This window comes from Rattus rattus, chromosome 4, assembly GCF_011064425.1.
Source record: "Rattus rattus isolate New Zealand chromosome 4, Rrattus_CSIRO_v1, whole genome shotgun sequence".
NCBI lineage: Eukaryota > Metazoa > Chordata > Mammalia > Rodentia > Muridae > Rattus > Rattus rattus.
The window spans coordinates 6,731,948-6,876,126 of NC_046157.1; the positions used below are offsets into that span (position 1 = coordinate 6,731,948).

General features: G+C 46.7%; 1 protein-coding gene across 1 annotated transcript; it reads right to left on the minus strand.

The window, feature by feature from the left end:
• Positions 1-4,733: 4,733 nt before the first annotated feature.
• Igf2bp2 (insulin like growth factor 2 mRNA binding protein 2) lies at positions 4,734-104,702 on the minus strand. Its single transcript, XM_032900008.1, has 16 exons — positions 104,447-104,702; positions 102,903-102,963; positions 35,056-35,104; positions 33,446-33,497; positions 29,961-30,024; positions 27,878-28,123; positions 26,216-26,350; positions 25,450-25,572; positions 24,761-24,896; positions 22,179-22,307; positions 16,439-16,507; positions 14,819-14,935; positions 10,630-10,704; positions 9,049-9,180; positions 7,261-7,374; positions 4,734-6,295 (listed from the first exon to the last, which is right to left on the minus strand). Exons 1-16 carry the CDS (start codon positions 104,622-104,624, stop codon positions 6,203-6,205), a joined length of 1,773 nt encoding a protein of 590 aa, XP_032755899.1. The 5' UTR covers positions 104,625-104,702; the 3' UTR covers positions 4,734-6,202.
• Positions 104,703-144,179: the final 39,477 nt, after the last annotated feature.

The window sequence follows — 144,179 nt, forward strand, 5'->3', positions numbered from 1 at the left end:
CTGAGACAAATCAAATAAAAAAATATTGACATAACTCCTTGTATTCTATTTGACCACATGCAATAAAACTTAAAATTGATAGCATTTAATCTCAAACACACAAACTTGTTGACAAACTCATAAAAAAATTAGGAAGTTGAAACAGTAATAAAACAGCTTTTGGAAAAAGAAGGAGGAGGAGGAAGAGGAGGAGGAGGAAGAAGAGGGGAAGAAGAGAAGAGAAGAGAAGAGAAGAGAAGAGAAGAGAAGAGAAGAGAAGAGAAGAGAAGAAGTAGCCAGAACCAGATAGATTCACAGCAGAATTCTAGACATTCAGAGAATATCCTTTTTAAACCATTCAAAGGGGGTGGGGTTAGGGAGGGGAGTGCTCCACAAAGCCAGTATCACTCTGATTAGTAAACCAGGTAAAGGCAAAACAAACAAAAAAACTATGGGCCAATATAACTCATGAACATGGACTCAAAAACAATGCTTGCAAGCATAATAATAAAAAAGATTATCCACCAAGTTGGAATTATCCCCCAAAAGCAGGGATGGATCAACCTATACAAGTTGATAAATGCAGTAAATCACATAAACAAACTTGAAGACAAAAATCACATGATCATCTCAATAGAAACAGAAAAAATACTTTGATGAAATCCAAGTTTATCATAAAAGTGCTAGAGAGAACACACCTCAATATAATACAAGCCACATACAAGTAACCCACGGCCAACTTCGTCATACATGGAGAAAACCTTGAAGCAATTCCACCAGAGTCAGAATGAGACGGCACATCCACTATCCCCACTCCTTTTCAACACTGCTGGCAGCGCTAGCGGGAGCAGTAAGTCACGGAAATCGAAGGAATAGAAACAGGGAAAGAGGTCAAACTATCTCTATTTGCAGATGATAGGATACTATTCATTAGAGATTCCAAAAATCCTACCAGAAAACTTCTGGGAAGAAATGCAGCTCTGTGAGGACACAGAGTCAACCTACACAAATCAATAGCTTTTCCTTTGGTATTTTCTATTCCAACGTCAAGCATTGACAATAGCCCGAAAGAAAATGCAGTATCTAGGAATAAACCTAGCCAAGGGTCACGGTTTGAATAGAGACTCATGCATTTGAATGTTTGGCCTGTAGTAGTGGTACTGTTAGGAAGAATGGCCTTGTTGAGTAGGTGTGGCCAGTCTAAAGGAAATGTGTCATTGCACATGCTTGGAGGTCTCATATATGCTCCAGCCACTCCAAGTGACACAAATCTCCTTGCTGCCTGCAGCTCAAGGTATAGAACTCTTAGCTGCTCCAGGATCACATCTGCCTACCTGTGCTGTGCTCCCCACCGTGAGATAATGGACTGACCCTCTGAACCTGTAAGCCAGCGCCAATGAAATGTCCTTATAGGAGCTGCCCTGGTCATGGTGTGTGTTCATACCAATGGAAACCCTAACCAAGACACCATTGGAAGGGAAAGATCTCTACATAAAAACTCTAAGAAATGCCCCAATGCCATACAGGAGAAGCCCTCTTTTGAGTTGTTGTCCAGGGCTAAGGGACTCCTGACGTGTCACACAGCCTTTCGCTGTTACCCTTGGTTTCTCCCCAGGGCTGGAAGGCACTATGCACTTCAGAATCGGGGCCCAGAGATCCATGAGCTGGAACAGACCTGAAAAGTCCTCTTCCTGAGGACTGACTAGCTCTCATGGTATCAGAAGGTTCTATGCAAGCTTCCACCGAGGGAGGTGACCGACAGTCCTGCCCAGCCATAACACCCGTGAACCACAGCAGTGACCAGCAGGGCACTGGTGTGTCTGAAGGGAATGACAGTGTACTCACATACATAAAATAAAAAAAATAAATCTTAAAAAAAAACTTCCTTTTTGAGTAGGGGTTGAGTAAAGTTTAAGTTCCCAAAACCTCCCTGGGAACTGATATCCTACTTGGCAAAACCAGACATGAGGGAGGGTAACTGACATTCTGGATAAGACATGAATGTTAGACAAGGCAAGTCCCCTGCCTGACACAGTTGAATACCCCAGCCAGTGGGAGCAGGATAAGTGTACAACAAAGACATGTTCCTGAGGATATCCCCTATCCCTAAATCCTGATTGGTGGAGTAACTTGGCACAGATGTTTGTGGATTTTAGGCTTAAAAGCTCTGTAATATCTTAACTCAGTGTCTCAGTCAGCTCTCGAGTCTGACCTACAGCCCTGATCAATCATGGGACATATGCTCAATAAATTATCCCTGTCTGATTGAGATTGGAGTTCACATGGTTTGTGGGGCAGCTCCTGGACCCCAACAAAGTTATCTTACTGATCCTTTTCTATATTTTGTGTTGAGATTTTGCCTTTTATTGTCTATTATAATGTTAAGTATTGGGGAGGGGGCCCTCAAGACCTGGAGTCTGCACATAGATCCTGTGACCCTGCCCTAAATTATTTCTGATTGGTGAATAAAGATGCCAATAGTCAATAGCTGGGCAGAAGAGACATGGGTGGGGTTTAGGGTTCCCTCACTTAGGGACGGAGAAGGTGATGCAGGAGAGAAGGAAAAGCCGCCACGGATTAGGTGAGTCATAAAATTGTAGCCCTGTGGGCTGTTCAATTGGAGTTAAGAGCAGCCCAGATGAAACATAGTAATAATTCAGGGTTATCAATATGAAGGCAGATTCTGATAGCATGGAGGGTAGGTATCTGCCTGGCTTTTGTACTGATTAAGGAATACTGTAAATATGAAGGATGAGTGTGGTTTTGATCCAGGAACTCAATGATCAAGGCAGGGTAGAAGCCCTGGGTCAGGAATTAAAATAATTTCTACAATTTGAGACAAGAGTCTCACTGTGCAGCCCAGCTTGGCTTTGATCGTGGCCCTCCACCCTCGGCCTCCTGAAAGCTGGGACTGCAGGGTGAGCTATTCATGACCTGGGAATACTCTTGGTTGAATCCTTACAAAGGAAAACCTTTCTAAAGCTTTCACACATGAAAAAGTTTGGGTATAAAAGGCTTCAGTGACATCTTACCTCCTTGGGCCTGTGCATGAGTCTTGACCAGCTAACACTATAAAGCATGGACTCCCTCAAATCCAACATGGAGTCCTTGGTTGTCCCCGGCAGGTTGGTTTTGATCCTTCAACTGGGTGAGACCGTTGGTGTCTTTTCTTGCCGAGCTGCCTGCATCACATCTTATAACACTTTGAAAATTAGCCGACAAGGAGAACACTTCCAGCTTCCTTTCCATACTGCAACCAAGATGTGGTGTTTTCCACAGAGGCTTTATCCTCTAGCTCTGGTGAGCAACCAGGATGACTGACAAGAGCCAGTATTGCTTTAGAGCTCTCTGAGCCCTCCCTGACTAGATCCTGTGGTAGTTAAAGCTGTGTTTTAAGTTTAGATTACTGTGTTTAAGAGATGCATAAAACGATGATGGAAAAGAAATATAATTAAAAAAAAAAAGATGCATAAAACAAAAATGGCTCTAACCTGTAAGCTCCACTTCCCACAGACAGATCTACCCTGAACACCGGGAAGATTGCGGAGTTCCTAGGCAGCACATCCAGTACCACATCAGCCAGGGCTGCACAGCAGGACCTTATCTTATAAAACAAACAACAAAAACCAAGCAAAGCAAATCCCACTTTCTTCTAATCTGTGTTCCCGCTGGCTATGCCAATTCCACCACAGTACCCAGCTCCATATTCACATCGCTTCTGATGTGGCTGGGGCAATTGGTGAGCCCCTCCTGGAGATGGCAACTAGTCATCTTCCAACAGTCGTCTTAGCAGGCAAACAGCCGGGCACCAGGAGCTCCTCACTTCTTGCCGCTCCTTTGCTCTGTGTACTGACAGCACCTACCACTGAGCTACACGCCCACAGAGCTTGGAACATGAAAGTTGTTAAGTTTGTATATTTTAAAGCTTTTGTTTGCATTGCTTTAAAGAGGGACAATTAGAAGGGATGTGGCTAACTCAATCTGTGGGTGGTCAAACCCCTTCATGACTCAGAGGTTGCCTAAAGAGACTACAAGACACATTTACGTTACAATTCAGTAACAGTAGCAAAACTAGTTACGAGGTAGCCACAAAATAATCTTAGGAGGAACTGTACGAAAGGGTCACAGCATTAGGAAGGTTGACAGCCACAGAGGCTGCAGCCCAGCTTGCAATGCAGTTTGCCCTCTAGTTCTATGATCAGCACCTCAATCACCCAGGGGGCTTAAACACTGCCATTCCAAAGGACCCAGGGGTGAGGGTTCCCCCTCAACGCCTCAGGGAAGGCTGCAAGGGCTGCCTGCACAGCGGCTTGCTGAACCCTGTAGCCAAGGAGCTGTCCAGCCCTGACTGTCTACCTGCTATTCCCCCAGGCCTTCAGCCGATATTCTGGGAGACCCAACACTCAGAAAATGAGACACCAAGACACCAGCATCTTGTTAGCTTGGATATATTTTTTTTCCTTTTTTTTTTTTTTTTTTTTTTTTTTTTTTTTTGTCACAGAACACTGTTTGCAGTAGAGGAAACCGGCATCACAGGCTGGTAGTTGTCATGGTTTCTTCACATAACCAGGACGTGGTCATCCTTCAGCGCAAAAGCCCTCACGGCACGTACCCTATTGAAATTCAGGACGGCTCCAATATTCTCTGTTTTTCTTTCGCCATTTTTTTAAAAATAAACATTTTTTTAGGTTTGTCCACAAGAAGGCCACGTAGGCTCTTGGCTAGCGGAAGACAGAAGAGCTGCACACCTGGGCTGCCGCCCGCGCTGGGCTGGCAGTTTCGTCTTTTTTTTTTTTCAACTCATTTTTATTAAAAAAATAAAAAATGCTCCAACTATCAGTTTTACAAAATCTCTAAGGGAAACACAAGAGCAAGGTGCTGAGGTAAAAAACACCTGAGGTAGCTTTATTTGTGTGTTGTTTTTTTTTTTCTCATTTAAAAAAAAAATCTGTAAATTTAACGCCCTGGGCCAACGACCTTGTATAAATTGCTATTCTCCTGCGCTTTAAATTTTTAAAGAAAGAAATAATTTCACTAAACGTTGATGGCTTATAGACCAAGATGTAAAAAAGAGTACATTCTTTCTTTGTGGGGTTTTTCTTTGTCTGGTTGGCTGGTTTGTTTGGTGGGTTCCTGCTTTCCTCTTCCAAATGCTAGGACAAGTTACCTCCGGCTCTTGTTAGCTCGCGTAACCAAGTGTAAGCTGAGGCTGGTCTGTGCGGTTTGCATCTGATCCGTGTGTGTGGTGTGGTACTCAGAACACTGCTTTGCCTGGGGTGGGGGCAGGGGTGCACAGATATGGGGGAACAGAGAAAGGATGAAGGAACTCAAAAGAATTTCGGGTAAAGAGGACGGAGGAAGGCAGGGGAGGGAGCTAAAGAGAGAGAGACAGAGAAATATATAGCGGTATGCAAAAAAATAAAAATAAAAAAAAATAAAAACCAGTTTAAAACCTGTGAAGCTGAGAAGTGGGTGTAGGGGACAGACAGGTGACAAGGGCCTAGGGCCCCTCCTCAGGGACGGTATCCCTTCTGTTGACAGACACAGGTGACCCACAACTGCCAGTAAGTGTCCTTGACAAGATTTCCCTCCAAGTGACTTTCGTGGGGGTGGCTCAAAGTTCCTTTCTGTACCAATGGACCTCACCCGAGACTTTATTCTTTGAAGTCTAGAAAAGCCTGCTTTCTCTTCAAAAAGAAAACAAAATTAATCACTGAGTAAAAAAATTGGAGTTAGTTGAGTTATTTGATATATTATTTCTAAAATATATTAACGCTGCAGGCGCCCTGTGTAACCCACAGGCCACATTTCCTAACATCCTTCCCCTTCCGATATGTACAGACATGCGCAGAGATCGCTTTCTCATAACAAAGAAACCGCTAGGACTCTCGCTTTGCTTTGAGCATGTCACCTATGTTAGTTCAACTGAAAGGGATAGCGTCCTGGGAGCTGAGGAGAAATCTGAGTGGATGGGCAGTGGTAAGCCTGCAGAAGCCAGGGGAAGCTGGGGACAGGCCAAGCGATGTTTCTGGAGATCCTGGCCTTCCCTGTGCCCTCCTGGATCCCAGGATGTGCAGGGGTCTGCAGGCCCTGGCTTCTCTGCAGACGTCTCACTCCTCGGGATGGTCTTTGGTTTGCTCCCGGTCTGCTGGCTGTTTGGTCTCATCTGTCAGGTGTTGGGAGGGCTACATTCATCCGTTGTTTGCTGGTGCCTGTGGGAGCCTCACTTGCTGCGCTGTGGGGCGACTCCCTGAGGGTATTTCTGCGCCTGCTGCTTCACCTGCTGTACAATTTCCCTGATCTTGCGTTGTGCAGTCTGCAGTAGAGAGAAGGGAACAATGCCAGTCCTGAGGCTCCATAGGAAACAGAGGGTCTGGGGCTTGAGAAAGGAAACGTTGGATGCTTGAGCCAACTTCGCCTCCCCCCCAGGCCTGGCAGTCAAGGGCAGAATTTCTCTCCACCTCACCCCAAGCCTGCCGGGTACAAGGTAGGGGTTGGGGAGCTCACAGGAGTGGGAGGGGGACGAACCAGCAGCCTAGAGTTCACAGTAATCGGACTGGCCACAAAGCAGCAGTAGGGGGTCAGTGACTGGGGAAGAGGCCGAGGGCCCTGCCACTCACAGCTGAGTTCTGCTATGGCCCACTTGCCTTTCCAAAGCACTAAGAACACCAGGAAAGAGGGAGAGACTAGAACCTGGGCATAGCCTGAACATCTCGAGCTCGACTGTGAGCCCCAGCTCCCCACAGGATGAACTCTGAGACTGACTCAGGCAGCAACTGCCGGGGTCAGGTCAGAGAGCAGCTGGACAAGTCACCGACAAGTATGAGAAGAGCTCTCGGAGGTTCACGGTTGCTCTCTTCCAAAACCCACTCAGCAAACCGCAAAGCCATCAAGACAGCAAGGCCATGTCACCTGCAGTGCCTTTCTCCAAGCACTGGGGAGGCAGGGAAGAGAGCAACGGAAACTAGGGGCTTCCTGAGTATTCCTGAATCTTCCAGTGAAACCTGCCATCTGGCTTCTGTGGTGGCTTGCCCGACAGACATGCGGCTCCTGAGGAAGCCTGGGAGGGTTAGGGATGCTACACTCCCAACTTAAGCAGGCCAAAGGGCCTTGCACCAACAGTTTCCCATCCCTGAGGGCAGGGGGCCTGGGAGGGGTTCCACAGTGTGTGTGGCAGCGGGGAGGAGCTCAAGCAGGTGGCCTGGAGACACAAATACAAAATCTGAACTAGTGGGAACAGCTGGGCAGGAGGCAGGGTTCTCACAGAATAGTTAGTAGTACCTGGCTAGCAAAAAAATGCCCGATAATTCTGACGATCACTTCCTCGTTCTCGTCTGGCGTTTGGTCACGAGGCACTATAACTTCTGCACTTGTCAAGTTCTGCAGCTCATTTACCTAGGGAGGCCGAGAAGGCAGTGAGCGAGGTGAGTCCCCACCCCCACCCCAAAGCCAACACTTGGGCTGTGGAGGGAGGGGCTAGGGAGACAGGGGGAGTGGCTAGGGAAGCAGGGGGAGTGGCTTGGCATACAGGAGTAAAGGAGGCAGCAGGGCTCAATCCTCTTTGCTTTTGTCCTGCCTAGGCCAGGTATGGGCTTGGGCTCCAAACGGCTGATTGACAGAAAAATGAAGGGCAGCCCTGACTCCATGGAGCCACCTCTAAGCCGAATGTTCTAATTCCGCAGATACTCGTGGGAACCCCAGTGACAGCCCACATTTGAAGCCTGCTTCTGAGCCTGCTTCTTGGCTGCTAGTCATGAGCTCTGTGGTCTGTTGTCTGGCATAGCATAAACCACCAACTTCCTTCTCCCCCCCCCCCCCTTTCTTCTGAGACAAGGCTGGCCTTGAACTTGGTACTCAGGGGAGGATGACCATCTACTTCTGATCCTCCGTGTTCCATTTCCAGAGGGCTGGGATTACAAACACAGAGAGGTCCTGTCTGTCCCTAATCCTTGGCATGATGGGGACTGCCAAGCACAGTTGGGGACTCAGAGAACTCAGTGACTGGTTCTAACAGGTTCAGGCTTCAACTCCACAGGGCGCTTGGTTGTGTGTAATCTGCAGTCTTTTTGTGTGTATTCTTTTGCACACACATGTGACTCACATCTATAGTCTGAGCTCCCCAGGGCACTGTAGTTCCAACAATGTCACACCCAGTTCTACAGGGGCTGGTCCAGTCACCCACTTAGCTAGTGAGGAAGTCATCTTCCAGAACACACTCACACCCACCATACACCCTATTCAGGTCTGGGATTAATATATGTTTCTCTGAGAGTCTGATCATTGAACCCAGGGTCCCATACTTTATAAGTGCACATTCTATCATTGAAAACATAAATTACTTTACAAATACATTTTTCTCACCTTTTGCTGAGCCAACTCCCCTAGAGTAGACATCAGACTTGTCAAGGAACCAGAGGACAGGATATATGGGAGGGAGGGAGGGGAGGGAGGGAGGGAGGGAGGGAGGGAGGGAGGGAGGGGTCCTTGAGACGGCCATCGGGAGAAAGCATAGGTCAGGGCTGCAGTCTCTGAACTTGGAAACCAGGTAGAGTGGTGTCTAATGGTCAGCAGATACTTTGGGTTCTACCTGGATGTGTGTATGTGTGTGTGTGTGTATAGTGTATGTGTTAGAGTGAGGATGTATATGTGTATGAGTGTGTATATGAGAGTGTATGTGATTATGTGTGAATGTGTGCGGTAGTGTATGTATGTGAGTGTATGTGTATGAGTGTGCATATGATTGTGTGTGTGCTTGTATGTATGTATGTATGTATGTATGTATGTATGTATGTATGTCAGAAGAAGGCCTTGTCTTTGGTGTCTGAAACAAGGCTGGGAGGTACAGTGTTCAGGAACGGGGTGGTTCCTGTTCTGGGCCCTCAGTGTCAGAGCAGTGCTAATGATCTTCATGCCTCACCCACAAGCATGTGTCAGGAGAACCCAAGTCTGTCAGCCCAAGGCCCTTGCATATGCTGAGAGTGAGCAGAAGAGGCAGTGAGGATCTGAGGGAAATCAGGCATGGCCAGGGCAGGGGAGGCATCTAGGGGAGGGAGTCAGGAGCCAACTTACGGTTTTACCGCCTTTGCCAATCACCCGGCCAGCTGTCGAGGAGGGAACTCGGATGTGGGCCTCCAGCTTCACCTCTTCTTTGGGATTAAAGAAGTTTTCTTCTTTCAGTTTCCCAAAGATCCGTCCCTGAGCCTGAGAACAAGATCCATCCCTGAGAAGAAGCAGGTGACTGGGCCAGCAGCTGGCCACGCTACTCTGCCAGTGCGAGGAGGGAGCTAGGAGCCTCAGGGATGAGTGCGGTTCTCCCTCCGAACACACCTGTCTCAGTTCCCGCAGGGCCAGGGGTGCCCGTGCATTGCCTCACTCTGCAATCTGAGCTTCATGGCTTGTGATCGCCTTCTCTAGGAAACATGCGTGTCCATGTTGGGCCAACTGGTCCACCGCAACTCCATTCTTATTTCCACATCCCCAGTGCCTATAAGGGTTTGTTTGGTTGCACTGGTCTAACCCTTCCATAACTGCCCCACCACTGCATGCTCAGCTCTCTTGTTACTGAAGGCTGTGAGGGCGGTGGTGACAGGATGTGGCGAGTCTGAACCTGCTGCTACTGCTGCCTTAGTTCCCGTCTGTGGTGCTGGGAACTAAACTCATGGCCCCACATGTGCTAGTAAAGTCATCGTCTCAGCACGCACGTCAGCGGCAGGCCGTGCTGTGGGACCATCGCCAGTATCTGTGATACTCTGGTTCTATCCCTTTACCCGTTAGTGGCACCAGCCCATAATCTCAGTTTCTCAGGAGGCTGAAGGCAAAAATTACGAGGTCAAAAAATAAATTTGTAAGACCAAGGCCAACCTGAGCGACCTAGTGAGACCCTGTATTAAACTTGAAAAAAAAAAAAAAAAAAAAAAACTTGGAAGGGGCGGGAGTATGGCTCAGTGGCCGAGAGCTTACTACCGCTATGTATGAAGCCCTGGGACTGGCCCTGCTGCCCCCCAACCACCACCACCACCACCAGGACAGTCAGCAGTTGGTCCCATCCCTTCCTACTCCCATTCTCCAATGACCTCCAGTTCCCCTTCTTTATCCACAGGTTGCTATGCAACACTTCCTGTCTGGGAAGCCACGCCTACATGCTCTCATGTGTCTAGGCTCATCCCTGGGCATACATGGATACTTCATTCTTTCATGACAAAATAATAGTCTTTCACGTGATATACCTCACTTTGTTTGTCCATTACAAATTAATACACATTTCTGACTTCTCAATATTCAAGTTTTTAATTTTCCCAGAGGAAAGACATCAGAAACAAGGGGATGCTCCTCACAGAAGAAGAACTCTCCCCAGCGTGACCAGAATTCCCTCATGGCTGTCAGAACTCCCACTACATCAGGCTTCTCTTCGGCACCCACACTAATGCCCACAGCTGGAGGCCGAAGGCCAACAGATTGGACACTAACCGACAGCCTATCTTTCTGAGGAGAGAAGGCAGAGCTCAGAGGAGAAGTGAGGGATCAGGCTGGAGTCTGACGCCCACAAGCAGCAGGAGAAACGGACACTAGGACCCCCCAGAACTTCAGTATCTCTGAGCGGTCTGCCCTGGACCCAGAGCCTGCAGGGCTAACGTGGTCCTTAGCACTGACCTTGAACTGGGCTTCAGGAGGCCCGGTGATGATGACCATCCTCTCACTGACATCTGGACCTTCCGCTGGAGCGATCTGCAGTTCAAGGAAAGAGGAATGGTTGATGCCAGGACCCTCTGCTGACACCGGTTGATGAGAAGTTTCTGCCTTCAGGTCCCAGGCACTGTCTGACATGATGCTGCCTCAGCCCCGGGTCTTAGGAGGTCACAACCTTAATTCTCAGTATTAAATCTGTGTCATTGGCTGGTCAGAGCAGGTTAAGTAGGTCAGTAGTTACCACTGCTCCCTGCAGTGAGTACTGTCTAGCTACTTGCCTCTCCCCCAGCCAATTCCTACAAAACACAGGCTCTGCCAACCGCCAGGGCCTAGAGGGAGTCAGCAGCACTGTCCAATCCTATGTAGCTGCAGGAAAGATCAGCCTGGCTCCAACTCAGAGTACACATGAGCCAGCTGTAAAGGACAAGGGGGACAGAGCAGCCATGTCCGTCAGTAAATGATGAGGCTGCCTTGGTTCCACTCACAGCTCTGCAAACCCTTTCCTTGTGCACTTCCTCCCTCATTCGGGAAGACTGAGCCGGCAAGCTTTTTAATCCAGGGAGAATACAGAGACCACACCAACAGTTTGACTAGAGGTGTCTGGTGGTTTGAATGAGAATGGCCCCCATAGGTTCCTGTACTTGATTGCTTAGGGAGTGGCATTAGTTTGGAAGGATTAGGAGGTGTGGCTTTGTTGGAGGAAGTGTGCCATTAGGGGTGGGCTTTGGGGTTTAGGAGCCTAGGTCAGGCCCATTCTCTCTCTCTTCCTACTACCTGTGGTACTAGATGTAATACTCCAGAACACCGTGTCTGGCTGTGCGACCGTGTTTCTTGTCACGATGGGAATGGACTAAATCTCCGAGCCTGTAAGCCAGTCCTAAATGAAAGCTTTACGAGTTGCCAGGCTCATGACACCTCTTCACGGCACTACAACACGGACTAAGACGTGGAGTGAGTGTGGCCGGGACAGGCCTGACAACCCTGTTTGGTGGACTCTGGATGAGGAAAGCAGCTGAATGGTTTAAGCAGGGCTCACGGAGCATGAAGACAATGCCGAGAGCGATTTGAACCGTGGAGGCCCACGTGACGACATTTCATAGGGAAGAATATCAGTACATGACCTGGAGACCATTCTTGGGATATTTTAGGGGGAAAGTGGTGGCTTTATACACTTGTCCAAAAAAAAATCTGTCTGAGGCTAAATTACAGAGTTTTGGATTAATGTCACTGGCAGAGATTTCAAGACAGCCTAGGACTGACTCTGTCACATGGTTATCAGTGGCCACTCTCATAAGCCAACCAGGGAAAAAATATAAAAAAACGTACAGTCTGAGGAGAAAAGGAGCACCCGTAAGTGTGATAGAGCTAAATCTTGTGCTCAAAGAGATAAAAAGTTTAAAGAAAAGCGGATGCTAAATGGAATAAAGAATACTGTGACCTTGGGGCAAGGCTGTATCCAGCTAAGCCTCCAACTTGTGGAAAGAGATTAAACAAAGGCTTAAGCAGCAAAGAAAACCACCAAAACCAGAAAGTGGATGAAAGTGAACTTGAGGGGCCGAGTTCCAGTTCCGGTAAGCATGAGGACTTGGCAGCCTCAGCCACGGGGTTCTGGCTTTAGAGTCAAGGACAGGGCTGTATTCCTCTGCAGCTACGGAAAGCCACAAAGGCCAAGCCTGTGTCAGGTTCTTACTACATTTTCCTCCCAGCACATTCTGACTTAAAAAAAAAAAATCTTTACAGGAGGAGGAAGAGACGCTGACAACAGACTTGAGCTGGATCTGATAGTTCCAGGCAGTAGTTCTCCCTACCGAGGAGGTCAAGATAGGAGAAGCATTTGAGACTAGGGTTAGAGGTCAGCTCAACAGGACCTTACGGGTGATCCAGGAGCAACACGTGCGCACACAGTGCATCTCGCAAGGACCTACGCAATTCTCAACTCTCAGCTTCTTTAGGGCATTTATTTGCACAGCGGAGCATAGACAGTACCAACCACACTCGGGGGTGGAAGCGCAGAATCAAGAGTTCAAGGTCATCACAGGATACACGGTTTACAGTTAGCCTAGGCTTTCTAAAGCCATGTCCCAGGCAGGCAGGCAGGCAGGCAGGCAGGCAGGCAGGCAGGCAGGCAGGCAGGCAGGCAATCCATTACAGGGTCACTCAGAAAGGAAGCCCAGGCTCTGGGAGGTGGCACTCCCATCACATTGTGAGTATGCTGTCTCTAGATCACCTCATCTATGCTCTAAGACCAGGTCTACTCTGGGACTTCAGGGTCTAGGGCTGCCCCAATTTTCTTGTGAACACTCGTCCTCAGCATATGGTCCCCTGCACTGGTCTAGGAGGAGGCTAGACCTCTGAGGAATTCTCTGGCCTTGATTACTTATACTCTGTGGTATGAGGATGAATGGGAGCTTCCAGGACCACCCTCCACTGCGGGTGGTCAGTTCTCTGCAGTAGCCACAGCTTGTCTGTCCAGGGAATGGAGGCTGAGGCAGGCTGCACACAGGCTGGCCCTGAGGTGGGTGGCAGGAAGCCCTATCTACTGCAAGAGTCATTGTGGGCACTTAAGCCCTTAGCTGAGAATCCTATCGAGCGATGACAGAACTCCTCCCTCTTCATTTCCCTGAAGGTGCTAACGGGGCACTATTCTGAAGGTCAGTAAGGTTGCTATGGGACAGGTAAGGTTGCTATGGGACAGGTAAGGTTGCTATGGGACAGGTAAGGTTGCTATGGGACAGGTAAGGTTGCTATGGGACAGGTAAGGTTGCTATGGGAGGAGGTGGCAGTGATGGAGCAGAAAACAGGACAATCTAGGCAAACCTTGGTTGCCACACACTAGTTCTGTGGCCTTGGATAGATCAGTCAGATCTCCTGGGCCCCACTTCTCAAAGCATCAGCAAATGGGGAAGGTGTTGTGGTCACCTGAGCAGACCCTCAGAATCCCAGTGGTCAATGGAATCTCTGAGATTGAGGCTGACCACTTAGGTGTCCCAGTGAGCCCTATTCTCTGTGTGTCTTGCTTTTTTCCTGTAAAGTGAGGTTTGGGTAAAGGAAGCCCTTTGGTCCAAACTGTCTAACAAAGGTCTCCTGGGCGCTCCAGGCTGCGGTCACCCTTGCTTTCTGTATTGTCTAGGCCAGGGCATTACCTGTGCCAAGCCATCGGGCATAGAGCACCCCACGCCCTCATCACACCCACAGCCCACTGGGCTAGCTAACCCCCAGTATGAGTGTGAGCCTCTAACTGCAAGCACAGACGGATGTAGCCCGAGAGTGCAGCAGGACGCCATCTTTCCCAGGGGCACCACTGTCCTCATAATGTGCAACTCTGATTATTTTGGTCTTGGTTTTGTCACACTTGCTGTGGGAAAAACTCCAGATCTTAGGGAGAGAGTGTAGGCAATTCATATTCATATTCTCTCTCTCTCTCTCGCTCTCGCGCTCTCTCTCTCTCTCTCTCTCTCTCTCTCTCTCTCTCTCTCTCTAAGTCATGAGGCTTGGCATAATTCTGGGTTGTCTCATGGCAGCAAATTCTCTCCCGTAACAACGGAAAGCGTCTCCGGAAGCGTTTCACGGGGCTTTCGGAGCCACGGTCGCGTGCTGGGCCAGAGCAACAGCTGGGCTGGAGGCAGGTCTGTGGCAAACAATCCCTGATGACTGGGGGCCAGGGGTGGGGCAAAACGGGGGCTAATTACAGCCACATCTGCACACACCAGTGTTACACACCAAGGGGACTTCCCTCTTCCAGCCTTCAGCTCAGACCTGTCCTCTGTCTGTCTACGACTTGATCACCACTTTCCAGAAAGTTCTTCAATTTGCTTTCTCATAGTCTACAAGTCCTTGAAGCCTGGGCTAAAAGAAGCATCAACGTGCTGAGCGCTAGGCACGGATGCTTGTTCTGCTCAAGCACATCCCTTAGCTTGGGACGAACTTTGACCTTTTTTTCCTTTATCTCCAATCCTTGGGGGACCAGGCTTGGTCATTACTAGTGTCTTTCTTTTAACTTCGCTGTTTGGCCAAACAGGAAAGGACTAAGATAAAGAATGGAGCAGACAGGAATGGTCGTGGGAATACATCGTGCAGATCCCGTCTTTGGGTGCTCTGAGAATTCCCTCGCACCGACAAGGACACCGTGGGGACGGGCAGCCAACAATCTTACCTTGATGGAGGCACCGGCAAATCGAGCCAGCTGTTTGATGTGTGCCCCCTTTTTCCCGATGATAGCGCCCACAGCCTGCGTTGGGATGAAGAGACTCACCGTCTCTTGCTCTGGGTACTAGGAAAGAACAGGCACACGGCTGTCACTGACCTGGCACCCCACAGCCCAGCCAAGTACCCAAGAGTCCCAACATGGAAGGGAGATGCCAAAATGGCTTGTCAGTGTGTGGCCTGGTGCCCTATCTACAGATGAACCTGAGGAATGAAGTTGAGCCCAAGCGAGGTTGCATGAGCCTGCAAGGACCTCTGGGTACCTGTGTTTGCAGGGTACACAGCTGTCTGTCCCTGGGTTCTCTGACAGACAGATTTGATCTATATGCTTCCTGGGTCTTCCTCCAAGAACCAAAATGGGTTCATTTGTAATGGCCCAGCGGATTTTTTTTTTTTTTTTAAATGCTTGTCATGCAAGCTTGATGACACAAGTTCAATCCCTGGGGGAGGGAGAAAATTCCTGAAAGTTGCCCTGATCCCCACCAGGGTGCTGTGGTGGGTGTGAGGCTGCACACACAATACTACATAAAACTGTAAAAAGTCACTGAACACGCCTGGCTTAAGGACAGAGGGAAAGCTGTGCAGATCGTCCTAGAACTAGGGACTCACCCTGCTGTGACCAGGCCCCACCACTCCTGGAAGCCCCTGGAGAAAGTCAGAAGCTCTTAGGCCAGGCTGCCAGTGGTTGATGCTCTAGGGGTCTGTGGGAACGATGTGTCTTCGGTGGCTAGAATTTGATTAAAGATCACCGGCACAAAAATGTGTGGTGTGTCGGGACGCCTGTGTACATGTTCATATGTGTGCATGCGTGTTAGAGGCCAGAGGCTGATGCTGGTTATCTCCCTGAATGACCCTCTGCCTTAGTGTTGATGTGAAGTGTCCTGTGGAACCTGGAGCTCACTGGCCTAGATCCAGGGATCCCCTATGACAGCCTCTCAGAGCACCTGGCGTACGTGGCTTTTATGTGGATGCTCAGAATCTGAACCGAGGCCCACACTTGTACGGCAAGCCCTTTACCAACTGAGCCATACACCTGCCCACTGGAAGCTTTTCTTTAGTTTATTAACATTCTAACTGGTTTTTCCTTTGTGTTTTTAGTATGTCTTAAAAAGTGTGTGTGTGTGTGTGTGTGTGTGTGTGTATGTGTGTGTGTACACATGAGTGCAGATGCCGGCAAAAACTGGAACCCATAGACCTGGAGTTACAAGTGACTGGGCCAGCTGATGTGGGTACTGGGAACTCCAGTCTTCCTGAACAGTAGCATACACTCTTAATGACGGAGCCCTAGTCTTTTTGTTCTTTAAGGAAGGATTTTACTCTGTATGCAGCTTGGGCTGGCTTGAAGCTCACTGCATAGCCCAGGCTCAGCTTGAACTGCTAGCACCGCCTGAGAGGCCACAGAGGTCAGGGGGCACCCAGGGTGGCTTGGTGCTTACACTCTGAGCTGCATTACACCTGGGGCCATGGCAGAGAACATTCACAGGCCTGGTCATCAGGGATTCGTGAAGCTGGCCACAGAGCAGGAAGAACTGGGCAGGAAGTGGCTGGGGCAGAAATGAGGGGCACTTACCGAGTGGTGATGCGGGAATGGGCCGAAATGGTGATGAGGGTACAGACTGGAGAAGTATCCGGAGTGGGTCTGCACGTTAACAAGACATTCAGTGAGTCTATGAGCCAATACCACTATCACGTCTACAAACATACACCTTTGTGCTCCTATTCTCTGCTCAACTCCCTTCACCATGAGACCACAGAACCCGGGGCAAGGTGCCGGCTGGCTGCAAGGCCAGGACCACGGCTTCTAAGATGCCATTGCTCCCTAGGAACTCAGCACACGCACACACTCACTGCCCTGACCTGCTTTGCTGGAGACAGGGCTGGTGGCGCCCATCTTACAGGGGAATTACGAGTTGTGCATTACAAGCACAGAGAATACTGGAATAAAATCCAAGAGTTATTCAGAACAAGCAAATGTGATCCTAGGAAGACAGACCAGTTAGCTGCATCAGAGATTTCCAGAAGAACAGAAAGTCAGGGGAAAAACTGAAAGCAACAGTAAGGGAAAGGAAGCAGACAGATAAAGGTATTGTGTGTAGATGTGGGGAGGGGAGGAGGAGGGCAGATGTGGGGAGGAGAGGAGGAGGGCAGATGTGGGGAGGAGAGGAGGAGGGTAGATGTGCTGGAGGGGAGGAGGGCAGATGTGGGGGGGGGGAGGAGGGCAGATGGGCAGATGTGGGGAGGGAGGGGGGTACATGAGGGCAGATGTGGGGAGGGGGGAGGAGGGGGCAGATGTGGGGGGCGGGGAGGAGGAGGGCAGATGTGGGGGGGAGGGGGAGGGAAGAGGGGGGGAGGGGGGGAGGGGAGGAGGAAGGTAGATGTGGGTAGGGGAGGAGAAGGACAGATGTGGGGAGGGGAGGAGGAGGGCAGATGTGGGGGGGAGGAGGAGGAGGGCAGATGTGGGGAGGGGAGGAAGAGGGCAGATGTGGGGAGGGGAGGAGGAGGGTAGATGAGGGGAGGGGAGGAGGGCAGATGTGGGGAGGGGAGGAGGGCAGATGTGGGGAAGGGAGGAGGGCAGATATGGGGAGGGGAGGGGCAGGTGAGGGGAGGAGGAGGGCAGATGTGGGGAGGGAGGGGGTTTGACGGGGGAAGGGAGGAGGGCAAATGTGGGGAGGGGAGGAGGGCAGATGTTGGGAAGGGAGGGGGCAGATGTGGGGATGGCAGATGTGGGGAGGGAGAAATGGAGCAGGAAGGCAGATGTGGACTCATGAAGTAGAGCTAGCTATTAAGAAAATCAAAGTTCAAACAGCTGTTATTTTTAACTGAATACCTACAATACAGCAAAGACCGAGACAATTATTTATAAATTCTTTACCGTCATAGTGGTCCCATGAGACATATCTGAGTCCATGTTCTTATGGGCAGGGCCCTTACTGAAGTCACCCAAACTCTGTTAATTACGTTTTACATAAGAGTAAACTCTTCTCTCATTGTCACGGCCAGGAAGGCAGTGACAGGTGTAAGGCACCAAGGTACACAGCCCCGCCGGACACATGTGGCTAAGGCTTGGAGTCTGAGGAGAGCTGAGGGCTCTGAACACATTTCAGAGTGATGGGCACGTCTTCCAGCTAGACCCAGCCCAGATAAGCTACATCCACGACCCCTTAGTAACAAAACTAAGTAACTTAGTAACTGCTCTTCTGAGTTCAGAGAGAAAAGACAGAGTTCTGAGCACCCTGGGTGCTTCTCAGGTTCCAGGGAGGGGCCCCTCACCTGTGGCACCCCCCGCTCATGCTTGGGTTGGACTGAGAGACTGAAGAGATATCTCAGTCCACAGGAGAGTGTTACCCGACCAGTGGCCTCAGGGAAACCTCAAATTTTGAAGGTATGTGGGCCAAAAGGCTCTCTACCTGCCTCTGGCCCGAAGCAACTCAGCTCTCATGGCAAAAGTGGTCACTGAACTGCGAGTCTAACAGCCACGCACGGCCAAGAACAGATCCACCCCACAGATGATATTCTGGGGTCTCAAGAGACCCAACAGGAACAAGAATCAGTCCCACTGTGGGGCAGAGATTTTTAATCTTTAGCTTGTAGAACAAGAATGAGGCCAGACTCCCTTCATCCCTAAGTCAGAGCTGAAGGGTGGCTAGAAGGAGGGCACTTCTGGCCGAGGCCCAGTCTGCACCTGGGTCTGAATCTCTCGCTCTACAAACAGGACCACTTTCCTGGGTCTACCCAGACTCAGATGCCTATTTCTGGTTGTGTTTGTTCCATTCACTTAAAAGCTATTGAGTCCACCATGTGGAAGGCATGGGACACACAGGGACTTATGGTCTACTCGGGAGACAAAGGTTAACTTCGGAGAGGTCTTAAACCAGGGTGACCAAGGTGGAAAAGAGTGAGCAGCCCAGGGTCTTGAGGACCTGGGACAGTCGTGGCTTGACCTCAAGAACACCCAGGAAACAAAAAAAGTATGGGTTGTTTTCAGGAGAGTAAATTGTAAAGCCCAACCGACTCCCTTTTTGAAGAAACTCCATGTTGAAGGAGACCAGGGGCTAAACTCCAATTCCAGGAAGAAAACCACGAGTCCACTTGAGCAAACATCCCAGTGGCAGGTCAAGGTACACAGAGACACCTAAGACATCCCGCAGAGAATAGATAACTCGGCCATCCTGTTTGTCAGGTGGGTTTGCCCCTGTGTCCGGTCCCTGCAGATCACATCGGAAATGCAGTTTTTAAAATATTAACTTGCTGACCCAAATAGAAATTCCCCAAGTTTGCTATACAATAAATACCCTACAGCCCTAGACTTGGGGCTCTCACCCTGACTCACTGCAACGGGGAATGGAGAGAATCCTTGCTCACGAGCTCCCAATAAAAAAAAAAAAAAGTAAAAAAGTTTCATCGGAATTGGCTCCTTGGTGGTCTTTGGGGTCCCTATGACTTGGGCATAACATGAATGGGTATTTATTTACAATGATGTAGGGTTCTAACCAGTGTCCTTTCTGTTTCCCATCTCCCCGTGCTAAGACGGAGTTGACAGCATCTAATGGGAAGGGATTTTCAAACTAATGTTTCCTCTGGTCATCAGAAAGCAATCTATCAATGACCTAAGGAAGGCAGGATGCAGTCACCTGCCAAAAAGGCCAAGGCCTGACTTATATGTTTGTAAACACGCACGCACACACACACACACACACACACACACACACACACACACACATGCACACACACCATACATACCAGTGTATGTGCATGGGGGATGGGGTTAGTGGTTTTATGCAGGTGACAGCTAGGTGTGCCCCATTACTGACAAGGGAGAGAGGAGGAGGAGGTCTTTTTCATACACTGGTCATTAAAACCTCCCCTGTCATGCTGATGTGGGCAGATATACAGCAGACACACAGGAGTGAACATTCACCAGCTTCCTTACTTTCCAGGAAGAACTGCAGGGTGCAAGGTAGAGGCAAAAGATGGGCTGACACTTGAGTTAGGAAGAATCTTCAAGCAGGAGAAACCACAGACCAGAGGTATGAACAGTGAGAAAGGAGTATCAGGGGCCTGGGCCAGGCTTCCACATTATACTCAAATGTCTCAATGTGGTGACAGACTCATCCCTGGCTGAGAAGAGAGTAGGTGTTCCCTCAGGCAACCGGGAAAAGCAAGGACTCGGGCAGTTTTCCAAGGTTAGAAAGGTTGACTGGTCTATCCCAGACTGTCAAAATGTCTATGTCCACTTATCCCAGCTTATCCACTCTGGGTTCTCTTAGGACAAATGGGGAGAGCATGAGAGGGCTGGACACCGAGAAGCAAGAACCACAAGAAGGTGAGAACCTGGATCTATACCTGACCCTGCAGCCTGAGGTCTTAACCCTGCTGGCTTCCTTGATCTGCACACGCCCAGAGTAGTCTCAGTGAGGTGAGGGGGCCTAGGAGAAGGCTATCAGTAAACTCCTCCGGGGACTCGATAACATATCCTCTCCAGTTAATTAAATTTTTTCCAAACAAAAGTTGGCAGGCCAAGGTGTTTTATAAGTAGGATTGATCATATCTAAAAGCAGTGAAAAAAATATTATAGTTTCTTCAATTTGTCAAATAGCAAAAGCTGCCATTTTTCCAATTCACTTTTTGAGGAAAACCACAACATCAAAAGCAAGCTTTCTTGTTGAAGCTGCCATTAAGTATGGTCTGCAGTGACTTCCGTGGAGACACGGTTGACTAGAATAAGGAAGAAGCCCAGACACAGGCTGTGAGAACTGGGCACGGTGCTGCACTCATCCTCGGGGAGGCGGAGGCAGGAGGTCAGCAGCTCAGAGCCATCCTCAGCCACAGAGAGAGAGCTGGAGACCAGCCTGGGCTACAAGAGACCCTGGCTCTAAGAATCGAAGCTAAAACAAAGGGCAGAGTCGGATTTGAAGCTGATTGATAAAACAGCAGATTTCTCAATAACACACTTTGGGAAAATGGCTATATACTTGGAAAAAATAATAAGGTTAGATCAAGATAATTTCCCCGTTAACAACAGTATAAACTCCCCAAAAATCAACAATTGAAAATCGGTATAAGGAAAACATTTTTATAATCTTGGATGAAGAAGGGGCTTTTTCCTTAGCATGACATTAAAGGCCGAAACCCCCAGAGAAACTATCACATCTTTAGACCTTATTTATCTATTTCATTTTTTGAGACGGGGTCTAACCATGTAACCCAGGGTGGCACAAAACTTTTGGAATCTTCTCCTTTCAGACTCCCGGTGCTGTGAGCCACCCGTGATATTTAAACTGCACACATCATTTTCAACTGTAATTCCTGTTATGGAGGACTCTAACTTTCAGCCAGGCTCTACAGGGCTCCCTCCGCAGCATCTGTCCCAGGAAGTAACACATCCTTCCCTGTGTAAGGTGGTTACTACATCTCACAGCGAAGGAAAAGGATGTGACCTCCACACCATGGATTTTGCCATGACCCCCTCCCCCCATCACAGATGCACGTACAGACCAGTGGCAGCGCTATCCTTCAGTTTAAGGGTGTTAAGTACAGTATGCTGCACTCTCGAATACCCCACAAGAGCTTCTGGGAGCAAGGCAGGATGGGTCGTGCCTGGGATGTGGTGACAACTCATGTCTGTTTTGAGGGTGAGCACAGGGCGCCCCACAGAGCCACCAGCAATGTCTACAGCAAACAGCACCAATCGGCAAAGAGCTCACTCATTCACTCACTCACTCCCCGCTGAAGAGATAGTCACAAAATCTACCCACAAAATAAGTCCCCGTGTTTAGAGAGGAATACGTTGGGGGGGAAGGTAGCTGTCACGTGATCAGTGTCTTCAGCCTCTGTTTGGTAATGTATTAATCTTGAATGATGTTTGTGAGTAAGACTGCTGAGAAGACTTGAATATCAGGGAGGGTACTGCTCGGACACAGACACTGTGGTGTCCTCTTTCTAAAAACTTCCTTTCAATAAAGTGTATTCGAGTATCTACTCAGGACTAACCCAGGACTCCTACCTAACATTTGCATTAAATGACCAAGACTCATGGGCGTTGCTTGAACTAACAACTCTTGTTTTCATGCAATGCACCCCAAGGTAACGAATCAGTGAAGCAGGTCCTTCCTCTGTGGCTGACACCATGTTTGAGAGCCCGAGTTCAGAGCTCAGTTCCATGTTTTTCTGCAGGAAAAGCTCCTATCCAAGTCACAATCCCTCATTAGGACAGGCTGCAAACAAAAGCTTTGCCTTCCTCAACACAGGGGAGGAGCTGTGCTGCCTGAGGGGTGCCAGCACAGTGGCTCTCGGGACACCGGGTTACTTACAGCAAATGGGTGATAGGGGGGACTCGGGGGAGCTCCACGGGGCCCTGCTGGTGGAGGAAGCACAGACAGTCCTGTCGAAAAGATGCCGAGTGCACTGAGGTTCAGCCCTGGGATCAGATTGGCTTGTTGCTGGGAACAGAAAAGAAGAAAAAATGATGGGGGAGAGAAGCCACAGCGAGCCTCCATCTTCTGTCTGCAGAGTGCCAGCGTCTCCCAGTCGGCTCCAGCCAGGTACATGGACTTCCTCGCCCCGTACTGAGAGCGGAAAACGAATCTCAACCTGGCTGCCGCATCTCTTCAAAGTTTCCTTGCCAACAACCTTGGGTATAGCTACATCTTACTGTGGCTAACAACGTCGTCACTAGCCCTGGTAAGCCCTGACCCCCACCCCACTAGTCCTCCCTGAATACCCTGTGCCCTCTCAACTCCGGATTCTTTTTTTCTTTTTTCTTCCTTTTTTTTTTTTTTTTTTTTCTTTCCGGAGCTGGGGACCGAACCCAGGGCCTTGCCCTTTCTTGGCAAGCGCCCTCCCACTGAGCTAAATCCCCCAACCCTCAACTCTGGACTCTTGTGCCCCGCCGCTGCTCCTCCTTCCCCTATCTCAGCCGGTCCCACACACCCAACACACACACATTCTAACCCTCCCGTGTCCTCAAAGGTACAAGGTGGGGTCACAAGGCTCAGAGCCTCACTCCCACCTCACTCCCTGGAGATCGATGGCTGTTTAGAGTTGTATTCATTGTCTGCTCTGCTAGTACTCAATAAATATTTGTTGAATGAAAGAGAACACCAGTCTTTTCTAATTACCCAAGCATGAGTCAGAGTCTGAGCTAGCACTGGCTCACAAGGCAAGCCTCATCGTGACTGGAGGGTGGCTCCTTTGGCATTTAGCTTCAGCTGCAAGAACATGTTACTTCACATCTCAACCTAGGATGCTCACCAGGGCTGGAGGCAGGGAAATGTTCCTATGCTGGCCCAGGCCCAGCCTGCCCCAATCCTTGGCTTCATGAAATGAAGCAATTGTCTAAGATTTTCTGTATTGTTTCTCTGTGGGTAAAGTCACCCTGGAAAGTGCCCCTTTATGTAAGCATGAGGAACGGCCAACTTGGAGCCTTCTCCTTGTGCTGTATGTTAGGACCTGGCGATTTTGTGATTTCCCTCATGGAGATGGATTTGGCACAGATATCTAGTGCCACGTTCTGATACGGTGATGTGAACACTCACACCTCTTCTGAACATCCAGATTCCACGGAAAGAGATGTTCAGCAAAGTCCACAGGAATGAGATGGCTAGAGGGTATCCGCACAGAAGGACGCTGCTCCTCTCTCTCCCTCCTCCCCCTTCCTGTCCTACAATTACTGAGTGGTATGGGGTGATCAGGTGGGGCTGCACCAGGTCTCTCCATTAATATTCACTTCTCTGTTTTATCTTTTTTTTTTTTTTCCGGAGCTGGGGACCGAACCCAGGGCCTTGCGCTTGCTAGGCAAGCGCTCTACCACTGAGCTAAATCCCCAACCCCAATATTCACTTCTCTGAAGTGTGGGGATGAAGAGTCAAGCAAGGGGCAATGAGTTGGTATTGGCTGAACCCTTTCCGTTCTCAGAAAATTATAGTGAAAAGTGAACGATTTTCACTCTTCCAAGCTGAGCTTGGCTGGTGGGTAAATATCTTTAGACAATTATAAATAAAGTGAGAATAACGGGAAGAATGTCACCTTATACCAGTGACGCAGAACATTCAAGTAGGTGACGGCATAAGGGAGCTAAGGTTGCCAACCAGCGAGCAAGAGATGCTGGTCAGAAGCGAGCGTCTTCTTTTCTCCCACAGGCCAGCCTGAGATGCTTGCTTCACACAGCCCTCAGCTCTAGCCCCCAAGCAGCCCAGGCTAGACAAGGCCTCTGTGCCCTGGGTGGCATCTGTTTTTGACTCTATACAGTGAACTCTAGGCCTTATGCAGGCTGCATACATAGTACCTCAGGAGAGTACCTCCAGAGCTCAGTAGATATAAACAAACAGAATAGAAACAGGGTCTCACTATGTTGCCCCGGTCTGGAACTCGCTGTGTAGACTAGGCTGGCCTTGAACTCATAGACCTCCGCCTGCTTCTGTCCTTCAAGTTCTGAGATTAAAGCTATGTGCCACTAGGCCTGGCTAAACTACATACTTGAGCTTTTAAAGAGAGAGAAGACACAACAACATTATACAAGTTTAGAGACTAGGGGATCCCACTTTCCTGGCCCTGTTATTTTTATTCTCACATCCAGCACCCAGTCCTGTTCGCCTACACACTTGGCACACATATGTGTAGCCCAGCTCTGACAGCTTCCTTTTCTAATACAGTGGTCATGGGCATCACTCCCCGTCATGGTCTGGATGGTAGGATTTCATTGGCTCATACGGGCTTGTGTCTACCACAGTTTTACTGACTGGTTTCTTGTTTTGATGCCTTTATCCTAAGAGGCCAGAAGCTCTTCACTTCTCCCAAGATGCTTCCCCATCGGCGGAGGACAGCTCTCCTTCCAGAGCTTGTGACTGTCTCAGCTGTAGGAAAACCAGCAGAGACGGAAGCACGGGGCACTTACATTAACGGCCAGCATGTCGTTTTCAAAGGCCTCGCGTAGCTTCTTCATAATCTCCATCTCAGCACTGGCACAGGCTTCAATGGTACCTTTCACGGTGATGGTTCTCTCGGGGTTATATATGCTCAAATCCTGCAAGCTAGCCGACGGGGAAGAGATGGGAAAACTAAAATTCCAGACCACAGACACATCCTGGTCAAGATAGAGACTGGATTTCTCCTAACAGCACAGGATCTCAGCTATCTAATCGAGAGTCTTACTAGTGACATCGACGGCATACATGTAATATATGGGAGGGAAGGGGGTTCTGTGGCTTGAACTAGGGACTCACTAGGAAAAGCCTTCTACCTCTGAGCTGTATCCCCAGCCCCAGGTCTTACTTTGTATTTTGAGAGAAGTCTCGCTAAGTCTCTCTTTTAGTTCACTGTGTTAATTAACTTCAACTTTTGGTTCAGCTGTCTCTTCCCGCGAGAGCCTAGATTACAGAGCTGACTAATTTTCATTTCAAAAATTCCATGGTGCTGGGGATGGAGCCCGGGTGAGTGCTTTGGTGGCTATGTGGTCACACTGCTTCCCATGATGCTCAGGGTGATCATGGCATGGCTGAGTGTATTCCCCTCTGAAGAAAGGCAGGGAACAGGAGACCTAGCACCTCTCTCCCCTGCACACAATGAGTCTGAAGGGAAGCTTACGATGAGATAGTTATCTTGGTCCCTGTCTCATGTTCGATTTTCTTCAGGTTTCTGCCTTCTTTGCCAATCAGTCTTCCGACGAAGCCGTTGTGGGCCAAGATTTTCAAAGGAACCTCTTCTGCCCTGAAAAAAAAAAAAAAGAGAGGACCCAGCACTTAGGACAGCTGCTGTCTGAGCTCCCAACGATCATCACACTCGCTTTTTATGAATGGAAACTATTTTTTCCGAGTTCTTTCCCAACCTCAGCTTATGAATTCTGACTAAAATGAGCTACATGGTGGTAGTAACTGGGCTTCCATTCCGTAGTCACTAAATGGCAGGGGGAGGTGGGAAGGGTCCATGTGTCAGGCCGGCCGGAAGTAAATGAAAAAACAATCCCATATAATCCAGCAATCCCAACTTCTGGGTATATATCAAAAAATAAAAATCTTGAGATTATATATATGTATGTATATATGTGTGTGTGTATATATATGTGTATATATATGTGTGTGTGTATATATATGTGTATATGTGTATAATACATATTATATACACATATATACATATGTATATATACATATATGTATGATATATTACATATATATTAATATCTTTACCTACCTCTCTATACATCTATATTCATTCTTTTACTTTTGTTCCTCTACAGAATTCTGGGTAACACAAACATGATCCCTCTGCCTTCATGGAGTAACACACTTAGCTCTTTTAAACCCGTCTCTCAACCTGACAGCAACCAAGTGGCCTGGGCGTTGTACAGACTTACAGTTTGGTCTCATCAGCCTCTTTCTGCATAATCTCAAGAATCATGCGGCAGGCTTCAGATGTCCCTTCTGGGGTGGCGTGGATTGTGACAGGCTTCTCGGCAGCCCCAGAGTTCTCCTTCCTGTGGATGTCTACCCTATAGGAGAAGAATCGGGAGCCATGACAGCAGTATCGATCGTGCTCCTTCTAACAGGAGCACTGCAGGACTAAGGCACCGTGAGCCAGATTGGTCAAGGAGGTATTTTTTGTAGCCTTTCAAATGCCTGTAGAAAGTGGAGGGGTAAAGTGAGAAGGGAGCCACACAATGGAACAGTGCAGGCCTCTGCACTGATCACAGCCTTTAAAAGCCATATGCGAACCCAAACTCCAGCACCCAATTCAAGCGTGCTTTAGAAATCTGAGCATCTACAGAGGGCAACCCTCTCTCTGTAAGCATTTGGTTTCCTTCCTATCGTGGTCTGCCGTCCTCCAGGCTAATGGGCTAAAAGTCTGATGAGTTCCTCAGGCTTCTCTGGGTCCCGCTTGTTTTGAACTTTCAGACTCACAGAACAGACCGAAGCTCCTTCTACTTCGACTGTTATAAGGGATCCGCCCTCCAGGCCACTGCTCAAACTGGCACGTATTTTGAGAACTAATTTCACTTCACTGAAACTTGTTGGTTTTTTAAAACCACCATACACAACTTCTGGAATCAGAACAGAGATAAATAAAAATGACTTGACAGTGGTGCCAAGTGGTGCGACAGGAGGAGCTGGGTTTTAGCATGGAGGGAACATCAGGATCACAGCTTACTTCAGCGTTCCTCCGAGGAGCCTGCACACTGGGTCTTACTGACGCCAGCGTCTGCAGCTGGAGGGAACCCTCTCAGGTTACAGGGTGCTCACTCCATGACTGGAGTAAGGCGCACCAGCTCAGCTGGGTATCTATTTGCTGGTCCTGATGCCTTGCAGTAGGTGCTCATTCGATCTGCCCAGTGGTTTGCATTCTCACAGTAACCCTGGTAAAACATTGTGGCTTCCTTTTTCCCAGAAGCAACTGATACTCAAAGAGGTGAAATATTTTATGAAAGTCTGAGCATGAGTCGCTGTTCTCAAGACCTGTGTATTTTTTTCACAGTGTGCTATGCCCTTATAAACATATAAAAATCAACAACTGTATAAATCATTTTGCTCACGGACTGCTACCTCCTGTTCAGTCTCCTTAAACTTCAGAACACACACAGAATCAAGACACAAAGCCAGATACTTTCTGGCTTGATGGAGCGGTAACCCACAGCTTCTATGAGACAACTCAGATGGCCATACCAAGGCTGACTCGGCAAGAGGGAAAGAACCCAGACTGGAGCGTCCTAGGACCCCACAGAGCGCATCTCAGCTGCTGTGAAACTAGGTGTGTTTGCAGAATGTTAGCATAAAGGACCATCCTTCCTGGAGGTCCTCTGCTCTCTTCATAAGCTCAGCCCTTCGGGGATGACAGTTATGTCATTAGCATGAACGCCCCTCACAGCCCCCTGCCTGAGGTGAGTCTGTTAGTAGTCCACTGACAGAAGCACAGTTCCGTGGGGTACAGCCTCCCACTACAGCAACAGAGGACTCGAGCATGGCTTAGACGCGATGCAGGCGGCCCCTCAGAAGGAAGCGGAGGAAGCTCTGGAGGCACGTACCGGGACTGGGTCTGTTTAGTGATGTTCTTTATGGTCAAGCCCTCCTTTCCCATGATGGCACCAACAAACTGGGTGGGGACCAGGATCCGCAGCGGGAAGTCAATCTGTCTCGCCTGAGAGGAGCTCCCGTGGCCTTGTTCCCGGGCTCGATGAGGGGGTGAAGGGGAGCTCAACTCTTCGTCGGGGATGTAGGAAATCTTGAAGGAGTAGTCCTCGAACTGATGCCCACTTAACTTCTCAATAGCTCTGAAATACAGCAGGGGAGAAAGGCCTATCAGAGGGTAGAGGGAGGAATCTCCAGAAGGCCGACCCATCTTGCTCACAGACATTCTGTGGTGCCTGTGCCAAGCATTAGGGCTACAGAGGTGAGCGAGACCAACACCACCTCTGTCCCTGGAGTCTCAGGTAACAGAACGACAAGCTCTTGCAGTGTTAAGACCCGGGTGACGTAGATACCGTTCTGCACCTTGCTTTTCTTTCCCCCTCACCAAAAACTGTAGATGAGGGTCCAAAATTATTGCTTTCTTTTTAGTCGTAGCACATCAATAATCATTTTAGCCATATCGTGAAAATTAAATACATTCGAGACATTCAGAAACACCTAAGCACGGATTAAGGAACATATTTATTCGATATCTTCCCTATCTTTATTATGCACCATTTAACTAAAATCTATTGTTTCAAATCCTGAAAATCCAGCTAACACTATAAACATTTTACATTATCAACCATTTTGATATAATTCACCGCCCACTCCGCTTGACACAACTTTAAAATGAGATCAGCCCTCTCTGGGTTCATGTTAACTTTTACTATCGAGCTTCCCTTTGGAGTTTGTAAATTATGCCCAACTGTCAAAAATCACACGTGTTGTCATGGATACATTGGAAGTTATAGTTCCTCCTCTGGGGCAAATACCCAGAGACCAGAAGGCCCAGGGTCCATCCGGCAATGTTTTGGTATCTATCACGCTATAGAAATTAGAGCATATTTATACCTTAACCCTCGAGGTTACAGATTATCTAAAAATAACTATTATAAACAACACTTCATTAAAATATTTAAAAAGTATACTTCACGTGTTTCTGCAGCAATCCTACTAGGGTAATGAGAGGGTTTGCAAATTCATTGTAAAACAGAACCTTTAGAATTCAATGAAGGTGAGGGAGTACTGTGCAGACACCACCCAGGGGGCACTGGGCTATGGCTGCGATAGCCAGTGATGGCACAGGCTGCCAAGCGTCACAGCAGACGTGCCCACACTTTCAGCAAGGCCGTTGGCATGAGAATGGGCAAACTATGTCTTCACAAGGGCAGTGGGCTTATTCCCTCAGGAATGCTGTGGCTATGCCACAAGCCATGAAGAACGCCCATCTGTCAGATTTCTAAGTTACACTACAAATGAGGCACTTCACGGACCTCCTACCAGGAGAGCCTTCTTAGCTAGGCATGGTGTCCATGGCTACAATTCACCCCCACCAAAAAAAAGGCCCAAAAAAGAAACTTGTTTTGCTATTGCTTAAAAAACTTAATCCCAATCTATTAATAGTAAACTCAAAATCATTATTGGAGCATCATAGTCATGAATGAGAGTAGGGAGTTCAAGCCAGGCACCTGGGTGGAACGCACTCCCAGATAACCAAGCCCACTGTTGTCACGGGGGTGGGCCCTCGTTTTAATATCACACATAGGAGAACTGATGTTTTAGTGAATGTGGAGGGAAAGCCGTGCACACTCCTCGTGGAGAACAGAGCACTCTCCAGGTAAAAGGGACCCTGTAACGTTTGTCAAAGGTGCAGCAGCTTCCTGACACAGTTCCTGTCTTTGCTGATGCCAAGGCTCAACCCTGATCAAGACAGTCTCTGCACAATCACCAACAGCCTGGTGTTCTCCCCGGGGTTGTACCGACCGACACACCAAAAGCAGCAAGAACCCCTCGGAATTAATCGTACTAGCATGTCCGAGAGGACGCGGACTGGCTGGTACCCGTGTGCTCTGCAAAGGTTTCCCAGTGCAGCGTTCAAAGGGCACCAAAGACAAACCCACAAAAACCTGCAAGGAGGTAAAAACCAAGCACACTTACACCTTTGCCTCTTCCCTTGTCATATAGGTGACGTTGACAACGGCCGTTTCTGTGTCCGTGTTGACTAGGGAAAAAAAGTAAAAACTGTGTCATCATTTAAAAATAGCTCTCGTCCTCGGGGCCAAGGAAAGGCCGGAACTTCAGAGGGAAATGCAAGAAACACCGCATCATCCTAACTGGTTATGTGCACCTCTGTGTCTCTTAATGTCCATTTGTAGGATTTGTAAACCAGACGCATGGACTACTCTGCAATCAGCCACATATGTAACATGCTGCCCTCTACATCACTAAGTACCTCTCTAAGTACTTCTGAGTAAGCATGTGCACGCGGATTACCTCTGTGTATTATGTATTTTTTTCACCTAATATTCATAGAACTGCAGAAGTAATCAGGGCATGGGCTGCTTTGTCATTAGCCCCTTGGGAATATGCTGTGTCCATCGTGTCTGTCATCCTAAGTGCTGCCGAGTCACCTCCGGTATAAACACTATCTGATCTAGTATTCTTCTCAGTTTACTTCATTAGACTAAAACTACAGAGGAAAAAACGGGTGAAGAACATGGCACCATGAAAATAAGTGAAGAAAAAAAGTCACGATTCCTTGTGTTTCGTGTGTTCAAAGTCTTCTTCTAGACCTATTTATTATTAATTTTAATTGTTAACTCCAAACACACGGACTGTTTCTATATTCGGCTTCTCTAGAGCTACGGGGAAGGCTGTGTGTCTGTGTATTGTAATATATGCACGCACATATGTATATGCGTGTATATTATATATGCATATCATGTGTACATGATAAGAAAAATCACATCTAGTAAAATGTATCTGTGGCATGCAATATGTATCTATATTCTTCCATTCAACCATCATCTATCCACTGAGACAGGATAGCAAGGCTGGGATACACAGCTAGGCCTCCTCTATAAACACCGCCCTCCCCCATTCATTTGAAGGGCTTGATGGACAAAGCCTGCTTTAACCCAAAACACCCTAAATGAAAAATATTTTTTCAGAAAAAAACAAGCATGACAATCAGGTCCACCCTTCAAAATATGACATCAGGGGATTTAAAGTTAACAATATTCAAGATAATTCCACAAAAATCACAATAAAGTTGACTTTCGGAGTAGCAATATTCAGGGCTGGAGAGAGGGGTCAGTGCTTAAGAACACTGGCTGCTCTTCTAGAGGACCTGGGTTCAACTCCCAGCACCCACATGGCAGTTCACAACGGTTTGTAACTCCGGTTCCAGGGGATTCAACATGTTCACATAGACATAGATGCAGGAAAAACACCAAAGCACACAAATTATTCATCCTTAAACTTTAGGAGTTCCCACTTGCTACATCAATAAAGGTAAAGAAATGTGACTCGGATTCTCAAATGAATTGGGCAAACCCCGAATGTTAAAAACTCTGGGATAAAAACATTTTGCCCAGAAATTTCAAGGCAGTTACGGCCTTGGAGGGAGCTGGGGAGGGACGGACTGGAGGACAGGTAGGACATACAGTCATCACTAGTAACTGAGCAATGAACTACATACCACCACCGGCACCAATCCCAGCCCTGGCCTCTGCCCAGGAGCACTCTGGCTGCCCTCTAAAGATACCTATTCAGGGATGTCCGTGAGGTGCAAAACGGGGCCTTGTGGTACATAACCGTCCTCACTCGGTGTCAGACCAATCTCTGGGGTTGACTATCTGTAGCCTTCTAGACTGAAAGAGAAGGCTGTAGACTCCGACTCCCAGAAAAGGCATCGTCTAGGGATTCCAGATTCTTAATTTTGCCCTCGCTTTTTACTACTATTCTTTGGTCAGAGAAGTTTGTCTTCTGATAACAAGCTGAGCTCCACTTAAGTCATTTACTTAGCTGCTTCTTAAATTCATGTTCCTGAGACTCCACCGGCTGGTTCTGCTGGGACAGAATCATCCACAAAGTGGGAGGCAAAAGAGCAGTTCAATAGTTCGCTCTGTGGCTTGAAATGCTACAAGCTAGGCCGTCTCCAGGGCACAGGCAATGAGGGGTTGTGTGTGTGTTGTCCCAGCATTCTTGAACACATCCTCAGGTAGCACCACCTTGAACTGATTTCCAGGTTTTAGCTGCTAAAAACTCTCCAAACTGGGGTTTCGGGCATGCGCCACCACATCCAGACCAGCTACGGATGTTGTTTTTTAAATTGTTTTCAAGTTTGTACCTGTAAAGCCACCTTGCCCGCTCTCTCCACTAGAATGTCTTCCATTTAATAAGTGAAAACTTTTTAGAAAACATGTTTCCTTCCGAGTGCTTTCCTTTCAACTCTGAGCATGTGCAGGCAGCATTAAGAAAGAATAATGTTCTTAACAATCGGAGGGGAGAACACCCAAATAATTGGGGCTTCAAAGCAAGTATGTTAACTGCCCAGACAGACTGGACCATTGGTGAGACACTGGATTGTGTATAATCTTTTCCTGGGAACTTTATAATCCCTTACACTTGTCTACAAAATACATAAACGGGTTTGCACTGAATGATGCAACCATTTGATGATACAGGAAGGGGAGAAATTCTGGTCATTTTATGCAAGTGGAAACTGAGTCAGTGAGCTTTGGTGGGTAAAGCTGAGCTCACAGGATCACGGACTTGAAGAGGTGATCAAGACCAGTGTAAAAATCATCTTTACCATACTTTGCTGTTTTCATCGTTAGGATCTTAAGATCCACCTCTCTAGGATGCCTAAAGAGCTCCACAAGGCAGCAGCTCCAGGAGCTTCCTGGTCCCCCTTAAAACATCAGTGGTTCCAGGCTTCACCAGAAAAGGAAGTATTTCCGGGCATTTGCAACACTGTTCCTATGAAGGTGGGTCTCAGATCTGCGTGCACACGAAACCACTCAGATTCTTCGTTCACGAGGAACAAGCCACTCCCCGACCCTGAGTTTCCGGAGGTATGTGGCGAACCCTAGGAACCTGCATTTTCGTAAGTGCCCCAGGAATCTCAGTGTGGAAATCGTACCTCACAGTCAACAGATGTTAGGCTGTAGTCTCACCTCCTAGTGAGCTGCAGCTAGTTAAGGGGCAGCAGTGTAAACTCACCCATTCTCAGACACAGTAAGTTTGCCCCAGTTCCACTGTGTTTGTCCAGCACTAAAGTTCTCTTCAGGTTTAATAAGCCTGAATGCTAGGCATGGTGGCCAGGGCTTTAAGCCCAGCATTTGGAGTCAAGAGGCAGATGGGTGTCTGAGAGCTGGAGACCAGCCTAGTCTATATAGAGTTCAGGTCAACCGGGGCTACACAGAGAGACCCTGAAATAATATTCCTTGAATAACACACTATTCAGATATCAGAGCCGGACAGCTGCCTCTGACAGGCAGGTGGACAACTACACTAGAGGAAGCCCATTCCAGGGGCGCTGGGACTTAGTACTGCTCCCATGACCCCAACCTGTAAGAAACGGCAGACGAGGTTCGGGAGGCTAATCTCACTCGGGGCTAAACTTCTTCACTTCTTACCTTGCTCCACGTTCTCTACCGTCCCATACTCAGCCAACAGGCCATCCAACACCTGCAAAGAAACAGGAAGAAAAGGTCACTAAAATGACATCATTTCCCCTGCAAGTAAAACACACTAATACAAGGGCACAGGAGAGTAAGGTAATTAATTAAGCAGGCACCTCGGGGCCTCCATGAAAAATGAACTCAGCGAATCTGAGGACTTGGGGCACTTTTTTTTCCCCCTTTTCTTTCTTTTTTTGCTGACTGGTCCCCGACTGTCTATTCACTAAGGTGACACCACACAATGTTGGGAGTCTTGGTGAGTGATTAGCTGTAATCCTATACTTCCCAGAAGCTGCTGAACTGAGAAGCAGAGGAAGGACAGAGCTCCTACTGCCTTAGGGGTTAACAATGGTCCCTTCGGCTTTCCTCTAGGGATGACCTTATGTTGCCAAGTAACAGACTGTAAAAAAAAAATTTTTTTCTTGAGGATGGAGAGATGGCGACAAGGAGTACACACTGCTCTGGCAGAGGTCACGACCTGTAACTGGAGTTCTTCTGGCCTCCTGCACAAATGCAGTGTACGGTGACCCACACTGGGACACATAAAAAGTAATAAATCTTGGGGTTGGGGATTTAGCTCAGTGGTAGAGCGCTTGCCTAGCAAGCGTAAGGCCCTGGGTTCAGTCCCCAGCTCCGAAAAAAAGAAAAAAAAAAGTAATAAATCTTTCAAAAAGGTTTTTTCTTTTTAAGATTTATTTTTGAGACAGGATTTGGCTGGCTACAAGTAGCTCTGGCTGCCCTGGAAATCCCTATGTAAACCAGGCTAGCCTTAGACTCAAGAGATCTGCCTGCCTCAGCCTCCTAAGTCTAGAATTAAAGTCATACAGCACTGTGCTTGGCTGTTTTGTATTTTAGAGTGGGGTGTGTGTGTGTGTGTGTGCAGATGTATAAGTGTGTGTGTGTGTGTGTGTGTGTGTGTGTGTGTGTGTGTGTGTGTGTGTGTGTGTATACTTGTATGTACATGAGGACAGGCACCTACAAAGGCCAGAAGTATTGGATTTAGAGTTATAGGTAATTTTAAGCCACCTACTATGACTGGAAATTGAACTCCAGTAAGTACTCCAAAAAGATAGCTTAGACTCTTGACCACTGAGCCAGCTCTCCGGCTTCTCCGGCTTGGACATTCTCCCTCCCTCCCTCCCTCCCTCCCTAAAGGTTGCCTTGGTTTCCCGTGGGCCAGGTCAGTTTGTTCTTAACAGTGAGGCCACTCCTTAAATTAAATTGTATTTTATATCAAGATTGCAATCTCAGAACTTTTAGTGCTCTGAAAATATAAAATAGCAACTAACTCAAAACAAAACAAAAGACTATATTCCAACAAAGAATTTTGTTTCCACAGGCTTCCTGGTGCCAATTAGAAAGGGAAAAGATAAAAATCCGCTCATCAAACCCTGTGGTAAGAATCACAAATGCCACACAACATGTTGTTTCCTGGATGGTGGCTGGTACTTGGTGGCTGGGTACCTGAGGGAGCCGACTGTGAGGGGTCAAAGAGGGAAGTCTGAGGCCTTTAATTCCTAAAGTACAAGGAAGCGAGATCGAGGACGCCTGTGTGCCCGACTTACCTCCCACTGCAGGTGAGGCGGGATGTTTCGAATCTGGATTTTTCTGCTCCTGTAAAAACAAGACCAGTCTAGAACTTTTCCTCCACACACTCAAACTTCAGCAAATAACAAAATCAGATGTAAGTTCCCTGTCCAACTGTATCCACCAAACCTTATACAAACTGTATCCACCAAACCATACACAGACATTCCTACGGGAAATCGTAGGTCCCATGTATCCCCCAAGCCATACAGAGCCCATTCCAACTGTAAATAGCAGGCACATGCTTTAAGCTTTCCAATTACCTTGGGCGGGAAAAAAAAAATCCTGAAATAGTCACAAGTTAAAGAAAGTACAATTTAAATACAGCCTCGCGGTTCCAATTTCCTACCAAGGCAGTCTAAAGTTAAACCATCAATCATATATTGTTTCTAAAGTCATTTTCTCAAAATATATAAGCTGGCGACTGGTCCTATCCCTAGGCTCAAGCACACAACTAGTAAAATCACAAATGCTATGGGTTTAAACGGAACCAGATTTTGTTTTAATTTTCATTTAAAATTGTATTTCTGGAAGGTGATTTTTCATAATTGAATATTAAAACATCATAAAAAAAAAAAAACTCGGACCTCCCAATCCGCGCAGAAATCAACGCTTGTTTCAGGGTATCCTCCGGTCCTATGTAAATGAAAGCGTACATCTCTTACAAATGCACCGGCCGGCAGTCCACGCTGCCTGCCCCTCCACGCTGCCTGCCCCTCCACGTTGCCTGCCCCTCCATGCTTCAGTACTCGCCACACACCGACAATCTTCCCATCTCAGACAGGAAGCTTCCTCTGCACTTACCCCGCCCAGCCAGTTTCCTTGGCACAGCCATCTGGGCCTTTCACTACACTTCATTCTTTGGATGCTCTAACTAGGACAGCCTGCTAGTTTGATGGCTCTAAGTGATTTCGGTATCTTCTATCTTTTAATGTAATTATTAAAATTACATAGAAAAAAAAAAAAACAAGTCAGGCATGGTATCCAGGTTTCTTACACTAACACTCACGAGGCAGAAGGGGTTCAAGGCCAGCCTGGGAAGAAAGCAAGCAAGCACGGTCCTTCTATTTCTACCTTCTGAGAGGATGCTAAACCCTGAGAAGAAGGTCCGTCGGTGTGCAGAGGTGCACGCATTTGGGGGAACGCTGGAGAAGAGATGTGTTCACAGTGGACCCCCATTCCTTTCTCCTTTCTTGTGCCAGTATTATCAAATAATACAACCCCCTCCATGGCTTCAACCCAGGCAGGGCCTCAGAAAAATGCTGTAATTTAAGCAGTGAGTGGAGGAGAAAGAGAAGAACAGAATAGGAAAACCAGTGAGGTGTGGGTCACACGCAGCTTCTGGAAGTTCTGTTCCCTCAGACGACAGTAGCCTTGAGCCTCTGCACATGGATGAGACTTACTTCTTCCCAGGGCTTAACATGGTCTCAGAAGATAGGTCATTTGCTGGCTGGGAGCTCATAAAGGCCACTAGGTAAACCAGGTTGGCTAGGGTGAGATCACATGTGTGAACTGCTAGTTAATGTATGGAGGATGTTTGGAGACACAGTCTCTCTGTGTAGCCCTGGCTGTCCTGAAACACTCTTTGTAGACAAGGCTTGCCTCTGTCTCTGGAGTGCTGGGATTGAAGGCCTGCACCACCAGACCAGGCGGCTGTGTAATTTTTATAGTGTGAACGTGCTTTGTTAACGACTAGGGTGGGCTAGGATGTAGAACCCCATGTCTGGTCTCTGCACTGGGAAGGCTGGTCTCGAATTCTTCAGCCGTAGCTTTTGATAAAGACGCTATGGTGGCTACATAGAACTTCCCTTACATAAGGTATTCATATTGCTGCCTTGTTCATACATAGCCAGAGATTGAAATCAGCCTAGATGTCTGTCTATGGATGAATGGATAAAGAAAATGTGGCAAAATATCACTCAGCTTTTAAACTGAAATCACGATAGTCACAGGTAAATGGATGGAGCTAGAAAAAGAAAAATCATCCTGAAGGAACTCTGACCCCAAAAGACAAATATTGTTAAGTATCTGCTTACATGTCAGCTGTTAAAGTCTTTGATAAGCGGGCTCCAATCAGTATAACCCCTCCTGTCATTTTTGTCAACACTCAAGAGTTAATTTTCAGAGTAGAATGGAACTCGCTATAAGGAGGGGATGGGTTGCTTCAGCCAACACTCATGTGTCTTGTTCTACAGCTGCAGGGTATCCGTTTATTTGGTAAAGCCTCTGTCCCCCTGCAGCAGCAGAGAACCTACAAAGGGCAGCCCACCCCTTCCCTATCCTAACTGAATGGATCTAAAAGAATGGCGCCCACCGCAACAGATGCTGCTTTCGCATGAGGGCTGCATTTCAGGTAAGTGGAAACCGGTTGTTCGCTGTCTGTTCACCACAGAGCCCTCCTGATCTACAACAGAGCCGTGCTGTGTGCCTCCTCAGTGAGGTGAGCTGAGTCAGAGCTCTACACATGTGGCTTAGCGTTTGGCTCAAATGGGACACGTACTTCTCTGTTCCTTTAAACCCATGGATGTGGGCCTTGCTTTAAAAGCTAAACTTAGGACTTAGCGATGTGGTTGACTATAAGAGATGCTCCCCTTTTTGGTGTGATATTGTTGAGATGGGGTCTCACTACATGGCCTTGAACTCACAACTGTCTGTCTCTTGAGGACAAGGATTACAGGTGTACCTCCATGCTCTCTATGGTGGTTTGAAAATATTTGGCCCAGGGAGTGGCACTGTTAGGAGGCGTGGCCTTGTTGAAGGAGGTGTGGCCTTTTTGGAGGAGGTGTGGTCTTGATGGAAAAAGTGTCACTATAGACTTAGGCTTTGAGAGATTTTCCTCCTAGCTGCCTGGAGGTCAATCTCTCCTGTTGCCTTTGGAAAAAGATGTAGAACTCTTATCTCCTCCTACACCATGCCTGCCTGGATGCTGCCATGTTCCCACCTTGATGATATTGGACTGAACCTCTGAACCTGTAAGGCAGCCCCAGTTAAATGCTGTCCTTATAAGAGTTGCCTTAGTCATGGTGTCTGTTCGTAGTAAAACCCTAAGACACTCACCAAGAAAATACATCCTTGTCCCTTACAAAAACAAGAGAATGACTTCCCAGATTGGTTGGGTTTCTGCCTATTTTTAAAGCAAACAAATATCTTTGGCCACGAGAATGGCAGCCATCGCCCTCACTGCCACACGTCTAGTAGAGAGGTTTACTGGCCGTCTCTGCCTTGGCTCCAGGAACTTTCTAAAGTATATACCAGGTCCCCCATTGTCATTGATTGGGCTCTTGACAACCACTTCTAATCATTCCCTATGTTTAAATTTTGGGTTTTTTTTTTTGTTTTTTTTTTTTTAATTATGCAGCCTGTGTCGCCTGCCTTCTCTGATAATCTCTCTACCCTTATTTCTGCAATGTGGGTTGTATCTGGGGCTGAGCCCTCCACTGGCCTCAACAAGTTGTGGTCTCGGGTCTCTTGCATTGACTTCTGTTTGCTGAGAGAAGAGGCTTCTCTGATTACGGCCCAGGGTCTTTGTGGTAATTTGAATAAAAAGCCCTCATAGGCTCACAGGAAGTAACACTTTAGGAGGTGTGGCCTTATTGGGGGTGGACTTTGAGCTTTCAAATACTCAGCCGGTGCCCAGTGTTGCCGTCTCTTCCTGATGCCTGCCAATCCAGATGTAGACATCCTAGCTTCCTGTCCAGCACCATGTCTACCCGTGTGCTGTCATGCTTCCTTCCCTGACAATAGTGGACTAAACCTCTGAAACTGTAAGCCAGCTCTAATTAAATGTTTTCCTTATTAAGAGTTGCCATGGTTACGGTGTCCGTTCACACTAGTAATAAAAACCATAACTAAGACAGTCTTCCTTTATTTTTTGAGACTCTGTAGCCCAGGGTGGCTTTGAACCTGCAGCAACCTCCTGCCTCACCTCTCAAGGGCTGGGATTGGAGGTTATGAGTCACCAAATTTTCTTTTCTGAACCTGTGATTTCCTTCTTCCCCATCCCTCTCCCTAATACAATACCACCAGCACACTGTCTTTCCCCGCTCTACTGTGAAGAGACACCAAGACCATGGTAACTCTAGTAAAAGAAAGCATTTAATTGGGACTGGCTTACAGTTTCAGAGGTTTAGTCCACTACTATTATGGCTGAAAGCACGGTAGCACACAGGCAGACGTGGTGCTGGGCAAGTAGTTTAGAGTTCTAGATCTTGATCCGCGGTCAGCAGGGAAAGAGAGACAGACACTGGCTTGGGCTCTTGAAACCTCGGAGCCCGCCCCCAGTGACACGCTTCCTCCAACATGGCCACGCCTCCTAATCCTAATCCTTTCCAATGGTGCCCCTCCCTGGTGACTAAGCGTCCAGATGTGTGAGCCTACGGGTCCCACCCACTCCTATTCCAACCACCACACACAGCTTTATTATGTTTGTGTGTATATGTTTACAGATATATGTGCATTTACATGTGTGTGTGTGTGTAAAGGTCACATGTTAAGAGGACAGCCTTGGTGTTCTTACATGGTATCCATCTTGTTTTTGTGACAGGGTTTCTCACTGGTCTAGGGCTCACCAAGCAGGCTAGGTCGGCTGGCCAGCAAGCCTGTGGATCCAGCCACTTGTCTTTTTCTCCCCAGAGTGAGGATTGCTAACCCATAGCACCATTCCCAGCTTTTCCAGAGGGGTTCTGGGGATGAAACTCAGGTCCTGACGCTTGCAGCTATCCTGACTAATGCTTTCCCCCAATTCCACACCTGTAGTTCAGGTTGCAGGCTGATCATCCCGCCTGCACCTTCACTCTGAGAGCAAGAGCGAAGGCGGCGGTGGGTCCTTCCCCCCTTGTGTTTTAACTGAAAGCAGAGTAGGACCCTCAGTTAGCAAATGGTGCCCTTAATAAAACTACGGTCGCTTTCCCCGTGGCTTTAAAATGCAGGAGGACCAGTTCCACACCAGGACAAGGCAAGTCCAGTCCTGTGATGGCTGATTCTGCATCCTGTTCAATTGTACTCACAGCTCCTCTGTAGATCCCCTCATTGCAAACCACTGCAGAACAAAACACGCGTGACCCCAACTGGCACACGGATGTCTCAGGGTATTCTCTGTGAATGCCATTATTTCTGTACTCTATAGCTTCCCAAAGGTGAAGAACGTTGCAGCTGGGTGAATTTCAGATGAAATAGATGTCAATTACAGACACCAAGAACTGAAAAAATATTACTTTCCTCATGACAGAATTTGTTAAAAGCTTTGACCATGCCGGGCTGGCCATTTCAGAAGAGAATGAGTTAACACGATTTGTGGGAGTCTAGCTCATTGCACCCCAGGTTCCATTTTAAATCTAGGCTCAGGGATCCCCAGGGAAACTGTAGACATATGGAGAAGCCAAGGAAGCCAAGAGCATCCTGCGGGATTCAATGAGAAATTCTACCTAATAGATCCCACTTGTTTCTATGGCAACTCTGAGATCCATCAGATGGCATGGGGGGAAATTGGAGCACTTTGGAAAACCTGCTGTCTGCACAGCATGGCAGGTGTGTTAACCGACTGTAGGACTCAGGCAAAGCTCGCCTGCTCCAGTCATGTAGGCAGGTGCTGCGGATCTCACAAACTCAGCACGCTTGATCATTTCTTAACTATTTCCCACTCCTTAGCTTAGAAAATTCTCTTTAAAACTTGTGATCATCTGACCGATTACAGGAGACAAGAACCCTGACAAGAGCCACGTCTCACTCTGAACCTACACCCATTATGGTTTGCCTTCCAACACGTATGTGCCTACTACAGGGTGAGCAGGAGCAATCATACAACAGATGGATCATACGATGAATGACTAAGATATTGCAGTGATCCCTCGCAGAGTACTGTCCGTGGAACAACTGTGGTCACGAATGCAGCGAGCCCTCCTTACTCTGTAAACATGTACCCATAAAGCTATATGTCCCCAGTAGCTTACAACTTGCATCTCCATATCGGGCAGGACTCCTGAAAGCCATGGTTGGATGGAACAAAACAGTAAGCAGATGTGTCTTGTCTGTATGGTCTATGGTAACAAAGCACTGTGGACTGGGTAGCTGGTATACAGTTGTGGGGCCAGCCTTCAGCCAGGGCCCTTTGCTGGGTCACCGTGTAGCAAAGAGTTGCAAGGGCATCACTCTGAACCACCACTCTGAGGACCAGGATTCCAGCATAGGACCTTGATGGAGGTGGGCACAGCATAAACTTTCAGACCAAAGCGTTAAGATGACGAGGAGGAAGGGAAGATTGGGAGGTGGGGATGCCGGCACACGAAAATGCCAACACTCTTCCGAAGCTTCAGATACAATTTCCTATAGATACCTCGCCCTGTCACTCTCCTCAACTCATACTTCACCATATAAAGAATAGCTCCAGCATTCCCATCTCCTCTGTGGGCTGATACTCTCTCTCCACTGCTCCTTCAGGAATGTAACAGGATGCAGAGGCATGGAGAAAAACAGCCATTCTTCTGCTGTTAGCAGGAAGGTTTCCCCAAACTACAAACTGCCATTCACACGTCCCCGAGTTCTCACTACAGCCCAGCTGCTACAGACTCTGACTGAATCTGTGTAGTAAGGAACCTTTAATCTTTATAAACTCAGCTGCCTCTGGTATCCATCATAGCAATGAAAAGGTAATATAGAACATGTTGATTTTTTTAGATTCGCTTCTAGAGCTCACATTACACGATTTGAATACAGAGAAATCTACTGAGACTAGGGGCACAGCTCCACAGTAGACTGACTACCTGGTGTGATCAAGGCCTTGGGCTCAGTCTCCTAGCGCCAAGACAAAGGTAGGGATTTAAACTTACCTAAAACAAGCAAACAAACAAAAACAAAAATAAAAAAAAACCCACTAATCTTGTTTTCTCCAAATTTCAAATATATCTATTGCATTTAAACTGGGAAAAATTAATTAGGGGTAACTTCCTGGACAAAAGTGTGAGTTATAACGGATGCAGAGGATTTTGTCAAGGATGTTTTTCCCCCAGTGGCACTGAAGGAGGTGCAAGGTCCTCACCTCCGCCCACCCAAGCTGCTTGCACCGATTCACCAAGGCTGCTGCTCCCAACAGGCAACGGGAGTAATGTCATTTGTTGCTGTGCCCTGAATTTCCTCTTTTGGAATAAAGAACTTGGTTTTTCAATTTATAAGAGCTCCACGGTTCAAAGACTGGGGACTTTCAAAGTTGGACAGAACACAGTTTACATTACAACACAGTCATGAGCCTACAGGGGCAAGGGGTGGGAGATAATGGCTCAAGAGTATGTGTGTGGGTGTCAAGTTGACAGGGGTGGATCTTGTGATGGTTAATGCTAATGGCCGACTTCACAGAACCTAGAGTAACCTGAGAAAGAGGATTCTGGTTAAGCCTGAGACATTGCACTGATTACATTAATTGATGTGGGAAAATCAGTCTTAACTGTAGGCAGAAGCATTCTCTGATCAGAGGATTCTGAATCGTATAAAAATGGAAAACGGTGTGGGAGGTGTAGATGTCAGCCTTGTGAAGGAAAAAGTGGGGTGGAGAGCAGGCCCCTGAGACTCCTAAGACAGCTCCCTGCTCCCGGAACACCCATGAGACAGCAAAAAGAAACTGAGGCCAGGGGCGGTAGCTGCTTCCCCCATCTTCACAGATATGCACCCTGATGCTGGTCTCTGGAGTCTGATTCCAAAGATTCCTCACACTTGACTCTGTTACCTCTCACCCCCCTTCCTCCCCCCTGTTCCCACAGATTCACTGCTTTTGACTTAGCTGTAGACACAATGTAACTAGCGGCTTCAACCCTGGCTTCCCCATTATCACCGGCTCTACTCCGGAACTGTCAGAATAAATCCTTTATCCTTTGAGTTACATTTGTTGGAGTATTTTATCGCAGCAAATGGTGGGGGTGGGGGTGGGGGTAAGACACCATCCTAACGTGTGGAGCCTAGATGACGTCTACGCGATCTGTGGAGGGCCCTGCATGTCAGACACGCATGACTAGAAGCTGACTAATGATTTTTGGCTGAAATCTTAGAAACAAAAGAGACCATACTAAGAGAAAGCTTGACCTCCAGATGCCTATATTCAGTGGAACAGAAAGTGAGAGGGAGCAGGGCTGCTCCAAAGAGGCAGATACTCCAAGTCCCAACCAACTTTTGGGAGGATATAATTAAGAGGCACTGGTGCAAAAGACTGGAGCGCATAAAAAGGAGAGGAGGCAGGAGGTGAGGAAGGGACCAAAGGTTAAAGGAAAGCCTCTTTGATCAAGAGGCTGTTTTGTGAAAGATTCTCTGATATGGACAAGGGGACGGGTAGACTCTGACTGAGGAACAATAGAATTCCGGAAACGAGGGGTGTTCTATAAGCAGCAAGCAGGAGCACTTGGAGTTGAGCAGGAGGTGACCCATGCCACTGCTAACCCTGCTTCTCCATGGTGGGCAGACACAGCATGAAACTCTCGGGCTGGACTGGGTCTCTGGTCCTCAGACACAGCATAGCAGTCAGCTCAACAGAGAGGTGGCTCTGCGTCCCCAGCAAGAGCGGAAGGAAAGAGGTTACAGTTTTAAAACCTGGTAGAAGTTCCAGGAAAGGGAGCATTAACGTTCCTCTGGTTCTGTGTCTACTTTTTCCTTAAACACTGTTTTCAATAAAGGTTACAGCAAGGATGACAGTCCTTCAGTAGTATCTGGAGGCGTTTTATAAATGAGGAGGTGAGGTTTAAGAAAAAGAAAGCAGGCCTAAGGAAGGCAGGAGGCTTCTGGCTGCCCACTGTATACTTTTTGGTTTAACACTTACAATACTCTCAGGAAATACCGGCAGTCCCACTTCAGACAGCAAATGCAGGCTTAGGGGGTGTGGCTGTATGGCTAGACCATGCCAGGACATGTCTGCTTCAGAGACCACGGCCTGGACAGGTCAATCTCTGTTAAAAGCAGCCTCTCAGCAGAAACAAGTTCAACATGATCAAGTGTTAACTTGATAATGCACTTTGTGGTTATGTGCCAACAATGGCTATATCCTACAACTGGAGACTGTATGGAGGGACACACAGACACACACAGACATACAGACACAGATACACACAGACATACACAATCAACCATGACAGCAATTCATATACGACAAGGGACAGGACCACCCTACTGTGTGAGAGGCAAAATTCCTGGCATCATCCTTGTCCCAGGAAAGGCTCTTAGCACTCCCATGCTACCAGCACATCTTCCCTGCTCCACGGTATCCATCTCAACCTGCAATCAAGGACTCAATTTTCTCTGTTCCTTCAAAGTCTGACTCAGGAAGGAAGCGTTGCTAGAGCCAACAGACAGAGCAATCTCCGTCAAGCTGTGAGCTGACATACATCTGAGACACGAGTTTTAATGCAGCTAAGATGGGTCGTACAATCACAGGGACACTGTACGGAAACAACCGTAATGACCGATGTCTTGAGCATTCTAGAGGGCGACTTATGGCAAGCAGATCTTTGGACATTTCTGCAGCCAATCAACCAACCAAACTTGTACTCGCTTGTAAGTTAACTACTGGGCGGATCAACTCGGGGAAGTGACTCTTACTATCACACCCACTTAGTGACAGGCAACATTAACAGCCCCCTAAAGTCACAGCCACTATAGGAAGCAGAAGCAAGATTCAAACTCACACTCAGAGACACCAATTACCCTTCCTCAGTAATCCCTGAAGCTCTGAGTAATCTGAAGGAACCCGGTGTCCCCAAGACCCTTTCGGGAATCCACAGGGAGAAAACCATTTTCCTCATCATGAAAAGACGCATCCCACTTGCTGATATCTGTGAAGGTTGTGCAAATTAACAGCAAATCCAACTACAGGTGCCGCAACCTGATTGGAGGCATGGGCACTGGGCTGTACGGAGACTCGTCAAGTTCCACCGTCATATGCTGTTGAAGCAGTAGAGATTATTATTAAAGTATGCAGACTCCAGGGTCAAATTCACACACAGGGAAAGGCGATGACGCAACAGGAAGCATGAACACCGGCCGCATGGGGAAGACGACTCAGAGAGAGATGGGAAAGTTGGATTCTGGGAAATCCAAACCCACCAACAGAGACCAGCAATGGCCGATGCTGAGAACTGGGTGTGAGACAGACATTTCCTGAAAATGGACACAGTGAAACACGCGAGTTTGTCTACAGTGCTGAAATTTGGCATCTCAAATGGAACTCAGAATTTCACATACACGTGTGTACCGGTCACGAGCCTGTAGCTTCCTCAGACCTGGAGGTTTGCGAGTGGTGACGCAGCGAGGCATGGACTTTCATGACACTAACGTAGCACATGGACATTTGCAAGCTCTGAGCTGCTCAGGCGTCCATCAGTTTTCAAGTGACCACAGCATCCTGCAGTCATCAACGGTTTTAGAGTAGAAGTATATTAGGAGTCACTCACGGGGCTGAAGATGGCTCGCTCAGGGGTGAAGAGCACTGGCTGCTCTTCCAGAGGTTCTGAGTTCAAATCCCAGCAACCACATGGTGGCTCACAACCATCTGCAATGGGATCCGACGCCCTCTTCTGGTGTCTGAAGACAGCTGCAGTGTACTCATATACATATAATAACAAATAATAAATAAATCTTTAAAAAGAGAGAGAGACCACTATTCGTCAGCTCGGGGGCAGCATAAATAAGCTAAATATTAAACCACCACACAATAAGCTAAAAGCTATTAAACCATTCTTTCTGAGGCGATGTAGGTTGATGTCGTTATGTAGATGAAGGCAGACAAGATAAAAACGTGGCCTGTCATTTGACAATAAGGAAGGGAGGCGGGAACAGAGGTTTAAGGAGGGAGGGAGAAGCAGGAGAAAAGGAGCCAAAGGAGGAAGGAGCTGGGGGAACATGGCAGGAGATGTTAAGATTCTTCTCTGTGCACAGATACAGGTTGTTATGACTACTCTTAAGGGATGGGTGTGTACAGGATTTTGTGCTGTCTAGATGGGCAAATTACATCTTAACAATTGGATCAAAGGATACTGTGTGGTGTGTTCTTTCTTTCATGTGGCGCCTTAATTGAGTTCAAGAGAATGTGTGGTGGCAGGGCACACAGGGCCCACCACAGAATTCTGAGGTGTACGTCTGGCGTGGGAACAACCCGCCAAGGGAACTGTGAGTAAAAGCAAAGCAGTGTGGCAAGGTGCCAGGCTGGAACGGCTCACGAACTGCCTGGGTTAGAGGGAGCCCGGGAGAGAGAGCTCGGAGCAGTGTGCACGGAACCAGTCGCGACATGCCCTTCTTCTTTTTTACCGCAAAAGGACGATGAGTAGTCCTGATGGGTACAAGAGCCCGCTCACCTGAGTTTGACCTCTGGAAACCACGTGGTAGAAGCAGAGAGGTGACTTCTCTGACCTTTACACGTGGGCTCCCCCACGAACACCACAGATGATAGAGAATGGACTCGTGAGAGAGGCTCACACTCCTCAGCCTGCTCCAGCTTCCTTTGCTTGCACTGCCAGTGTCCACCCTGCCCCTCACCATGATGCTGTCTCCTTGCTGTTCCTCTTGCCTCTTCTCTCCTACTGCACCTGGCTCTGCCGCTCTCTTGCATTCACTGAGGAACTTGGGAAGGCTGCCGTGAAGAGGCATCTCAGGTCTGTGGAAAACTGATCTTGCTTCTTTATCCTCACAGGGTAACAGCCTTAGACCTCACCTAGGCTCACCCCTTTATCTGACTGCAGACTCCACAAGCAATGGCAGGGAACAGGAACGCCCTACCTCCCCCAACTTCTACGTTTCAGGGAAACTGAGGCCCGATGACAATGGGTTAAGAAGCTAAGTAACAGTTAGAGAAATGTCGGTACACACTTAATCCCACCTGCATAACACACTGTGGACCAGAGTAGAGGCTGCACTGCTGGTCAGTGTTTTGCTCAGACTGGACCCATACTAAATCAGAACAAAATAAATGAAATGAACATAAACATCTCACTCCCTAAAAACATTTAGTAATGTGGAGAAATAAAAGGCCTAAGAGACTCTGTAGAGATGGGACGGGAAAGAAAAAGAAAAAGAAAAATTAACAACAAACTTGGTGATAAGTAGATAACTTGCAGATTGCAATTTAAGAATTTAAGAATTCGGTTACTCAGAAAGGATTCGGGTATTCAAGCTTTACAAGGACACTAGGGCTGTCTGACGCTCTTAACGTCTTTGTCACAACTTCCCTTACAGATTCTGCAGCCAGAGGCAAGCTCTCAGTCGCTGCTGACCTCTGCGGGAGTCTCTCTGGGTCTGGTCATCACTGCAGGAACCAGCCATCCGCTGGTGTGCAGGTTAAATGCCTTCGCTCCATCTCTATTGGTAAATTCTATCAACAGCCTCAAGTTGGACAAAAAGTAACAACTCCTTCCAGCCGGGATCACTTAAGTAAACCCTACCTTAAAAATCGAAAGTACCCACTACTTTTAGAAGGAGGAAGAAGGAAAAAGGCTGACCTACCCAAGGCCAGAGAAATCATGTTCTCTTGGGTTTTATGATATTTCTTTATCTTTGTTGTCACGTGCATGTCTAATGGGAAGCCAAGACCTTGGCCAGGGAAATAAGAGCTTAATTACAGGGCTCCTCTGGGAAGACGCAGCAGGTATGAGGTCAAAAAAGGGGAACCCACAGTCAGTAAACACTTCTAACGTCGATTTGAAGCTGCCAAGTCTTGGAAACCTACTTCATCTTCATCCCCAGTCCTACCTCCGTGATCATCACCACAGACGCCAAACTAGTCCCGAAACTGACCCTCGTAGAGTGAGTGAACAAGGAAGGCACTAGAAGCAAAAACAGTGTGGTAGCAGATGAGCCTAAACCCTGTGCACACACTTCCTTAACTCCACTGACCACACTGCTCGCTCCAATAAGACTCCTCTGAAAACTAACTGGTTTGCTCCCGCCCAGGGGTTTTACTCCGTGAACCCTCAGGTTAGCTTTTACAATACTGCTGTTGGAGCGACCCAACCAGACTATAAAGTAGGTTGCCTGACATCTGGTTGAATCTAGACAAGTCCTCACTGAAGTCCTCCTTCAGAGAGTGGCAGTGGGCTCCCGATGGTCCCCTCACATCAGACGCCACATCCCCTGCAGGTTTCTGCTGAGCTGAGTGTACCTCCCTTGCCTGACCACCAAAAAGCAGACTTCCAAGGCTACCTTGCAATTGTCCGGTCAGGAATAAAGGTATATCCTACGAGACACTTCTGCCTTCTGTCCCTGGCTATAAGACATCTGGTTTCCCAGGAGTCTCCTACTAGGAAATGCAAGGGCTGGGGTCCAGCCACATGCAGGAGCTGATTTCAGTTTGACAGACTGGTGCCCTAACAACAGTGATGGGGTGGGCCACGCTTTTACTAGGACTGATTAGCTACTCAAGCCTCCTGCCTGCCATCTAACCTCAACTGCACGTCAGGACAGGGAGACAGCCTGAGGGAGAGCACTTGTTCTCTCTCTATCTATCTCTCTGTCTCTGTCTCTGTCTCTGTCTCTGTCTCTGTCTCTCTCTCTCTCTCTCTCTCTCTGGATCTCTGTTTGTTCTTCCTCCTAATGTGGTCGCACTGAATAAACTTCTTTTTCTACTTTTCATAATTATTTGCTTAATTGCCCTGTTGAGGTTGGGTGGCCGAACCTGGCTGAGTAAGGTTTGCCAGAGCCCGGGCTCTGATCCTGTACACTCCTGGCAACGAACAGTGAATGCTTCTGGCCTGAGATTTTATGTGAATCTCGCTTCAGCTCGGGTGAATGTCCCCTCCTGGGACAGTATGTACAAGACTGTTCCATACCCACGCAGGGACAATCCAAGGGTAACTGAACTGAGACTGCGTAAGCAACCTGCTGTCTGTCCCACTTTGCCCAATGTGGCTGTTCATCCCTACACTCCCATCTTGTTTATAAGCTGAGATCCCAGCAGGGGGCACCACGAGAGAGGAAGTCGATAGAATTGAAAACCCCCACGGCCCATGACATTCTCTGTGACATCCATCGGGCTGAGTCAGCCTGGCTTTCCCCCAGCTGCAACCAGACTCCGCCTTCTGACCCTGATATGCAAAACTGTGTAATCAGAACTGGGTGGCAAACGCATGCTAGGGAGAGCACGCATGACCTCAGCCTTCAAGATTAGAACTGGAGGAGCCCTCAGCAGCTCAGGGCCTCCTACACAGGAGCTCTGCCCACTTCCCTTAGGACTGCACACTTCAAGCTAATAAATTCCACCATAAGAATAAGATAATTTTTTATACTGAACGTTGTTTTTTTTTCTTTCAGGGTTTTTTTAAAAATTAGTTTTAGGAGCTAATTTTTAGTTGACTCGGTTGTTAAGAGCGCCAGCTACCTCTAGTAGAGGGACCCGGGTTCAGTTCCCAGCACCCCCGTGGCAGCTCACAGTTGTTTATAACTCTAGTTCCAGGGATCCAAGGTCATTTTCTGGACATACATGATTTTTTTTTAATCAGTGTTTTAGGTTAGTGCGTGAAGTCGTGGGTTTTGTTATAGCGTTTTCACGCACAGCATTCATCTTCACTTCCTGTTTCGATGATTCTCAGGATGTGACGTTTGTGTTGTTCACATTCATTCCTGAGGGCCATTACACGTCTTCCGGCGAGCGCCCTTTGGCCAAGCTATACTCATTACTGAGCTCCTTTACCCTTTCCTACGCCTTCCTTCCAACGGTGTCAGCTTCTCTTCAAATCCCCTCCTATCTGCCGACACCTTTCTGTCACCAATGCATGCCCCCAACCTGAAGAAACACTCTAGGTGGTTCTGTTTCTCAGGAGCTCAGGAGTCAAAGGGCAACTCAATCCGTGATCGACTCCAGGCGTTGACGTAAGTCTATACAACACCACGCATACACGTGTGCGTGTCTGACGAGTTTAATTATACAAAAATACAGAGAAGCAGATACACTAAATTATAACAGCCGTCGAGTGGGGGCTTCCACTGTCCCGATGCAGAGCGACTGTTCCAGAGAGACACTACTCTGTCTCTAGGGACATTAGCCTGTCCCTCCCTGCTTCCCTCGAAACCAGAGAAGGCAAAGACTACTACCCACCATAAGACACGAGAGAAGGAAGTGAGGCGGCTGTGCTGTGCAGGCTGCAGGCTCACATCTTTGTTTTTAAGAGATGGGATCACAGTGTCCATCTTTCATCCAGCAAAAAAAAAAAAAATTTTTTTTTTAAATCTACTTCTTAATAAAATGAACCCTGGTTTACTGAGACGCCTGTGCTGAGCAGCCTCGCCGTGCATCTAAGAGACCTAAAGGGAGGACGGTGGAAGACCATCTTCTCGCTCCCTTTCCCATGAACTCTGACCCAAAAAACGGCAGGATTCAGTTCCGGGTTAGGATCAGGCAGGATGGATGAGCCCCCAAGGGCAGAGCAGAACCACCACTGTTCTTTCTAAAGTGTACAGCCAGGACAAGGAAGCCGCCCTGCGGGCCCCAGAGGAAAAACAGACTTCAAAGGTATAAGGTTACAGGGTGCAAGGTTAGGGACAGTCTTTTCTAAGTTATTCTGACTCCCCACATCCCGCGCCCCCGTGTGTGTGTGTGTGTGTGTGTGTGTGTGTGTGTGTGTGTGTGTGTGTGTGTGTGTGTGCGTGTGCGCGCGCACGGGTGTGTGCACATGCTTGGATGTGTGTGGTCTCATGCATGTGCGTCTGAGACCTGGAGGCTGAGGTCAGGTTCTCTTCAATCTCTCACTGAAGATGGGGGTTGCCAGTCTAAGCTAGCTTGCCCTGAGGTGCTGGGCTGGGCTCACAGGCAGTTGCCATGCCCACCTGCTTTATGTAAATTAAGAAGACTAGATTTTTTTTTTTTTTAAAGGAGGTGGAGAGATGGCTCAGCGGTTAAGAGCCGGAGTTGTTCATCCAGATGTCCTAAGTTCAATTCCCAGCAACCACGTGGCTCACAACCATCTGCAGTGCGTCTGATGCTCGCTTCTGTCAAGCAGACACACAGGCAAGTGGGGAACTTATATGCATATATATAATGGAACACGTAGATTTTGAAGCTGCTGTATTTGTAAACGCTCTCAAAACCTTTAACACTCTGATTCTTCACCTCTCCCTGACCTTGTGTTACGGTGCTGTCACAAACCCAGGGATTGAAGATTGGCTAAATAGGATACTGGATCATTTGTTTTTATAAGGTCTTCACTGTTTCAAACTATGGACAGGGACTAGTTCAGTTTCTTTAGCAGGTCAGGATGTCCCCCATTGTGGCAAAAGTTCTTTCTGCCCTTTAAAGGGAGACATTAAAGGAGATTGAGGCTATTTGCCTGGAGAATGAAGTTCAATCCCTGACCCCGGTGAGGGTGTAGAGCGTGGACTCCAGAAAGCTGCCCTCTGACCTCTGCACCCAGGCCACGGTCCCACACACTCAAACCCAAATGATACATCAAAAACTGACAAATAAAAGATTCTCTAGCGGAGTGTGGTAGCTCCTGACGGCACCCGCAGTTGACAGAAACGCAACTGCCACAAATCTGAGGCCACTGACTGCCCACATGCGTCCCAGGTTAAACTTACAACATAAGACCCTGTCTCAAAAGAACAGACCTATTCTTCACACCATCGTGCTGTGGTAAATATTTTTTTTAAAAAGGCGGAATCTTTTACCCCGTTCTGGAGCCAACACCCGTAGAGCCATGTGGTGCTGTGGGGTACGTTTATCTAGCAGCTCCTTGCTGGCCCCACGTACTCTCTAAGAACCTTTTAACCTGCTCTAGTGTAGGGCCGCATGGCACTGTGGGCTATCTTCATTTCAGTGGCTCCATACTGCTCCTGAGTTCTCTCAGACTCAGGCGGTCGGCAGGCCGTTTCAGCATGGCGCCTTGCCACGCTTGGTCCCTGGAGTTAGTTCTGGCGCCGGAGGGCCATAACTAACCATAATCCACCTCTGGTTAGTACCTCTCCGGGCGGTTCTCTGCTAGCCATGAACTCTCTGGTTCCAGCTACCCCATAAAATTAAGATTCAAACTGTAACCCATCCATTAGTTTAACAATTTATATGTTTAATTCTCAATCCACAACACATCCACCCGATAAACTCACAACCAATGGATAAGGATATAAACCGCCCACCTAGATAAGATAAACTTACCTATAGAAATCCATCCCTTAAGAAATATTCAAGACCTCCTGGACCTGGGCCTTCCTCCTCCGTCTCGATCTCGAGTCTCTTCCTCCGCTCTCCTTCCTAGACTTTTCCCCGCCTACCCTTCCATCTCATCCAATGGTAGGCTTCACCTTATCCTGGACCGGCCTTGCTACGTAATGTCATCATCCACACCATCATGCTGCCTTCGGCTGTCCCTTGTCCGTTGTAACTCCCTCTCCCTCAACTCTCCTCAGATCCATCCCTTTCCCAATCCATCCAACTCTTTGTCCTTTTTTTATCCCCAGGTTCGTGATACAAAGAGCTCAAGGTCACTGACAAACTCGGAAATCTCACACCACCTCAGGTCAGCCACCAAAGCTGTTATACTCTAAGAACTCCTCTCTTCCCCAAAGAGGAATCTCTCTTATCGAGAAAGGTATCGCTACTTGGTATGTGCCCGTGCACACCTGTCCTGTGGTGCAGGCATGATGGTTAGGTCAGAGGATGGCCAGGGAACTGACGTCTATGCTCTCCTCCCAGGTTGCAGCTCAAACTCAAGGCTTAGAGGCAGGCAGGCACCCACCCACTGAGCTATCTTGCCAACCCAAGAACAGCACTTTAAACATCTACATAGCAAGTCCAGGTTGGTAAAGGATACTTGACTCTTGGTTCATTTATGAGTTGTCAGAACTTAAGAAATATCATGGGGGAAAAACACTAAGAGGTTGAGGTCCTCGATTGATTAGGGAGTTGAAATGCATAAACACCACTGCTTAGACACTAGCGATGATAATGAACTGAACTCCAGAGCCTGCAGTTCAAACAAGCTACTACCCTGGATACAGATGTAAGCGGCGAGTGGAGACTGGCCTGTCGTCGTCCTAGCCTCTGACTCTATGGTGGCTTCCGGCTGGCTGCCTCCTCTCAGGTCCAGCGTTGGGCAAACCTGTTTCTTGTGGGCACCTCTTCTGTCTCAGGGAAAGTCTGAGCAGGAGACAGTTTTTCAAGTCTTTTTCCCTTCCCAGCCAAAGATGAGATGCAGAATAAATCTGGATGTGGGCTTCCATTAAAAGGCAAATTAAAATTTACAAGTAAAAGTCACGGTGTGTTCAAAAGGTTTCTGCATATTCTAACATAGGTGGGTAGAGTCTTTAAATTCCTCATTCATTCTCCGAAGCAGCCAAGGCTACTTCCTGCCAGTTTTAATGGAAGCTCTAACTTTGTTAGTGAAATCTGTTTAAAAAGCAAAGTGTATTTTCTACTTGTGGCGGCTTGAATAGGCTTGGTCCAGGGTGTGGCACTACTAGGAGGTGTGGCCTTGTCGGAGGAAGTGAGTCACCGTGTGGGCGGGCCTTGAGGGTCTGTAGTGCTCAAGCCCAGGCTAGTGAGGAAGAGTCAGATTCTCCCTGGCTACCATCAGATGAAGATGTAGAATTAGCTCCTTCTCCAGCACCAAGTCTACCTGCCATGTTGCCTGCCTTGATGATGATGGACTGAACCTTTGAATCTGTAAGCCAGGCCCAATTAAATGTTGTCCTTTGTAAGAGTTGCCTTGGTCATGGTGTCTGTTCACAGCAGTAAAACCCTAAGACATCACATATTTCCTATAGGCTGAATACAGTAAGAGCATATCGTAAAGCCTTCCTTTTCAGTTAGGAAGGCAGGATTAAGATATAAGATATTTACACTGTTTTAATCTCTCGTTCACCTGAGAAAATGTAAGGCTGAGGTTGGTGAGAGGGAATGAACAAGCACCACGCCGTATGCCTAATTAGAAAATAGCACCAAAATACCAAGACCATGGGAAGAGGGACACTTTCTGCTTCACTGCGGTGCTCAAAGGTTTCTCATCAAACTGAATACCTCAGTGGAGGGATTACCTATCCAACGTTTGAGTGCCACGGCTAACATTGCTTCCCCTAGTGCTAGCCGTGACTAGTGTCGATACTAGAGACTGCCAGCTTCCACAGGAATGCTCTCTCCCCTCTCCAAGTCTGACCCCCCCCCCACCAACTTCTCATCTTCTATTGTCTCTGGGGATCAACATCATTGGGTAAGATAAAGGAAACATAGTACAAAATTATCTTCGGGAAAAGCCAATTCACATATCCCTTGTAAAAAAAAAAAACTAATTATCATCTCCCAAAATAAATTGTTCTTGAGCTGAGCCCACTCAGCCACTGTGTCATGAGAACTCAAGGCAGCTCTCTGACCCAAATCCAGCATGGCACAGCCACTGTCTCTAGCACCACAATTTAAAACCCTATCTTCTGAAGACGATCTCCCATTAATACCCACATCAGACCTAATCTAACAGCAGCAGTAGCAGAATCCTTCTCCCACCATCCCCAGCGCAGGACCGGGGGAGCCATCTTGATTATCCTCCTGACCTTTGTGAAACTCAAGTGTCTACCCACTGATTCAACTCCTGGTCTCTCTTCCCAACCTCCATCTGTCTCCTTGGAGCTTTCGCAGCCAATATCTCAGTACACAACTTCTTACTCAGCTCCTTCCTAGTCATCCCTCGTCTCCCCTACCCGCTGTCCATTTCACCCACGTAGTACACCCGCTCCACATCTCTGCCGATCAGAAACAGAAGCATCTACAGAACGAATTCTACCTGCCTTGTCCTGTACTCAGAATTCTCTATAGTCCCAGCCAGTGACTCGAATACATTCTAAAGACACCTGGCCAGCAAGCGCCACCTTTCCCACAATGAACGTGACCAGCTCACCTTTGGCTCTGAGTACTCTGTGCAACCCTGATCCATGCAACCCTGATCCATGTGCGTACACGGCACACTTCTGAGCGGCAATGCAAGGCATGGTACCTTCTTTACATGGCTGGACAACAAAGCCAAGAGCTCCACTCAATGTCTTCTACCTGCTTCAGAAACTCACCACTATCTCACGTAACCTTATGAAGTATTCAAAGACCTTTCAAGTACCAAGAGTGTACATCAATTCATCACTTTTCAAACACCAGAAAGATAGACAACATTCGAGGAAAATCATGGCCTTTGGACTAAGACCTTATGAGTGACCACTATCTAGTTATGTGGAAAGATCTCTGACTTTGCCCCACTTTGGTTTCCTTCTCTCTCGTAGAATTTGCTTTGAGAATTAAGCAAGGTGATTCATATGCAATTCATACGGGTCACATTTGACCACTGAGGGAGGCCAGGCAGGTACTCAAGGGGGAAGCCAGCTACAGGAACTGAAGCAGAGCCACGAAGGAGTTGGGATGCAGCACCTGTTTGGAAGTGAATGAAGGGCTGTGTGGGGTTGGCTCCAGAAGATTCGGGGCCGCAGCGGTCTTTGTGGTGCTGAGCTTTGGGTCATCATGACTGCATAGTCAACGAGACAATTCCTAAGACTTTTGGCTCTAAGCGAAATAGGATAGACACACGCCAAACCGTCCTAGGCCTTTGATTTTGTGTTCAAGTGACATGAAACTTCAGATGTTCTGTTTGTGCCGAAGCAAAATTATCTCACACCATTTATTAAGTAAAATAACTTCTTACCAGCAAACTTTTCCAGAAGATAGACAGCTCAGGGACAGATCCTCTGGCTACACTTCAAAGCTCTTGGTTTTCCTAAGGATAAATGCAGCTCGTAACCTTTTAGAAGGCTACTGCTATTCCTAAAACACCACTCTTTTCTTTTCCCTTAGAGAAGGCAATACCGGGACTGAAAGCAGTGTAAGAATTCAGCTCGATGCAGGCCGCTGTGAAAAGGACGCACCTGGCATGTAGCACACGCACAAATGTTTGCTGAAGCGAAGTGCATTCTGCATACGGCTCACCTGGGAACTCAGGACATTATTATTGGGAGTCCTAGTCACCAGAATTGGGGACAGGCATGAGGCAAAGGCAAGCACCCGCTCTCGATCTCTCTGGAGAGTAAGTAGAAAGCACTGAACCACGCTGGCTTTCACTCTAAACACTTGTCACGTCACCCTAGCCCACGTCCTCCACAATGCCAAGGGCTTGTGTGTGCACATTTTAGTAGAGTGGTCTTCAAGTTCACAGAGGGAGCTGAGGATAAATGCCACTCTTCCAGAATCTTGCTATAAGATGTAGAACCACTCCCAAGGATATATTACATTTAAGCAGGTTAGCATTAAAACTCCATGATCAAAAGCCACTAGAGGTGGACAGGTTTATCTCCTCTCACAGCTCCTAGGCTACATTCAACCAGAGGGAGGTCAGGCAGGTACTCGAGGGGGAAGCTACAGGAACTACGCAGAGGCCATGAGGAGCACTGCTTACTGGTTTTCGCCACCTGCTTTCTTTTACAACCCAGGCCCACCTGCTAAGGGGAGGCACCACGCCCTCCCACGTCAGTTAAGCAAGAAATGACCTACAGACCTGCCTACGGGCCAGTCTGAGAGGCCTTCTTTCCTTAATTACGATTTCTCTTTCTCAATCTTGAGTCTTCACGTGCAAAGGCAGCTGTCTTGCCCTTTACTGTCAGTGGGGACACAGGTCACGGCATTACACATGGTTTCTGGCGCCAGCATCTGTGGTACCCCGCCCCCACCTCCCACCAAAGCAGCAGCCTAGGCAGGAAGCCACTGAAGAGAACACAAAAAAGTTGTGAGAGGGATGCTGAAGGGTAGCTCTCCACAGCTGATGGCTTCTGACAGGGGTGCGGGTAGGGAAGGACACAGTTTTCTTTAGGGGTTGGCTACTGGGAGTTTGACCATGTTCCAGTGACTATATGGACAGTACAAACCGGACTTATGGTTTCTTTTCTTCTTTTCTTCTTGTTGGGGGGAGGGTGTCATAAAGGCTTGGGTGGGACCTGGGAGGACTAGGAAGTGTGATCATGGTGTGTTTTGTGAAATTCCCAAATAATCAGTAAAAACATTATGCTTTTTTGGGGGGGAAGGGGAGATCTCTTCCAGTCAAGCAGATAAAACTCAACCAGTGCACACCAAGAGCAGAAAGACAAGAAACTGTCATAGGCAAACCCTTAAGGGATAAGGCCGCCCTGCCTTGCCCTGCCCTCCGGCTTCTGCAGAGAAGTTTCCCTCCCATAATCCCATGCAGTCATCTCCTAAGACACAAGTCAGGCCTTACTAGAATGCCACACTTTCACAAGTAACTCGGAGGCCATACCTGGGCTGCCAGTCTCTCAGGAGCCACCAGTAAGTCGGCAATGAGATAAGGGCTGCAAACAGCAGTGTTTCTCATGGGCAAGAGCTCTGGCTGTGATGTGAGAGTCTTTCTGTACTGACAATGTAATCCTAAAATCTTTCCGTAAATGTTCTAACTCATATAAAACAGAACAATTAATCACCCTAGGCAAGTTTACATCATACATCTATCCCCTAGCCCACACAGGCATGCCTAACCTGTGGTCCACAGGCCGCATACACCCCAGATAACCATGGATGTGGCCCAACCAAACCATAGAGGTAAGGAAAACACTACAAAGGTTTTTTTTGTTTGTTTTTGTTTTTTTTTGTTTTTGTTTGGTAACTTGACTGAATGGTTCTCACACGTGAACTCTGCACATGGCAGTGTCAAGAAGTAGAACATGCCAGTGGGTAAACCAGATTTTTTGTAGTATTTTACTTAGAAGTATGTCAGTCTGTCTTATTAAAAGGTAAATATTTTGGGGGGTGGAGAAATGGCTCAGTGGTTAAGAGCACCGACTGCTCTTCCAGAGGTCCTGAGTTCAAATCCCAGCAACCACATGGTGGCTCACAACCATCTGTAATGGGATCCGATGCCCTCTTATGGTGTGTCTGAAGACAGCTACAGTGTACTCAAATACAAAATTTTAAAAAAAGGTAAATTTTTTTAAAGATGTTTATTTCATTTTAAAATAATGTGTTGTGGGTGTCTGTGCGCATGAGTGCACTGCCCTCAGAAGCCAGAAGGGGGCACCTGGACTTACAGATGGTTGTGAGCTTACTAATACAGGTGCTGGGAACTGAACTAAAGTCCTCTGGAAGTTCACAGTCTTAACCACAGAGTCACCTCTCCAGCCCCCCAAAATATTTTCAGTTACTTGTTACTACTAATTAAAGAACTGAAAGAGGGGCTGGAGAGATGGCTCAGTGGTTAAGAGCACCGACTGCTCTTCCAGAGGTCCTGAGTTCAAATCCCAGCAACCACATGGTGGCTCACAACCATCTGTAATGGGATCCGATGCCCTCTTCTGGTGTGTCTGAAGACAGCTACAGTGTACTCATATACTAAATAAATAAATAAAAAAATTAAAAAAAAAAAGAACTGAAAGAGGCTCCTTTATATGTATCAGTGTTCAAATTTCTCCACTGATTTCAACCTCATAATCTCCTCGCAGCTTGTTAATATCTGACCACAGTGAAAAGGAACTTAGAAATGGCTTGGTTCCCTTTCTGCTATCTCTGAAAGCAAGGTCTGGGTGTTCTTTGTTCCAATGCTAAACATCCAACCCATTTTCCACTGTAGCAAAAACGCTTCCGCTTAGATGTGAACTCTAGTGTATGACACTTCTGTTTCAGTTTAGCAGAGTAACACTTCCTGTATTCAATCCAGAGGTTTAAAACACGCTACTGTATCTGCACCTCCACTCATACAAAGAAAAGTAAGGGGCTTTTGGAGAGAGGTTTTATTGGGTCACACATAGGGGTGTTAAATTTTGAGATACAATGTAATCCTAGCACTTGGGAGGCAGATGCAGGTGGATCTCTGTGAATGAGGCCAACCTGATGTACAACAGCAAGTTCCAGGCCAGCAAGGGCTCAATAGTGATGAGACCCTGATTCACAAGAGACTTTTTTTGAGATACAAATATGGGGAATACTATATCTGAAACTGAGCTGAGAGTATCTGAATATAGGTCAACCCCTGAAAGAGGTGTGGCCATTGCCAAGGTCTTCTATGTCAGAGCCGGATGCGATCAGATAAAGTCATACCTGTCTATGCTGGCTATTGCTCTAGGAGAATGCAGGACACTGAGGGAAGCGATGGGGTCGTTTAAGACACACAAAAGCTATTTTCTCAAAACAGTTCATGGCAAGATAGCTCGGCGGGTAAAGGTGCTTGCTGACATGCCCAGTGACCTGATTTTGATCTCCAACATCTATCTGGTGGGAGGAGAGGCAATTCCTGAAACCTGTCCTCGACTCTGCACACAGACATTCATGTCGTCCACCTACAATCAATCAATCAATAAATAAATAGAAAAATAAATAAATAGAAAGTTAAAGTGTGTGTGTGTGTGTGTGTGTGTGTGTGTGTGTGTGTGTGTTTACAAGTATGTCTGTGCATCACATTCATGTAGTGCCTGTAGAAACCAGAAGAGGGCGTCGGATCCCCAGGAACTGGAGAGATTGACAGTTATTAGATGCCACATGGGTGCTGGGAACTGAACCTGGATTTTCAGCAAGAGTAGCAAGTAGTAGCAAGTGCTCTTAACAGCTGAGCTGTCCCTCCAGTCCTTTACATTAAAATTCATAAAGTCTATATTTCATAGAACAAACCCTATCTGAAAGACCCTGGTCTCTCAGCCCATCCTCACACCAAACCAATTTCCTGGTTTCTTAATGAGTTTTTACTTTACCAAAAAAAAAAAAAAAAAAAGGATCTGGGCAGTAGTGGCGAACACCCTCAATCCCAGCTCTCAGGGCTCTGAGTTTGAGGCCAGCTCCAGGACAGCCAGAGAAACCCTGTAATGGAGGGAGGGAGGGAGAGAGGGAGGGAGGGAGGGAGGGGAAGAAAGGAGACACTGTAGCTGCCTTCAAACACACCAGAAGAAGGCATTAGATTCATTACAATACAGATGGGTGTGAGCCATCATGTGGTTGCTGGGAATTGAACCCAGGACCTCTGAAAGAGCAGTCAGCGCTCTTAACTGCTGCTGAGCCACCTCTCCAGCTGAGAAATACTGTTAATAAGAGGTGGAACGGGGAGTACCATGAGACAGAGACAAGTGAGGCCGGGGAATGCTATAGAACTAACCCTGCTCCGAGCTCATGCTTCGAATGTCTGGTATCCAGCCAGTGGTGCTACTTTAAGAGCTTGTGGAACCTTAGAAGGAGAGCTCTGGGTCCAGCAAACTCTTGGCTTCCATCCACCATGATGGGAACAACATCCACCACACTCTCCGGCTGCCTCCAAACTGCCAAGCTATGGTGGACGGACACTCTCTCGAACCGACGGAAATAACCTTTCCTCCCTTAGGCTGCCTCTCACAATTGCAAGAAAGTAACCAATACAGAGAGAGTGGAGGAACATCACAGACAGCAAGGCCAGGCCTGCTATTCCAGCCACAGGAGAAGCTGAGGTAGGAGGATCTTCCAGGCTTAGGAGTTCAAGAACAACCAGGATGGCCCTGAGGCTACTTTTAATTATTAAGATAATAAATAACTTTCTGGGGCTAGGGATGGAGTCAGCTAGAATGCCCGTCTACCTCCATGTACTGAAGCCCTTGGTGTGGTCCCCAGCACCATATAGAGAGCCTAGGCTGACAATCTCAGCTCTCAGGAGGGAGAGGCAAGGTCATCCTTGGCTCAATGCATGGTTTTGAGCTCAAATCTGAGCTCGAGGCTCTGTCTCAAACAAACAAAAACCACAAACACCTTTTGGGAGGATGGAGAAGACCCACCCGCCTTACTGAGAGCAGGCTTTATGCAACGTCTAATAACTAAAATATAGATAATTAGCAAAACAGGCTTTAACAGACGACACGACTGTGTCAGGCCAGAGACACCCATGTATCTTAGCTACTCCAGGAGGACCACTTAAAATTATCTAGCACAACGAGTAAGTGCCCAAAGCTCTCCCCACCACATGCTTCTAACCCAAGTAAGCGGTCAGGAGGTAGGTGGGTGTGGAATCATCCCCAAGGGGGCAGAGCTCAAGCAACAGCAAGGGGCAGAGGTTATAAAGCTGTATTCACTGAGCAGCTCCAAGTGCCTTGCTATTGATCAAGCAATTGAACCAGACGGAAACAGACAAGTTATTAGCAGGAAAATCCTCACTCACTCTAACATCATCGTTGGTATCTTGGCACACTTCGGACTTCTCTCAATGCAGGGTGCTAAGAGGAGGCCTCTAAGCGGTAAGGACTCTAAGGAGGGCCTTGGCTCTGGTGCCTGACTTACTGGACACCCTGGGTGCAAAGTAGACTTCCGGACAATGGCACAAGCATGTCAGGTCTCCATTCACATCTGCAGCAACTTCTGCTGTGCTGGCTTCACGCCCGGGACCTGGCTGTTTCACTCAGGTTTACAAACACCCGCGACTCTTGAACAACTCAGACCTCAAGCGCTAGACAGTGTGATCTCAGAGCACCAGCGGTTCGCCAGGAGGGGGTTCTGTCTTGGGAGGAGACGTCCGCCCAGGCCTGGAAGTGGTTTTCTGCAGACTATGTTCACCATGATTCCCAGAAGGGAGATCCCTAAAAATAGGCAATGACCGTCTCTCCTGTGTGTCGTTACGTTACGATACAGCAGCTGACACTATGACAAGCCATTAGTCACAAGCCATACTGACTCAGATTCCGGCCTGCACGGGGATGACCTGTGACAACTCACTGAGGGTTCGACTTGACAGCTTTCACTGTGCTCGGCCTTAGCCTTGCTGGGAGACCGTGTGGCTGTACGAGTAGAAACTATGTATGTCTCCCTCCCACCATGAGGTGTCTACTATTTGGCTTCCAAATCACTTGAGTCCAGTGATTTATTTCTTCCCCCTCACTCCTTCCTCTTGCTAATTTTAAACTCAATTCCAAATTAATATTTTGTGAGAGATAGTGCGATGCCCAGCCCCTCCTACCTTCTCATGACTGAGGAATAAACATCAGCCCAAAACATCTGGCAACGGCCTCAGAATAGAAAGCACTTTAAAGTTTTAGTTTCTTTTTTTGGCCTAAAGCCCCCCAAGCATTGATTTGCCCTAACTTCTGTTCTATACACAGGCTTCCTCCCCTCCCCTCCCATCCAGCTACATATTTAGTGATACGCACAAACTAAATTAAGACACATGTTCTTTGGATCAGTAAAGCCCGGTTTATACGGCAGCAATGAGGGCTGGAGAGATGGCTCAGAGGTTAAGAGCACTGACTGCTCTTGCAGAGGCCCTGAGTTCAATTCCCAGCAACCACATGGTGGCTCACAGCCATCTGTAATGGAACCCCATCTTCCGGCGTGTCTGAAGACAAGGACAGTGTACCATGTACTTACATACACGGCAGCCATGAGAGCAGCATGCTGTGGACACCGGTGAGAAGCAGCGAGCAGAGGCCAGCGGAGGTGCGTGAGTGCTGCGAGGCCACAGGCCGCCTCCCCTGCTCAGGCTCCGACAACTCTCTCCCTCTGTGCTCTCTGCCCTCTTGTCAGTGTGCTAGATGCTGATGTGTGAGCGCCTGAAGGATAGGGACCCGTGGAGAAGACGCGTCCCAAGGCAGGAAAGCACGGAGAGCACGGAGAGGTGCCGGGAGACCGGGGAAGCAGAGCCATGCTTCCTCAGACACATCCCACGCAGGGGCCTCAACCACAAAGTCACCGCCAGTCCCTGGTTCCATCCTTAGCTTAAGCTCACTGACTATAGAGGTCCTGCGGAACCTGACAACGGAGAAGGCACGCTGGTTCTGGTTTTCTAGACAGACAATGAGACTGCGATGGCAACTGAGTTCTCTAGGGTGAAATTCCTACCCATCAGGAATTTCCATGCTCATACTTACTCATTCCACAGCCTTGCTGTAAGGGGCGACTGCTGTCATGGGTACCAACCACACCACACAAGGCTTCAGTCCTGTGAAAACACTACCTGCTTCATCCACTTCTTCCCCCAAACCAAAGGCACACACAGAGAAAATGTGCAGGGTTTTTTTACTGTCCTAAGTTATTGGGTGTGAATTTTACAAATATTACATGTATTACGGTAATGGTGGAGCTCCAGGCCACCAATAGTGTGGTGGAACTTGTGGCCCTTACCAAGGCCACAGCTCTTGCGGCCATCAGATGTCAGCCCACGCATCTCCCTGTGCTTGTGGACTGGTTTGGTGATCCACTGAGTGTCAGGATTTCTTCCCATAGCTTTATGGAATGGATCAATGAGGATAACCTCAAAAAATGTATATGTGGAATCTTCACCAACCCAATAGGAATTCAGGACCCTCAAAGCCCCACAATGGCGCCCAGCTCTCCCCTCAGCAACAGACTGAAGGCTTCCGGCAAATTTCAGCCGCTACGGTGGACAGGCTTGCCGTAAGTTGCACCCTTAGCAACCGGGCGTTTGCGACCACCACTGCGGACTCGAATCCTGTAAATGACATAACCCTGCTTAGCCTTGTATCCCAGCCTTCGGATCAGGCCGGGTGGGGCGGGGAGCCCTGTGCAGCGCAGAGAGCTGGCGGTATTGCCAGCTGCGGACCCTTAGAAGAAAGCGCATCACGTCGGACTGCTCCTTCCTCCACAGCTCCTGGATGGATTTGTATGCACCCATCTTGGCTCACCTGATGGCTGCAGCCAGAGGAAAGGAAGAAGCCGTTCTCGAATGTTCAGATTCTAAGGAGCTAATAGCTAGGTAATGAGTTTATTTATTGTCCACAACTGTTGACCACAACAATGGAGCCCACACTGTCAGCTACTATGAAATGGGAGCTCTTATCAAGTGCAATTTAAATAGCAATAAAGAACAAAATAATGTGTCTATGGGGCTGTTTAGATCTGTCTCTCCCTTTATCTTTTGTCCTACCAAAGAGTCACCTTTTTTGCACACACGCACGCGCACACACACACACACAATTTTTCTCCCCTTTCTTATCCCTCACTCTCCCCTCCGTCTAGCCCCTTCTCCCTCCTCACACAGCCTCCTTCCATGACCTTTATACGGTTTAAAATGTGGAGCAGACGTAGGAGCGAACACCTGGTCTTCGTCTTTCTGATGAAACACCTGGTCTTTGTCCTTCTGCGCCTGGGGTCTTTCACTTAACAGATCTCCTGCTCCATCAGTCCCCTGCTAATGGCATTCCACTCTTTACAGCTGAACAGTATTCTGTGCATACGTGCTGGGGATATCCACTGAGCATATTTGCCAAAGCTTTTAATCCATTCACCTGCTGCCCGGCATCCGAGCGGTCGTATCTTGGCCGCTGTGAAAGATGCGTGCCCTTGTGCTACTATGTCGTTGGCACACTGACCGGGAGATTCCTCCCAGCCTATGCACAAGAATGGTTCAGCTGAGTCATACGGTTCTATTTTCAGCGATTCTTGAGGAACCTCCACACTGATTTCCACGGCGGCTACACTCGTTTCCAGACGGCAGTGTCTTGAGAGGACCCCTTTCCCCACGGGCAGTGTAAATAGCGTCCTAAATTATTTACTACTAAATTAAAATCCGCTCAAACGACTGCACACTTCTCCCTCTGCCATTTGCTGTGCTTTCTTTTGAGTTTGTACTGTGTTTTAGAGAAGAGTCTTACTACATAACACCACCAGACTGAAATTCGGAGATCACAGGCCTATGCTACTGTGTTCAGTCCTGACAATAAAAGTATTTTAAGTAGACATCTGTCGGCAGGCAGGGCTGGGAGGCCAAACTCAACCAGCCAGCCACCTGCCTTTGTCTTGGAGTTCTGTTTTAATCTTCAACAAGCTAAGAATACCTTTTAATTTTTTGTTAAAGATTTATTTATTTATTATATATGAGTACATTGTAGCTGCCTTCAGACACATCGGAAGAGGGCATCAGATCTCATGACAGATGGTTGTGAGCCACCATGTGGTTGCTGGGAATTGAACTCAGGACCTCTGGAAGAGCAGTCAGTGCCCTTAACCACTGAGCCACCTCTCCAGCCCACCTTTTAATTTTTTTAAATTTCATAGGTCGAAGTGTTTATCGGTTGTGTATACACGTATAAAGGTCAGACAGCAAACTGCAGGATTCTGTTCCCTGGTCCCAGGAACTGGACATCAGGCTTGGCACTGGGATATTGTCCCACCCCAAGAAATGATTTTAAATGATTTTGAAAGGGCTGGCATCAGGATTACTTCAGGAGAGACACTTGCCACCAGGACTGATGACGCGAGTTCAAGCCCAGGATCCAAGTAGAAGGAGAAAAGCAACTCTGACAAATTATTATACATGTACATACACACATACACATACATACACACATTACACACATACACACCCCAAATAAATGCATGTGATATAAACACAAATACATCTTTTCATCTTGTCATTCTTCACGGGTGTTTTGCTATGTTCTGATTACTGCTTTCATTTTCTCTTTACTCCATGTCTGAAAGAGGAGTCGATGTGAACCACTTACAGCATCCTCTTAGTATTAGAGAAGTTTGATGCTGGATTTGTTCAAGGTCACAGCCCTGATAAACAGCAAGACCAGGAATATCCCCATTTCCTTACCTGTGCTCTGAGGTGTTCCCGTCACAACTCCCCTCCAGGATGTCTTCCGAGTGTGGCTGCCCAAAGTATCTTAAACATTCTCTCCATATCTGACAGCTCGCTATAGTATAAAATTTATCCTTAAATAGGTGGAGAGCGGACTCCCAACACATCTCCTGCAGAGTAGACGGCTCAGTGGCCTGATGTCACCTGCCTGACGACAAGGTGAGCATCCTTGGCAGACCACTCCCAACCAGTTCCTAGAAGCTCTGCCTGGGTTTGTCTCTTCAGGCCCGCCTCGCTGCTCCTTCAGGCTTTGCTACCTAACCTCACTACCACAGACCCCTCGTTCCATAAACATGACCACCAGCTCCAGAAGGAACTTTTATGATACTTGACGGTGTTTTATTCCATGCATTTATTCATATGGAGATGGAAGCTGGTAGGAGCTGGTTCTCGACCGCCATGTTAAGGTCAGGCTTGGCAGCTTGCGTCTTTTTCTGCTGACCCATGTCACCAGCCTTAAAAGCCTACTTTCTCAAAACTTCCAGGACATCTTCCCACCTTGCAAACCACAGTCCTGCTTCCACCAGCCGTCGCCCTTAAAAAGAACCCTGTGACTAAGCAAAGGCTAAACAGATCTCCTTCTTGCCTCGCTCCTTGGGGCCTCACCATGACATGTGCCTCACGCATTCCCAGCAGAGGAATAAAGAACACACATCTGAAATGGTTACTTGACCACCGAGCCATTTCCTGATACCCTTCACCAACTAGGAGTGTACTTTCAAAGTAGAAATAAAAGGATCCACTACTTAGAAAAATGCTTGTAATTATAAAAATACCACGAAGATAAAGCCATTGAAGTGGGGAGTGTAATCCTGGAATATGTGTTGGGTCAAACGTGCTTCCCTGCGCTCTCTTGGGAAATTAGATTTGGTAGTAATCAGCAAGTCCCTTTATGATTAGACTTCAACACAACGATTCCACATCCAGGAATTTATACAGTAAAGATGTGAAATGTGGACAAAACCAGATCCCGAGCCCTTGAAGGACGCCCGTGCCTTCACGGGAAAGGGAGAAAGTATTATCTCTTGAGAGAAACGCATCTCTCTACTCACCTGCCAGGTACAGGAAACAAGTGGGGTTTGTATGCTTGGGGCCATCACAACAGCACAAACATGTACTTAACCCCCACCTTTCCCAAGAGAAGACTGTGTTACAGATCCCCACAGGGCCGTAAGAACCCAGTACAAAGATTCCCCAGACATAAATATACGGGAGAGGTGCTCTGAGGCACCAACCTGTGGGCTCGGGGAGATCCTGGAGCCCTAGCATGAAGACTTCCTTCAGGACTCACTAACTTAGAACCAAACATGATACTGAGGAAGAATAGCTGCATGCTAAACCCTTTCAGAAAGCTAACAATTTAGCTATCCCAGGAGGTCATTTAATACTAATACACGTGTTCACGTTATAAGTACATGCATATAGTGATCCCCTATGAGGGAATACAGAAGTGAAGAAGCTTCCGGCACGGCAACGGACAGGTTCGGATCATGTGACTAAGGCCGCGCTGCCCTCTAGTGGTGGAGGGCCACACTCACCCTGAGGCTCCTGGCAGATCAATAAGCCCTTTTTCATTCAAGGATTTAAACTCACAAAGTTATGAAGAGGCAACAGAGTTTCTAAAAACCCGTAACTCTTAAATGCTGAAGTCAACTGGCCAAACCAGGACTTCGGTTTTAAAGCCACCGCTTCCGTGTTTATTCTCCAGTGTTCTGTGCACACAGACAAAGCCGGGTCTCAAGAGATAAGCAGTAAGCAGGGCTTGGTGGCACATGCTTTTAACCCCAGCACTCCAGAGCTGGAGCAGGCAGATTTGTGCGAGTTCCAGGCCAGCCAGCTCTATGGGGTAAGACCCTGCCACAAAAAGGGAAAACATCAGAAATCATTTATTTCCAGCTAGAAAGACTACACGAACCAAGGAACTCAAGCATCCACCTCACTTATAGCCCAGTAGACAATGGCCAGACTGTGAGTGAGTGAGTGAGTGAGTGAGTGAGTGAGTGAGTGAGTGAGTGAACGAACGAATGAACTACTTTTTCAGAGTGTCTTTCCAACCAAGTGCCATAAGCCTTCAATGGTGGCTGCCACATTCTTCCCTCTGTAAGTTCAGCCCTAGTGATTTGTGCCAGGTTCTGATGGTCTCCCTCTCTCAGACTCATTCACCAACAATGCTATCCCGTCAGAAGAGAGATTGTGGGTGTGTAGCTCCCTCAGAAATGAAGCCCCTACTCCTGCCTACCAGGACACCACACAGTTAAGAGGAAGACTGGCTAGGGGAAACCCAACTTCATGGAACTTATCTGGAGATTCACGAGGACCTCGGAAAATAGGCTTAGTCACAAGAGGCAAAGTCAAAGGGCAGGCTCACCATAAAAGCAGCTGGGTCCACCTGCAAAGCATTTTAAATGTTACAGTGTTTCCTTTGCTTCTTGAGTTACAAGCCTGCAGGCTCTCACTTCAAGGAAACGGACAGGAGGATAAACGCCTGACTATGAAGCCTAAGTGGCTGACTCACGTCAGAGCTACTTATGCCCCTCAGCACCTGTGAGTCACACGGGAGGTGCTACTGAGCCAGCAAACGCACATGAGAAGTCTCTACAGGTGAGCTCGTACTGCAGCAGGTGACAAGGGCTTTTCACGGAACTTAAAAGCAAAGAGAAGCACCATCAGTCCTAGAGAGGTCAAAGTAGGAGGGTCACCACAAGCTGGAGGCCAGCTTGGACTACACAGTAAGACTTAACACCACCCCCCCCAAAAAAGAAAATGATTTAAGTTAAAAATTTACAAGAGACTGCAAAACCTGAAAACAGCATAAGGAAACCAGGCTCAGAATATTAATTATGATTCAAGTATGTTGCCAGATTCTTCTAAGAAGCAGGGAGCTGGGGGGTGGAGGGGCAGGGGCTTTCGGGGCAAACCTGGCAACCTTGGCTCCATCTTCAGAACCCAAATAAAAAGAGAAAGGGACTCCCCAGCCTCAAACTTACAGAGTAAGTTCCAGAACAGCTAGGGCTACACAGAGAAACCCTGTTTGAAAAACCAGAAAGAAAGGAAGGAAGGAAGGAAGGAAGGAAGGAAGGAAGGAAGGAAGGAAGGAAAGAAAGAAAGAAAGAAAGAAAGAAAGAAAGAAAGAAAGAAAGAAGAGAGAGAGGGGGAGGAAGGGAAGGAGAGGAGGGAGGGAGGGAGAGAAGGAGGGAGAGGGGAAGGAGGAAGGGAGAGGGGAAGGAGAGAGGGAGGGAGAGGAAAAGGAGGGAGGGAGGGAGAGAAGGAGGGAGGGAGGGAGGGAAGAGAGCCCCCTCCACAGATGAAGGGTGTGTGGTTTTAAGCACTTAGCTAACACAGTGGACAGTAGTGCTTCAGGTATCCTGCAGAACGGTATTTTAAAGCAACTATTCAGTTGTATTTGTGTACAGAAAATCTAGCCAAGGCAAGTTAGAACGGGCAAAATGGCTCAGCAGATAAATGTTAGTGTCTCTGAGCCTGATGACCTGAATCGATCTCTGGGATCCACGCAGTAGAAGATGGGAATCAACTTCTCCAAGTTGTCCTCCGACCTCCACATGCGCATGTGCACACGTGGACACACCTGCATGCAAATGACTGGAACGAGCTAAGAGTAAGAAACGCCCCTGGCAGGGCTGGAGAGAAGGCTCAGCAGTTAAGAGCGCTGACCGCTCTTCCAGAGGTCCTAGGTTCAATCCCCAGTGCCGACATGGCAGCCCACAACTGTAACTCTGACACCCTCACACAGACATACGTCCACACAATGCACATAAAGTAAAAATAAGTACTTTTTAAAAACTGGCAAACCGTGGACATTTCAAACTTAAGCATGCTACGGATCTCTATAATGAATCTTTTTTATTAATTTTTAATAAAACTTTTAGATTTGTGAATATGTGTGAGTTTTCAACTGCCATGTAAGTATGTGCACCACATGCACGCCTGGTGCCCTTGGAGATCAGAAAAGAGAGGTCAGATCCCCTAGAGCTGAAATCACAAAGAGCTGCAAACCACAGCCTAGGCCAACTGCAAGAACAAGTATTCCTAACCACTGAGCCGTCTCCAGCTCTAAATACGTAAAATGCTATGAATGTATGTGGCACGCACGTGGAGACCAACGGACAACCTCCAGTGTGCTCCCCGGGAACAATGCCCACACCTCATTTGAGGCAGGATCTCACACAGGTCTGAACTCACCAGTCAGGCTCGCCTGCCAGGCAGCAGCCTGCAGGGATCCTGTCTCCACCTCCCCAGGGCTGGGACTGCAAGGCCATGCTACTGTGCCCAGCAATTTTATACAGGTCCTGGAGGTTAAATTCTGGTCTTTGTCCTTGTAAGACAGGTGCTTTATTGACTGAGCCCTGCTCCCCAAACCCCTTATCTACATTGAAAGGCAGTTTTAGGTAATCCTCAAGTTAGAAATTCTCAGAACTATTTGAACACGGGTAATAAACACGCAATTGAGATCTCAAATATAAAAGTTTGTTTTGAGCCTTTAAATATTTTCTACGCACGCACACACACACACACACACACACACACACACACACACACACACACACCCCCCTACCTTGCCATCAATAGCCCAAGATATCAAATGGAGGGTATACAACCACTCTATCCTCATCATAATGGGAAAAAAGCAGGCCAAAGTTGATGATCCAACCCCTGAGACCCACAGGGTGAAAGGAGAAGAACAAATTCCCCTAAGTTTTCCTCTGACCTCTAAAGGAGCTGTGGCACACACAGGAACACACACACACATAGTAAATAAATACAATAAATAGTTCCAGTTGAGCTACTGTTTCTTTGTATAACTTACGAATTGATTACGGAAAACATAAGCAGATACAGGAGTAGACAGTCGCTATGTAACCATCTCATTCAGTCATTCTCTCAGCAAATTAAAAACTCCACCGACAATGTGAGCAGTGTCTGGGGAGTTGGAATTAGAGAATCTAATTATCCGACTTTAAAATGCTGAGAAAGTCCCCTCCTGGGGGAAAATACCAGCGAACATGCAAGTTCTTCATGTGAAATATTCCCTAACATATCTTTCCTGCTTTATCTAGCTTAAGTGTGGTGCTTTTGAGGCTAAAAGGTTACAACCCACCTTAGATAGTAACACTGCAGCCAGCCCCCTGCAGGGGACCTTGTGGGAACTGGGCCTACAGCAGGCAGGGATACATACCTCTATTTGCAACAAGTCTTGGGAGAAAAGCTATTTGGTCACTGAGGAGAAAAGTATTTTAAGCATTTAAGCAAGTTTCTAAGATTGTTTTCATACTGTTCTCAAAGTAGGGTCATAGGCTGTGTATGTGTGTATGCGTGCACACGTGTGCTTGCTCTTGTTTGCAAAATGCAGTCAGTAGGTTAAAGCATTAAGAATCCCATGATGAACAGGGCTGGGGAGATGGCTCAGTGGTTAAGAACACCGACTGCTCTTCCAGAGGTCCTGAGTTCAATTCCCAGCAACCACATGGTGGCTCACAACCATCTGTAATGAGATCTCATGCCCTCCCTCTTCTAGTCTTGTCTTAAAATAGGTAAAGTAATTTTTTTTTTTTTTAAAGATCATGTCGGGGTTGGGGATTTAGCTCAGTGGTAGAGCGCTTGCCTAGGAAGCACAAGGCCATGGGTTCGGTCCCAAGCTCCGAAAAAAAGAAAAAAAAAAAAAAAAAAAAGATCATGTTGGGGAGCTCACAGAATGTCTGAGAAATGAATTACCTTGTGGTTTTGGTTTTGTTTAGAATTTATCAGAACTTATATAAAAGAATCAGGGAACTAGAAAGATGATTCGGCATTTATGAACACACCTTGTTTTTATAAGAACACAGAGTCAGTTCCCAGCATCCACATGGCAGTCCAATCACCTGTAACTATGTAGTGCTCCAGGAGATCTGCTGCCCTCTTCGGCTGTCTGCAGGCATCCACTCACATGGTGTGTGTACACACACACACACACACACACACACACACACACACACACACAGAGTTTTAAAATAGCCAAGAGTCATGTGCAACTGGATTCAAATGGAAGGCATGGTTCTCATAGCCATAAATATATGCACTGCCCTGAGATCTTGGTGTGTTTAACCCCTGACCCAGCAGAGTAAAGCAAGCCCTTTTGGGGGGGTTGGGGGGGTGGTGGTTGAGGTAGAAGAAGCTGCTAAAAGCACCTTCTGGGTGTCAGGAACAGTGGAATCAGCACTATTTAATACTGTAGTGGACCATCAAATAAAGAAATATACAGGGTTGGGGATTTAGCTCAGTGGTAGAGCGCTTGCCTAGCAAGCACAAGGCCCTGGGTTCGGTCCCCAGCTCCAAAAAAAAGAAAAGAAAAAAAAAAAAAGAAATACACAGTACAAGGACTTCAGTTCCGGATCACAGCTAATTGTGAGCACTGGTTATCACGACTCCAGAATGTGTGCTTTTCTTTCCGACACGGAATAGCTCAAAGTGACATGTTTGCTACGGAGGGTCTTCAAGGAAGTCTTTCTGACCGCTATTGCTTGGAACTGGCCTCGGGTCACCATCTGTTCTACCGTACCGTGTTTAAAAAGCCTGCATACATTTTATAGGGGAAGCTGCAGTGCCCACCCCTAACTTCGCAGGTCTGGAGAAGGTGTTCATCCTACATAGGTGCACATTTACAAGGAGGTCATTAAAAACAGACCGTGCAGAGGGCGCGGATAGAAGTCATTTGCGAGAATGATTGCTGAGCATGCGAGAAGCACCACATGCTAAAAGGTAGGAGCTTAGCACCCTCGAAGTGGAGGCAAATAATCACAAGTTCAAGGTCATCCTCATCTGCTAGTCCTAGTAATTTTATTCCACCCTCAGGAATTAATAGTCCCGGTTCCCCTAGTCTTGTCTCTGTGACTGTCGTGGTTTGAATGAAAATGGCCCCCAGAGGCTCACAGGGAGTGGACTATTGGGAGGTGTGGCTTTGTTGGAAGAAGTTCGTCATGGCGGAGAGGGCACTTTGAGGATTCAGAGGCTCGGGCCAGGCCTAGTGACTCACTGTCTCTTCCTGCTGCCTGTAGGCTAGATGCAGAACCCTAGGCTACCTCAGCTCCATGTCTGTCTGCTTCTGTCAAGCCATGACAACGAGGGACTAAACCTCTCAAAGCGTGAGCAAATCGCAATTCAATGTTTTTCTTAATAAAACTTGCCATGGTCTTGGTATCTCATCACAGCAAAAAAAAAAAAAAAAAACCAAACCCAAACTAAGACAATGACTGTCCACACAATAGAAGGCAGGGTAAGGGTCTGCAGAGTGTCCAGGGCTGCCGTGCAAGTCCACTGAAGTCCAGGTTGGGCTGGCAGGTGGACATCCCTGGCCTTGGAGCTCAGTCACCAAGCAGCATCTACTTGAGATTCTTACCCAAAAGTCTCACAGCAGTATCTTCTGACATCGTCTCAGGACATGCACATGAAGAAGTCATACGGTTGTGGTTAGGCACCTGACTAGAGCCCTGTGTCATCAAATTAGAAGCTTTCTCAATTTGTCCTTTTAATGTGTTTAGTACCGGGCTGGAGAGATGGCTCAGCAGTTAAGAGCACTGACTACTCTTCTAGAGGTCCTGAGTTCAATTCCCAGCAACCACATGGTGGCTCTCAAACATCTGTAATGGGATCTGATGCCCTCTTCTGGTGTGTCTGAAGACAGCGACAGTGTACTTATATATAATAAATAAATAAATCTTAATGTTTAGTACCTACCTCACCCAGTACATTGTAATACCAGAGACTTTCATTTATGTACAGTCCCCTGGGAGTGGAAAAACACAGTGTCTAAGAATCACCCAGGAATCAGTCTCCACTCCCCTGGAGGTAACGTGACCCAGCTGAAGAATCAGGATATGTGGGGGAGAGGTAGACAACCATTCGTGCTTTTCAAATCCTTAAAGAACTTCGGCATTTTAAAAGATTAGTAACCAGGGCCGGAGTTAGAGAACATATCCGCTGTGAAGAAGCACTGAACACGTTTCTGAGGTGGTGTGGGGCCACATCCCATCTCTGAGGCATCTTCTCTACCTTTTGTTTTGTTCCTACTTTGTTCTGCAAATGCAAACACCTGTCTTAGTTCAGGGACCCTACCCAAACATGCTATGACCCAGTTTGGCCCCATGGGCAGGGGGTTACTCAATGATAAGGACCACAGCAGACAGCTTTGGAGATCCTAACACTGTGATGTAAAAAGGAAACACATCTGTTTACAGATGGCTGCCAGCCTTTAGGGAGAGGGAGATGGGAAGTTAGCATTTAATGGGCACAGGGTTTCTTACTAGCAAGTTGAAAAGCTCTCTGTAGATGAACAGTGCTGACAGTCACGGCAGCCAGGCACACTGAATACACTGCTTAACGGTGATTAGAATGGGAAGGTGTATGTATTTATCTTATCCGTGTCTGTGTACGTAACTGTCTGTCTGCGTGTATGAACACATACATGTGGTTGCTTCAGAGGCCAGAAGAAAGCATCGGATCCTTTGGAGCCTGAGTTACAGGTGGCTATGAACCACACATCATGGGTACTGAAACTTGAACTTCAGTCCTCACTACTGTTCTTGTAGACGACCTAGGTTTAGTTCCTAGCACCCACATGGCAGCTTAGAACCATTGGTAACTCGAGCCTAGGGGGGCCCTTGGTGCTCTCTCTTCTGGCCTCTGAGGGCACCATGCACACCGTGCACATATACGTGCGGGCAAGATGCATAATGGAAATAAACCTCAGAGAAATACAGAGTAGTTATCTTCAAAGCTAAAGACTAGGAAGCAAAATAACCCTGATCACCTGCCCTTGTTACAAAACTGTGAAATCAAGGCGCGACCCCCTCTCCATCTGTCGGTCCACTGCAGCAGACAGCTCTAAGCACAACGATGCCTAAGATCCCAGCAACCAAGGAGCGGCAGCCCGAGGACTGCAAGTGTTCTATCCCTGCCCCGACTGAGTAGTGAGACTCTGCCTCAGACAAAAACAAAACAAAATAAAACAAATCCACATAACAAACAAATGGACCCACCCCCACCCCCCCAGCTGAGTGTAGACACTGGGTTTGCAGGATTCCCACCACCAGGGACCTCTCTGATTATTTTCTTTTACAGAGATCATATTCTAAAATATTTTATTGTTGGCTTAGCGAGATGGGTGAGGGGGTAAGGTACCATCCATGCAAACACATGGGAGCTCACAGAGACTGAACCAAAATTCAGGGAGTCTAGCATGGGTCTAACCTAGGCCTCTGCATAGATCTTAGAGTTGTAAGCGGGACTATTTCTGACCTCGGCCTGCTTTTGGGACCCTTCTTCTCCTACCGGGCTGTGGAGGTGCCTAGCGTTCCTGCAACTTGATGTGCGGTGTTTGGTTGAGAGTCTGGGAGGCCCGCCCTGTTCTGAAGGGAAAGGGGGAGGGAATGAGGATGGGTTAAGAGGAGAGGATGGAGGGGAAAATGCGGCTGGGATGTACTATACGAGGGAATGAATTAATTTAAATAGTGACATAAAAAAAGAAATAAAGGGGTTGGGGATTTAGCTCAGTGGTAGAGAGCCCTTTCCTAGCAAACCCAAGGCCCTGGGTTCGGGCCCCACCTCCGGGAAAAAAAAAAAAAAAAAAAACAAAAAAAAAAAAAAAAAAAAAGAAAGAAAGAAATAATATCAGGAAAAAAAAATAACAACCAAACCCCACAGGCCATTACTAGGAACAAAGAAACCAGTAGCAAGGTTACCAGACATGGAAGGTAGAATAACGTCCCTGACTAAGTATGCCAAAGGTCAGCAGCACCCAGCTCACGCCAGGCTTGCTCCTGCCCTTCCTGCCCTCTAGTTCGAATCTAGGGAACTAGGTTAAACCCCTTTGCTGCCAGGTGTTCAGGAGTGCAGCAGACAGACAAGCTGAACCGTGTGTGCTTAATCAGGTCTTGCAGCCATGGCTAACCCCGCACCAAACACAGAAACGTCAACATCTTTCTTTACCTCTAGAGCAGAGCCCCTCAGCCAAGCATCATAGCCTAGGCTTCAGGCTACACCGGCACGGAGCTTGGAGTGGTGCCCAAAACACAGCTCCTTTAAATGCAGCTAGTGTAAGTGACATTCATCTAGAGAAAGAAATCTTTTACCACAAATAGAGGGACAAGAAAAAAATTCTATTTTCTTCCCACTGGCCAATTACTCTACCTGGCTAATTTTGTATTATAATTTCCTTTAATGTTTTTTCAGTATTGTGGTATTTTATTTTTTTCTCCATTAAAGACTCATGTTTAAAATATTTACAATATCAATTAAGTCACCCTAAGAATTCATGTTTTTATATCTCAACATCGGGGATTCAGAAGAGAAGGCAGTCAATATAACACAGGGTGAATCACTCAGGTCCTAAAGTATTTACACACAGCTTGGGTTTAGCTGCAAAGTCCTTGGGCTTTAAGAAAGAACATTCTGTCTACTTCGCTATTAGGATACCTCTTAATGCTGGACAGCACCTTTTTGAGCGGTTGTTCTTAATTTTTAGCTGCTATCTGCGACTGTGTGAACTTAAGTAGAAAGGAACTCACTAAGTAAGAGCACCAATTACGATAGGAAAAGGGGGAAGGTCTCAGTGACCTTGAGGCCGATAGGTAAGAAGCCCAAATGAGGTACAATGCCAGGGTGGGAGCCGACAGAGAAGAAACACACAGACAGACACATGCACATGGAGAGAAAGACACTTGTACACAGACACACACAAAACACAGGCACACAGACACACGCACATGTATACTGAATGAAAAAGGGGAAAAGAACACGTCCTAGGAATAGAGGTGGAGAAGGTTTACTGTAGACATGTGGGAGAGCAGCAGAGCCAGAGGCAGGGACATCTGGGAGAGTCCAGAGTGGTCAGTGGCCCTAAGCCAGGTGGGGAGAGAGGGAGAGGGAGGGGAACCAGATGCAGCAGCAGCAGTCAGGAGACCTAAGGAGAGACAAAAGGCCAGGTAACCAAAAACGACTGAATTATTATGGAAAGGGTAGCACAGCCCCTGGGCTAGGGAGTTTAGAGTAGGGGTGTAGTGTGCCAGGCAGGAAAGCCCTGACACCAGTGGGGACTGAGGGATACGGGGAAACCTGGTGGCCAGTGTCCGCTTTGATGTGCTAAACAGGCACTTTAGTCATTTGTCCCAGGCTTGAAACCTAACACAGACACAAACACACACACACACACACACATAGAAATAAACACAGACACACGTGCATACACAAAGACACACACTCTTATTAAGAGGCAAGAAAGAGAACAAATGCCATACACTGCTCTTTCTGGCTTGCTGGTGATGAATTTTCCACCATTCCCGGGCAGCTTTACACACTCCCATCCCTTCTTGACTAGTTCCCGGCCATTCTCACCGTCTCTTCTTTTGCTTTTGTTTTCTTCCACAGGAAACTACAGTGTAACTGTTCAGTGTTACCTACGCTATGAATAGAACCGGTTCGTGACCATGAGTCACCAGCCCCGAGAAACTCGGGAAATAAATAATTAATGGGACACTTGAAAAATGTTCATAAGGAGGGAAAAACGGGTGAGTGGGCAGATGGGTGGGTGGGCAGGCCAATCCAGCTTCGCTGAGTGGTGTCTCCTCAGGCTGGTGTACTTAAAGCTGGGGCCACACATAAGCTCCAGGTCAGCCTGGGTTATGTGATGAGAGCCTGTCAGAAAGAGGGGGAAGGAGAAGAGGAATCACAGACTTCTATGTTAGGACTTTATCTGAAAAGCAGAGACATAATAATTACTTCCTAACTAGAGAGTACATAGAGGGAAGCCACTCATTCCAGATATTCTACCAATTTAATATTATTAAATTATTGTATATCATCATATATTTATATTATTTATATACCTATGTACTTTGTAACACAAGATATATTATTTATTATAATATAAATATATTATATATACATTGTCTAGATATACATCATAATTAATATTAAGGATATATTAAAATTAATATTAAATATATGTTTTAAATAATTATGAAACTTTGTCACTAGTTTTGAGGAAAGAAAAGACATTTTTGTCATTAGAAATGTGAGCTACGGGGCTGGAGAGATGGCTCAGGAGTTAAGAGCACTGTCTGCTCTTCCAGAGGTCCTGAGTTCAATTCCCAGCAACCACATGGTGGCTCACAACCATCTGTAATGGGATCTGACGCCCTCTTCTGGTGTGTCTGAAGACAGCTACAGTGTACATGTATAAATAAAATAAATAAATCTAAAAAAAAAAAAAAGAAAGAAAAAGAAAAAGAAAGAAAGAAATGTGAGCTAGGGGGCTGGAGAGAGCACTGCCTGCTCTTCCAGAGGTCCTGAGTTCAATTCCCAGCAACCACATGGTGGCTCACAGCCATCTGTAGTGTGATCTAGACCTGATGCCAACCAATGACAACAAAGCAGCTTGCCTGAGGTGTATCTCAGAGGTCTCCTGCCACCCCCCACTGAGGCCCTATCCACTCATCAATACGACTATAAAAATCTGGGGAACGGAAGGCAGACCACAAAATAGTTCAGAAAATACGACTTTTAAATGTACTTAAGTGTTCTAACTAGAGATTAGAAGCGTCTGGTAGCACATGGCCTTTGACCCCAATAATGATACTTCTACAAAAAAATATCCAACAGAGAGACATGCTGTAGTTCTAGTGACAGCCACACATTTCTAATTCCTCCGGTGAGAATGTCGGTCAGTCAGACACAGAGGAGTGTAGAAGGAACAATCTCCAAGGATGGGAAAAAATCAGAAAAAAAAGTAGACAGTACAATATAGGCAGATATGACGCGGGGAAGAGGGGATGTCACAGAATCTTTGCTTCCATGCAGCATTAAACCCACGCAGGTTTCATACTGAGTCCCATCTTCATGGAAGCTCGTGGAAACTACTACGGCCATCTGCTTGTGTGCATGATTACAACAAAGTCGCTTATCAAATTCTGACAAGTCCTGCTAAAAGCAGGCTATTTTCTTAGGGGGTTCAGGTATCACCAAATTCATGTCAAAAACGAAAGAAAAAAAGGAAAGGAAAAGTAAAAAGAAATGGTATGGCCAGTATATTTATTTATCATAGATACTATCGAGGCTACACAGCCAATGATTTGAGGGTAGGGTGTGGCTCTGTAGTGGAATGTTTACCATGAGCACCACAGGGGGTAAAGAAACAGAACCTGTAAGCTCTCTCACAGACCCACCCACCCTACATTAGCCTACATTAGCAAAGAGAAGACAGAGGGGTGGCCCATGAAGTCTTCTGCCAGTCTCTTCACGTAGCCTTCTTGCTCCTTGAGTTGTTCAAGCCTTACTGGAGGGCTGACTGAAACAGGGAGGTAAGAAAAGCTCCCAACCCTATCAGATGCTAGCAGACGCTAAAAATAGAAGGGAGCCGCTGCTCTTTACAAACACACAGGTGCAGACAAAATGAGAAGAGCTTTTGGTCACCACCATCGGCGTTCCTAAAAGACCATAAATAGGCCCACAAGAAACAGTGACATCAGACTCCCGACAGCTCCAAGACAGCGCCGAGTTGAGAACTGCCCTTCCCTCAGAAGGAGTCTAGACTCTTCTCCCTCAGCCTCAACTAGAACCTCGCACCGCCCTCACACACAGCAGTACTTAACGCTTCAGTCGTCAGATGACCACAAACTAGCCATAGCTGCAGAACTATTCATCCCTCAGTGTTACAGGAAGCTACAGACAAAGCCCTCCTGGGTCTCTTAAAGCCTTCTTGAATTAGAGGCCAACTATCTGCTCTAAATTACCCACGCTGCATGATCGTGGGCCTTCCTATATAAAGAAGTTTGGTAATGAAGTTTTTACAGTCAGACTAATGTAGATTGCATCTCGAGGTTTTTCTCTTCTCCTTTCTTAATGGTGGACTTAAGTCTGCTCCTGTGGGGTTCGAATTAAGGCTGCCACCACAGAGCTACTGGTACTAAAGCAATAGTCCTTCTAAAGTGGCCTGTTCTTCCTGCTAGGCTAGCTATACCTCATCCTTCCCATCATAAATCTATGTGCTGACCACACAGAGCAGTGGACTCCTGTTCAAAAGAGCTCCAGCTGTCAATCAGCGGGTGCTTCACAGAGGCAGAAGTCAGCGACTTAAGCCCACATGAGACGTATACTACAAGATTAACAAGGCTTGTCTCCAACTAAGCCACCTTCCCAACTTGGCACGAAATATAGAGTAGGCTGCCTCCCGGCTCCACAGAGGCCTAAGTGAAGACACGGACCCCCGGTCTCTCCTCCTGGCCCTGCTTTCTATCAGCTGAATGGAGATGAGAGCCCGGAAACAGTGCACTCTTTGCAAGGGGCTGCTAGGAAAGGGCTTTCAAATATACTTTTGTAGAGGTGGCCAAGTTGGCACAGCTTGCGAGTGTGGGCAAACGGTGTATGGAAAATAGGCCAGAAGACCTGGTCCAACCTGGCCGTGCGCCTTGCTGCTCTCGTGGCCAGCCCAGGCCAGCAGACTCAGCTTGTACTGCTGCTTGTGTGTGAGTACCTACCTGTCTCGCCTGAAGGACTGGGGAAGTTACTGTCTTTCATTGCACCAGCTAGGAAGCACTCAATAAAATGATCTTAAGTAGCTGGAATGGTGGTGAGACTAGGAATTCTACCTGCCCTTCTTGCCCCTGCAGCAGATAGATGCCTAAACAGAGGGGGGGAAAAAGCTTCCAAGGGAGCCAGGGAAAACAGGAAGGTGTTTTTCTCTCTTGAAAAACCCTTCTCTGGAGAGAGTAATGTCTCCAGCCTGGAAAAGGTCTGAGGGTAGGTGCCAAGCCCCTGGAGTGTGTTGTTGTTGTGTCTTACCTGGAACCCAGTCTGCATTTAACTCAGAACACACTGTCAATAAGGGACCTTGATGATAATGGCATGTTGCTAAGTAACGGAAGTATTGTTTGAATCAAACTATTGTAGCAATCATTTCTTGGCAGGTGCGCACTATTGCTACAGAGCCAGGCACACACCGACAGTCTTGGGGCAACTGCTACAAAATTGCCACAATTCAGTGGTCCGTTTACACTGTTACACAGTTACACTGTGACTGGGGTATGCACAGTGCTGTAGACATTCTAAGGCAATGATCAATAGATTACCACTGGAGAAAAGCATTCTTGTTTAAATTGGTCTCTGTGGTGTTCTACTAGCTCAGGAGCTCTACCTCTAAAACTTAGTATGAGGAACACACCAGATTCTTTACTTAGAACAGTTCTTTTGGTTTTTTTCTGAGATGTCCCACTCTTTAGCACAGGCTGGTCTCATACAAGCTCAAATTCCCCTGCCTCAGCCTCTTAAAAGTGCTGGCATTCATTAGCAGTATGAGCCAGCCACCCTATCTGGTAAAAACAGGGATTTTTCCCTTTACATTTTACTTTCTGTGCAGTTGCATGCACGTACCACAGATCAGGTGTAAAAGTCAGAGGGACAGTTTGAGCTGGCTCTCACCTTCTACCATGCTGGGCCAGGGGCTCGAATTCAGGGTCAGGGCATCAGCATGACTGCAAATGCCTTCACCTGCTGAATGTCTCACTGGCCCCGAGGAATGGATCTAGCCTAAACCCTAATTCTGGGTCTGTCAGCAGCCAGCTCTGTGAGCAACCCACCTGACATTTGTTTTCTCTCACACCAAGTACAACAAGCTGGGTTCTAGTCTTCCAGTTTGCTCTGTTAGTCTATGACAAGTTCCCTTGCCTATAGTGGTGGGCTTGCACACTCCTGCACATTCACACATATGCATGCGTGCACAAGTACACGTACACACACACACACACACACACACACACACGATATGTTTAATCTTTAAATATATATAAAAAAGAAAGACTAAAGACACTTCCCATCAACCTCTGGCCTACACGCACACGCACACGCACACGCACACGCACACGCACACACACACACACAAACACACACACACACACACACACGCACGCACATACCACACACATATGCTTTCCAGAGACCCCTTGTTCTCCCTGTCTCTAGCAGCCTCTAGCAGCCACTGCGGGGTCCTTACCCCGAAGCAAACTGTGGGGAAGACATTCTTCAAGACCTCCAGAGACGGGGGATGGAGAGATGGCTCAGTGGTTAGGGCACTGACTGCTCTTCCCAAGGTCCTGAGTTCAAATCCCAGCAACCACATGGTGGCTCACAACCATCTGTAATGGGATCTGATGTCCTCTATATAATAAATAAATAAATCTTAAGACCTCCTGAGACAATCTGAATAGCTCAGACTCTCCAAATCTTTCCTGTCCAAATTCTCCAAGCACAGTATATTAAACACTAGATACAGAAGCTGTTGCCGAGATGATCCACGTTTTTCCCCTCGCTGCTGAGACCTCTGGGGAGGCAGCCCCCAAGTGTATACTACATACACACGTGCTGATGTTTCTGTGGGTGGTGCAACATTCACATTTTAAATTACTAAGGATGCCCACAATTACTGTGTCCTTTATTTCATGTGTCACAGGCCCACTCTGATTTACTGGATGCCGAGAGGCCTTGATAAGGGAGTTAAACATTGAAATGTGACACTATGGGGAAATATTACTGCTCTACAACACCTGTATAATGCACACGTGCGCGCGTGCGTGTACACACACACACACCCGTCTCTCTCTCTTACTTCTCTATAACACCTGTATAATGCACATACACACACACCTCTACCCCCCTTCACTGCTCTACAACACCTGTATAATGCACGCACACACACACACACACACACCTCCCCCCCCATGCACATACACATGCCAGAATGCATATATGGAAGTCAGAGGACAACCTTAGGTGTCAGCAGTAGCCTTCCATCCATCTTGAACCAGGTTCTCAGTTGTTTTCCTACTGTATACACCACACTAGAATTCTGCAAACTCCCACGGAGTCTCTGTCTCCCATCTCCCCCACAGGAGCACTGAGATTAGAACCTCCAGTATGCATATGGTTTTCTATGTGGATTCTGGGCTTACTCTCAGGTCCCCAGGCCTTTAAGACAAATGTGTTTGCCCACTGAGCCAACTCCTATACCCTGCTTTGCGGCTGTGCAGATGGCTCACCAGATAAAAGTATTTGCTGCTAAGCATGAAGACCTGAGATACAATCCTCCACACCCACATAAAAGCCAGGCATGGCAAAGTAAGCTTGTGACCTTGGATCCTCAGGGTTTGCTGGCCAGCCATTCTACCCAGCTAAATCACTAAGCACTTGGTTTTCTGAGAGATCCTGTCTCAAAAAAATGAGGAGAGCAATAGAGGAAGACACCCAAGGTTGACCCTTCACCTCTGCAGGCTCCCCATACAGGGGTCGGGGGGCACAAAATATCCACATACACTAAATATCCACATACACTAAACTATTTAAAACTTGTATGTTTGGGGTTGGGGATTTAGCTCAGCGGTAGAGCCCTGGGTTCGGTCCCCAGCTCGAAAAAAAAAAAAAAAGAAAAAAAAAAAAAAGACTTGTATGTTTGCGGCAGTACTTTGCCTACATATGTGTCTGTGTACTATGGTCATGCCTGGTGCCCAGAAGATGGTGTCAAATCTCCTACAGCTGGAGTTTCATAGAGCTGTAAGATTCCTGTCCTGGGAACCAAAGCAGGATCCTCTGGAAGAACAGCATAGCTCTTAACCATCTGTCACCCTAGCTCCCCCCACCCCCAAACTATTTCTATAGGGTGTTTTCTCTTGGGGGATGTTTATAATGCGATATCGTGAAAAGCAGTGCCCGCTTATTCAGCGAAACCCAACGAAACAAGTTTTCTTTACTGAGCTTTCAGGAGGAAGACACTTCAGGGACAGCAGGAAGTGCATTCTGAATATCTCCATCTGGCCACCTGTGTCAGTACCGGCTGTACACTAGCATCATGTGGGGCACCTAGACAAAGCTGTGCCAGAGCCCAGCCCCCAGACCAGGTGGGCTATGCTCACTCCCCACTTACTCAGCATGTCATTCCCGACACAGCTACACACCCTCTCTGGCAGCTCTGGTTCCACATACACTTGGCGTTTACATTTCCCACCCCAACTCCAACCTCACACCTCTAACAAATCCCCACTGTGGTGCAGATGTGCCTGGCCCACAAGCCACACAGAACCATCAAGTCAGCCTTCTCTGATTTAAAAAACATTATTGTTATCCTAAACTTCCCTCCTTAAAATTAACCTACATTTTAGAAAGGAGTGCTAAGGTTTCAGATTGGTTCTCAGGTGTGTTGACAGAGAACAGGGTTTTTGCCTGTGTGGTGATATAAGCCGGTAATCCTAGCTAGAGGCTTGAGTTCAAGGTCCTTCCCTGAAACTACACAGAAAGGTCAAGGCTAGCCCAGGCTACAAGAGACTAACGCAGAAGGAAAGCATTTTCTGCTTACCAGTCAGTTCAAAAAGGTAACAGTTTTATTAGAGTGTGCTTTCCCCTAAGAATGGTACCAAAATTAAACCATAATAAACCAGATACAATGTATTTCCATCCTTAGGAATCCCCTCCCACAGCCAGTCTTGAGCATAGTGTGAGTGAGCCATTCCTTCCTCTAGGGTGTAAGCAGACACACAGGTCCATGACTGAGAGGGTAACTGAGATCTGGAGAGAGCCACTCAGAAGGGCCAGAAGACACTTGATTCAGGACAAGGCCTTTAAATGGGTGTTCAAGGAAGACTGTGGAGCTGAAGGGAACCGCCAATTTACCAGCATTCAGAACAACCTTTACAGCACCTCTGCGGTTTACTGCCTGCCCCACAAGCTCTGTCTGGACCTTGTCCCCAGCCATTTCAGGAATGATCATGCTAGTGACACATGCTAGTTTGGATTCTAGACTGACAGGCTCTCTGGTTTTCCTACCTTTGGACTTTGCAGTATTAATCCAGTGCTTCCCACCCAGAAATCCCTTGCTGAATGCTTAGCAGTAAATGATAGAGGATGCATGTGGAAAACAGGAACTGCATCCCAGGGGTACCCCCAGGTAGAGGGCATACCACGTTTTGACTACCTTTTGATTTGAACAGCATCCCAACCTTAAACGGCCCACAGGTGTTTAGACGTGTTCCAGAGAGGGAGTTCTATTCCCCAGCTGTGTAGCCTCTGCAAGTTGCACAAGTGACTATCAAACACAATGAAGTACACACAAGAGACATGAAAACAGGGCTTGGGGGAGTGGAGTGGGAATGGGTTTTTGCAACACAATTGTAACATCGCCAATGAGGTTGAGAAGCCAGTCCAGTCTCAAACAAGGAGAGAAAGGAGTAAGAAGAATAATTCAGAATATACACCAGTTGAACACAATATGTAAACTTGCAGAAAATTTAGCATTGCTAGAATAAAAATAAAAAAAAAAAAGCAGACAATACTAAGGGACTAGGATTCTAAGATTCACTCTGTACAACACGGAGGAAACAACCAGGGCTGGAAGATAGCTCGGCAGTTAAAGGCAATCATTTCTCTCCTAGGGGACAGAGGCTTGGTTCCTAGAACCCACAGGAGGAAGCTCATGAATACTAATTAACTAACTCCAGGGGATCTCATACTCACACACACACACACACACACACACACACATAGACACACACACATACATACATACACACACACTCACACACATACATATATACATACACACACACTCATACACACACTCTCACACATATACACACACTCCCACACATACACACATACACACACTCATACACACACTCTCACACATACACACACTCATACACACATACTCTCACCCATATACACACACTCTCATACACACACTCACACACACATACATACACACATACATACACACACTCTCACACATACACACACACACTCATACACACACACACACTCATACACACACACACATACACATATACACACACTCTCACATATATACACACACTCACACACACACACACAGAGGCTTCCACAGATACTTGGGAGTACCTGATGCACAAAAACTCACATGTGCACACATATGTACATACGTGTGCTGGCTGGTTTTATGCCAACTTGACATAATCTAAAGTCATCGGAAGGAAGGAGCCTCAATTGAGAAAACTTTCCGTAAGATCAGGTTGTAGACAAATCTGTAAGGCATTTCCCTAATTTAGTGATTGATGGAGTAGGGACCAGACCATTGTGGATGTTACCAACCCTGGGCTGGTGGTCCTAGGTTCTATAAGAAAGCAGGCTAGGAAGCCATGAGGATCAAGCCAGTAAGCAGCACCCACCATAGCCTCAGCTCCTGCCTCCAGCATCCTGCCCTGCTCGAGTTCCTGTTCTGACTTCCTTCGGTGATGGACTATGATATGGGAGAGTGAGATAAATCCTTTTCTTCCCGAGTTGCTTTTGGTCATGGTGTTCCCTCCCAGCAATGAGAACCATAACTAAGACAAATAAAAATAAGTAAGTTTTATTTTTAAAAGGAAGCAGAAACTCCCCATGCCACATAACTTATGTTACCAGAAACCTTTTTCTGAAGTTGCATGTATTCTAGGAATAAGCGCATTGCAGGTAGCCAGTGACAGCTAAAGAGCAGTTTGAAATCAGGACTGTCAGTACACACTCTGACTAAATCAAGTAGCCCAGAGCAGCCTGGATGGAAAGCTGTGCAAAGCTGAGAAGCTGGCACGAGTTTGCTAACATACAGAGCAAATCACCTGACCTACACATGGCTCAGCAGCCATATTTGCTTACAATGCTGCAGGCCCTGGCTTCCAGTGACAAACGTGGAGATGCTTGACAACTCTAAACACTCTCGGATCTCTCCAAACATGCCAGGTACCATGGGCGGCATCTGCAGTGTGTTTCTAGTGTGTGACAAAGGTAGGGATCAAAGATCTGAGGGCCCCACGGCTTTCGGCCTCTAGTAGGGGGAGAGAACTGCACGTGTCTAATATCCAAGTGACCACTGTGCTCTGCTGGAGAAAGATGTTCATGTTTGGATAGTAAACGGCACATTTCTTAGAAAACCCATGATTTTAAAGAGTAAATCTATTTCCCTCTTGTAGGCCATGGCTAACCACAGTATGGCGTAATTCTGGAGAAATCAGACCTCACCCAGTTACAAAAATAGCAGAAAGGACTCTCTGTTGCTGGCAGAACTGTAGCAAACATCTGTATTGATAGTAACGTGTTTTTTTGTGTCTTCAATTAGGTATTTAAAAACATCGGCTCTTTCAGGCGAGGCAGGGAGGGAACAGTTGTTTTTTACAAAAAGGGCTGAGCAAAAATTACTCTTCAGAGAAGAGAAAGAGGTTAAAACAATAACAACAACAAAAATTTAAAACTGAGGTTGAGGGTAAGAATGTATCCTCGCCGGAGGCACTAAACACTTGAGCCTCATTCTGTAGTCTCTGACGTGGAGACAGTGGATGTTTTCCTTACCCTACAGGTGTACAGAGGAGTCAACACGATTCGGTAGTCCACAAATGGTGTGACTGTCGTTCCAACCGAGTCCACTTTCACTCTGAAAGGCGCTAACTATAAAGGCATTCTTGTCATTCAGTGTATGTCACAAAGAAAGCACACATCTGCTTGTCACTTCCTGACTGACGTCTACCTATGTCACCACAGCTCCCAAAGTTGTCACCTCCTGACAACATTCAATGTCCTGAGAGTGGACGAGATTTAGTGTCTCGTGTCTAATGAAGGGAGGACATGGAAAAACAACATCGAGATTATGGAAGGCGCTGGTGGCGCCACTCTCCCGTGTCCTGACGTTGGAAGCCTGCCGTCATAATCCCAACAGAACGAAAAAGCAGGTTTTGCTGTCAGGAGCCACAAAACCAAGCCTTTTGTCGATAGCAGCAGCAGCTCAAGCTGCTGTCTCTGTCAATCTGTCTGTCTGTGTGGAACCTCTAAGAGTGCACCTTGCCCCGTAAAACTAGGGAGGCTGAGGCAGGTCAATCTCTATGAGTTCAAGGCTAGCCTGGTCTGCATGGTGATGGGGAAAAAGTGTTTATGTTCAGAAGAGCAGCCCAGACCAGGAAGGGGGACATGCATGCACTGAATCCCAACATTTGCCCAGTAGTGATGGCCTATGCTTTTAATCCCAGCACTGAGAAGCAGAGGTAGGATGATCTCTGAGTTTTAAGTCAGCCTGGACTATAGAAAAAAATCCCAGGACAGCCAGGGCGACAAAGGTGTCTCAAATAAACAAATAAACAAACAACAACCAAAACCTCCAACATTCCAGAGGCAGATTTCTGTGAGTTCTAGGCCAGCCTGGTTGACACAGGCCAGTCAGGGTAACATAGTAAGATCCTGTGTTTAAGAAAAAGAAATGTGGGTTGGAGAGATAGCTTTGAGTTTAAGAGCACTGACTGCTCTTCCAGAGGTCCTGAGTTCAATTCCAACAACCACATGGTGGCTCTCAACCATCTGTAACAGGGATCTGATGCCCTCTTCTGGTATGTCTGAAGACAGCAACAGAGTACTCACAAAATTAAAAAAAAGTTTAAAAAGAAGAGGAAGAGAAATGTGGCCAAAGACCTGTCCTTCCCAGTCCTCCCTCCTCTCTCCATCACCCTGCCTTGCAAAGCAGGACTGGCCGGTCTGTGGAACCACTTGGATCCTGAACTTCCAAACTGGTATCTGACCTCTGCTGGCTGGAGTCTCAGTGACCAGCGTCTTCTGCAAGCTTGTGAGTTAGAGTACAAGACACATTTTTAAAGTGGTAATTCCCGTTTTCAGAGTAGTATCTGTAGTGACACAAACAGGCTAGCCTCTGACTCACCACGCAAAGGATTAACTTCTGATAGCTCCCCCCTGAAATGCTGGGACCACAGGGGACCCGGAGCACCCCCTGCTGGGACGATGGGGGAGGGGGCACTGCACCAGTTTTATGCAAGTACTGGAGACTGTATCCGGGCTTCCTGATGCTAGGCCAGCACTCTATCAACTGAGCTACATCCCCAACCCTCAGAGTGGTTTTTATTTTTGTTTTTTTGAAAACGTCTCTTAAGTCAACAATCTTCACTTTGGCCTTAATGAGTATTTATTGCACCCAGAGCCAAAGAACAGACTCTAAACAGCCTTCAAGTGTCTCAATTTAAACACACAGAGAGAGAGGACAACGCTAAACAGAGCACTTTCAAATGTGTTTAAACGCACCACCTTTCACTAATATATTTCTTTACCGGTATACTTTACTTTCAAAGCTGCCTGCCTTTTCCGGGAGCGGTGGGTGGGGCACACCTGTCATCCTAGCACTTGGGAAAGCCGGGCTGAGATGATTACAAACCTCAGGCCAGCCAGGGCTACCTACATAGAAAAACCTTGTCTTAGGAAAAAAATTATTAAATGTCACCAAACAGTAGACATTTACCTGAGTAAGCCAAGGTTACATTTTCAGAAGTATTTATCGGAGCTGGCAAAATGGCTCAATGGGTATAGCTGCCGTGCTGCTGTTATTTAAAAAAAAAAAAAAAAAAGCCTTACCCAAAAGCAAGCTAAAGAAGGACTTATCTTGGGGATATGAATTCATCATGGTGGGGACACATGGAAGTAAGGTAGCAGACACTGTAGTGGGAACAGGGTGCTAAGCTCTCATATCCTCAACCACAGCAAACTAGAATGGCAAGTTTTGTTTTTTTTTTTTAATCTCAAAGATCAGCCCCAAGTAGCAAAGGCTTTTTGATCCTGAAGCAAGCAGGGTTATAGCGCCTAAACTTCTCCAGACGATGCCACCAAATGGAGAAAAGTGTCACATCCCAACCCTGGAGGACATTCCTGATTCAAACCACATGGTAAAGGTGCTTGCCAGCCAGCCTGGTGACCTGCGTAGACCCCAGAACCTAGAGAGGAGGTAAGAACACACTCCTGTAGGACGCCCTCTGACCTCTACCGCACGCCACATACACGCTCACAAAGAAATGTAAGACAAAACTTTAAAGTATTTGCCAGACATAGAGAATCGCGGTTCCCTAGCATACGAATTATATATGAATTATATAGCACGTGCTGGTGCCACGGTGTGGATCAGAAAGTGGGACCACATTCCTCCAATTAAATGGAGACAGAGGGCTGTATTTTATCATACGGGCCTGTATTGTGCAATGCGTACACATCAGACAGTGCTGCCTAGTCAGTATATGTACGTCCTATATTGAAAAAGATTTTAGATGGCCTCACAAAGCAAGTATTCAGGGAGTCCTGCAGCTGGCAGGCTGGGTGGTATGGCAGAACTGGCAAGCTTCAGGTTTAATGAAACACCCTGTCTGGAAACCAGCTGATGTCAACCTCTGGTCCCCGGGGGCACACACAGAGGGTATGGGGAGGAGGAGGACACAAATGCACCCAGCCTCTTATTCCTCACTCATGGATACACGAAGAGAGTAGCCCTCGGGGAGCAGAGGCAGGATGACCTCTGTGTGAGCGTCAGGACAGCTGGGGCCACACAGAGACTGTCTCAGAGTCCCTTCACTCACTCACTCACTCTCACTCACACTCACTCACACACATTCACTCACACTCACTTGAACGTGCACACGCTCATTCACTCACATACACACATGCATACACACTCACAGACACACTCACACGATTCACATGCACTCAACGTACATTCATACACACTCACACTTTCACACACACGGACACACACACACACACACACACAGTGTCTTCATCTCTGTGTGTTCACGTTATGGATATAGATACTCACACGGTAGGGAACAGCAAAACGCCAACCCATGAGCTAAATAGACGCTCGGCAGTTAAGAGCACTGGCTACTGGGGGCTGGAGAGATGGCTCAGTGGTTAAGAGCACTGACTGCTCTTCCAGAGGTCCTGAGTTCAATTCCCAGCAACCACATGGTGGCTCACACCCATCTGTAAAGAGATCTGATGCCTTCTTCTGGTGTATCTGGAGACAGCTACAGTGTACTTATATATAATAAATGAATAAATCTTAAAAAAAAAAAAAAAGCACCGGCTACACTGCCAGAGGATGCAGGTTCAAGTCCCAGCACCCACACAGTGGCTCACAACCAACTGTAACTCCAGTTGCAGGGGATCCAGTGCCCTATTTGAACCTCAGTGAGCACCAGGCACGTCCGTGGTTAACACACATATATGCAGGCAAAATACATTATAAAATATAAATGGGCATTCTGCATTAAAACTTTAATCTTTCTCTTGGAAATTGTACTTGGAAATGCTGGGCCTGGACTTCCCAGTGGCCACACTCTCTTGAGTATACTCCAGAAACCTCCCTGCCACCACCTATGGCTGTGCTCTACAGAGTCCCGAGGATGGGTCCCTGTGAGCTCTCATCTGTATGTATGAGGTCACCGATCCGGGAAGGTAGGAGGTGGGAGGAACAAAGAGCACAGACACAGAAAGCAGAGCGCCAAGATGGACACCACCCCTGGGGTCTGCAAAAGGCAAAGCCCTGCAGACTCCATGACAGTCCTTCCTCAGGGTAAGAGTAATCCCAAAAAGACACAGGTAAAGGTTAAAGAAGGCTCCTGGGTTGGCGTCGGCTGCTCTCTACCGTGTGAGTAATGCTTTTTTTTAATTATTTTTTTTTATTCCAGGTTTTGTCAATAGACAAAGCCAATAGGAGAAGGCAGAATCCACATATTCCTAGGAGACTCAGGGAGGGTTTTCTAATCAGGGTAGCACAGACGGCTGTGCGGAGCATGAGCTCGCACCTGTGCTTGCTTGCGTGCCTGCCCACGGTCAAGCCCATGAACATCCCAGGATGGAGGTGGGGAGAGGCTCGCAAGCTCACCCACCCTAGCTGAGGAGCTACTGCCGGCCCCAAGGCTGCTGGACAAGGAAGGAAGGAGAAGCAGTTTTCTTTAAGCACGTGGTCACTGGGTTCACCACACTCCGATAGAAGGCCTCATGCTGATGAGCATATACGGGGGCGCAAACTGGGTTTGGTGGATTTTATTTAGTTATAAGCTTTTAAAGACTGAAGTGAGGACAGGGAGGAGGAGGAGGTGGATCTGAGGCGTTTGGAAGAGGAGTGAGGAGTATGTACAAAATTCTCAGAGTTAAAAATAAGAACTGACATTTTAAAAATTTGTATTTGACCTATAATCACTCTCGCAGGTAATTAGTTATTACTGGAATCTATAAAGTGATCAAAAAAAATAACTGTGTAAGAATGGGGAAATTATTTTATATGGTATGACTGCTGATCATATCTCGCTACCACTATGATTTAAAGGCTTCTTTATAGTTTATTCAAAACACTCAGTCATCAATAATGTAACCGTGGGTCAGTAACACGGCTGGGCAGGTGCAGGTGCTTGCCTGGCAACCTGAGTTTAACACTGCAACCCACAAGGCAGGAGAAACCCCTCTCAGTCTCTGTGGCACACGTGACTCCCCAGTAATAAAAGTTTACATGGTAAGTGTAACCATGACTTCTTTTTCACCCTCTGTTTACCATCTTTAATTAATTTTAAACTTGTTTTTATTTGTGTGCGTGCAGATGTGAGGTGTTTGTGAGTGTGAGCACGGGTGTACCACAGCATGCTCATGGAGGTCAGAGGACAGCTTGTAGGAGTCGATTCTCGGAGGCTGAGTTCAGATTATCAGGTTTGATCGACGAGTGCTTTTGCCTGCTGAGCCATCTTGCTGGCCCTTTCTTAAAGGAAGGCTTTTATTAACAGACTTTAGTTACACAGAGCATGTGGATTTCATTAGGACATGTTCATGTTGTTACATACATGTACGTAATGTGCTTTGCTCACGCTCACCCAACTGTCCTCCTCACACTCCCGTGAGCCCCCTTCCACTTTCCAATCAGCCACCTCTCTGTTTTTAACCTCTTTTAGGGTAATGCCTTTTTTCTGAAAAGGCCCATGTGATATGGACAGAGGATGACAACTCCCGCCCCATCTGACTCGATGGCTGTCAATCGAACCTGTTTCAATGCTTTCAAGATTATGTTACTCCTGTGCAGAGAGTGCCCTAGCTGTAACTGGTAAGAGACCTGTCCTGTTCTGGAAGGGAACATAAAAGCCTTAAGGGAAAGCTTGTCCCACACAGGTGAGGCTCCCAAGTCACTACTCACTCTTGACTCCAGTGGAGTCAGTAGGCTGACTAGCCTACAAGTCCCTAAAAGACACTGTTGTCCTACAGGAAAATCCATAGATTTAGGAGCCTGCCACGCAGTTTCCAAAGTGAAAGTGACACTGAGACCAGAAGGCCACCACGCAAGAGGGAAGGTGTCTAAGGGAGAGAAGGAAGGAGAGGGGCTGGGTGCTCTGTAAGCCAATCAGAGCCTGGCTTGTCCTGCAGACCTCACACACTGGTAGGATTTTTTTAAAATACCGCACTCCTTTCTAAATCAAATTCGAGAGGCAACTCCGGCATCCACAGCAGCCGTGAGCATAGCTGCAAGAATGGGGCTCTCAAGAACACAGCTACTCCTGTGGATTCCCCCAATCCCAACCATCCTCAGTCAGAGGCTCTGCGGAACAGTGCTAAAAACCACCGCCATGGAAACTCAAACTCAGAGATTGGCCCTGAAATCTGTCAGGTAGGCATAAATAACACTGCGGTCATAATCATCACATGTAAACTAACCCATTAGTAGCCTCTAATCCCAGCACTGAGGAGGCAGAGGCAGGCGGATCTCTGAGTTCAAGGCCAGCCTGGTCTACAGAACGAGTTACAGGACAGCCAAGGCAACACGGAGAAACCTTGTCTAGAAAAATAAAAACAAACACAACAACAACAACAAAAACCCACTAAAGTCACAAACCAATTTTGATAGCATTTCTGAACTAGATACGCATATTGAACTGTTTATATGAAAATCAGTGAACAAAAGAACTAATTTCTCCAGGGCAAAAGTCTGAAGATGCAACTACCTGTTCCCAGGCCTCTTTAACGCAGAAAACAAGAGGCCCTTTTACTAAATCTCTGTCTTATTTCTGTCATCTTGGATATTTTTGCGACAGGACAAAATGTGTAAAGTTTGAAGAATAGAAGCAGCTAAAAATTTAAAACTCTTAAGCCATTTGACTTTTCTCCAATTCCCTAAAAGGAAGAAGAGGTTGTGTATTTCTAAAGATGCTTGATTCCCTCTGACTCAGGTGTCCACAAGGCACTGTGTCAAAGAGCCCAGGCGGCAAGGCATCGCTGTCAATCAAAGAGAGAGGGAGGGAAAGGCTGGCTGGAACCAGAAGGCAGATGAGTTATAGGTCCAGATTTCTTTTCTATCCTTCAATAATTAAGAAAGAAATGGGAGAGATGTTTTCCCTTCGCAAAGAATGAGGATAACTGCACTTCATGGTGGAAAGCCTTCAGCACGGAGGAACTCTTTCCCAATCTTTCAACCACTTACAAAAAATCTGTAGTTTGTGGCCCCACACCCACAGGAGCTGGTGTGTCGGCTGCACAGTTCAAGGAAGTGTATGCCACAGAGATCATACATTCCAACACACTGAGCAAGCACACACGTGCCTCCTGAGCTGCCCCAAACCTCAGCTGGCGAGGGACACTGGGGCTAGCACACGCACTAGGCCGGCAACCCAGATTTCCTCAAAAATGCAAAGGGAAGGCAGGCAGAGAGAGAAAGCCTCAGTGCAGGGGCTTAAAGAAAGAAACTTTGTGAACAGATCAGTCTCACCAGGAGTTTTCAATTGTCAAGAAAAGAAAGGTTACAGAGTTGCTCGGCCCTGGCCGTTCTAGAAACACCAACCACACAACTCTTGTGCTCTGGAATTCCAGAGAACACAGCTGCACCGCAGGCTTTAGCCACCCAGTGCCCTGTTTCTGTGGCATCTCTTCCCCCTTGTTCCCTCCTTTCTTTCTTAATCAATGAAAGGACTAAACGCTTTCTGTGTTAATCTTTCATCATCGACATCTGACAAAGACGAACACAAGCGCTGCACTTCAGAACTCTGCCCATACAATGTGAAGAAAAACATCCATTTTTCAAAGTAAGGTTATTAACATCAGAGACAAAAAACTAAAGAAAAAGGTTCCAAGAGAGACAAAAATCCCACACGGTGGCTGCATTTCCACCATCTCATTCAATGGCGGCTGATAGGAAACTACCTGCACGTACACAGGAAAGCCATTCAGTTTTTTGCTTCATTTCTCAAAGAGAAAAGGCTAAGAGAAGATATGTATTAAAAATGTATTTTCTAAGTCAGGTGTGGTGGTGCACGCCTTTAATGCCAGGCAGGCTCTGAGTTCAAGGCTAGCCTGATCTACAAAGTAAGTCCAGGACAACCAGGGCTCACCGAGAAAGCCTGCCTTGAAAAACCACAAACAGAACACGAACACACACACACACACACACACACACACACACACACACACACACACACACACACACAAACACCAAGTATCTTCTGATCCGTTCTGGATCTTGACTGAGGAAAGAAGTCATCCTTTACAATGTAACACATTTTGTAATGTTACCTTACAGTTAAAATGTATCACCTTCACTGTTAGGCTTGTGAGACAGCTGTCCAGCCTGTTCTGCTGCAGGATGTACATGACACAGCACAGCAACAGGACAACCCGGAAGAGAGCCGGTGAGGATCCAGTATTGATGGTATCACAGAAGCCAGAGACCTCAAACCAGACCAGTGACTCATTGCAACGAACATCTGGAAGTGAAGATGTGTGGACAGAGAGCTATACCGTGGGACACACTGTGACATACTACAGCATCCATGATGACCTGTTTTCTGTGCTTGTATTTTTTTTATTTTTGGGGGAGGTTACAAGGGTTGGGGAGGATGAGTCAGAGTGGGGTGCATGTTGTAAAACTCACAAAGAATCAATAAAAAGTTAATTTTAAAAAAATGTACCACCTCCCTCTATAGAAGAAAATGGGTTTCATCATGTTACTAAAGGAAAACAGCCACAAATGCCCAAGATACAGCTACCACTCAGTAATTATTAGTTACTCTCTTCCTGCCCCATCTTCTGAGTCACAACTGCACAGAAAATGACACATCGAGCCCTGACCCATACGACTTGAAGACACACATAAGGGGTTGGAAATAACCCTTCACTTACTTCTTTTCACTTAACTCCACCCTCTGTCCCACCACTACTACCATGAGAGTCCACAAAAGTCAAAGGAAACCCAACGGTGAGTTCAGAAAACCACTACAGTTCAGAGACGAAGGGCGCTTCACACACACTCAGTTGCTGAGTGATTACGTCACTAAGAACTTGACTCCATTGACGGCAGACCTCCATTCATACTCCCAGCAGAGGTAAAAGACCTTCATGCAAAAAATGAAGCAGAAGAAGGCAGACTGGCAGCTCCCATCAAGGAAACAAGTCAAAACACAGCACTGCCTCCTGCAAGGCTGAGCCTTGAGGATCCCTCCAGGTGACTTCTTCAACTTTACCGAAAGGGATACAATGTTGACCAGAACCAAAGTCAGTGCCTAATTTGTGTGGCTCACATATTGAAAGAACTGTCCTATTTCGGTTTTATGACTTACTGGGACAGACAGGGTCTCTCTATGTAGCCCTGGCTGCCCTTAAATTTCCTATGCAAACCAGGCTGGCCTGGGATCAAAGATGTGTGTGCGCCACTGTCCCCAGTGAGGAAGGTCCTTCTTAGCACTGCCTCATTTCTTAATACAAAGAATCCAACTACCAAAAAAACAAAACAGCGTAAACAGCATCCAAACAAAACCACCAAACACCTCCCAGGATAAATGCCCCACCCACACTGTCCACGGCAAGCAGAGAGAAAGCCGGACCAATGCTGCTTTTAAAATGACTTGCTTGCCTATGCCTTTAATCCCAGCACTCAGAGGCAGAGGTGGGTGGATCTCCATGAGTTTGAGGCCAGCCTGGTGTACAAAGTGAGTTCCAGGAAAGCCAGGGCTGTTACACATAGAAACCCTGCCTTGAAAAACAAATAACAAAAACAACAACAACAAAAAATGAATAATAAAATTTTGTGCCTATTTCTAATTATTTTTCCTATAAAAATAATGTAGTGAAGAAGAACAGATCATTTGGACCAAGGTAAGAATGAGGGAGTTGCAAGTTTGAGTGAGCATTTGACAAACAAGTTCCATCCCTCCTGAGGGGATCTGGGCCTTCTGACACAGCTGATTCGGGACCTCTTGCCTGGGTTCTTCCCTGCTACTGAATGTATTTATCTACCTTAGACAAATGACTCCATTTCTCTAAGACTAAGTTTTCTCAGATGAGAAAAGAACTCATCCTCCCCCACCCTTTTCAAATCTTACTTAGAAAAAGTAAATTTTCTGTCAGAGAGGCCATAATAGCTTTATTACTAATATGAACTTAGGATGCAGCCACAGGAGCTATGCCTCACCACAACCATCTCTGGTGCTGTGTTCATAGCGGAAAACCTTTAAAAATTGTAAAGCCAATTCACACTTCCACATGTATTAAATACATACACGACAGTGAGAAAAATGGCAACCGTCCCACAGGGTGCAACAGTTCCGCACACGTGATTCTATTTGCTAGGTAAAGCAAAATGAACTTAAAATGCCCACTTTAAGAGACCAGGTGAACTAAGTGTTTGCACTTTAGGAAATAAAAACATGAGAGACATAACAATTAGAAGATTCGAGAGTAAGCAAACCCCACAACTCAAGGATACAAAATTATTACTTGGTGGAGGTGGGAATGGGGGACACGGGGAGGCCGTCACTGCTTCAGACAGCGATGTCTAACCATGGACTTAGGGACAGCTTATGGACATGACGGTCCTTTAACAGAGACACACTCCTTTCTGAGCTACCTATCCAGTGTCAACATGCCACCCAACTCTGCCATAGATTAATGACACATTACTACAATTTTTTTCCTCTTCTTCGACAGTGAAAGCAACAGAACCTAAGGTTTTCTGTAATAAAAAAAAATAATTTCCCCTATTTTGTGTGAGGCAACCAGACTAAAATCCATAATCAAAACATGAAAAGTAAAAACCTTAAAAATAATTCAGAACACTCTGCAATTTGCTGCCCAAAATAAAACCCATACCATGCACGCCACCAAGCGAAAATTATAAGTCTGTAAGCATCAAGTCAGATTATAAAGCAAAGACTGAAAATGCTTTAATGAAATAAACGAGGGGGGAATTGTCTTTACTGGTAGATATGTGCTGTTGGCTTGCTTTTATGTGTTCATTAACCTTGTCTAATATTCCCCCAAACTAATTTGTACTTCCCAGTGACTGTAAAAAAATAAAACCGGACCAATCCATTACTTAGGCATGCCTTCTTAAGCACAACTCTTCTGTCCCTCAAATTAAGAAGTCAGACATAGTTTTTGAGATATTATGCTTTCGACTAGAGGTTTCAAAGCACAACTTCTTTTAAAGTTAGTTTTCAGTCAAGGCTGAACAGTATCTTAAAAAACAAAAACAAAACACACTCAAGATGTTTAAATACATTCTTTAAAATTATATCTTAAAATCTATAATTTTCCAGGCAGCTTCCAATTCTACACCTCTTCTAATAAAAACTGATAAATAATTGGTTGTGGAAAAATAACAAAACATCCTCCCAAGTGCAGCATTTCTAAGCGAACACTCACATTGAGCAAAACACACTTTGTAAGCTGGACACAGTATGTGTGCCTAAGATCCCAGCATTCAGGAGGCTGAGGCAAAGAGGTTTACAGGTTCAGGAACAGCTGGGGCTGCACAGAGAGACTCTATCTTAAAAAGAAGAGTGAGGGAGTGAGTGAGTGAGTGAGTGAGTGAGTGAGTGAGAGAGAGTGAGTGAGTGAGTGAGTGTAGGGGAGAGCAAAGCCTTCATGGAATTGAATTTGAGAGAAACCTAAGAAGGTAGTTTGCACTGTAGTCTTCTGAGCAATGTGCTCCTTGAAAACGCTGCAGATTTCCTTGCCCTGACTGGCGGGAGTGATGGCCCCTGTAAGAGTTTAGGCATCACTCTGGGAAGATGGCATTGTGTGTGCCTTCCTTTGTGAGTTCCAGTCATCTAGTGATTTTCATTAGCTTTGTCTGGACCGAAACTCAGAGTAACGGTTGCTCAATTAAAGATCTCCTCTTTGTCTTGCTACTTGATCTGTGCAAAACTAGTGCCCCCCACAGAACGCACAGAGCGCTGAATCAGAGGGATGACAGCTCAGTGACAACTGACCAACTGTTCCTCTACAGCGCTGCATTAACAGTTATGGAAGTGATTCGTTGTAGATGGCAGATATTTAGAAAATACTGAACATTTATAAATAGTTCTAAAAGAAAAAAAAATTTTTTTTACTGTTTTTCTGTCCTGTGATAAATTTGCCCTGGTCCCTGTTCTTTTAAACACAACACAGAATCGTTAACATTCCTCTTCAACACACTAAGAAACTTAGAGCAACCTGCACGTGTGCACATACACACATACACACACACACACTCTCTCTCTCTCTCTCTCTCTCTCTCTCACACACACACATATTTAAAATAGAAATAATTTTCACATGTAGTTAGTTTTGAATCTTCTAATCTTTTAAATGTATCTTAAAAGATAAAATCATTCTTTAAAAAAAAATATACTTCAGACCATGATATATAAAAGGCTTTTTCCAAATATTAATTTCCCCTCATCTATGAATTGACAACCTCACACATATGGTCATTTTATTCTCTATAGTTACAAACATTGTTATTATTATAAAAACAATGTAGTAAATGGACTATGTATCAATTCTCTTTTAGAATTAAAGTTTAAGTATTTAAATACTACATTGTTATCTAAATATCAAATAATTTTTTCTTTACCATTTCTATTCCAACCCTAACACTTATTTCTAGAGATCAGGAAAATGTGTGCTCTCTAGAAAATAAAAAAGTTATCTTTTTAAAAATGTGCTACTGCAATTTCAAAGCTAAATCTAAGGAACTTTACAGTTTGATATCATGTGACGTTTTATTAATCTATCCAAATATGTAATTAAGTCCTGCCATTACTTTCTAATTCAACAAGGTCTTGAAATAGACAGCTACTAAAGAAGATTTAAAACTAATAAAATCTTTTCTGTTTCTAGAAAATTAAAAATTAATGCAGAAAAAGCCTTTGTTACAGGGAGGGCTGGAAGTAGGGTGGTTTTGGGGGGGTTGGTATTTAATTCAGCTATACACAATGTAGTACATACAAGCAAAATACAATTGGGATACTGTTTTCTTTAGCATTCCTATAGGAGCTCAAATTCATTTGCATTGGAGAGAAGACAATTACTGATTTTTAACTCATGAAAGACAGATTCACAGCTTTCCCTGCGCCTCCTCGGAGAATCTAACTGTCCCAGTAGAACCTTGTCTACCACTGTTCAGCTACTTCCTAGAAGTGGGCAGATCCTGCCTGCTTTTTTAAGTTCTCTTTCTCACAGAATCATTCAACTTTAGGGACAAAAGCACATTCAAGTTAGCATGTCTTAGATCAACACAGCTTATGCAGTGTGTGCACCAGTGTACATACATGACTTTTTAAGTGCACTTTCAGTGGTACCCAAAGTAAAATTTCCATCAAGGTCCCATAAGTTTTAACAGCACTTTTAAAGTTATCAATTTTTTTCCTCTTAAAATCTTTGACCTACAGGTACTATATGAATACAGAAAAAATACTTGTATTCAGCAGACTGAAACCAAGTAGAATGTAAGCGGAACAAATGAAGGACATGTCTTACCGTACAATAATTTGCACTCACAACGGATGAAACATATGTAGCAAAAAGAATAAGAATTCTCTACTCCAGAGTGACTGAGAAGCAGCGGTGTCTAGACTGTCTACTTTGTAGCCACTGGGTCTAATCTGTCTACTTTGTAGCCACTGGTAGAAAGTGATGCTATGTGATTTAACTGAAGCCCCAGTGGTAAGCAAACACTATGCCAATAATTCCACAAAGACTAAAGCATCTTACAAACGATCATTAGCTTTAAAAAAAAGTATTCGGGATATAGATATTAAAATAGCTCCCTAAAAAAAAAAAATCAAAGAACCAAGCACAATAGGAAAAAGTTTAGCACTCAATTGTTGAATCATTTTTTCAAGGAGGCAATCAAGAATGACTTGTTTCCCTCCAGTTCTATAAAACCCAAAAAACCACATATAGAACTGACCCATAGTTCACAAATTTACTTCCAACTTCTCAATTTGCATCGAAAAACACAACAAAAGAACAACAACAACAACCAAAAAAAAAAAAAAACCCAAAAAATCCATCACTATATAACATGAAAGCTTGGTCTTAAATGTCAAAGTACCCTGGGGTTTTTTTGGAGGGGGGTTGTTTGTTTTGTTTTTGTTGTTTCCTTAAGACACAGGCATAGTTGTACCCAGAATTATGCAGAATTTTCTGATGTCTCATCCCAGAGGGCTGACTTCAGCTAACCAATTTCAACCAGTTTAGCCTTCTCCCCCTTAGCTTGCACTGAAAGTAAGTAACTTGCATATTTAAAAAAAAAAAAATTAGAGAGGTGGAGGGGGGAGAGAAGAGAGTATGTTGGGGCCACTCTCTCTAGCAGGCTACCCATGCATTTGGTATGTTAACTGTCTTCAGGTGGAGTCAATCACACAGCCTGCTCTCAGATTTCCTCCAAGTTATTTCTTAGTGTCAACATGTTCAAAGAAATCGTTTATTCCTAGGACTATAGAAGCCCTAGACCATTTATTTAATTTATGCTAAAACTTGTGACATGACTACTCTTGAACTCATATAAGCAGAATTACATTACACTTCAGCCAAAAAAGCAAACAAGCCCTACATTTAAAAACAAAAACAAAGCCAGAGTGGTATTTTTCTTGATAAGCTTTAGATGATCACGATGACTTTAAATAAACTAGTACTTCACTTATTTTGAAAATTAAATGATAGACACTTCGTCATGGAATAATGGGGACATCAAATAACCTCAGTTAAACGTTAGTGACTTTTGTTAGTTTCAATCTCCAAACAAATTCACGAGAGCAAGACAGCCAAGAAAAATGAAATATTTCTAGATGCATAATGCCTTAAGGATTCTCAGGGGTTCTAAAATTATTCATCAAATCTTCAACTGTTTACAATCGACTAGTTTAAACTTACAGTAAGTAGCATCTCAGAAAACATTCCCTTACACATCCCAACTTAAAATAACAGCATAATATATAAGCATAATAACAGCAAAATATATAAGCATAAAAACTTTACAGAGAGCCAGAACTTTCACCATAAGAATCCATTCAGTATAATAGCCCAGACTACAAATCATAATCCTTAACTTTTCAAAACCAAAACAAGCAGCCGTTTTCTAACAATCATTTCCAAACAGATTCTGTGACATTACGATGTATGTAGAAGTGTGCACATGCACACGATGTTTTTTAAAAACCCTCCAACACATCCACGTATTTATAAAAGTAATTTCTTTTAAAATGTTCTCAAACCTGAGCATCTACCTCAGACTAAGAAGGTGGAAAAAAAAATCTGACTTAGCCTCCCCGATTCAGATACTTAATGAAGAACGTTAAAGAAATAACGTTAGATAATGGGATTAAAAAAAAAAAAAACTACGTTAGGACACGTGGTGGGTGGGGGTAGAAAGAATAAAGGCTCCCAATTTAAAGTCCACAATGAGCTTTAAACAAAGATGTTCTCCTTCATTCTTTCTTAGAGAAGCACTGGGGAAACCCAACCCCCACAAAGCCTGTTACTCCTTCATTAACAATAGCTAACTATCGACTTCACCGCGACATTTGTTTATCCCCCAACGTCTCTCAAAAGCAACAGTAACAACAAAGTGCTCGGAAGCCAAACCCAGTGCTTCAGTTATTAAAGTCTGGCTTCCCCCTGAATCCAATACAAACAGGCTACTTCTTTAGAATACTGTGCAAAAAAAAACCCTCCTTATTTACTAAATTATGTTATAATTCATCACTAAACTATGCAAAAGAGTAATTAATCGCGTGGTTTAGTTAAGCAATTCAGCTGACACAGTAAATATTTACTCTTAGCATCTCACAGGAAGTTTGCTATTGTGCTGGGGTTGGGGTGGTAGTGGGGAGTTGAAAGGCAATTTCTGATAAACAACTTAATCGGTCACAGCCAACTGAATCTACCTAGTGTTCTCCATCCCGACCCCTAATTAGGCACCAAACAGTTTGCAAGCACAGAAAACACCTTCTAGAATGAAAGTAAACTAATAAATAATAACAATAATAACTTTCTACGCTATGCATCGCCACTGACGAAACCACCAAAAGCCCCTTTAAAAACCATATAGACAGTTGTTTTTTTTTTTTAAAAAAAGCTGAGCGTATTCTTTTAGTTATGCGTATGGAAGACCAATCACAGAAGGGGTAAAGAAAAAAAGAAACTAGGCAAAATATATTTACCTTAGCTTTTTAGAGACTGAGTAATCAACTTCCATGATTTTCCCATGCAACTCCACTTTACCTTTAAAACAGAAATTTAAAGCACTCAGAACCTCCCAGAGTCAAATCCGCGGGGGTCAAGGAGGGGCACGCACACTACTCCACGCTCGGGCTCCGCCTTCTGGAGCCTTCAAGGGGTCCTCCACCCGGCCGCAGCTGGGCGAACTTAGCGCCAACTGTGATAAAAAGTGGGCGCCCCGGGTGGCGGGCGAGGAGGGACGGGCGCAAGCCGGGTTCCGACCCCAGGTATAGTTGTGGGTGGCATTACCGGAAAAACACATTTAATAAAGAGCGGCGCCAATTTGAAAAGATGAGCTCATTTGAAACTCAAGCTGCAGGGTGGCGCGCCTCGGTCTCTCCGGCCCCCAGCGCCCCATCCCGCCACCCTGGGACCCCGAGGCTCCTGGGTGCTCTCCCCCTGCCCTCCCTGCCAGCAGTCTCGGGGACACGCGCAGGAGTCCCAGGCTCTGCAGCCGCCTGCTTTGGGGTGACCCCCCCCCAAGGTCTCGCCAGCTCGCCCCGCCTCAAAGGTTTCTCAAAGAAGGGGGTTCCCTTGCGGGTCGGGGGGTCTCAGGCCCCCGGGAGCGTGGCCCGCCGCGTGCGTGTGCGGGATGCGAGCTGGGAGCGCGCGCGCGGGCGAGTGTGTCGCGCTCCGACTCCCGTCTGGGCTCCAGCGCGCTCGCGGGCCCCCCGGTCGCCTCTTTCCCGGTTCTCAGCCCGGGCCCCCACCGAGTTGAGACAGGGTACCTCGTAAAAAGGTGCTTCTGGCCGAGCAGGAGGCGGGGAGACGGGAGGCGGAAAGCCCCCAGCCCCGAGTTCTTCTCAATAAAATCGGACAAAAAATTCAGGGAAAAATAGGAGCGCTTCCGAGACCAGAGAGAGGGAACTGAGCTTCGGGAAAAGGACCGAGGGAGGTGTGCGGTCCGACAAGGGCCGGGTGGGAGAAACCCTAAGACCTCGAAGGGTTCAGTCGATTAAGTCGAGGAGATGCCGAAAGTGGGGGGCCAGAAGACAAGAGGGGGTCTCCAAAGGAGTGCGACTTGGGAGACGACAGAGGGCGAGAGGTCTTTGGCACGAGGCATGGGAAGAAGGAAGGTCTGGCTAGGAGGAGAGGAGATGCTGGATTTGGGGGTTCCCTGGCAAAGGGGGTGCGAGAAGGGTCGAAAGAAGAAAAACGGGGGACTCTGCAAAGGTGGGGGCGGGGGAAGCTCCGGAGAGCAGCTGGGCACTTCGGGGGCGCTCCTAGGGAGCCAGCGAGCCTGGGGACCCTCGGAGGGGCACAGGGTCGCCCCGACTCTGAGGCCCGAGGGTCTCTTAGCCCCCGCAGTGGGGGCAGGGCAGACGGCCATTCCGGAGCCAGCCCGCCGCGAGAGTCGCGGGGCCGGTGCGTGAAAGTGAGCGTGTGGGCTTCGGGAGTCGCGGCGGGCGCGGCCCATGGGGCTCGGCCTCCCTGCTGCCGCTGTCCCGAGCCGGCGAGGCGCGGCGAGGGCAACGCGAGTGCTCACCCGAGAGGGTCTCGATGGCGCGGATGGCCCAGTTCTGGTCGGGGTAGTCCACGAAGGCGTAGCCGGACTTGAGTAGGACCTGTCCCGCCAGGGGCAGCTTCCTGTCCCCGAAGAGCTGCCGGAGGTCGTCCGCAGTGACGGCGGGGCTCAGGTTCCCGATGTACAGCTTGTTCATCATCCGCGTCTTCCCGAGAGCCCGCGGCTCCCCCGGCCCGGCACCCGGCGCTCCCGCCGCCTCCGCTGCCCTCCTCTCTCCTCCTGCGCCCGCCCCCGCCCCCACCCTCGCCCTCAGCCTGGCTCCCCCCACCGCGGCCGGGCCGGCCCGCCCGGGGGCAGAGGCGGAGGCGGGGACTCGGCGCGGCTGCCTCCTCCGGGCAGAGTCCCGGGCGGGCGTGCGGACAAAGCGCTCGCTCTGCCTCCCGGTGCCGGGGCGGCGGCGGCGGGCGGACGCACCCCGCGCGCCTGAGAGTTGGGCGGCGTGTGCACCGCCGAGAGTGCGCGCCCTGCCCGTCCCGCGCCGCGCGCTCCGAGGGCTCGGCGCTCCCAGGCTGCGCGCCCAGCGGGCGGAAGCGGCGGCGGCCCGAGCGAGGCCGGGAGCGGCGGAGCGAGACGGCGCGCGGGAGGTGAAGGGTGCGGGCGTGGGTGGGGTGTGTGCAAGGTGGACGCGACGTGGGTGCGGGCCCAGTGAGGTGCACCTCGAGGAGAGCTCTGCACGCCACGGCTGACAACTTTCCCGGCGCGTTCCGAGCCCTTCACGGATCCGGAGACTCGCTGTGAGCCAAGCTCTTGGAGAAGGGGGCGCCTGTGGTCAAAGGACTAAGGAGCACACGGGTCCCCTCCCCCAGACTGTGTATCCTAGGAAAGTTACCGTGGCGCCAAGCCTCGGTTTCCCCAATCAGGAAAGGAAAGCCAGACCCGAGTCCAGCGGAGGCCAGGTGGTGGCGGAGGAGACGACGCCTGGCTGAGTGGCCGGTTTCAGTCCCAGGCTTGGTAGGCGTTCCCTGAGCTCTGGAAGGGACTAGAGAGGAAAGTTGTCCTTCCTCGCGGAGGACGGAAGAGGCAGGGTCCTAGACCCTCTCCCGGGAAGGAGCCAGACAGATTGCCAAGCGACAATCTAAGTCACATGGCCCCGTGGGAATCGTGGAAAGGAAGGGCTGCAGAAGAGAATGGGGGGATTTCGAGGTGAGATGGCTCTGGACTTCTGGGTGTAATCCGGGAAGCCTTCCTTGGTTTTTAGAGAGAGGTATGTCTGGGTGGAGAAGGCACCTTAGGCCATAGTAGAAGGCTTGTCTACTCCATACTCAGACCCAGCAGAATGCCACAAATTGTGCCCACATCCCTGAGCCTGACTTTTTCCCTAAAGGAAATAAAACAACCACCCCTAGCTGAGTAATGTGTAACACACTGCACTTTGCTTCCATGTCTTTGCCCAGGGAAACTTAAAAACTAAGGGACTGTGTTGATTCGCACATGCTTGGCCCAGGGAGGGGCACTATCAGAAGGTATGGCCTTGTTGGAGGAAGTGTGTCACTGTGGGGGTGGGCTTGGAGACCCTCCTCCTAGCTGCCCAAGGATGCTCAGTCTGTTCCTGGCTTCCTTCGGGTGAAGATGTAGAACTCAGCTCCTCCTGCACCATGCCTGCCTGGATGCTGCCATGCATAATGGACCGAACCTCTGAACCTGTAAGCCAGCCCCAATTAAATGTTGCCCTTTATAAGACTTGCATTGATCATGGTGTCTGTTCACAGCAATAAAACCCTAACTAAGACAGGGACTTTGGGGACTGTTCTTAATTGCTTGCCTTGATAAGGAAATGATAAATTCTTTCTCGTCTAGATATCCACTGACGTTTCAATTCTAGCTTTCATTAAATAGTCACACGTTTTCCTCTCTGGATTTTACTGCTCCTCAACCTGGGAAGAGGGCTTTGATAGTGTTCCTTAGACTGACAGATAAACCAGGGATAGATGCTTCCTAAGTAAAATGTGGAGAAAAAAAAACTTGCAAATGAAAACAACTTGTTTGAACACAAATCACTGTGGACTGGAAGCCACCCTCAGATTACTTACAGGGACACTCCTAATAAGGCTGGTCGTCTTGGTGAGGATATGTATTCCTACTCACAGTAAATCATCGTTACAGACTACAGAAGACAAGGTGTTGCCACAGGTTGGTGGTCTCCCTTGCTGAAAGGGTAGCAGGCCTTTTATGTTGCATTACATTTTCAAACATGTCAAGTGTTTGTGGGCAAACCATGACTGCTCTGCAGAGCGGCATTCACAGTACACCGATTCTTCCGTAGCATAGGTGGGTTCTGGGGTGGGGGGGCCTCTTTTACACTGTCAGTGGGGTTACCCTCAGACTCCTTTCTGGGAAATAGCTGCTTTTTGCTGTCTTTGGTGTGTTCTGTCCTGCTGCCATCTTGTAAACCGGGCTTCAGGAAGAAAGTGCAGGATTAGTAATCACAAAGGACACTTTTCTCTGTACCTCTTGTGTTTTTGACTTTTCTTGGTGCTACAACAAAGTGTCAATCAAAAGAAGTTGAAGGAAAGAAGGGCTTAGTTTGGCTCACTGGTTGGAGGATACAGTCTTTCCTGGCCACAGGAACAGGAAGCAGCTGGTCACGTGGCATTCACCACCGGGATGCAAAGCCAGATGCTGGAGTTCAGCCAGCTTTCTTCTTTTTATGTAGCCTAGGACCCCTGCCCATGAAACTGTGCCACCTATATCTATAGTGGGTCCTTCCCCCTAAACCCAGCCCCTTACGTACCCTGAGTCATCCGTTAGTGATTCAAAATCTCATCGAATTAACAAGATTAGGCATCATAACATTCCACCCCAGCCCCCTAAGTTTTGCTTTCTTCTCATAATAAAATTACATATAGCCCAATTCTAAAAGCCCCTTATAGTGTTAAATATTCCTGACACTGCTTGAAAGTCTCAAGTCTCTCTAAAGACTGAGGGTTATCACTTGCCACCATAAGGTTAGTAAACAAGGCCGGTTTCCAGTAACGAGGACACTATAAAGACTCCCATTCTAGGGCTGGAGAGATGGCTCGGTGGTTAAGAGCACTGATTGCTCTTCCAGAGGCCCTGAGTTCAAATCCCAGCAACCACATGGTAGCTCACAACCATGTGTAATGAGATCGATGCCCTCTCTGGGTGTGTCTGAAGCACAGCAACAGTGTACTCATATAAATTAATAAAAAAAAAAAAAAAAAAAAGACTCCCATTCAAGAGGAAGGAAAATCATAGGGGGAGGGGGCGTTGACTAAAACAGAGGCAAAATGACACAGGGTAAACAAGGTCCTGCAGCTCCTGGCCATCTGGGACTCCTGAGGAACCCTCTGGGCTCTAGAGAGCTTGGGTGGCCCTGCTCTGCCAGCTCTGCCAACCTGCAGCAAGCATGTCCTCTCTGCCGTCTGGACGCAGAGAAGCGCCCCCCCTTCACGTAACACATGAAGCTCTCCCTCCTGGATTTGCCTTTTCATCATCTCCAGCATTCTGGAGTCTCCCTTGCAGGCTTCATCCTGTTATCGTTCACAGAGGGGGCTCACAGGGATTCTTTGCAGCAACATCAACTCTGACATAGTTCAGCCTTGGTGACTCTGGAATTGTGATGTTCTGTTCTGTGACACCTTCCCCCTCTATCTATCTGTTATGCTTACAACTAGTGCCATGTGGGTGCTGATGCCAGGTTCCGCTGCCAGCTCAAGATGGAGCCTGCCCCCACAGTTCCCTCTTGGACCACGGTTCTGTTGGCCTTGGTGTTCTGATCCTGCAAAAACACATTTTCCTAAGTAGTTTTTGTTGTTGTTTTTGGTTTTGTTTTGGGGTTTTGGTTTTTTTGTTTTGTTTTGTTTTGAGTAAAGAATCCCTTTAGTAGCATTAGCTCCTTTCAGATGAATTTGTATTTTGGAAATCTTAATCAATGGGATCTTCCCCTGAGAATATCTCTCCTGTAGTCCCAGTGCAGAGACCCAAGTTTCACCATGGTACTTTTTCCTTTAACAGTTTCAGTGGCTTTCAAGTCCGCCTTGTCTGAAACTGTAGCTTGTTTACATTCTTTTCCTCGTCAAACTTTATGTTTTTCCTCTTTTTGCTTTCTCTGACTCTAAGCCTGAAGAAGAGCGGTAGAGTGCAGTTATGCTACAGTTTGAGTGTTGGCCTGTCTGGAAACTCCCTCCACCAAGCACATTAGTCCCATTACTTTGAACTCAGCATCATTCAGGTTCTCGGGACACAGTCAAGGGGTGGCCCCAGGGTTTGCAGTAGAACATAAACGGCCCCTGACCCAGCTGTTGATAGGGTTCTTGTTCTCCTCAGGAGCCTCACGATCTGGGTTTCCACTGCCCACATTTGACATTCTAGTTTTCCAAATTCCCACCAGCCTGGCCTATTAAGTTCTGCCTACAGCATTCTAGGGCTTTTCTAGCCCAAAATTCCAAACTTACAGGTTGCCAGTTCCAAGTTCTTACAGACCATACAGTCAGGATTGTGAAACCTGCGGGCCCACTCTGCAGTACCAGTTTCCTATGCTCGTCATCTCTCACGTTTTGAGAGTACCGTCCTCCTGGGAGGGAAGGTGTGGCAGCTGGGCTGTGAAGGAGCTGCCTACCTTGGTGTACGGTCAGGAAGCAGGGAGAGTAAGGCTGGTGTTCAACACGCTTTCTCTTTGGCAGCCTCGTGGCCCAGCCTATAAAGGATGCTGCCACTAAGGATGGCTCTTCCCATGGTATTCATTTCCCTGAAGATCCCAAGTCCCATCATGCTGACATCAAGATCATCACGCAGTAGCCACAGTTCTTACAAGGCAGTAGGTTTTCTGTGATAGGGAAGGGGCAGGAAACCTTTGGAGATGGCAGGGGCAACCTCCAAGGGAAGGCCAGAAAACTACAGAGGTCCTCCATCCTTCCTAACAAAACTCACTGCTGGCTGTTTCTCTGGAGCTTCCCTACTCAGCCCTCCCTAGGGGGCTGAAAGAGTTGCCAGCTTGAGTTCCTGAGTGCTATGTAAACCTAGTAAAGCAAGATGGAAGTTTAGGATCAGGCTGCAGAGATGGTTCAGTGGTTAGAGCACTGACTGCTCTTCCAGAGGTCCTGAGTTCAATTCCCAGCAACCACATGGTGGCTTACAACCATCTGTAGTGGGATCTGATGCCCTCTTCTGGTGTGTCTGAAGACAGTGACAGAAAAGAAAAAATATATATATATATATATATGAAGTATATATATATGAAGTATATATATATATATGACATATATATATGAAGTATATATATATGACGTATATATATATGAAGTATATATATATTTGAGGACATTCTTCAAGTATTTACATTTTTTCTTTTATTTTTTTTACAAGAAAAGCTTTTCTCCCCTCAAGATTTATTTTATGAAAGAGTACTCTATCTGCGTGTACGCCATGAGGTTGCTGGGAATTGAACTCAGGACCTCTGGAAGAGCAGCCAGTACTCTTAACCCCTGAGCCATCTCTCCGGCCCTCACATTTCTTTCTAAAAGCTATGTGTGGTGGTTTGAATGTGTTTGACCCATAGGGAATGGTACTATTAGGATGGGTGGCCTAGTTAGAGGAAGTACGTCATTGTCAGGATGGGCTTTGGAGGTCTCCTTCTATTCTCAGGACCCACCTATTGCAGAAGATCCTCCCAGCTGCCTGACATTGCCAGTCTCAACTGGTCGCCTGTGGATCAAGACGCAGAACACCCAGCTCCTTCTCCAGCACCGTGTCTGCCTACATCCTGTCATGCTTCCTGCCATGATGATACTGGATTAAACCTCTGAATCCCTCAGCCAGCCACAGTTAAACGTTGGCTTTTATAAGAGCTGCTTTGGTCATGGTGTCTGTTCACAGCAATGGAAACCTTAACTAAGACGCTACATTAGCCTTTTCCCCAAGAGTTTCAGAAGCAGCAGAGAAGTCTACAGCTTCCCGTTGATTCTCTGTGGCACAGTAGCAAACAGGTGGCCAGGACAATATTTCCTAATCCCACTTTGCAGGTGGGAGTACTGAGGCCCTGGGAAGCAGCAAGCAGTTCCTGGTCATACACGGCTTAAGACACACATGGTAAACACAGTTGAGCCTGATGGTCCACAAAGGACCGAGTCTTCATCCTGGATTTTCACTACAGACACACATCTGCCTCTGGCCAGGGGTACTTTTGGATGGAATCATGTTAGCGCTAACTCTTTGAAGCTACGTGGCCACGGGGAAATGGTTATCCCAATCAAGGTTAATATAGTCAGTGTTTTTAGGTAATGTGAGAAGCTGGAAGAGAAAATGAAACCATACTGGGAGATGGGGCCAAAGCCGGCATGGTGTAACTTTGTGATGTCACACCAGCGTCTGTGTGTACTGCAGGGTTTAGTAGTGTCCCTTGGAAGTCTTCCGTTGTGCCAATACAGGGAAAGTGCTCCATTCAGATTCCACACGTGTGAAAGAACTGAGCCATTCCCTCACCATAAACTCCACCTCCCCTGCACTTTCCAAAGCCTGGGCCTTCTCAGAACTCTGTTCCCTTTGCACATACTGTTCCATTTCCCCGGAGTAACCTGCCCTTGAATGCTGCTTTCTCGGAATGACCTACCCTCGAACGCGCTGTTCCCTGTCCTGGAATGCATTTCTTCCTCTGTAACCCCCTTTCTCCTCCCATCTTGGCACCAGGATACGTTCAGTACTTCACACAGATAAGAAAATATCCTGGCTAGTCGTCATGGTTGCTTGCTGTTATAAATATGCTAAAAAGAACCCACTAAAGGACGTAGCCTCGGTGTTTTTGCGCTTGCTTTTTGTAGGCAGATGCTCAACTGCTGACCGATGGGATGTGATTATATCTTTTTTTTTTTTAATTAACAAGGGGCTGGGTTAAGGTGCTTCCTGCCAAGGCGGAGGGCATGATTTAATCCCTAGGGTGCACAGAGTAGAAGGAGAGAACCAAGTTGTCCTTAGATCGTCACCTGCATGCCACAGCATGGCACATGCATACACACACACACACACACACACACACACACAGCCCTGTAAATATTAAAACTTCTTGTGCTTGAGGCTTCATGGTGCAAAGCAGTAAGGATACACAAGAAAGCATTTTTTTTTTTTTTTTTAGATTTATTTATTTATATGTAAGTGCACTTATAGCTGTCTTCAGACACACCAGAAGAGGGCATCAGATCTCATTACAGATGGCTGCGAGCCACCATGTGGTTGCTGGGAATTGAACTCAGAACCTCTGGAAGAGCAGTCAGGGCTCTTAACCACTGAGCCATCTCTCCAGCCCAAGAAAGCATTTTCTAGACGTGACAGGTTTATGGTCAGCGGGGGAGGCAGATGTGCACACGGATGTACTATGGCACTTCAGACGTGACAGTTTATTGGCAAACAGACGTCATTCAGCCTAGGCTTATCAGGGGTCATCATGGGAAAACTGATACAGGTAATGGGGTTTGAAAGATAAGTAGGCGTCTTAGGGTTACTGTTGCTGGGATGAAACACTATGACCTAAAGAAGTTGGGGAGGAAAGGGTTTATTCAGCTTCTCTTCCGTATCACAGCTCATCGGCAAAGGGCGTCAGGGCAGGAACCTGAAGGCAGGAGCTGGTGCAGAGGCCATGAAGGAGTGCTGCTCACTGGCTTGCTCCCCGTGGCTTGCTCAGTCTTATAGAACCAAGGACCAACAGGTTCAGGGATGGCACCACCCACAGTGGGCTGGGCCCTCCTCCAACAATCACTGAAAATGCTCTACGGTCCGATCTTGTGAAGGTATTGTCTCAGTTTCTCAAAGGAGGTTCCCTCCTTCAGATTACACTGGCTTATGTCAAGTTGACGGAAAAGTGGCCAGCACAGCACGGGTTTACTAGGCTAGGAAAAGGCATGAAGGAAGTATAAGTCTGTGGTGGTGTGAAGGAAAATGGACCCCATCGGCTTGTAGGGCGTGGCACTATTAGGAGGTGTGACCTTGTTGGAATAAGTATGGCTTTGTTGGAGAAAGTACGTCACAAAAGATGGGCTTTAGGTCTCATGCTCAAGCCAGGCCCAGTGTGGCATTTTCTCTTCCTGCTGCCTGTTGTTCAGATACAGAACTCTGAGCCCCTTATCCAGCAACAGGTCTACCTGCACACTGCCGTACTTCCTATTATGACAATAATGGATTCAGTCTCTTCACGCCAATAAAACCCTAACTAATACAACATCCTAGACCAAAAGCATAGCATGTGAGGGGTTAAAGAGATGGTTCTGTGGTTAAGAGCACTGGCTGCTCTTCCCGGCAGCCACATGGACGCTCACAACTGTCTCTAACTCTAGTCTGAGGTGACCTGATGCCTTCTGGATCCAAAGGCACTGCATGCACAGACATGCATGCCACCAAACCACCCACAAACGGATGGATGGATGGATGGATGGATGGATGGACAACAGATGGATAGAGATAGACAGACAGACAGACAACGGATAGAGATAGATAGGTAGGTAGGTAGATAGACAGACAACGGATAGAGATAGATAGATAGGTAGGTAGATAGATAGATAGATAGACAGACAGATAGATAGATAGATAGATAGATAGATAGATAAATAGATAGGTAGATAGATAGATAGATAGATAGATAGATAGATAGATAGATAGATAGATAGATAGATAGATAGATAGATAGGCAGGCAGATAGAGATAGGTAGGTAGGTAGATAGATAGATAGATAGATAGATAGATAGATAGATAGATAGATAGATAGATGATAGATAGATAGATAGACAGACAATGGGTAGAGATAGATAGATAGATAGATAGATAGATAGATGATAGATAGATAGATAGATAGATAGATAGATAGATAGATAGATAGATAGATAGATAAAAATCATCTCCACCCCTGTCTAAGTTAGGGGTTCCATTGCTGTGAAGAGACACCATGACCATGGCAACGCTTATAAAGACAACATTTCATTGGGATGGCTTACAGTTTCAGAGGTTCAGTCCATTATCATCATAGCAGGAATCGTGGCACGATCCAGGCAGGCATAGTACTGGAAAAGGAGCTGAGAGTTCTGCATCCTGGTGTTAAAGTAGTTGATTAATGTTGCATGAATTGCTCTGGCAGCAACAGCGTGAGTTCCTCACTACCACCCTGATGTTCTGAGTTCTTGAATGAAAGACACACACACACACACACACACACACACACACACACACACACACACACAGCCTTCTATTTTAGTATGCCTTCATTCTATTTTAGTATGCCTTCATCAGCTCAATGGCTGGACCACTCCCCAACTTCCACATTGCTTAACACCTCTCCGCCAATACTCCTGAGTTATTAATTACTAAAATCTATACTCCATCTTTGCTGCCCCAGACCCAATCGAGGGGCCCTGGGGCTGCTCCTCCCTGGCTCTAACATAATTGGTGATCTCTCTTCTGCACCCCTCAGGTCTGGACCTAACTGCTTTCCTGGCTTGGCCCTCCTCTCCCCTCAGTCCCCTTGCCCATGAATCCTGAAGTCCTGCTCTGTCTCCCTGCCCACCCATTGACCACAGGCAACTTTATTTACCAATCAGAACCAACTGGGGGGGGGCAGGGACCCTCAGTGTCTTCACTACGGGAATCTCCTGCAATTTTGGGAATTCAAATGACAAATGTAAGCATTGAACCAAATCTACAGCATCTTGATCCAAAGGCAACTAGGAGAGACCATTTTCCAGGCAGCTAGGAGGATGGTCTCAAAACCCACCCCCACAGTGATACACTTCTACAACAAGGTCACACCTACTCTGACAAAGACGCACCTCCTAATAGCGCCAGTCCCTGGGCCAAGCATTCAAACTCATGAGTCTCTGGGAGCCAAACCTATTCAAACCACTACAACCCCCAAAGTCAAACACCCATAGATTGAGAAATAAAAACAATAAGAGGAGAAGAGAAATAATGAAAGCCAAAGTTGTCAAAATCAAAGACAACTCCAGACTGAAGGGTATGCAGAAGGCGCAGTGCAAGCAGGACTTGTCCGGAGCAAAAGCACATCACTCTGACACCTAGCACTCGAATGATAAAAAGCATATGTTGGCGGAGTAAACAGTGTGCAAAGGATTCGGAAAGAGAATGGCAAGGTATTTTTCTGAAACAAAGGAAACTGGAGAGTAATGGGGCAATGCCTTTACAACAGAGACTAGTTTCATCCGGCATTCTAACAGTAGGCCAATGACAAAGTCACACAAAGATACAATTATGCCCTCTGGGAGATGAGTCCCAGCCACACAGAAAGAAGGCACGGGCATGGGAGGTAGGGTCTCCAATCCGGAATATTCTGCATAGACACCAGAATGCTGTCATGAAGCCATCCAGAAAGTACACATCACATCGGAAGAAGAGAGAACGCATGGCTCGGACTGAGAATGAGAAGGACACCCCACGCCCCAGGAAAAGAGGGACTCATTATTCATACAAACAGTAAGCGTTCCTGATAAAATGACAGACTTATGGAAGACACAATAAATGGGAAAATACAGGACCATCCAAGCCAGGAGCCTTGGCCGTGGGCTCGACTGTGGAAATGTTTGTTCAGTCACAGCACACGCACTGGTATAGTACAGAAGCGGCTGCGAGAGAATTGTACAGAACAATCAGGAAAGCGATGCCAGTAGAAAAATAAATGAAGACTACGAACGGGCTAATTCACAGAAGACAGAATGCAAATAAGCATTGAGAAATGCCAGTGGTTGAGAAAACTAAAACCAAGTGGTAAATTGACCAAAGTTTTTAAATCCCGAGTCATTGGAGGTGCAGAGCATCAGAAATGTTCCTCTACCACTGTCCTGGGTGACACTTTGACCTGCAGAGCTAAGATACCTCTTCAGCCCTACACCTGATAACCTCGATGTCATTACACTTCTGTAATGCACGTCTGCTCAGCCTGTGTGGGTACACTGCCTGCTCTCTCCCTCTCTCCCTTCACATCATTGTTTATGATCTAGAAGACAGGAAGCAGGCAAGAGTCAAGCAGTTCAAAATCTGAAGGGACGACACTCAGCCCCGGTGAGGGAGAATAGAAAATGGGGGCCAGAATTTCACTTTTATGTGTTCGTTTGAATACGCAGGTGCCATCGGGGTTGGGGATTTAGCTCAGTGGTAGAGCGCTTGCCTAGCAAGCGCAAGGCCCTGGGTTCGGTACCCAGCTCCGAAAAAAAGAAAAAAAAAAAGAAAAAGAAAAAAAAATGAATAAGCAGGTGCCATTTCCTGGGTGCGCAGGTCTGCTGCCTTCGGGCTTCTGATGGCTGGAGGCCGATGACAGGAATTAATTGTCACGATTTTTAAGTCAAATTACTAACCTTATTTTAGAAACAATAATAAAACTGGGTGATAAATATATGGATATTTATCTTTTAAAAATATTGCTAACAAATACTTATTACAAGGCAAAGAAGGTTTCCCAAGTTTGACTTTACATCATAGTCATCAGGATAACTCTTAAAAACTCAGATTTCTGAGCTGGCAAGATGGCTCGACAGTTAAAGGCACTCGTAGGCAACCCTGACGACCTGCGTTCCATCCTCGGGATCAACATGGTGTAAGAAAAGAACCAACTTCCATGAGGTGTCCTCTGCCTCCACGTGTGCTTTCTGGCATGTACTGGTGCTCTCCCAAAATAAATGTCATTTTAAAGACTACAGATTTTCAAGATCTATCACTGTGATTTTTTTATTGGAGATAGATTTTTTTACTTTAAAGATTTACTTATTTCATGTATGTGAGTACACCGTCGCTCTCTTCAGACACACCAGAAGTGTCTGATCCCATTGCAGATGGTTGTGAGCCACCATGTGGCTGCTGGGATTTGAACTCAGGACCTCCAGAAGGACACTCAGGGCTCTTAGCCGCTGAGCCATCTCTCCAGCCCTGGAAATAGATTTTCTTTTTTAAGGTCCGGTCTCCTAAATCTTCCCAGATCCTCCACATCCACACCCTTCCTTTCTGTCTCATTAGAATACTAATGGGCATCTAAAGATGGCAGTGAGAATAATAAAAGCAAAGAAGACTAGAACAGCAAGCAGGGAAAGAGCCCGTGAGTAGTCACAAGAGATACAGATACGTTAGCACACACGGAAAACCATAACAACGAACTCAGGAACCATTACACATAAGCAAAAGACCTGTAAAGTTTAAAAGAAAAAAGGACGAAGCACCGTGAGACTAGACTCCAGAAATACCAGTAAGTTCATTTTGTGCTGCCCGTCTCCATGGGGCTGATCCCTAACTGTGGTCTGTATGTCCAGGAAGACTGCTAGAAAAGACTCAATGTTCTTTTCTGAGTGGTTATCAATTGGAGATGGCTTCTCAGTTAGAGGTGTGCTCTCGGGTCTACTTCCCCTCTCAGCACTGGTACCCCGTCGGTTATAGCCCTGGGTAGGCCCTGTGCATGCTGTCTCTGTGGGTTCATGTGGGCATTAGTTCTGCTGTGTTTAGAAAACATTGTTTCCGGTGGTGTCTTCTATCTCCCCTGGCTCTTAGAATCTTTCTGCCTCCTTTTCCACGGAGTTCACTGAACCCTGCGGGGAAGGATTTAATGGAGACACCCCATTTAGGTCTGAGCGTTTTAAGGTCTCTTACTCTCTGTACATTGTCCAGAGGTGGGTCTCTGTGTTTGTTCCCATCTACTACAGAAGGGAGCGTCTCTGATGATGGCTGAGCAAGGCATTGATCTGTGACTAGAAAAGGGTTATTAGGAGTCATTTTTATTGCCCCATTTCTTTAGCAGAACAAAAGCATTTGGATTTCTCCTATATCCTTGGCCCATCTCCTCTCAGGTTCTTGGCCACCAAGGCAGTATTGGGCACGGGCTCCATCTCACGGAGTTGGGCCTTAATTCCAATTAGATATTGGTTGGTTACTCCCACAACTTTTGTACCACTATTGCACCAGGCTATCCCGCAGGCAGGTTACCATCGTAGAGCTCAGAGTTTATAGCTGGGCTGTGGTTTACCTTTCTCGTTTGGGAGTGTGCAGAGTGTGAACACTAGACAGTGGGGCTGAAGGTTCTAGGTAGGAAGCAGCTCGACTTCTCTGTGCTCAGTGAGTTTTGTGGGTGTTATGCTTAGCATAGGGCCTTACCATCAGTTTGTGGAGAGCCACTGATAGCCTTGGCAATACCTAGAGTTTGGGGGCTTCCATGAGGCCCTTTGACCAACAATTCAGATACAACGCATTCCTGTCACTGGAGTACTTGGGGCTTTGTCTCTCTCACACACACAGAGGAGCTCAGTGGTTAAGAACCCTTCCTGCTCTTGCAGTAAACCCAGGTTCAGTTTGCAGTGCCTCACAGTGGCTCCCAACCATCCCTTACTCCAGTTCCAGGGCTCAATATGTTCTTCTAACCTCTGAGTACACTGCACACATGTACACATACATACATTCAGGCAAAACACTCATAAACATATTTTTTAATTATAAAAAAAGAAGTTGGGATAGGTTGATTGTAAGGTTAGATTTGGGAGGAGGTAGGCAGAAGGATGGGGAATGGGTTATGATAATACATCGCATGCATATAAAATTCTCAAAAAATTAATACATATATTCAAAAGCACATAAAAACAAGATAAATGGGGTTGGGGATTTAACTCAGTGGTAGAGCTTGCCTAGCAAGCACAAGGCCCTGGGTTCGGTCCCCAGCTCCGAAAAAAAGAAAAAAGAAAAAAAAAAACAAGATAAACATTAATAAATAAAATCTGGCTTTTTCAGATTTTACTGGTTGTGTCAATGACATTTGCTGTAGCAAAAATTGAAATCAGTTTTTACATTTGTGTGTGTTTGTTCCCCTTTAGGCTACATAATTTATTGGTCAATAGTTCTTCCCGTGTGAAAAATATCTGTGTGTAGAGTGCTCTCCAAGTAGGTTTGTCTGATGTGTTCTCGTGAGTGGATTTAGGAGACTTAGGTTACTCACAGGAATACCACAGAGGTGACACTCTGTGTAAGGCTTTAGGTAAGAGTATGCATCGTATCGGGAGGCATGATGCTGATGTGTCTAGTACTGGAGGTTACCTCAGTATAAATCAGGTTTCCGTGTTACAAAGTTACTAAAGACTTTGAAACCGGGTAGCTACTTTCTTACCCTTAAAAATTCAACCCCAAGAGTTTTAGCCTTTGTTGTCCTATTTTTGATTCTTTTCTGTGTCTTTTTCCCTTCCTGTGCTAGGACCTGGCTTCACACAGACAAGCTGAGCCACAGTTCTATCCCTACCGCAGATCCTTCTTAGGATTAACCATTATGGTTACAGCAATTCGGTGTCAGAATGTGTAGAATCACTCATCTATCTATCTTTGACAAAGAAGTCTGCTGTTGGGGCTTGAGAGGTGGCTCAATGGTTAACAGCACCCACTGCTCTTGCAAAGGACTCAAGTTCAACTCCCAGCACCCAGTTCAGGTGGCACATGAGCACCAGTAACTCCAGCTCTGAGCAGTCCAATTCTGCTGGTCCTCATTCACACAGACATGCACACACATCATTAAATATAATGTGGGGTACATATTTTTAATCCCAGCACTTAAAAAGCAGAGGTAAATGGATCTTTTAAGTTCAAGATCTACGAAGCAAGTTCCAGGCCAGCCAGAGTACATATAGAGACCCTGTCTCAAAACAGCAATAAATCTTTTTGAATGGCACTAGAGAGATGGTTCAGAGGTTAAGAGCACTGGCTGCTTTTCCAGAAGACCCAGGTTTAATTCCCAGCACCCATGTAGTGGCTCCTAATGGTCTGTAACTCCAGCTCCAGGGGATCTGCTGGATCCCCTCTGGCTTCCTCGGATACTGCACAGATGTGATGCACAGATATACATGCAGACGAAATACCCATGCACATAAAATAGAAATGAATAATTTTCGAATAAGTGTTTTTCCAGCCTTCTATCACCTACCATTTGATTTTGGTCTAAGAATGTTTAAGTGTTTGACACTTGCTAGGGCTTTATTCCCTTCTGCAATGATGCTTTTCTTCCCCTGAAATTTGATTTCTTTTTCTTCCTTCCTCTTTCTTTCTCGTGTTAGTTTTACTGTGTTAATTTTTTTTTCTTTTCTTTGCCATTTAATATATAAAGTATTAAAATGGTTGTAAATTGTAGCTGCTTGCATTCTCATGTTTTGGATCCTCCAAACTGCTCAGGGACCCTGTCCCCTGTTGGTTCTGATTGGTAAATAAATATGCCGACAGTCATTGGCTGGGCAAGGCAGAGTCAGGACTTTTAGGATTCCCTGGCTAGGGACAGAGAGAAAGGAAAGAGAAGGAGGAGATCCACCATTCTGGAAAAGGGAGACGAACACTGGAACACTGCCGTGCCTGAGGAGAGTGGAGGGCAGGGAGGCATAGCCGGCATGTGAGGAAGCCAGGAGAGCGCGGCCCAGCTGAGCATCCACTCTGGGTCCAGGGCAGCCAAGATAAAATGTAGGATTTAGTCAGCAATAACTCAGGATGATTGGCAGGAGGTAGATTAACCACATGGAGGTTAGGAAGTGGCTCGGCCATTGAGCTGATTAAGACATATGAAAATATAAAGACTGAGTGTGTGTCTTTCATTTGGAAACCCAGAACATTGAGACGGGTAGAGAGGAACATGCCACCTCGGGGATTTATTTAATTATTTACTACTACAGTAAATATTTACTAAGGCACTCCATCCCCTCTTCTTCTCTCTGACCCATCTCTACTCATGCACAAGTGTGGCTGTCCTTACTAATTCCTGGCTTATCTTTCATATGCTTTTCTTTTTGTACAATTAAACTCATGAGTGTTTTCTTCTTCTTCTTCTTTCCCACAGAAAAGGTAGCCTGTTAATAACAACCTTTTGTTCTTTTCCATAGGCCACACCCAAGGCCTCTGTGTACTTTTCTCAATTGACATAACAATACGTCCTGAAAAAACATTACTCTCTCAGTTCATCAATAGCTGCACAGCCCTCACAGTGTGTGATAAATCAATGATTTCCAATATCCTGTATTTTTTTTCCCAAAGGCTCAGTTAAAGAGATGATTCCCTGAGTACAGGCTTGAAGACAGTTCAAATCCCTGAAGCCCACTTGGATGGTGGGTAGGCATGGCGTCTATCTGCAATCCAGCACACAGAAGCCGCCCGAGCTTACTAGCTAGCTTAACGGCAAGCTCAGGGGTCAGCAAGAGACCTTGACGTATAAGGTGGAGAGCTGTCTTGGAAGATCCTGGATCTCAACCTTCCTCCACGTAGGCATGCACAGACATGTGCATGGGGGGCATACACACACGTGTGTGTGCAAACATAATCAAGAATATGCACAGGCACCCTGCACACATAACACACTAAGAAAGAACACAGGAAGTGCCGTTAACAACCTTGAATGCATACTTTTGCAGTCTTTGAAGCTTTATCTTTAGCATGCATTCTTAGAGTGAGGTTGCTATTTAAAAAAAAAAAAAAAAAAAAGCCTGTGCATGCATGTTTTAAATATACACCGTGAGAGTATTCTCCATAAACATTATAACGGGCTGGGGAGGAGAAGTCACTGGGAAATGCTTGCCCTGTATGCCTAAGGACCATGTTGGATCTCCAGCACTAGCGTTGGAAAGGCCAGGCATGGTAGCACAAACTTGCAATGCACACTTCTGGGAGGTGGAGACAGAGTTCTAGGGCCTAGGGCAGGCATATGGCATTGGCCAGGCAGCCTGGTCTAATGGGTGAGCCCCCATGTACCAGTGAAAAGCCTTGTGTCAAAAAAACAAGTCACCAACTGGACGGGTGACTGGCCTCTTACCTTTCATCTCCGTATTGAGCAGGCAGATCTTTGAGTCTGAAGTCAGCCTGGTCTACATAGTAAATGCTGTGCCAACGAAGCCTACAGAGTGAGCTTCCATCTCAAAGCATTAACAAGCAACCAACCCAAGGCAGTGGCTCCTGTGGAACCACAGCTAAGGCTGACTCCTGGCCTCCACATGAGAACACGGGCACAGTTATACCTGTTTGCATCCTACCCGTTGTAAAAGGGTACCTAGTTCCCAACTAGTGCCAACAAAGTGTGTGGTGATCTTTAACTTTTGCCAATCTTATAGATGAGAAATGCTCTTAGTGTTGTTTTAGTTTGTAACTCTCTTACTTAGGTGAGGAGGTTCCCTTCTGTATAGAAAAGTGCAGCATCTCCAGGGTCCCTTCTGTGTAGAAGAGTATAGCATTTTCTGTTCCTGTCCACTGACAATTTTACTGAATTTCTTTCCCCTTTTGTGATTTTTTTAAACATTCGGTCTATGAGCCCTTTGTCTACATACACGTGGCAATTATTTTCTCCCAGATTTTGCCTTTATCATGTTCTTTTCTATGCAATTGTTTTTATTTTTATGTATTCAAGCTTGTCTCCCTTAGTTCTATTTGGCTCTAAGTTATTACGCATTTTCTTCTGTGCCCACATCAGAAAGGAGTCCAATCGTTTTCTAAATATGTAATGACTTCTTCTTCAGACAGGTCTTACCGTCTCACCAGGATTGCCTAGAACTTGCTGTGTACCCAACCTGACCTCGAACTCCTGACCCTCTTGCCAAGGACTCTCAAATGTTGTGATTCCAGATGTGTGGACTAGGTCATGGAATCTGGTCTGAGCTCTGGCAGGCAAACCTCCCTGGGGAGTCAAAGTGATGACCAGAACTTACTCCACTCTCCTGCTTCGCTAGCCTTGTTCATCCCCCAGCTTGTTTCATAATGATATGCTGAAGACGAAGGGACTGAGTCTATGCTCTGCTGAGCACGGTGCTGAGGCATTGACAAAGCAGGGACTCACTTTAATTGTTCTTAGCTTACAAATCTTGAGGAGGGATGAGACTTGAAGAAAAGTCACCCCAAGACAAAAAAACTAGGTCTAAACTGTGATCTGGGATAGACTTCCAAGCTCACTTTCCTTTTTAAGATTTATTTATTTACTTTATGTACATGAGTGCACTGTAGCTGTCTTCAGACACACCAGAAGAGGGCATCCGATCCCATTACAGATGGTTGTGAGCCACCATGTGGTTGCTGGGATTTGAATTTAGGACCTCTGGAAGAGCAGTCAGTGCTCTTAACGTCTGAGCCCAAGCCTGCTTTCTTACACACTCAGGACAACCCACAGTGGCCTGGGCCCTTCCGTATCGCTCGTTGCTCCAGAAGATGGTCCCACTGAGTGGCCTAAAGGTCCATATGAGGAGTCAGTTCCTCAGTGAAGTTCACTGTTCCTGGATGACTCGAGCTTGTGTCAAGCTGATAAGAAAGCAAATGAGGACTCCCCAGCACGGTAAATGTCTGTTGCTGGTACGGTGGCCTGTTAAATAAAAGCATTCACTCTCTGCCCATAGACCTGAGAGTTTTATCTTTACTTACGGCTTCTCACTAGGCTTCCCTGACATTGATACTGTACCTTGTCTCCTCCTGTTGAGTTGTATTGTTCCTTTAGTACAAGAAAACAAAGAAAAGTGCTATGTCGATGTCAGAGGCCTAAAGTTGAGTTCCTTTAATGTTCACTGTTAGCTGTGTAACCTCCTGAACCTTCCATCTTGAAGATGAAGAATTGTTGCTGTCCAATACCCGAAAGCAGGAGGCCTGGCCCTCCTTGTCAGGTGCCTCGTTCAGGCCTGCTCCTCCTTGCCAGGTACCTAGTACAGCAGATGTTTTCCTCCTGAGGAGGCCCCTGGCTTGGAACATTGCAGCATCACCATAACAAAAAGCTGCAAACCTAGGAGCTACTAGGAAAAATAATAGTTTCTAGACAGAGGTCTTTGGGATTTTAGCAGTCACTTGGCCCAGTGAGACCCCTAACCGATAGTCACCAGAGTGGCCAAATGGTACCCATGCTGCAGCTTGAAGCTCCCCATGGTAGAAGGTGGTTAATTAGAGGAAAACTTCACATGAAGTTGAACCACAATCAGTTTATCTCTAATTTTAGATCTTCATGACCCTTGCGAGTTAAAAGAAATTTGTAAGACCTTCAAGTCCATCACCTAGTCTTGTGAATGTAGGGTGTGGAGTGAAGGGGAGAGAGTGTGGTGTCCTCCCTTCTATAGAGCTGTGGCAGAAGAGCAGTGTTTCTGATCTTTCGGTGTCACCATCAGCCCAGGTCTTGGAGTGTTGCCCGACCCATCTTATGAGCCAGGCCCTCGCCTCTGCCCTCACCAGTCCCTCATCATTGCACATCAACATTTGTGTCTCGCAGAACTGACAAGTTTCTCATTGTGCCCTAACCCACTGTGAAATAAGACTGCGTGTGAGTCAGATTGGAGTCATTAGACCTGGAAATGCCAACAACTTGAACCACACACACTCAGCAGAGCTTGGATAAAGTGCAGTAGACATGATGCTTTAGTGTTGTTGAATGGACTTAGGATACTTTTGAAACTCTTGTGCCAGGCCCAGAGGAAGTGCTTGGTGACTTGCCAAAGTACTGCTGAATGGGGTTTTTAACCTTTTAACCCTTAGCATAAGAGGGTGATGTTTAGCGGGGGGAAACTTTCAAAAACAAAAATCTACCTCCTGGGCCTAGTATGGTAGGCTGCTGTCCTCAAAGAGCAGGAGGGTCGGGAGGTCTAGGCTATCCCCAGCTGCATATTGAGTGTGACGCCAGCCTGGACTACATGAACCGGTCTCAACACAAGCCCATGAGCCAGCTTTTACCAAGTGCACTGGTGTGCACTCGCAAGTACTAGGGAGGCTGAGGCAGGAGGATCTCGAGCCTGGCCTGCACTAACAGTGCGGTGGTAGAATGCTGGCCTAACATGCATGGTACACATGAGGCCCAATGTCTTCTCTAGCAAGGTGGGGAGGGGTTCTTATAACTTTACATCCAGAAGTTTAGCATGATTGGGACTTTCTGGAAATGGTGAGAGAAGGCCCCTTCCTGCAGAGCCATTCAGAGGAGTGTCAGCCGTTCTTCCTGGGGTTTCCCAGCCAGAGGAAGCCTGGCTGAAAGGATTGCTGTGCTCTCCCACTGACTCACTCGTCAGAGAGGCCGCTGTTTCATGAAATTGCTGTAGTTTCCAACACTTAATTTGATGATATTGTCTTAGTAACTTAATATCAGTGACGTATCTAGATTTGTGTTTTTGAGGTTTTTCTATTTTTATTTTTTGATCTAGCATAACCAGGTAGCCCAGGTTAGCCTGAAATTTTCACTGTACAGCTATGGGCGACCTTGAACTTCTTATCCTTCTGCTTCCACCTCCCAGTTTCTGGAATTATAGGCATGTGCCAACATACTGTACTGGAGAGTAAAGTCCTTAGAAATCCCCTTCCCTAGGAGTCTCTCACCAAGCCTGACTTCCTGTGTTCAGTCCCTGGGAGCCTCCTGATAGAGCAAGGGAACCTAGGACACATTGCCCTCTAACCTCCACTCACATCCCCGTAGATACCTATATACCTATACCTATATTGTGCAAGTTTCTATCCCTGCACAAACATCATGGCCAAGAAGCAAGCTGGGGAGGAAAGGGTTTACTCAGCTTACACTTCCACATTGCTGTTCATCACTAAAGGAAGTCAGAACTGGAACTCAAGCAGGTCAGGAAGCAGGAGGTGATACAGAGACCATGGAGGGATGTTAGTTACTGGCTTGCTTCCCCTAGCTTGCTCAGCTTGCTCTCTTATAGAACCCAAGACTACCAGCCCAGGGATGGCACCACCCACAAGGGGCTGGGTCCTCCCTCCTTGATCACTGATTGAGAAAATGCCTTACAGATGGGTCTCATGGAGGCATTTCCACAACTGAGGCTCCTTTCTCTGTGATAACTCGAGCTTGTGTCAAGTTGACACACAAACCCAGTATAATTTAAAATGTTTTAAATCACCTTCCTTTATATTAAATAACTGTTTCTAGAACCCACACCAGAAGTGGTTTGAGAAGGTGCTGGTTTGATCAGCTTGTCCAGACAAAGAGCTAGGAAGTGCTACAGCAAAATTAGAAGTGGCCTTGGTTTGCCACTATTCAGATAGGCCTGTAAGGTGGATCCACAGTAGGGGCTGGAGAGACAGCTCAGCAGTTAAGAGCCCTGGCTGCTCTTCCGAGGACTCTGGGTCCAGTCCCAGCACCCACATGGCAGTTCACATTGTCTGTAACACCAGCTCCAGGGGATCCCATTCCCCCACACAGACATAGGTGCAGGCAAAACACCAATGCACTAAAAATAAATGAATGGATGGATGGATGGATAGGTAGGTAGGTAGGTAGGTAGATAGATAGATAGATAGATAGATAGATAGATAGATAGATAGATAGATAGATAGATAGATAGATGTCTCAGCAGTAAAAGTGCTTGCCAGGCAGACCTAACAACCTGAGTTGAATCCCCAGAGCCTACAGAGTGGCAGATGAGAACTGAGTCCCTAGGGTTGACCTCCACCTGGTGCTGTAGTACACATATCACGTACACATATCACACACACACACACACACACACACACACGAAATTAAAAAGACAAAACCAGGCCATTAGCATACTGTCCATGCAATGGTTACTGGCGTGTGTTGCTAGCTGTTCCTATTTTCCTCCCTTTGGTTTTTTGAAGTCTATCTCTTTAGCCCAGGCTAGCCTCCAGTTTGTTACACTGTGAGGCTGACTTCAAGCCCTCCCCGGTCCTACCATTTCCATCCTGTCCAACTGTCGTTGAAGTTTTAAAAAGAACAACTAACAACTCTCACCAGGTCTGGGCTTAGACCACACACTCAACTCCCTCAGCCAAACGCTCTCACAGGGATGTTCTGGGCTCCAGCTAGCCCGCGGACTACCTGTGAAAGACAAAGTCAGCATCCTTCCCTCCTGCTCCAGTCTGAACAGGGCACATTTCTGCAGACTGGAGAATAGTAGTGACTGGACTTTGCCGCTCTGTGTAAATTATTTTTAAGGGCTTGTCTAGAAAGCCTTTTCACTTTCTTACATACTACAGGCAAGTGCTATTGTTTCTGGTAACACATCACAAACAATGGAATCAGTGGGGAATAAGGCTCACTTGCACTATCAGTGTTACACGGAACTCTGTTTAGACCGTCTGGTCTGACACGGAGAAGGGAGGAAGGCGCGGGTGAGCCCTGTGTTTCCAAAGCTCCGTTGTCCTTTAGGCTGGCAGTCTGCCATCTTAATGCAGCAGTAAGGAGGTTTTCCTGTCTCAGTCAGGGTTACTATTCTCTGAAGAGACACCGTGACCTTGGCAACTCTTATAAAAGGAAGCCTTTTGGTGGGGGCTGGCTTAGAGTTTCAGAGGTTCCGTCCATTATCATCATGGTAGGAAGCATGGCAACACACAGACAGGCATGGTGCTGGAGAGGTAACCAGCAGTTCTACATCTGGATCCACAGGCCGCAGGAAGAGGGAGAGGCACCATCTTGGCTTGAGCACAGAAGACCTCGGAGCCCACCCCCAGTGACACCCTCCAACAAGGCCACACCCACTCCAACAAGGCCACACCCACTCCAACAAGGCCACACCCACTCCAACAAGGCCACACCCACTCCAACAAGGCCACACCTCCAAATAGTGCCAGTTCCTATGAATGAGCCTTCAAGGCCATTTTCATTCAAACCGCCACATCTCCCTTCTCGCCTTCCTTTTAGCTTTTGTGTTTGTTGACTTGTTTGTTCTGTTTCATCTTTTAAGATGAGGTCTTACTTTGTAGCCTAGGCTGGACTAGAACTCACTATGCAGTTCAGGATAGCCTTAACTCAGGGCAATCATGCCTCATCCTCCCTAGTGCTGGATTTACAGGGGTGAGCCACTACACCCAACAGATTTCTTCTTTCATTGGTGGTCCTGGGGGGCCTTAAGCTGCCTAAATGGCTTCCACTGCCCTACATCTGATTGTGAACTGTACAACTTAGTTACTTCTTGAAACATTCTCTGAAGCCAAGGGGGACATAGAACAGGATCAGAGTTAGTGCTTTTGATAACAGACCCAAGCCAGCTTTCTGAGGTATGCCATTAACTAAATGAAACACAACACTGCCTGAAGAACGGCAAAGCACTCTGGGTAGTGTGCTGTATACCAATAAGCCCGGTGCTCGTAGGAGGCACAGACAGGAGAATAAAAGTGGATTAAGGAAATTTAAGACCTCTTCTGCCAGCCCTGCAGAGGATACTTAAAAGGATGTTTATGGATAAACATGTCCAAGAGGCAACACACACACACACACACACACACACACACACATATTTTAGGCAAGGAAACAAACCCCAATAAAATGACAAGAATTAGTATGTGGTACCACAAAGTGTTCGTGAAACCCAAAAGATCACCAAGGAGCTGTTTCTGATGTAATCACATTAGGGTCACTTTATTACAAACTCGAGTTTGGGCGATGGTTTGGTCAAGTAGACCCAAACTCTCATCAAGACCAGGTTTTACAGTAAGGAGGGGTCCAACTTAACAAGCATCTAACTGAATGTCTATTTGTACTGGCTGGTTTTGTGTGTCAACTTGACACGAGCTGGAGTTATCACAGAGGAAGGAGCTTTCCTGGAGGAAATGCCTCCATGAGACCCAGCTGTAAGGCATTTTCTCAATTAGTGCTCAAGGGGGGAAGACCCAGTCCATTGTGGGTGGTGCCATCCCTGGGCTGGTGGTCTTGGGTTCTATAAGAGAGCAAGCTGAGCAAGCCAGGGGGATCAAGCCAGTAAGAAACATCCCTCCATGACCTCTGCATCAGCTCCTGCTTCCTGACCTGCTTGAGTTCCTGTCCTGACTTCCTTTGGTGATGAACAGCAATGTGGAAGTGTAAGCTGAATAAACCCTTTCCTCCCCAGCTTGCTTCTTGTCATGATGTCTGTGCGGGAATAGAAACCCCGACTAAGACGCTATTGTAAGCCAACAGGCATGTGCTCTGAAGCAAGATTATACAATCACGAATGGTCTGAAAGTACATCTGAATCGATCAGACCGATCTTTGATTGACTGTTGCTAGGAAGTAGCTAGGGAGCGACTCTGCCAAGGACAAGCCGAGAGGTCCTTCCTGGTACCTGGTGCAGCTTGGGTTCTGCTGCAGGTCAAGTTCTCAGGCTTTTCTCTTTTTCTTTTCTTTTTTTTTTTTTTTTTAAATGGAGTCTGGTTCCAAGATGGAGTAGGTTTGGTCTTTCAAATATATGTCTCTCAATAATAATCCTGAACATCCACGGCCTCCAATTCTCAACCAAACAAAACAAAAACCGCAGAGCAAACTGAAATTTAAAAAAAAAAAAAAAAAAAAGGAGCCTGGGCTAGAGAGATGATTCTTCCAGAGGACCCAGGTTTGGTTAGCAGCACCTGCATGGGGGGCTCATGACTGCCCTCGACTCCCCTAGTAAATTCAAGGGCGTCTGCACTTACAGGTGCACACAGACTCGCACAGCATTAGACCAATGAGTGGGACCTTATGAAACTAAACAGCCTCCTTACAGTAAACAACACCGTCATTGAAGGGAAGAGGCAGCCTACAAACGGGGGAAAACCTTTACCAGCTATACATCTGACAAAGGGTTATTATCTAGACTCAAAAAAAAAAAAACAAAACACTGAACATCAAGCACACAACCCAATTAAACAATTAAAAATGGGGCATAGAACTATAGAACTATACAGAGAGGTCCCGAAAAGAAAGTGAAAATCACCAAAACCATTTAAAAAAAAAATGTTCCATATCCTTTCTCATCAGGAAAATGCAAATTAAAACTTCAAGATTTCGTCTTTGTTGCATGATATTCGATCACATTGTAAAGCCTGAGATTGTGAACTGTGAGAATCTGTTTCTGATCCTGGCCCAGCCTTTGATCCCAGAGCTCTTCGTTTACTGTAACAAGTAGTTGTGGTACGGCTCAGCCTTAGCACACACCTTCAATCCAAGAGGTCAACCCTACGTCAAGAGGCAGAGCAAGTAACCAGCTGACAGGGAGAGACCATAACAGAAAGGGGGGTCTCTGGAATTTAAGACAGCATGAAGAAAGAGAAAGAGATTTTTCCTGCCAAAACATTGCTGGAAGGTCAGCTTGGTGCTTTCTCTGCCTCTCTGAGCTAGCAAACTTTCACTGTAGGATCTGCCTCCTGAGTCTTCATTTCATAAAATCGGTCAGCCAGGATTTTTGTTTTTTAAAACAACACATCTGGGGTTGGGGATTTAGCTCAGTGGTAGAGCGCTTGCCTAGCAGGCGCAAGGCCCTGGGTTCAGTCCCCAGCTCCGAAAAAAAGAAAAGAAAAGAAAAAAAAAAAAAAAAAAACCAACACATCTTACTCGATCAGGATCTTTAAAAAAATCGATAAGCCATGCTGGGGTGTGGTAGAGCACACTTTTAGTGCCTGTCTTGGGACAAAGCAGGTAAAGTTCTGACAGCTCAAGGCCAATTTGGTCTACATGTCAAGTTCCAGGCCAGCCAGGGAAAAGGGGGAACTCCTATTCACTGTTGGTGAGGACGTAAAACAGCAGAGCCAACTGTGGAAATCAGCCTGGGGGTTCCTCAAAGAACTAGAAAAAGCACATGTAGGGCTCCTAAGTACCACTTCTGGGCACATCTCCAAAGGACTCCATCGTACCACAGACACCGCTGTTCACCCATGGTCACCACTGCTCAGTACACAAGAGCCAGGAAGTGGAAACAGCCCAGATGCCCGTCAACTGGGGAATAGAAAATGAAATGTGGTCCATGTGCACAGTGGAATATTATTCAGCTGTGAAGAAAAATGAAATTACTAAGTTTGTAGGCAAGCAGATGGAGCTGGAAATAATCACTCTGAGTGACAGACAGGTCCAGGAAGAAAAAGGCCACATGCTCTCTCTCTCCTATGTGGATGCTAGTTTTCTTTAGATGTGTGCCTCTAAATTAGAGTAGCCTTAAAAGTCAGGAAACTTGTGAGGGGCTACGGGGATTTCAAGGGAGGGAAGATATAATGTGGGTGGTGTGAAGAGGGAAAGGGTAGTGGGAGACGAAGGGTTAAGTGGATGGGGGTGAAAGGGCAGAGAGAAGAGAGAGCACAGGAGGGACTAGTGATATGACAGAGCTATAACCCACAACTGTAGAAGCTTCCTTGGATGTATGCACATGTAAAAAGGTTAAATGGAGTTAGTCTGTAGTGGGGGGAAGGGGCAATGCCCCTCCCATATATCACAGGCATCCAATTAATCCAATTGTTAAGTACAGGTTACCACTTAATGAGGTCCCCCAAGTGTTACAGGCAATCGTCAATATAGTTGGCTACTGTGTAAAACCCAAGAGCAAGACCCTACAGCACAGTTGAACCACAGAGCATGGAAAAATGAGGATGACAGTACCAACCTAGAAGCTTCACCCCCCACTCACTGTCATGGTGTTGCCAAGGCTGTGCACACTCTTGGTAGAGAACAGTAATCAGTCGTCTCCCCCGTGTCTCAGCAGCTATGAAACCTGTGAGCTACGACAGTGACTGGCCTTGCAGGATGAGCCCGTGCTTGCAACAACGGCTTAAATGTGATGGAAGTAACCGACCATTTTATGATTGGATTTAGGTCGACTCCACAAGACAGGACGCTGACCTGACGCTGTTAACCGAGCCAAGAACCCATGGCTGGTTAAGCCATATGCCCTAGGGGAAAGTCTGCTAGCCTCGTTCTGCTAAATGGATATAAACAAGCCATCTGAGCGTTTACCTTTATACTTGAAGAGCATCTCACAAACCTTATCCGGAGAAGCTTCTTTTTGTAGTAGACGGTGATGAAAAAGTGCTCAGCTCTAAAAGGGATATCTGTCTCACACACATGCACTCACACATGCGCACGCGTGCACACTCGAACACACACACACCACTACAACTCAAGTCACTGTGAAAGAGAAGGCAGTAAGAAAAGAGCTTAAGCAAGAGGCAATAAATGAGATGCCTGGGCTGGAGAGATGGCTCAGAGGTTAAGAGCACTGACTGCTCTTCCAGAGGTCCTGAGTTCAAATCCCAGCAACCACATGGTGGCTCACAACCATCTGTAATGGGATTTGGTGCCCTCTTCTGACCTGCTGGTGTATGTGCAGGCAGAACGCTGTATACATAATAAATAAATAAATAAATAAATAAATAAATCTCTTTTAAAAAAATGAGATGCCTACAGCCAAAGTCTTCTATGGACATGACCCTGTTGCAGCTGTGCCTACATGCACAAGGCCTGTGCAAGAACGAGCCAGCGAAAATCCCAACATGAACGGAGGGGACCATGAAGCCAACCCCTACTGAGGCACTACTGACAACGGGAGGGTGTGTCTTTGTAGATGCAGCCCCTGAGAAGCTACCCATGCTCCAGTAGCCTGGTCTCTAGGGAGTTCCAGACCAGCCCTCAGAAGAGAGAAATGACAGGAGAAAGAAAGAAAAAGAAAAGAAGGAAAAGATCTTGAAGGAATAATTCTTTTCTTCCCTCCACAATTCTTGTCAAAGTAACCCCCTCCCTGTGTGTAGATAGGGACTGTGGGGGGGCATCCAATCCATGCATGCACTGGCAGAACCCCCTTCCTGTGTATAGATGGGGGGTTGTGGGGGGTATTCAATCCATGCACACACTGGCAGCAATAAGTGAACTCAGTGGGTTTAAAAACAGAACACGTGAATTTGAGAAGGGAAAAGTGAGGCAATGAGGGAAGAACTGGAGAGAGAGAGAGAGAGAGAGAGAGAGAGAGAGAGAGAGAGAGAGAGAGAGAGAGAGAAGAATATGGGGTAGATATGACCAAAGCGTTTGTATTGCATGCATGGATAAAATTAAAAATGTGTATATTCTTGAGTAAAGAAAACTAGGTGCAATATGGTAACCATGGAATATAAACAGTCCAGGAAAAGGGAAAAACGTCTTGTAATTTTACCATCAAATGGTCAATTCCATGACAAGACCGTCTGCAGACCGTGCTAATAGGACAATATATTCGTTTGACCCTTTGGTTAAGCCATTTGGCAGTTCACTATAAGAGCCTGAATCAATGGTCATTCATCACTTTTGGCCAAATGATCACTTTCCTGGGACTCTTGCCACTGGAAATACAGTCATGGTGAACGATGACAGGCTCCCTGTGACACATTGTTAACCTGTCATAACAGTGACAGGTCACCTAACAACAGGTTTGTCAGAATAGATGCCCTCCACTAAGTAACGCGGGACTGCAATCCAAAACGTGACCAAAGGCCTATGATGTGTTCATTGTTTTTATGACAGAGTGGATAAAAGCCAAATGCCCAACAGAAGGAAAGCCTGGTGTTACAATAACTGATAAAAAAGATGTGGAGCTAGCACCATGCTTTGTCCTGAAAGTCATCTGGAAGATTTGCACAGCTTCTCTGAGTGCCTAGTGCCTCAACCATGGCCGACAGGTGGCTTGTGATTCCGTAGGTCCTTTCTGTTCTCTAAGAAAATAAGCCTGTCCTGGATGGAAACCTCAGTCCCCAGTCCATCGTCCTTCCAAGTCTAAGGGATTCTCTGAAGTTCTGACCTGAGTGCAGCCTCAGCCCCAACCTTCCCTCCCTACACACAGCAAGGGTTTATTCTGACAAGAATTGTAGGTAGGTGTGAGGGAGAGCATCCTCACAGAAGCTGGGAGAGGGGGCATGGGAGAGGGGAGAACTGGGAAAGGGGATAACATTTGAAATGTAAATGCATAAATTATCCAATAAAAATGGGGGAAAAGAAAACTGAAAAAAAAAAGAATTGTAGGGAGGACAGAATTTTTCTTTTTTTTTTTTAAAGATTTATTCATTTATTATATATAAGTACACTGTAGCTGTCTTCAGACACACCAGAAGAGGGCATCAGATCCCTTTACAGATGGCTGTGAGCCACCATGTGGTTGCTGGGAATTGAACTCAGGACCTCTGGAAGAGTAGTCAGGTGCTCTTAACCACTGAGCCATCTCTCCAGCCTTTTTGTTTCTTTTCTAGAGATGGGGTTTCACCGTGCAGCCTTGGCTGGCCTAGAACTTGCTATGGAGTGGAGGCCTTGTACTCACAGAGATCTGACTACCTCTGCCTCGATTAAATTTATTTTATATATTAATACATATTATTTATATTGTCTATGTATATTAATTAATTTATTATTTTTACTTCATGTACATTGGTTGTTGGCCTGCATGTATGTCTGTGTGAGGGTGTCGGATCCCCTATAACTGGAGTTACAGGCAGTTGTGAGCTGCCACGTGGGTGCTGGTAAATGGACCCGATTCCTCTGGTAGAGGGGCCAGTGCTCTCTGCCTCTGAGCCAAGGGAACACTCCAAAGAGAATCATCCTTATGCAGGTAAAAGACAAGTAAGGAATGGAGTAAATAAAACCATGAAGAAAGAGACACATAAAGGCGGTACAATCCTAAGCATAGGCTATAAACATTTGGACAAGCTGACTCCAGGGAGGGGCAGCTGTAAGCTCTAGAAACGGAGAGTTGTGTGTTAAGGTCTGGGGTAGGAGTAAAATCCAGAGAGGCAGTTGTACGTTAGTACACTGAGAGAATTTTGGAGACCTCAGAAGTACAGCGTACGTGTGGCAGCTCCACTGGTCCCTGGCAATGTTTGTCCAGGGAAAGGGACAGGAGGTTGGGCTGCTTGAAGAATAAATGAAGAAACTTTGAGGGATTGGATACACAACAAAAGGACTCAAGCCATGTTTGCACTTTTGCTTTCAGTTTAATTGCTTTCATGTTACACTTGGGAGACACGCGCGCTCACGCACACACACGCACACGCACGCACACACATGCGCCACGCACACACGCACGCACGCGCACACGCATGCGCACAGAGTACATACGTGATGCAGCCTGTGAGGCCGACCTCAGCCTGAACCCTGGGAGCCAGGAAAGTGCAGCAATGTTCCCGCCACCATGGCCCAGGCGGTCGGGTGTGTCCGCACCAGGGATGCTACGGTCAGCCACTGCATCGCATCTGGAGTGGAGAAGGCAGTCAAAAGCTGCAGACCCGAGCACACACAGACAGAAGTAGCACATGGTCAAGGGGGAAAAACCTCGGTAGCTTTAAATGCTCTGTGTCTGGCCATTGCGTCCATCCATGTAGGTAAGGCCTGTCAAGGGGTTGGGCCAATGCGTTTTCAGACAGTGGCTTGGTCACATCCACAGTCGTTTAGATCAGTGCGTCATTCTGTTTGAGATGGCAACTACTGTAATTGCCTGCAGTCCCAGTGAGCTCCATCCAACTATTTGGGGTGGACCACGGTGGTGCCATTTAGACAGGACAACTGTAGGGTCTCCTGATCCTTAATGGGCTCCAGGGCTGCAGCCTCGTTAGCTTGCTAAAGCTTTCTTCTGGTTGCTGCTGGGCACGGTGGCTATGATCTTCCGCTTTAGGGTCTAGTAGCCAGCGCTGCAGTGCGCCACTCCTTAAGATCCATTCTGAAACGTCTAGGAAATAAGGGAAAGGAGATGTGGGGAGCAGAGGAGGCGCTGAGTGAATGAAGTCCCAGGAGAATATGTCAAGGACCCCAGAGTCCCAGACCCATGGGAAAATGGAATGAAGCTCAGAGAGAAATGGCAAAGGCTTTCTCTAGTCCGTGTGTGGATGTCAACAGTACGTACAGAAAGTGTCCACCGAAGCTTTTGCTCCTCGCTTCCATATTTAGAGCCTGAAAACTGCTCCCCCACAGAGATGGTTCCTGTTGTGATTGGCCAAAACTATGATTTTGATCTGTTATGCCCAAGTCTCAGGGACCCCAAAGACCACCAAGGAGCCAATTCCAGTGCAAACACATAAGGGTCTTTATTACCAGCTCATGAATGAGCAAGGCTTCTCACCATTCCCGTAGCATTGAGTCAGAATAAAAGCAGAGTCTAGGGGTGCAAGGTATTTATTATAGTTACAGCAAGCTTGGGTAATTTCTAGTGGGTCAGCCAGCTTTAAAACCCATTAGTGTTTTAAAACTGCATCTCTGGTATAATCTGCAGGAACTGGACACAGGAGCAAAGCCACCTGACAAACAGGATGGCCGAGTTATCTATTCTCTGCAGGATGTCTTAGGTATCTCTATGTACCTTGACCTGCTGTTGTAGCCTGACTGACTATTGCTAGAGTGGGGGGTTGCTACAGGATGTTTGCTCAAGTGGACTTTGTGGTTTTCTTCCAGGAATTGGAGTTTAGCCCCTGGTCTCACACAAAATGGAGTTCCTTCAAAAATGGGGTTTGCTGGGCTTTACAGACCCAGTTGTATACCAAAACCCCACCTCCTTGTTCAGCTATATATAATAACCCTACCTCTCTGTTCACCTATATATAATGAAATACTGAGCCTCTGTGGTGCTGAGGCATTTCCCTCAGAGAGCCCAGTCAACCTGACTAAAGCTTTTCTATGTGTCTGCATGTTTCTTTATTTTCTTACCTTCCCAGTTAGGTCTAGTCCCCAGCCCCCATGGGTCCCCTTGCACTGTCTGTGCAAGGATGTGGACACAGACACACACCCTTTAAGACTCAAGGAGTCTTTGATAGCCTGTATACATGGTGTGAGCTTTGGGGAACCATGATTTAGCTCCATGGTTCTCAGCTTTCCTAACACCAAGACCCTTTAATACAGCTCCTCAAGTTGTAGTGTCCCCCAACCATAAAATTATCTCATAGCTACTTTATAACTGTAATTTTGCCACTGTTATGAATTATAATATAAATATCTGATATGCAGGATATCTGATATGCAACCCCCAAAGGGTCCCTGCCCTACCGGTTGAGAACCATTGATTTAGCCTGAGACCTGCATCCTTGAAGACTGTTCACTGGCCTCGTGTTCCTGCTCCCACAACTGTGTCTCAGAAATGAGGTCATAGTTCTTGTTTATTTACTTGTCTTGAGATAGATTTTTTTCTCTATGTAGCTCTGGCTGGCCTAGAACTCACAGGTTTCTGCCTGCTGGAGCTAAAGGCATACACCACTCTACCCAGGCCACGGCTCTTATAATCAATGGTATACTGTCCTGCATACCACAGACTGTTTATAAACTATTTTTTTCTAAAGATTTATTTTATTTATTATATATAAGTACACTGTAGCTGTCTTCAGACACACCAGAAGAAGGCATCGGATCTCTTTACAGATGGTTGTGAGCCACCATGTGGTCACTGGGAATTGAACTCAGGACCTCCGGAAGAGCAGTCGGGTGCTCTTAACCGCTGAGCCATCTCTCCAGCCCGTTTATAAACTATTAAATACCATACAGTTTAGTGTTTCACGCTATAAAGTATTGTCCCTGTGGTCCAACATACTCACACTGGATGTGAATTTGAACACAAAGCATTTTTTTTTCTGTGTCCTGTCTTCTACCCTTTAAAATAACACGAACATGGCACTTACGGATGCCAGATGTTGACATCACATGTGGTTTTCCTTTTTTTTTTTTTTTTTTTTTTTGGAGCTGTGGACCGAACCCAGGGCCTTGTGCTTGCTAGGCAAGTGCTCTACCACTGAGTAAATCCCCAACCCCACATGTGTTTTTCTATCGCTCTTTTCGTCAACTCTTTTGTTTGGTTGAGACAGAGTTTCTCTGTATAGCCCTGACAGACCTGGAACCCACTCTGTAGACCAGGATTGCCTCAAACTCACAGAAATCTGCCTGTCTCTGCCCTCCCAAGTGTGTGATTAAAGGTGAACACACCACCGTGGACTAGCTTCTACCTTAGCTTTTTGAGACAGGGTCTCTCACTGAACGTGAATCTCGTCCATTCAGCTAGACAGAATGGTCACTGAGCTCCAGGGACCCTCCTGTCTCGGTCTCCCTAGCACTGCAATCACGGGTGCACACCACACGCCTGGCTTTTCACACGGGTGCTGGGAATCTGCATTCAGGCCCCCTCGCATGGTTACCAAGCAGCTTACTGAATGAGCTTTCTTCCCATTTCACTCACCTTTTAAAATAAGTTGTGTGCACATATATGTGCAGGTGCACATAGGTATGTGTACATGAATACGTTCCCTCAGTGACCAGAAGCACCAGGTCATACCTGAGCTGGATTTACGGGGAGCTACGAGCCAATCAATGTGGGCACTGAGAACGAAACCCCGCCTTCTACAATAGCAGTACATGCGTTTCACGGCAGCATTCTTTCTCTAGCCTGCATCTAGCTTTTAAAAACCCTTTAAAATACAGCCAGGCAGTGGTGGTGCATGCCTTTAATTCCAGCACTCAGAAGGCAGAGACAGGCAGATCTCTGCAGAGCGAGTTCCAGGGCATCCAGGGATGCTACTGCCAAGGGCCAGCCTTAGTTGGACAGGGGTTTTAAGAGAAGAGGTGTTTGAGAGTGGTCAAACAAATGACTCAAAATCAAATTGTGGGTCCAAGCTGACAGCCTGTTCTGCTAGAGACAGCTTTCTCTTGCTATTCTAAAAAGTCTCGGATCAGCTCAATTTTTGCAGATCAAAAGCCCGTTTTTAATTTACATATCAGTTCAGTCATTACCCCAGTCATTAATCCCTTTTGATTACCTCATGAATCATCATCCCAGGACCCCAGCCCCTTGATTCTTGGAGTCAGCAAGCACAAGCACAGACAATAAGATAGCTGGGTGGGACCCTGCCCTGAAGTTACCAATCCTCCCATGCCCAGGCCTGGACCTAACCTCCCCAGTCCCAGGCTGACCTTGAACTCAGGAATCTTCCTGCCTGCATAAGCATAAACAAAACAAAACAAAAAACCTTAGCTGGGTGAGGTCTTGCCCTGTGATCAGCACTCCCTAATCTCTTTATCTCCTTTCTTAGGAATTTTCTGACAAGCTGGCTTATGGTGTATGTTCCTTTAGATCTGTGAAGCTCTTTATACTATTCATATTACATTCTGATATTTTACATAGTTGAGAAGTTATGTATTTGAACTCATGTATCCCACAGCCTTAAGGGCTGTCCTGAAGGTCACAGCATTCTATCATTTTGCTGAGACACAGACACACCTTTGCCTCCAAGACTCTCATTCTCACGGAGTCATTAGCCTTGGCAGAGAGGACATTCCTGGAAGGAGGAATGTGAAAATATGTACACATTATACAAACAAGCCTTCCGCTCACAGCAGCCATCAACACTCATGGAGGCCATGCCCTGCTGGCTCTGTTTCAGGAGCAGGAACCATATCACGTGGTCTCTTACACGTGGCTACACAGAGAAGTCATGTCTGGAAACCCAACAACAGCAAAACCACTGTACAAAGCTATGTTCAAGGAAAACCTGCTAAATAAAACTACCAGAAAGTAAATTAATAGGAGACAAAGTGAAACAGACAAATATCTCAGTCAAAGCGACAAAATAGGATGTAAACAAATATTCTGCATGAGTCATCCCTAGTATGCATTAATATTTAGCAAGAGAACCTCTCCATTAAGCCAAATACTATACAAGTTTTTCTGCAGAGTCTAGCCTGGTAAGTCTGCCTAACCCTCCCCAACCCACCAGATGTTATCCAGGACCTACATCAGTGCCCCAGCCTATCTGCAAGAGCCTGCCCTGTCTATACCCCTGCCCCAACCCACAGGATCATTCCAGGCTACAGTCAACCTCTCCATCCAGGCAGGTCTACCCCCCCACATCCCCCACTCGAGCCAGGACCCACATCTTACACACCGGTGCGTTCCGTCTGTGCGCCCGACTTCATTCCAAGTAGGCCGCTTCCAACCTTTCAGCCATCCCACCCACACATCCTTTGCCCCAACCTGCTCTGTCTGTATCAGACATAGAACAAACAAGGGAAGCCCACGTGCGTGCTCAGATCTCATGGCAAATACACAAACAACATGGGAGATCAGACAAATGTCTCCTCTCCAAAACCTTACCAGTCCTGTAGACATGTTTACCAATGAGAATTACCTAGATGAACCCCGGGACATAAATATTTAAAAGAACAATCATAAGCTTCATCAAAGAATTCAAGGAATCGAAAGAAGACAAAAAGAAACGGGTCAGTGAAATTCAAGAGAACTTAAGGAGGATAAATGCCTAAGCGCTGTCCAAGAAAACAATGTGGCTAGCAGGATGGCTCAGTCATTTCGAGCACTTGCTCTTCCAAAGGACCTGGGTTCAATATTCAGCACCCACATGATGGCTCACAATCATCCTTCCCGTCACAGAGAATCCAACGTACTCTTCTGACTTCAGAGGGCAAGAGGCGTGCATATGTATGCTGTAAAAACACTCATAAAATAAATCTAAAAAATGAAAACACACATACACACATGCACACACGTGCACACACACGTGCACGCACACGCACACACGCGCACACATACACAACACACACACAGACTCCACCCAGCAGCTGACTCATTCAGATACAGACACCTCTGATGGAGTTTGGGGGCTCTTCTGGAAGAATAGAAGGAAGGATTCCTGGCCCCAAAGAGGATAGGAACTACCCAGGAAGACCAACAGAGTCAACTAACCCTGGATGGACTCTTGGGGCTCTCAGAGTCCAAAACGCCAACCAAAAAGCATACACAGGCTGGACCTAGGCCTCCCTGCTTGTACATATGTAGCAGACATGCAGCTTGGTCTTCATGTGAGTCCCGAACAACTAGAAGGGGGTGGGGGCTGTAGGCATAAATATTTCGCACCCATTCTAATAAGCGTTCAGCCTCTCCTCTTGCCCACCACCCGCCAGAAGCAGTGGAAGGGAAAAGGATATGGGGGAAGTGGACCTGTTCAGCGATTGTTCTTTGGGGGCGAGCTCAGTCTTCTTCGTCAGCAGTTCAATCCTGTAGCAAACACCAAATACGGATCAACAGCTGCACTCCAGTCCTCTCACGCACGAACCAGCAGCTGTAGTTCAATCCTGAAGAAACCACAAGGCTCGCCCACCGGCTCAAGGCCACTGAAGCCTCAAGAAACCTTGGGAACCGCACACGCAGTTCTTCGGTGAGTTTCTCTCAATGGCGTCGTTACCACAGTTGGAGCTCAACGACACTACGTAAGGCGAACCAATACGCGCTGTAGTGAATGAATGAAGAAGACTGAAGTGGAGCGAAGCAAACCAGTGCTCCAGCTTCCACTGCCTGTGGGGTCAGATTTATACTCCCTCCTCACCAGTCCTTTCACCTGTGTCTGCTTAAGCAGGACATCTTTTCACCTGCGTGCCCCAGCGGACCATCGTTTGACATAACTGGCTTTCCAAAGAAATCAGAAGTTTCCATCTCAGGGGGCTATCCCAGAAGTTTTTGCCTGTGTATGGCATATGTCTTCTAGCTGAACTAGCTTGTCTAGCCTCAATGGGAGAGGAAGAGCTGCAGTGTCAAGATGGGAAGGAGAGATACCCATACCCAGGATGGCCCCCACCTGCTCAAAGGAGAAAAGGAAGAGGGCAGAGGGGAGGGATTGTGGGAGGGGGTGACCAGGAAGGGGCAGTGAGCAGGATATAAAGTGAGTTAGAAAACAAATTAAATTAAATTAAAAAAAAATACAAGCATAAGGCTGATGACAAACCTAAGAAATGACACGTACAACCTAGAAATTGTATTAAAGAAATAAAAAACATTGAAGAAAATTCCAGTTTAAATTGGAATTGGAAAACCCAGCATAGAAAACCCAGAGGAGGGAAATGTCAGGGCGGGAAGGTGGGAAGGGGTGGGTGGTTGAGTGGGAGAAAGGGGATAGCATTTCAAATATCCAATAAAAATATCCAATAAAAAAAAAAAAACAAAACAAGGGTTGGGGATTTAGCTCAGTGGTAGAGCGCAAGGCCCTGGGTTCGGTCCCCAGCTCCAAAAAAAAAAAAACAAAAAACAAAAAACCAACAACAAACAAACAAAAAAAAAAACTCAAAGGAAAGTCTTAAAAGTAGAATGGATCAAGCATGAGATAGGTTAGGAGGACTTGAAGATAAAGGAGAGGATCTAGATCAAGTAAACAAGAATATGAAACACATACACACGCAAACTCACACACACACTCACACACATATACACACACAAATATACACACACTCACACACATACACACAAATATACACACATACACACAACTCATACACACACACATATACACATACACATATACACACACATACACGCACTCACACACATACACATATACACACATATACACACACATACATACACACATATACATATACACACACATATACACACACTCACACACACATATACACTCACAAATACACACACACATACAGATACACACACATACACACACACACATACACACATACATACACACACATATATATACAACTCACACACACATACACACACGCCCTCACACACACATTCACACACATACATACACACATACACACACATGCACTCACACATACATACTCACACACACATATATATGACAGGTAGTAAGAAGCACACACAACTCTGAGAACCCATAAAAAGACAAAACCTTCTAATTGTAGGCGTAGGTGAGGGAGAAGCATCCCAAGTCAATGGCATAGACCTGCTCTTCAACAAAATCATAGAAGAAAACTTTCTCAAGCTAAGATACACCAATATAATCACAAGAAGCATAGAGAACACCAAATAGACAAGACGAGAAGATGAAGTCCCCATGACACATCACAGCTAAAACAACAAATATGCAGAAAAAAGAAAGTTTGGTGAAAGCTGCAAGAGATAAAACACAAATTACATAAAAAGAAAACTCGTCAGAATAATGAGTTTGGTCAGGGTTGTTCAAGAGACTCCCAAAACATTATTGCCCCCATCAATTGCCAATAAAGAAATGCCTCACAGAGCCAGTGGTGGTGCAAACCTTTAATCCCAACACGGGGGAGGCAGAGGCAGGCAGATCTCTGAATTCAAGGCCAGCCTGGTCTACAGGACAGCCAGGGATGCACAGAGAAACCTTGTCTCAAAAAACAAACAAACAAATAAAAAAAAAACCAGAAAGAAAGAAAGAAAGAAAGAAAGAAAGAAAGAAAGAAAGAAAGGAAGGAAGGAAGGAAGAAAGAAAGATGACAGACAGACCCTGTTTCAAAAATCAAAGAACAATAATATTAATAATAAACAGAAAAGGGAAAATGCCTCACACAGACTTGCCGACAGGTCAATCTGATGGAGGGTCTTTTCTCAGTTAAGGTTCCCTCTCCCCAGTTGACTGTAGTTTGTGTCAATTTGACAAAAACAGACCAGCCCAGAGAATAAACAAAAGCAAGCAGGGCCAGGCTAAAAGCAGTGAATGTGGCGGGTAAATCACGACAGCTGCTGGTGTTGTCTCCAGCATCGCAGAGCAATACTCACGGAATCGTGGTGTTGGAGGATAGCTGCTACTGCGTGCTGAGCTCCGTGAAAGGCCGAGTCACAGAATGCTGTCTACAACATGACCCCTGCATCTCGGGCTGGAGGAACAGGCATTTAAGGAGATAGTCCAAAGATACCAAGAAAGTGAAATGCTAGCAGATTTCTAGGGTGAAGTATGGTGGTTTGAAGTAAGGGAATGACCCTACTTGAACGAATTAGAAGGATTAGGAGGCTTGGCCTTGTTTTGGAGGAAATGTTTGGAGGAATATCCCACTGGAGGCTAAGGATTTGAGGTTTCAAAAACCCATGGGAGGCCTAAGCGCTCTCTCTCCTCTTCCTCCCCCTCCCCTTCCCCTCCCCCTCTCCCTCCCCCTACCTCTCTCCCCCTCCCCTCCCCCCCACCCCATGTCTATCTCTCCCTCAAGAACAGGATGTATCTATCAGCTCACTGCTTCAGCACCTACCTGCATCCCCCTTGCTCCCCACCATAATGATGACCCTCAGGACCCTCTAAACATCTGAAACTCTATGCAAGCCCTCAATTAAGCTTTGCTTTATAAGAGTTGCCATGAGCACTGGAGAGATGACTCAGTGGTTAAGAGCACTGACTGTTCTTTCAGAGGTCCTGAGCTCAATTCCAGAGACCACACAGTGGTTCACAACCATCTGTAATGCCCCCTTCTGATGTGTCTAAGGACAGTGACATACAGGAAATAAATCTTTAAAAAAACAAAAGAGTTGCTTTGGTCATGATATCTCTTCACAGCAATAGGACAGTGGCTAAATAGGAGGGAACTAGCCTAGAAAGGACTTCCCTGATTTTGCTTTGTGGTGCTCTAGTCACAAAAGAATCAAATGTTTCCTGTGTTTGGGCTACCATATGCACTACTGTGATCTTCCCTCAGGCAATCTCTTCCTAGAAAAGAAAAAAACAAAAAGGGGGTTCAAGGATACTGTGTTTATACTCTGACCAAATGTCTGGTGACCCCCTAAAATAAACTTGAACTAAGAGCAAAGGAACTGACATTTGAGCTGTCACAAAGGGTGGGGTTTACAGTCAAGTCTAATCGAGTTGACTAAGATAAGTGAAGCAGAATCCACATCTTCATATTGCATTTACAACATCTGGGGTCCATGAAAATGTGACCCATGTCCAAGAGAAAATAAGATTATCAGGGGCTGGGGATGTGACCAGTTGCTAGGGTGCTTTCCAGAAAAGCAAAAGCAAACCCCTGGTTCTTATTTCAAGCACCACACAATACCAGTATGATAGATGGGCAGGTGACATGGCCAGGGGGTAAAGGCACTTGCACTAAGAGGTATCACCTGATTTAATTCCAGAAGGGAGAAACCATTTCTGAAAGCCAGCTTTGCATGTGTATGTGCAAATGCAAGGGGGAGGGAGGGGAGGGGAGGGGAGAGGGAGAGGGAGAGATGAGAGATGAGAGATGAGAGTTGTGTTATGCCTGTTTCCCAGCACTTGGAAAGCAAGTGGTTCAAGGTTAGCTTTCACTATACAGTGAGTTCAAGGCCAGCCTATGCCACCTAAGACACTGTCTCAAAAA

Coding starts and splice junctions, on each gene's coding strand:
- Igf2bp2 (XM_032900008.1), bottom strand. CDS start 104,624: ATGATGAACAAGCTGTACATCGGGAACCTGAGCCCCGCCGTCACTGCG. Junction 22,308..24,760: donor ACGACATGCTGGCCGTTAAT/GTAAGTGCCCCG, acceptor TTCTGTTCCCAG/CAACAAGCCAATCTGATCCC. Junction 9,181..10,629: donor CTCCTGAAGCCCAGTTCAAG/GTCAGTGCTAAG, acceptor TCTTGTTCTCAG/GCTCAGGGACGGATCTTTGG.